Source organism: Canis lupus, chromosome 1 (genome assembly GCF_011100685.1).
Source record: "Canis lupus familiaris isolate Mischka breed German Shepherd chromosome 1, alternate assembly UU_Cfam_GSD_1.0, whole genome shotgun sequence".
Taxonomy (NCBI): Eukaryota; Metazoa; Chordata; class Mammalia; order Carnivora; family Canidae; genus Canis; species Canis lupus.
The window spans coordinates 37,294,469-37,416,364 of NC_049222.1; the positions used below are offsets into that span (position 1 = coordinate 37,294,469).

The 121,896-nt window shown below is 36.2% G+C and overlaps 1 protein-coding gene, 2 long non-coding RNA genes and 1 pseudogene across 6 annotated transcripts; 2 read left to right on the plus strand and 2 right to left on the minus strand.

Moving 5' to 3' along the window:
* Window positions 1-13,457: 13,457 nt before the first annotated feature.
* Window positions 13,458-14,016, minus strand: LOC100688243 (annotated as a pseudogene).
* A 9,645-nt stretch (window positions 14,017-23,661) lies between these two features.
* SHPRH (SNF2 histone linker PHD RING helicase) lies at window positions 23,662-117,862 on the minus strand. 3 transcript variants are annotated; one of them, XM_038526268.1, is made up of 30 exons: window positions 117,656-117,862; window positions 109,448-110,118; window positions 106,488-106,617; window positions 104,410-104,628; window positions 101,833-101,911; window positions 101,009-101,159; window positions 99,905-100,013; window positions 99,032-99,288; window positions 96,263-96,922; window positions 91,694-91,945; window positions 90,779-90,857; window positions 83,656-83,819; window positions 83,288-83,544; window positions 81,830-81,951; window positions 71,778-71,866; window positions 70,142-70,234; window positions 68,097-68,204; window positions 67,028-67,170; window positions 63,185-63,358; window positions 62,820-62,882; window positions 61,581-61,806; window positions 59,486-59,629; window positions 57,922-58,023; window positions 51,336-51,407; window positions 47,697-47,885; window positions 34,010-34,102; window positions 33,256-33,342; window positions 32,346-32,524; window positions 27,070-27,150; window positions 23,662-25,674 (listed from the first exon to the last, which is right to left on the minus strand). In XM_038526268.1, exons 2-30 carry the CDS (start codon window positions 110,084-110,086, stop codon window positions 25,578-25,580), a joined length of 5,058 nt encoding a protein of 1,685 aa, XP_038382196.1. In that variant the 5' UTR covers window positions 110,087-110,118; window positions 117,656-117,862; the 3' UTR covers window positions 23,662-25,577. The 3 variants fall into 3 exon arrangements, with proteins under 3 accessions (XP_038382196.1, XP_038382197.1, XP_038382198.1); XM_038526269.1 differs by lacking the exon at window positions 117,656-117,862 and adding an exon at window positions 117,441-117,618; XM_038526270.1 differs by lacking the exon at window positions 117,656-117,862 and adding an exon at window positions 117,244-117,395.
* Window positions 52,374-92,760, plus strand: LOC111095616. 2 transcript variants are annotated; one of them, XR_005353635.1, is made up of 4 exons: window positions 52,374-52,503; window positions 65,336-65,382; window positions 67,965-68,069; window positions 91,665-92,760. It is a non-coding gene; the product is annotated as an uncharacterized LOC111095616 (long non-coding RNA). The 2 variants fall into 2 exon arrangements; XR_005353636.1 differs by lacking the exon at window positions 91,665-92,760 and adding an exon at window positions 77,367-77,780.
* A 12-nt stretch (window positions 117,863-117,874) lies between the features above and the next one.
* LOC111095614 lies at window positions 117,875-121,310 on the plus strand. The gene is made up of 2 exons (XR_005353634.1): window positions 117,875-118,255; window positions 121,080-121,310. It is a non-coding gene; the product is annotated as an uncharacterized LOC111095614 (long non-coding RNA).
* Window positions 121,311-121,896: the final 586 nt, after the last annotated feature.

Sequence of the window (121,896 nt, forward strand, 5' to 3'; positions counted from 1 at the left end):
AAGCAGAGGGAGAAGCAGGCTCCCCATGGGGAGCCTAATGTGGGACTCCATCCCAGGACCCCAGGATCATGACCTGATCCAAAAGCAGATGCTCAACCACTGAGCCACCCAGGTGTCCCCTGAAAGGTAACTTTGACAAGAAGCATCTTTTGGCTACTGCTTCCTCCTGCTTTTAGAGATCCTGTTGTGGCTGGCTGTCAGTAATCAGGAACTACACTCGGTAGGTTAGAAGGTATTGAAGAATTACAATTATTCATAATGTATCATTGGAAAATTATTGCTAAGCAGGCTGTGTTAATATCTTTTGCGATCATCTTTTTTTTTTTTTTTTTTTTTTTTTTTTTACCTCTTTTTAAATCCATGTGAGTAATTTGAATCCTAACAGTGTCTGGCAGTGAATGGTTCCATGAACCTTCAAAGCATTTCTTCATGTCAGTGGTTTATTCTCTCATCTTAATGACAAATTAGATCACTTTATCTCCCCTATAATTTCAGATAAATCTCACAGGGCTATCACTGATAGTCTCATCTCCTTGTTTCATTATTCTCTTCATTTTTCACCTTTCTTTGGTTTGGACTTGAATTTAGGGGTCTTCACATTATTCTTTAAAGACATTTATTACAGAATAGTCCCTACTATTTTACTCATGTTAAACATGTTTAAGCTGAAAAAGATCCTTGAAAAAATAATTTAAAAAATTTTTAAGTGAAAATGACAATAACAAGAAAAGTAAAACCAAAAACAGAACAAATGATAATGCCTCTTGTAAAGAAGCAGTGTTTTGCTATCTGGTGTTAAGATGTTTCTTTTTGTTGTTTGTTTTTTTCTAAATCATTTAGCTTATGAACAGGATTTTAAAAGGCTTCAGGCATAAAGGCAAGAAAAAGAAAGGGACATCATTCGTTCCAAGTGAAAAGCCCAAAGGGACCACAAGGTTTGGTGATGTCCTAGATTTCTGGGAAAGTCGACACTGAAATGATTATTTGTTTCTTTTTGAGTTGCCACATTTTTTAGGTCATTGGTGATAGGTAAAGTTGTTAATGTTATCTTTTTTTTTTTAAGCTCAGTAAATCTAAAACACCAAATAAAATTTAGAATACAGATATATAATTTGAGACTGTGCTGCTTTTATATTTATTTCTAGTATGGAATGTTCAGGACTGTAAGCTGTCAAATTTTCATAAACTGCTATAGTTTTATTATTCCAGGGTGAAGATTTTCTTCCCTAAAGTTATGACCAAGCCAGGTCTCTGACTTAAGCCCCTGTTTGAGTCAACACATACTGGTACTTGTGACTACTCTTAGATATTTTCCGCCTGAATTTGGAAGGAAACAGTTACTTTTCGTTCCAATTCAAATTGCTATTCCAACTGCAGTGAGAAGTAGTATGCATCTGAGCAAATTCCAGAGCTGGCCTTTATTCAGAAGTTGTATGCCAGTCTCAGGAGAGGTCTGGGTGGTCCCCCCAAGAGCTGGGTTCACCTGCCTCTTGGTCTATTGGCTGCTGCAGTGAGTGTTTCAAGGCAAAGCAGGGCTGACTGTGGATAGCAGGAAGTCTCTAACTGGTTTACCTTTCATGCTTTCATTTGCGGATTTTGGAGACCTCCTTATTTCCCCTAATGAAGGAGACAAAGGAATATCTTTCTCAGAGGCTGGGACCACACAGTGGGGTTGGCCAAACTCTGTGTTTGATGCCAGAAAGTCTATGATTCACATCCAGGTTCTAATTGGGAAACCCTACATATTGCCTACCCACCCTTGCTAAAGTTACTTGGTTTTGATTCCATAGGAGTTATTTTATAACTCTTTACATGCTAAGTAACAGGCATACAAATTTTGTCCTGTCCAGTATGAGTTTCATTGACCTTTGTCTCCCTCTGCCTCTGGTGGGGGTAGACAACAGTTTGGCTTCTATTCTCAATTTACTTCAAGCTTCCTTTAAACCATAAAATATATGCTTCTTGACTTCTTTTTTATTTTAAATTTTTAGAAAGATTTTATTTATTTATTCATGAGAGATACAGGGAGAGAGGCAGAGATAAAGGCAAAGGGAGAAGCAGGCTTCCTGCAGGGAGCCTGATGGGATACTTGATCCCAGGACCGTGGGATCTCAACCTGAGCTAAAGGCAGATGTTCAACCACTGAGCCACCCAGGTGCCCCTTGACTTCTTTTTTAAACTGGCTGTACCATCTGTCTGGTTTGCTTATCAAATGAGTTTAACAAAATATTTCATAAATGCTCATATTAAAAATCTATACGAAAGTCACTTTTTTTTTTTTTCGAAATTAGCTTTTAACACTCAACTTCCTTATTTGGAGAATGAGCATAATAATACCTCCTTCATGTTCCTCCCTGAGTTTTGGGAATTCGGTGAATTATAATTACCTGGGTTGAAATAATACCTAAGAGCTGAAAATGTATATTATCTCCTTTTGTGTTCCTAGTGACTGGGAAAGGGAACCTGTACCAAAGCGCTCTTTATTGTAAAATACTAGACTAATCTAGACTAATAGGAGGTATTGTTATTAGTAGACTTTACTGGCAGTGCAGAAGCCAGCAATCTCTGACCTCATTTTGAAAGTGGTCAGAGGGCTCACCTTAGGAGGCCTTCAAAGACTCAAAGGTACAGAGCTCACGTGCTGGGCAAATGGGGACATGGTAGTTTCTGATTCCCGTGAAGAGGCATTAAAGGCAATTCTAAGAGTCGGCTTTTCTTTTCTGGGCCCTTTGCCACTAGGAGTTCAGAGGTCAAAAGTGCTTTCTCCACAGGAACATCAGCTGGTCTAACATACAATCACTTGCCACCTCTCTTGGCATTGGCCTGTACTGGCTGCGGCGGGTGGACACAGAGCAGGATTTCTGAATACAAAACCTCACAGTGAATATAAAGATTTGTCAAAACACTTAGAGATTGCCCACACTTATTGGCTAGCTCTGTATCCTACTTTTTACATTCAAATTACTTATTTCAATTCCAGAATACAAAATCTGAAACTTTGGCGTAAGAAGCTAAAGTTCAAAATGGAGGTCACTACAGAAATATTCTGTGCTGTTTTTTTTTTTTAAGATTTTATTTATTTATTCATGATAGACATAGAGAGAGAGAGAGAGAGAGAGAGAGAGAGGCAGAGACACAGGCAGAGAGAGAAGCAGGCCATGCAGGGAGCCCGACGTGGGACTCGATCGGGGACTCCAGGGTCGCACCCTGGGCCAAAGGCAGGCGCCAAACCACTGAGCCACCCAGGGATCCCCTCTGTGCTGGTTTTTAGCAGTCCCAGCATTCTTAGCTTCCATTTCCACCTTTCTCCATGATCTCAAAATGAACAGGTACATGAAACACCTTGCTCATGAAACATTACTAACTGGAAGGTAACTTGGTTTCACCTAGTGAGAATCTGAAGGCACCCCCCTTTTCCATACAGTCAGGGGCTCCACCAGGGGTCCCGAAGACAGCAGGTCCCGTCCCTGGGATCTGGAACTGTCACCTCACAGAGAACTGGGTCTTTATAAAAGTGATTGAGTGAAAGAGCATGACAAGGGGAGATTGTCTGGATTAACCTGGATAGAATCTTGTCTCACATTTAGATCTTTCATCCATTTTGAGTTTATCTTTGTGTATGGTGCAAGGGAGTGGTCTAGTTTATTCTTCTGCACGTGGCTGTCAAATTTCCCCAGCACCATTTATTGAAGAGATTGTCTTTTGTCTAGTGGATAGTCTTTCCTGCTTTGTTGAATATTAGTTGACCAGATTAACCTGGATATAATCACAAGTATCACTCTGAAAGAGAGGCTGAGGGAGATGTGATGCAGACAGAAGAGGAAAAGATGCCCCTGCAGGGAGAGACTGGAGCCGCACAGCCATAAACCAAGGAATGCCAGCAGCCTTTAAAAGTGGAAGGGACAAGGAAGGGATGTCCCCCAGAGCTTCCAGAGGGAATGCAGCCCTCCCAGCATCTTGATTTTACTGCAATGAAACTGACTTCAAACCTCTATCCTCCAGACTGGGAGAAAATCAGTTTTGATGGTGTTAGCCACTGAGTTTATGGTAAATTGTTACAGCAGCTCCGGGACACTAATACAGATGCTTGCACAAAGACTGTCTTGTAGAATCTAAATAACAAAACTGAACTGGGTCTCCTGGGGGCTTAGTTGGTTAAGAGTCTGGGTCCTGGGATCAAGCCCCACATCCAGCTCCCTGCTCAGCAGGGAGTCAGCTTCTCCCTCTCCCTCTGCTGCTCCCCCCGTTTGGGCTCTCTTTCTGTCAAATAAATAAATAAAATCTATTTAAAAAATGAACAAACAAAACTAAACTAAATAAAAACAAAAAACGTCACCAAGCATATTTGTTTGCTCAGGCTGCCATAACAAAGTACCACAGACTGGATGACTTGAACAACATTTATTTTCTCACAGTTTTGTAGGCCAGGAGTTCAAGGTTGAGATGTCAGAAGGGTCGATTTCTTCTGAGACCTCACTCCTTAGCTGATAGATGCTCGTCTCCTTCCTGTCTACACATACCTTTCCTTCAGTGTGTATGCTCATGTCTGTGTCCTAATCTCCCCTTCTTATGAGGACATCAGGCATATTGTATTTGGACCCAACCATAAAACCTCACTATACCTTAATTACCTCTCTGTCTCTCTCTTTAAAAGATATTTATTTGAGAGAGAGAGAGAGAGAGAGAGAGAGAGCAAGCACAAACTGGGGAAGAGGTAGAGGAAGAGGGGGGAGGGGGGAAAAGCAGACTCCCTGCTGAGCTGGGTGCCCCACTCAGGGCTCCATCCCAAGACTCTGAGATCATGACCTGAGCAGAAGGCAGATGCTTACCAGACTGAGCCACCCAGGCGCCCCGCTTAATTACCTCTTTAAAAAACCCTGTCTCCAAATACAGTAGCATTCTGAGGTACTGGGGTTTAGGATTTCAACATAAGAATTTTGAGGGGGACACGATTCAGTCCCTTACACCAAGTAACATCATTATCTTTGTTTCTACTCATGAGGATAAACTAAAGCTCAAAACATTGCTTAACATCACTTAGCTGATAATTCTGAGAGCTTGGATCTGAAATGAAGTTGCTCTAACTCCATCACTGAGTTTTTTCCTTTTTTTTTTTTTTTTAAAGATTTTATTTATTTATTCATGAGAGACAGAGAGAGAGAGAGAGAGAGAGAGAGAGAGAGAGAAAGCAGAGACACAGGCAGAGGGAGAAGCAGGCTTCATGCAGGATGCCTGATGTGGGGACTCCATCCTAGATCTCCAGGATCATGCCCTGGGCCGAAGATGGCGCTAAACCACTGAGCCACCCAGAGATCCCCCCCCCCCCCGAGTTCCTTTTTCAAAAAAGAATAAGAACAAAAATAGACTATTTGGGGTAGAAGTAACTTTTGTTAAATATTATTTCTTATTAGAATGTTTTGTTAAGATAACCAGTTTTCAGCCAGACTGATTGCCATAAGGTTATCAAAGTTAAGTTAGGACATGGAAAGATGGTCAATGGAAATGAGAGACCCCCCTCGTGAGCATTAGGAAATTAAAGCAGAATGACATATATGAACTTCTAGTATTTGTACTCAGTATATAAGGAGTTAAATGAAAAGTAAAGAATCAAAGAGAGATGAGGTAGTTGTCTTCAAATAGTCTTGTTTTTTTATATTTCACCCCACTGATTCAATCTGAAATTGAAGGAAAGAGGGTAGCTCTAGGCAATCAGGACCATTTATATAGTGTATATATATATAATATATATATACTATATAAACTATATATACTATATATACTACTATAAAGCAATCTTATAGCTGATTTCTTGAAGTATCACTTTCGGGACAAGCATCTATAATGAATTAGAGTTATTTTTAGGAGAAAGTTAAACATCCTACATCATAAGAGTTTATTTTTATTCTTTGTTAAATATAATGCTTCTCATAATATGTATTTTATGAGACTTCATCTTTCGTAATGAAAAGTTTGATCAAATTCTAAAATGTTTTTTAATTGGAGGGAAGGAATTCCAAACATAGCATCATTCATTGAACAAATGTTTATTGAAAACTATCTTCCAGATATAATTCTAAATATTGGAATAAAGAATGAAAACCCTGAGGTGCCTGGGTGGTTCCATCGGTTAAGTGCTCGACTCTCGGTTTCAGCTCAGGTTGTAATCTCACGGGTGGTGGGATTGAGCCCCATATCGGGCTCCCTCACTAATGGGGGAATCTACTTGAAAGATTCTCTCCTTCTGCTCCTCCCCTGCTCATGTTCAATCTTTAAGTAAAGAAATAAATCTAAAAAAAAAAAGAACAAAAATCCTGCAGAAAAATCCTGAATGAAGCCTACATTTTAGGGATAAAGCAGATGGTAAATGATTACATGTCAAAAATTAAATACAGAGTACAGGCCAGTCATGCCTTAAAGTGGTTGCATGGAGGCTCTATAGAAGACCACAGCCTCATGAGAGTGGCTTCCAAATTCCTGACCCACAGAAATCGTGAGAGATATAATCATTGTTTTTTAAAGTCATTAAATCTTGAAGGGATTTATTATCCAGCATTAGATAACTGATATGCTGTTTAAAACAAGAATTCAAGTATCTTCTTACTACTGATTTCGTAATAGCTTTGTGTTTTCTACTGGTTACATGATTATTATTTTATGTTAAATGTTAGGAAACAACTAAAAAGTCGATCTTTCCCTCCAGACAGTGTTTCAAAAGCAATTGTTGGTATAGAGTGGCATTCTTAGACAAATCTGCTATTTCCAAAGAGCTACAGAGATGATTACATGAGATCAGACTCTTTCAAAGGAATGTGAACTCTTAGCCAGAGAACTGAGTTTTCTTTGTTGCTTAATTATGTGCAAAGAGGACTTGCAGGTAATTATAACATCTGAAAGGTACACAAAAAGATCAACCTGTTCCCCTCACTTATTTTCCATAGGTTAGTTCTAACTTCCAAACAATAAGATTTATGACTAATAGATTTACATATAGACAACAAATGTACCTGTTATCTGCTTTCTACACCATTAACTGACTTGAAAGAAGTTTTAAAAATTTATGGTATGTATAATTAGTTGACCATAACAGTTTTGAACCTTTCAGAGATTTCCTTGTTCCCCCTTGTAGCCTCTACCGCCTGAGGAGAGAAGCATATTGCTCCAGAATATCTATACAGAAGGAAAACCTTCCACATTTAGGTATTTGAAATAAACCCATATTAATAAGGCTGGGAATTCTTTTTTTTTTTTAAGGTTTTATTTTCTTATTCATGAAAGACACACAGAGAGAGGCAGAGACATAGACAGAGGGAGAAGCAGGCTCTTCACAGGGAGCCTTATGTGGGACTCAATCCCTAGACCTGGGATCACACCCGGAGCCAAAGGCAGATGCTCAACTGCTCAACTGCTCAACCACTGAGCCACCTAGGCATTCCAGTTGGAAAATCTTTGTAGAAACAACAGTGACAACAAAATCACTTGGGATTTCCACGTGATTCAAATCTTTGGAACAAATGATGATCTCACTGATTTCTGCCTAAGAGTTAGTGTTGCTGGTCAAAACACAACCTACTAGGAGTGTGTGCTGTTTAAGGTGCTAATCTTAAGAGAAATCTTTCTATAAAATTATTAGGGCACAGCTTCTTTTCTAGCTTTCCACCATGTCTAGAGATTCAATGTCACTCTTCTTTGTCTTGGGCTATGAAAGAATTAGTGTGAGGGCTCTCTGACATAAGTAGACTAACATGCATTCATACTCAGTGTTTCTCCTGGGATGCCTTCACTTAAATTGCAAATGTATTTGCCCTGGAAGTTTATGCCACTTGTCTTACTCCTTTTGTACACCCTCTTTAAAGCTGGTTCCTTGGACCCTGCTAAGTTGTACTTATTTCATTCGGTGGTGATGAAAGAACAATGCACTGATCCTTTTAAGTGTATGGCAGACAAATGCAACTTGTTTCTCTATTTCAATGTCATATAACATTATAGAGTTCTAGAACGTTGACACATCACATTTCTGACGAACCCATGGTCTTCACAGTTAAAAAGGAGATATATCATTAGAGAGATTCTCCGCAGGCACTTGCCCATATAGAGGACGTGTTCTCAGAGTGTGGTTCTCTGTACCAGCAGGATCAGCATTAATTGGGAACTTGTTAGAAATAACCAGTCTCCACTCAGACCTCCTGCATTAGAAACTCTGGGCTCAGGACCCAGCAATCTTGTTTTAATAAGCTCACCAGAGGATTTTGAAGTAGGCTGTAATGTTGTAGGTGAGAACCAGTGATACAGTACCTTCCTATCCAAAGGATAAGACTCGTCAGGATATTAAGCCTCTGTGAGGCCTGATGCAATTATAAGCTATAACGGACATTCACACTATCCTTGGTTACCTTCTTGATTTCTTCTTAGAGTCAGAATCTGTTGATGATAAAATTGAGTTGCTTTATAGCTGAAACAAATTTAAATAAACAACTCAAAATGAGAAAATTGTCTGGTAGGGGGAGTATTTTTAGAGAAATTTCTTAACAGGAGTATGGGAAAGAGGTACCACAGAAAGTCCTCAAGAATCTCCAAATTTTGCCACTGGCAGAAACTGCAAGAGACCATCATATCTGCCTTTGAGAGCAGAAGGCAGCTAAGTGACATGTTATTTGTTACCTACCCAAACATCTGAAGATTCAAAAAAACCAGAATTAAGTTAGCAAACAATTAAATGCTCCATAATAAATATCATTGAATTGTGCTAAATTTTTTTACTATGTAAAAAGTCAGTGCTATTGCATAGAGGATTAAAAATAAAGATCTCTTGGGAGAAGCTATGTAGTTAAAGAGTTTTGACATATAGCTCCATATAAACGGTAAAATCAAAGTACATGGAAAAACACAAAAGGTAGCTATAATTTTTGCCTGGGTTGGGGAAGGAGTGGCTTGGAGAGGGGTATAAAAAATAAGAGAATATTTGAGCTAGGCTCTGATCTACTTATCAATCTATCTATCCATCTACTAACTATCTCTATCATCTATTATCTATATTTATATATATATTTTGAAAGATTTTATTTATTTATTCATGAGAGACACACACAGAGGCAGAGACATAGGCAGAGGGAGAAGCAGGCTCCATCCAGGGAGCCCCGATGTAGGACTCGATCCCAGGACTCTGGGATCATGCCCTGAGCCAAAGGCAGACCCTCAACTGCTGAGCCACCCAGGCGTCCCTCTATATTTATATTTTTAAATATATGTAATATTTTTATTTTCCAATAGATTTTATTTTTAGAGCAATTTTAGGACACAGAAGGTCCAGGGATTCCCATATACACCCTGCCCCCAAACATGTATATAGCCTTCCCCATATCAACATCTCCCAACTAGAATGGTACACTTGTTATAATCAATGAACCTAACCTGACACATCGTATCCTCTAGGGTCCCTAGTTTAAGTGAGGGTTCAGTCTCAGAGTTATTCTATAGGTTTGGATAAACTTGTAATGTTATAGATTCACCACTATAGTATCATACAGAGTTGTTTCACTGCCCTAAAAATCCTCTGTATGCCTCTTATTCATCCATTCCTCCCCCCAGTCCTGGTAACCAGTGAACTTCCTACCATCTCCATAATTTTACCTTTTCCAGAATATCATATTGTCAGAATCATGTGGTATGTAGTGTTTTCAGATTCATGTCTTTCACTTATGAAGTTTACATAGTTTTATAGCTCATTCTTTTTAGCACTGGATAATATTTCGCTGTCTGGATATACCACTTTTTATTTATCCATTCACATACCGAAGGATATCTGCGATTGCTTCCAAGTTTTGATGATGAATAAAACTGCTATAAATATCCACATGCAGGTTTTTGTGGGGACATACGTTTTGAACACCTTCGGGTATATACCATAGAGCATGAATGCAAGATAGGATGATAAGAGTATGTTTAGTTTTGAAGAAGTCAACAAGCTGTCTTCCAAGGTGGCTGTGCTATTCTGATTCCTGCCAGCAATGGATCAGAGTTTCTGTTCCTTCACATCCTCACCAGCATTTGGTGTCAGTGTTTTGGATTTTGGCCATTCTAATAGGTGTGTAATGATATCTCACTGTAGTTTTAATTGGCATTTCCCTGATGGCATGGGATATGGAGCATCTCTTCATACGCTTAGTTACCATCTGTATATCTTATTCCTTGGTGAGGTATCTCTTAAGGTCTTTGGCCCATTTTTTAAATCAGTTGCTTGTTTAGTTAATATTGAGTTTTGATAATTCTTTGCATTTTTTTGCGTGTATTTTTTTATTGGAATTCAATTTGCCAACATATAGTATAACACCCAGTGTTCATCCTGTCAGAATTCTTTGCATATTGTGGATAACAATTTTTTGTGTGTGTGGATAGCAATTCTTTATCAGATGTGTCTTTTACAAATATTTTCTCCTGGTTTGTGGCTTGTCTTTTTCATTCTCTTAACAGTGCCTTTCACAAGGCAAAAACTTTTAATTTTAATGAAGTACATATATCAATCTTTCTTTCATGACTGTGGCTTTAGTGTTGTCTCAAAAAGCTCACCAACAAACCCAAGTTCATCTATAGTTCTCCCAAATTATATTCTGGGAGTTTTAAAATTCTGAGTTTTACATTAATACAGAAATTATATTCTGGGAGTTTTAAAATTCTGAGTTTTACATTAATGTCAGTTTGAGCAAATTTTTGTTGAGTATATAAGGTCTGTGCCCAGGTTCTTTTCCTCCTCCTCCTCCTTCTTCTCCTCCTCCTTCTTTTTCTTCTTCTTTGCATGTGGATGTACAGTTGTTTTAGCACTATTTGTGGAATTTTATTTTATTAAAAATTTTATTAATTTGAGAGAGAGAGCATGAGTTGGGAGTGCAGAGGGAGAAGAAGTAGACTCCCTTCTGAGCAGGAAGCTCCATATGGGGCTCAATTCCAGGACCTGGAGACCAAGATGTGAGCCAAAGGCAGACACTTAACCGACTGAACCACTCAGGCTGCCTCTTTGTAGAATTTCAGACTTTCCAGCTGGAGTATGGACAATACTTTGGTGAGGCCTAATTCTCAACTCATCCCAACTATCTCTAGTGACTGAAATATACCAATATGTTGTTGAGAGTGGCTGAGCTAACCCAGCTATTTCACATATGAGGAAGCTGAGAGAATCACTGTTCTGTTCAAGAAGACTCTCTGCTTGTTAATGATAAAATCAGATCAAGTCAAGAGCTCAAATAGCCTTACTCCAAACTGAGGTGCTGCTGGATATACTCAAAGGCAAGTTAGAAACAAGGGTTTGGGGCTAGAAGGAGAGTTAAAGAGTAGAAATAAAGATTAGAGGGTCATTTATAAATGTTATGGTTGGAGCTGAAGCCATGATTAAAAGGCAAAGCCTTGATTAGCAAGAACTGCTCCAAAAAACTAGAATGTGGGAAATATTTAGAACAGAACTAATCTTAACTCTGTCTATAATATGGTAAGACAAGATCTTATTCATTCATTTTCCCAACAAGTACCTATTGAGCTCCTACTGTTTACCAACTGCTGGGCTATATCAAGTAAAGAAAATAATTAGGGAGTTTATTTTCTATAGAGGAAGGAAGAAGAAAATATGAAATGAATATATGTCAGATGGTGATAAGAGTTTGGGGAAAATGAGTAAGAGGGATAGAATGACAGTAGTGGGTAGGAAGGGTGCAATTTTATGTAGAATGGTGGAGAAGGCCTCATTGATAAGCTGGCCTTGGAGCAGAGGTTCACAAGAAGTGAGGAAGCGGGCCATTTGAATATCTAGAGGAAGATCATACAGACAGAGGGAACAGCCATTTCAAAGGCCCTGAGGGAACATCCTTGGCACGCTGTAGATACAAGAGGCTCCCTAAGAATGGAACAGAGGGATAGAGGGAGAATGTGAGTCATGAGGACCGAGGCCACCGAGGCTCAGATCAGCAGGGGCCTTCCAGCCTTCATATAGATTTAGGTTTCTGAGTGAGCCGAATAACCATGGGAGGACTTTGCACAGAGCTGGGACATTATCTGCCATATGTCTTAAAATGATCACACTGGTGGTTGTGTTGGGAAAAGACTCTAGGAGGCCGTCACAATAACCGAGTTAAGATGATCACAGCAGGGATTAGCTGTTCGCTGTGGAAGTGATGACAAGTGATTGGAGTTCAGATGCATTTTGAGGGTGAACTGATGGATTGGATATAAGAGGTGAAAGAAGAAAAAAACATGAGGATGACTGCAAGGTTTTTGTCTTGAGAAGAGAAAGATGGAGTGCCATTTACTGAGGTACAGAAATCAGCCAGTAGGATTATTCTTACACTATTAGTTCACAAAACTTCCAATTAGGAAGTGTATTTTGTTTTTCACTGCTCATGATGTCATTATATATCTTTAGTAGGCATCTGTAGCCAATCTCATGGATGTGAACTCTTGGGATCGCTCCTGATACAGCCTCCCATCCTGCTACTGGAGAGGCTAGTGTGTCCATGCTTGCTTGCTTGTAATAACGAAGGGTGATGGGATATTAGCTTTAGTGTCTCAATGACTCTTGATAAAGGAGGTAGGAAGGAATGGAGGGAGGGAAGCAAGGAAGGAAGGAGGGAGGAGGGAAAGTTATTGACCATTTCATCCCATCCCATCTTTTAAAAGACCATCCCATCTATTTATGATGCTCTTGAGGAAGGTAAAGATTTTCAGTGGGAAAATCAATGTTACAAGGTGGTATTATATTAATGTTATGACATATCAAAATGTGTGGAGAAGTGCCATCCATACCATAGTTTCAGAATGCACGAAGTTCATATTTACAACCCTTGAAGTACAATGTATCAAACTTAAATGATGATGTCCTTCACTCTTAGGCGATTGATAGGCTACAGGGACAATGAAAGTGAGTTGTACCATTCTGAGTTGGTGTCTTTAATGATAAAGACATCGAGTGTATTTGCAAAGTCTGTCGATAGCAAATCTACTATGTGGCAAAACTCATTATAAAATTACATTCCTGGGATCCCTGGGTGGCGCAGCGGTTTGGCGCCTGCCTTTGGCCCGGGGCGCGATCCTGGAGACCCGGGATCGAATCCCACGTCGGGCTCCTGGTGCGTGAAGCCTGCTTCTCCCTCTGCCTGTGTCTCTGCCTCCCTCTCTCTCTCTCTCTCTCTGTGACAATCATAAATAAATAAAAAATTAAAAAAAAATTAATAAAATTACATTCCTGATTTTTTATAAATATTTCCATTTATAAGTGTCAACGGGCAGTTTTTACTATAATACAAACACTCGTTCCTCTGGCTCCAAGCTGGCATTTCAGCATTGGATTCAAATTTTAGATCAAAATGTGATATCTTCCAAATAAAACTGGCAAAGAATATGGTAATCTAAATTTAGTAAGATCAACGGAACTGCTTTTGTTTTTTCTCATGTGTCAGTACTTTTAATGTTGTGTACATCAAATTATAGTAAAAAGACGACTATAAACAACATGCAGCCCCTCTATTTTCATGAACAGCACAACAGATTACAGTAAACCGAGTTTATATTCCACCATCAAGTGTGGTTCTCCCATTAGTTCACTTTGTGACGGGTCATTAAGAATATCTTCAAATCCAATAGTCTCATCATTACCCCTTAAAATATCCAATGAAAGGTTTGAGCTTGGAAGAAATGGAAGATGCTGAACCTGTCGCACTGCCTTGAATTCCATTTGTAAGTTTAGTGGAGCGAACAGACCCTGGATGTTTCTTAGTGTAGAAAAATTCATTTTATCTTGGTTGAGCTGGAAATTTTTTTCTGATAATTCAAGAGGATGACTGGGCAAAAAAAGTACATTTTTCACACCAGGGAGACCTTTTCCTAGAAGATCATGCTGTTCAAAAGGTCCACTTGCTGAAAGTTCAGTAACTGGAATACTGTCCTTCAGCTGAGATCCAAGTCCTCTGGCATCCATCTTCACTTGCTCTGTGAACAGCCGTTCGGCAATATTACTGTCAGCCGGTCCCGCCCCGGAACTGCTTTTATACAATATTCTGCATATTTCAAATCAACAGAGCTTATACAAGTAAAGTAGAAATCAAACATGATTTTTTTTTCTTTTGGTACACAGTTTGTGTTAGTACCATGAAAACTCATGAAATCTTCCTTGACTTATGGCAGTGGTTCTCAATTTTGCCCCTTAGGAAATACGTGGTAATGTCTGGAAACATTTTTGGTTGTCATAACTTGGGGGTTAGGATGTGCTACTGGCATGTAGGGGGCAGAGGTGAGGGATACTGTTAAAGATCATTGAATGTGTAGGGCAGGCCCCACGAGAGTGATCTGACCCACAATGTCAATAGTGTTGAGGTTAACAATCCCTGATGTATGCCATTGCTCACAATTCATTTTATAGCTTATATCACAATCTCATTCCTTGAACTGAGCTTCATCGTTCAACTGTTCAAGTCAATATTTGAGTGCAAAGGTAGATTGGCACTATGATGTATTTCTAGGATGGGACAAAATACATCACTTTAGGGTTACATGATTATTGGTTAGTCATTACTTGAGGTGAAGTATCATATGATTCTTTATTAGAAACTGGCAAGTGTGCCAGATTAAGGCTTTTCATGAGAGTACCATCAAGGTTAGTGAATTTTTGGAAGATAATAGCCACCTTTGTTTTATGTCTAAGAACTTGATCTGTGCTTTGTTTAGTCATTCCATTTCTATGGCTGTTTATTCAGATGAGGGGCAATTATAGCTGGTAATTCTAGATGCTACAACTTTAAAAAAAATCACTTTAGTAAGGAAGCATTTCATACTTTTTAGGTTTTTGTTTTAGAGTAATTTTATTTTTTAATTTTATATTTTTATGATTTGAGAGAGAGACTGTGAGAGCACAAGCAGGGGGAAGCACAGAGGGAGAGGGAGAAGCAGACTCCCTGCTAAGCAGGGAGCCTGACATAGGGCTGCATCCCAGGACCCTGAGATCATGACCTGAGCCAAAGGCAGATGTTTAACTAACTCAACCACCCAGGCTCCCTGCTGTAACTAATGCTGGCAACAACAAGTTTTTTGGTGAGGCTAGAATCCAATATGACTGCTGTCCCTAGAAAAAGAGAGACATCAGGGGTACAGGCACTCAGGAGAGACACCATGTGAGAGCACTGGGAGAAGGCAGCTGTCTGCAAGCCAAAGGGAAGCCTCAGAAGAAACCACACTTACCAACGTCTTGATCTTTCAAATTCCAGTCTCTAGAACTGTGAGAAATAAATTTATCGTGTCAGTCTGTGGCATTTTGTTATGGCAGCCGCAGCAGACTAACACAGGTGTGTGCCTAGGAGCAAAACTGCTGGGTCAGATGGGAACTCTGTGTTTCACAATTTGCAGAGCTGCTGGACTGTTCATATGCAAGTCTTTGTATGGATATATGTTTTCTTTTTTTAGTAAATACATAGGAGTGGCATAGCTGGTAAGTGGATGTTCAACTTTGTACAGAAATGAACCAACTATTTCCCAAAGTGGCTGTAGCATTTTTCATTCCCACCAGCAATATAAGAAGGCTCCAGTTTTCCCCATCTTTGCCCACACTTGTCATTGTCTATTTTTTTATTATAGCCATCCTAGTGGGTATGAAATGCTATATCTGTGTGTGTGTGTTTTAAATAGATTTATTGTTCTGAGCCATTTTAGGTTCACAGCAAAATTGAGCAAAAAGTACAGGATTCCCATATTGCTCCTACCTGCTCCCAATCCTATCATATCCCACACCAGAGTGGTAAATTTGTTACATTGGATGAACATATATTGTTAACTATTGTTACAATCAACAAACCTATATTGTCATACTATCATCACTCCAAGTCCATAGTTTATATTAACATTCATCTTTTTTTTTTTTTTGAGTCACAAGACTTACCATTTACAAATCCCAGAAATAGGAGTGGGTGTACAATGAGCTGGGGGAAGGGCAGTCATCCATGCCAGGTCATGAATAAGCAGGTGATAGAGAACAGGGGAGAAGCACCTGCACTACTTATAAGGTAGTTGGGGAAGAGGTCACTAACTTTTCATGGGCTTGACTCTATTTTACTTTAATATTTTAATTTATTTGAGTGTGTTTGACACATCATGTTACATTAGTTTCAGGTGTACGACTTAGTGATTTGACGAATTTATACATTATGCTATGTTTATGGGTGTAGCTACCATCTCTCCCAGTACATCAATGCATCACTGTTACAGGATCGACTGTATTCCCTATGTTGCGCCTCTTATTCCTATAACTCATTTATTCTGTAACTGGAAGCCTGTATCTCTCACTCTTCTTCACTGATGTTGCCCAACCTCCATATTCCTTTCCCTCTGGCAACTATCAGTTTTCTGCATTTATAGGTCTTATCCTGCTTTTTATTAATTTATTAAAAAATTTTTTTTGAAGATTCCACTTATGAGTGGAATCATGTTGATGTAGGCTGGCTGGGTCTGAGGGCCCAAAGGGGATCCTGCAGGACCAGCCAAGGGGGTCCTTGGCTTCATGCAGGATGGAAACCAAACGAGCTGAAAGGCAGTAAGAGCAGAGTTTAGTGGAGACAGAGAGAGATTATAGATACAGACAGAGCATCTGGAAGACTCAGAAAGAAATGGAAAATGGGTCTTGTCTTTGCTTGGGGACTGGGGTTTTTATTGAGGACGGTGGTCTGGTGTACTTGTCTTTTAGTAATCCAAGAACAAAGATGAGAGTTTAGGTGTCCTCCACAAGTCACTTATGCTCTGGAGTCAGGGGTCTTGGTGAGTCAGTGGTCTTGGAAAACCTTCATCATGACCCTGCCTAGTCACTCCTTAGGTGTTACCTATTGTACTGAAAGACCAAAGAAATCATTAAGTCCTTGACCTTTAGAAGGAGGACATACTCCATCTGTTGTATAAGCTATGTGTGAGGCCAGAGTGTAGGTCCTAATGAGATTGGAAGCAGGAGAAGGAGCGAATAAAGTTTTTCATGGGGTCCCTTTAGTTGCTGGATCAATATATTTGTCTTTCTCAGTCTTATTTCACTTCGGGTTCATTCTTGGTGTTGCACATTCTATGGGTTTTGACATACATATAGTGATGTAGCCACCACTGCAGTGTCGGAAGAGTTTCACGGCCCTAAAATCCATCAGTGCTCTGCCTGTGCATTCCTCTCTTCCCATCCTCCAATCCCTCACTATGGTTTTGATTGCATTTTATTTGCGTTTCCCTAATACTGTTAGTTATCTTTCCATGTGCTTATTGGTCACTTAGTTTTGTTTGGAGGGAAGGGAGATATGGGTACAAACTTTCAGTTATAAGGTGAGTAAGTTCCGAGATTCTAAAGTTCAGCATGAGGACTATAGTTAGCAGTACAGGACTGTACACTTGTAACTTGCTGACAATAGATCTTAAGCTTTCTTACCACACACTGAAAAAGATTTTTAACTATGTGGGGTGATGGTGTGTTAATTACCTTGGTCCTAGTAATCATTTCACAATGTGTATGTATATCAAATCATCACACTGTACACTTTAAATAGATACACAATTTGTCAGTTATTCCTCTTGCTAAAGTTGGGAAAAAAAACCTTCAGAGTTAAGATGCTACTATTTGTACTACTTGATAATCGTTTTTGAGGCCATTTAGTGGCACTATATTGTGGCAATACAAAATACATAGGATATTTTTGAAGTAATTTCATAGAACTTTAGGATTTCTTATGCTTTCAATGTCTTCATTTTGAAATAAAAATATGTCTATAAAACACACACACACACACACAAAATCTTTGCTCACTTTTAAATTGGGCTGTCTTTTTATTATTGGATATTAGTGCTTTTTAAGGTTGAATTTGCTTCCAATTGGAGAGGAAAAAAAACCCCATGATTTTGTCTAGTGTAGAGGCCAAGTGCAGGCTGCCCCAGAATGGGCCATTTTGGCATGAAGATTATGGAGTTAAAAAGCCGTCAGACCCCAGCAGATTTTGGAAAAGCTCTTTACTCCCCGCTTCCCACCCCCACCCCCCGACCCCCTACTACTGTCTAAAAGAATTTAGATAGAGGACCTGCTCCAGGAAGAGAGCTATCACCATAGTTAACTACATTATCTTATGAACTGGGTAAGGCCTATTTGGTCAAAGTCCTTTGTGCCCCGTTATTTCTCAGTGGCTCAGCAAACATTTACTCTTTTTCAACTTCCTGTGAATTGCATTCCATCCCTCTGACGTCCCAGACTCCATCCTTTTCTCTTAGTTCAGAATGACATATAGACCTCATTTTGCATGTCATGGAATTTCCATGTCTGTGTGGATTCCCCGTATGTTCGAGATTAAATTTGACTTTCTCCTGTTAATTTGTCTCATGTCAATTTCTTAGTCCATCTATAAAGACCTTGAAGGGAACAGGAAATTCTTGCTTCCTGACACTAGTGTGAGAGAAACATGGTTAATATTTTATGCTGACAATGCAGTTGTCTTGTGATTTCAGGGCAGAGCTACCACATTTTTTGACAGCTGGATTCATGGAAGTCCAAAAAAACCTAAACAGCTCAATGCAATATTAAATAAGTCTTAGAGATAAAATTAGTGTAACAGTTACTGATATCAAAATCAAAGAATAAAAATCAAACAGTACGTACTATCAAATGTGGAACACACAGGAATAGTACAGTAGGAGAAATGTGAGATGATTTCTCAGTGTTTATAATTAGCCAGGTCTCTTTAGTGGACTGGATTTTTGCAAATGGTTCAGTAGCCCTCACAACTCTGCTTTGATGTGAGCCATGTTTATCAGTTATTCCAATGAATTAAATTCAACAACTATTTACTGCATACCCAATGGAAGGCAACGCCTTTTTTCTACTGAATTCATTTAATTCTTGATTAAATTTTTAAAAAATAGTTGCATTTCCTGCTTATGAGCTTTTTAGAAAGGGAAAATAGCAGTGCCCCTCTTTTTGGTATTTATTATTCACTTGGGTAAAGAGATTCTGGAACTTAATGCCACACGTTTTGGGAAAAAGAAAACAAAACCTAGAATGGGAAATACCATCATTAACTAAAGGACTTAAAAGAACCTTAGAGTTCATTTGTAGTTTGATAAAACTCCGTCTTTTCTTGAACTTCAGAAATGATTTCACTATCTCTTCAAGAACCCATTTTATGTTCTAAACTTTCTTTCTTATGGATAATCAAAATCATATTGGATGCTATACATCCCTCCTCTGCATTTAGTAGGGAAGGTGACTAGCTTTTACCCTCCAACATCTTGATACAAAAATGAAATTCTTCACCCTTCCTTGCCTTGATGTGTGAGGACCTCCCATCTCCACTTACATAGGTGACATATGACTGCCATATGTGTGGATGGGAATAAGGGTGTTACTATTCATCTGTGTATTAAATAAGAGGAAGCTAAATTTCTCTTTTTACAAATAATCCTCCCAACTCAATAGAAGTTCCAATATCTTCTTTCCACACCTTAATGATCTCCTTGCCTGTTCCTGCAAAGTGCACATGCCACACTGGAAGCCATAATGGACACTAGTAATACTAATTTAAAAACCTTTTTTTCCCACTGCAATCTTCCTTCTATATACAAACGTTTAGGTTATGTCTAGACACTTTTGGGTGTATTTTCTAAGAAATATGATAATGCTATTTAAAAGTGGTAACCAAGGGTGGTCTATGTATTCAGGGTTCGATCAGAGAAACAAAACCAGCAGGAGAGATATAGTAAAGTATTATAGGGCATTGGCTTGTGATTGCGGATGTTGGTTTGGCAAGTCCAAAGTCTATAGAGCAGGCGGGGACTCTCAGGCATGAGTGGAAGCTGCTGTCCACAGGTGGAATTTCTTCTGGGAAGTTTCACTTCTGTTCCTAATGCCCTTTTACTGACTGAATCAAACCCATCCAGGTCATCTAGAATAATCCTCTCCTTTTAAGTTGGCTGAATATGGACTTTAACCAAACTTATAAAACACTTTCACAGCAACACACAGATTACTATTTGATTGATACCGGAAACTGTGGCCTACCAGAGGTGACTTATACAACTCACCATTCACAGGTGAGAATTATCTCTGTGGTCACAGAGCAGTCACAGAATGATTATCACTATTCCATTTTATATTCATATGGCAACAGCATTTGGTTCAAAGTCAGCGTTATATGCAACTCAACCATTTTTTTTTTTTTTTTAACAGTGCATGATGCAAAATTAAACGGAATCCTTGTTATCTACAAGATCCACCAAGCTTGCATATAGTGTTGCTGCTGTGCGGGTGGATTTCTTAACATAAACTTTTGTCTGTGATCAATAAACATGTACATATAGCAAATTTACGCTTGGCTAGAAAATTTTTGCCATTCCCTACCTTGTTCTTAATGAATAAGTAAGTATGTAATTGAAGATACTTTAAAAATAGGCTATTGCAGTTGTTCCCAAATTTTTTGGTCTCAGGACTTTCATATGTATCAAAATTACTGAGGGCTTTAATGGCTTTTATTTATATGGGTCATGCCATTAGTTTGGGCTGCTATAGTACTCTCTCCAGGGAGCTGCAGCTATTTACAATTTTCGGGGGGTGCCCTCCGAAGCTCATCTGAGGGGTGCCCTGCTCACTCCCCAAGCCCACTGACTCCGTTAGGACTGTTCAGGTAGGGGATCTGGTAAGTACCCTTTTATGTAATGGTGGATAAACTACTTTTCTGATAGAGACAAACAGTCTCAAAACTGAGGAAGAACAGAACAGATTAGAAGAAAGGAAGAAAGAAGAGAATTAAAAAGTGGTTTAATCAGTAAAGATCTTTATCTTAATGCTTGAAAGACCAAAACCATTGAAGAAGGAAACTTGCCAATCCTTTGCTGTATGCATAAAGACTATGAGTAAAAATAATCATCCTTTTAAAAGAACTTATTGCATAAATCAGATGTCTGCTTATCTGAGTTGTCCTTAGCAACTTAATAAGAGGACAGAAGTGCTATGTATTTATTTGTACTGTATCATGCTGGTAAGCAGTCATGTGGGAAGCAAGGTAGAATGGTCACCCGCAGAATAAAAGAAGTAACCAGGTAATCAATTATAGACTTAAAAAGTGAGAAGCCCAGAAGAAGTTTTAAGTAAATACAACATCCCATAATGATGCTTAATATTTTAATAACTAATCACTGATAAATACTGATACAATAAAGCAAGATCAGGCACTAAGTTCTCTTCTTAAGTATAGGTTTGCATTTACCAAAGACATCTTTTTGTGTCTGCCAAAGGAAAATATTTTCAACACAATCAATAGGCAATAATGCTCTCCTCTTAGTCAGTGGAAATTTTTATGAAGAGTCTGAAAAAGGCGCTCAGTGGTTGAGCGTCTGCCTTTGGCTCAGGTCATGATCCCGGGATCCTGGGATTGAGTCCTGCATCAGGCTCCCCAGAGGGAGCCTGCTTCTCCCTCTGCCTATGTCTCTGCCTCTATCTGCATCTCTCGTGAAAAAATAAATATTAAAAAAAAAGGAGTCTGAAAAAATAACTGGATGTAGCTCTCATGTGATTATAGGAAGCTGGGAAACAGAAGGGGGCATAACATGCCTTTGCAGTTCTGAGTACAGAATTAGGGATGTGGTAAATATAAACTAAATGGTCATGAAAGAAAATAAACATAGGTAATCTCCGTAGATATACTCTAACAAGTCACTAACAAAGTGAGGAGACACTAGATTTCTAAGGAAATTTGGGAACAAATATTTGCTCCATAAGGCACTTGTGCTGGTATACAAATCACAGATCTCACACAAACAGTATCAGTCCTTGGACAAAACTGTTCCCTGATCAGGCTCTATCAGAAGTGTGGAGCATAAATAAGAACCGAGTTTCCAGGAGACAAATATAACAAAGGGCTTTGGAGGAAGACTTTTAAGAGAAGACTGAAGGGATGCGTTATTTGATAGGAAGAAAGAAAGTTACTGAACAATTTAATAATAGACACCTATACAAACGATCATCATACAGATAGAGGAGGCTAAATTTTATTTCTGGTTTGTAAGAAGTTGCATACATAAGTTGCAGTACAAAGGATTCAGTTTCCATATAATGAAGGTCAGTTTCAACAAGCACAATCAGTCTTAAGTCACTGATACTAAATAATGGAAAAGAATATGAGGGATGGTATGGGACCTTCAAAGACAAGGTATGTGTGTCCCGGAAAGGCTGGCTGAAGGTAAGGGAAGACAGGTTTTCGTGCTATTTTCTGTCTGTGACATTGCGCTTTCTAGAATTCAGATGTAACACCGCATACCTGTCCTGAGACCTGGAATGCTCCTTGGGTTGTCAATTACCCTGCAGGCTCCTCCTCTAAAGGAAGGCTTGGGAGTGGTTCCTATTTAACCTTAATGAGATAGCATTCTTGTGGGTTTCACAATATAACAGAGATACATGGAGATTCTCATATATTTTATAAAATATAGTTAATTGGTCCCGCTTTGAAGAAATATTATTAAAGATTAGATTTCCCTTATCAGAGTAGACAGGCTCAAAATACATTGCTTGCACTGTACTGTTTTAATGATATTTCATTTTTTATTGGCATGCCAGTTAAAGATCATGAAATGACGTTATTGGGGGGATTTTGTTTAAATTCTAGAAAAACTGAAAGATACCTTTTATAAAGTAAGCTCCATGTCCAACATAGGGCTTGAACTCATGACCCTAAGATTAAGAGTCACGTGTTCTACCCACTGAGCCAGCCAGGTGCCCCCCAAGATACTTTTTATTTAATTTAACTAAGCCTGATCTCATTTTAGCATAGGTGATTTTTGCATTTCAAAAGGTTATTCTGTAGTTTAATAAATAATTCAAGCACACTAAAATTTCAATTTACTAAATGTAGTAAATGAGAGCATGAGAAGATTTAAAAGACAATTTGTTTTTTTGTCTACTTGAAAGGGCATTTTAAGTTGATGACTAATCTTGTATGGCTCAATTCCATTCCTGAATATTTATCAAATTATGAGTTTGTAATTATTCATAAAGCATTTGTGGTCACATCTTGAATTACCATGTCGATAGTTTTTAGTTTGTTATTAAGAGGACATGAAAAGTATGAATCCCTAAAAAGCGAAACACATGGATCATTCTGCCACAATAAAGACCACGAGAAAAGCTGAAGCTGCAATAAACAGTAAAGTTATCTGGTTTGAAGCAAAGGAATATGGAATTAGGCACATGTATTTTATACTGTATACAACTCATCTTTTCAGTCCTAATAAGCTGACTCGGATTCATGTAACGGAGAATACTTCCCCAGAGCCAAATACATTTAAGCTCTTTAAGGATTGGCACGATCCCTTTTTTCTCACTGGTTCATTAGAACAGTACCCACTTTAGAACAACTATTTGTGAGCACAGTAATAGTTCAGAAAATATAAAATGATGGAAGAAGGAAACAGAACAGTCCTTCATTTGCAGCCAAGAAGATGTGGGGATTAGATCTGTATTTGTTTTGACCAACTTTCTGGGAGAAATGCCATGACTGTTTTGAACAAATGATAAATGTCTATAAAATATGGAATTCTATAGTAAAAACAATTTTGACATCTTTTGTTAAGAGACCAAAACAAAAAACAAGAAAATACACGAATGTTGTATAGCTCAGAAATTAATAAATCCCCAAATTTCAATTTCCACTAAAATATTTATTTAATTAATGATATCTTACAGAAATAAATAAGAACAGTTTTTCTCTAATACAGATAGGTGTATTTATATATATATTTTTTCTTTTCTTTCTTTTTTTTTTTTTTTACAAAATCGAAGCATATCAAATTGTTTTCCCTAAAACTTTAGCTCAAAAAGGAATACTAGGAAACAAACAGAAATACTGAAATATGCTGATTATCAAATTATTACCATGGACCTTTTGAATCTCAGCATGACAGAAGATTTAGAGAAAGACCATGAGATTGGGAGTTAGGGCATCTGGGCTCCACTGTTGCCTTGCTACGTGTCACAAGCATGGTTCTCTGTATTTCTGAACCTTGGTTCTCTACCTTTATAAGAGGAATGATATTAGTTATACCAACTTCACAGGACTGGTGGGCAAATTAAAGCTGAATGTGAATGTACAGGAAAGCTCTTTATAATATGTAAAGAGCTACAAAAATAATAGTCTTGTTTAATTTCATATAAAAGAATCAATGCATATCTTCCTTCAACTGAAGAATAAGCACCAAAAACGTGTGTGTGTTTTCTTCAGTGGAATTATGTCACCCTATAAACCTAGAATAAGAAAATGCACCTTAACTAAGCACCAAAGCTTCTTGGACAAATGTGATATAAGGGATATTTCTATTACAGTTTTCTGGGCAGCTAAGTAGGAGCTAATGAGTCCTGAGGGTCATTTAAAACTCTGGAGGCTCAAAGAAAATGAAACAAGAATAGTTGTGTTACATCAAATGGCTAGGATAAAATAACCTACTCCTTATTTAGTGATTTCAAAGTCCATTAATTCTTCACAGAAGAAGAAACACTCAGTTATCAGTTGCAATTATTTGCTTATGTAAATACGACATTCTCTTGTTCCAAAGATCAAATACTAGTCCTTGAGAGAAGTCCTAGTAAAATAAAATAACAAATTATCACAAATTTAGATACTAGTGGTTAAAAGTCTAGTTTCCCAACAACACAGGAAAGGAAAAGAATCCAAGACATCAATATAATAATGAAGAAAAAAAAAAAACAGAACACAAAACCTGGCCATACATACTTCCATGTTATGATTAAGAAATAAAATGATAAAAACTGCAATATTTACAGATACATCAATCTTAAAGTATGTAAAAACAAGGAAAATTAAAAATAGAAAAAGCAGTTTAGATAATTTTATGATAAACATGAATACACTTAAAATGCTATTTAAAGTTCACTGCATACACTGACACTACTTAACACATCATAGAAATAAGAAAAGTGTTCAATGTTTCAATTTTTAGTAGCAACATACAGAGAAAAGAAAAACTTGCCTAAATGTTAACTTATTGTTAGGAATAGTATTACTGTAAAGTCACTATGCATGGAGTTATAGTCTAAAGCTACTCAAATAACTAGAAGTTAATATAATTTGCCATCTACTTAAAATATTACTACCAAGATATTGGTGAATCATGTACTAAAGATACTGAAGGCCCTTCCAAAACGAGATTTTTGTGGGTCAAATATACTAGGTCATATAAAATTAGACCAGTTTATTCTCTCCCTTACTCCAATTCTTTTTAAGACCGATCTTATCAAAAGAAAAGTACACATTACCTCTCTTAATTCCCTTGCATCATCAGATGTAGTTATTCTTTGGGACAAAAATAAATGTTGTATTAGGAGTGTAAGATCAAAAATCTTTATAGATCTTTTGGAAACAAGATAATTGGAAAGGACTCAGTAACTACTAGGACACCATACAACTAAAAAAAGAAAGAAATTCATTCAATGAAGAACAGTATTTACTGACATCTACTGGATTTTTTACTTGTAACCTTCTCTATAAGCAATGAAAAACTTAACTACAGTAAAGTCTCTGGATTGAATCAAGTGTACTTCATTCAAGTTCTTCAGTTTCTTTGGTAAACAGATCCGCCAGATCAGCCAAGGTTAAGACGGAAGCTTCGGGATGCTTCACCGATGAGCTCGTGTGACTGCAAGGTTTCCCAAGGAAGGAGAGTCAGAAAGAAACCAAGGAATAAATGGTTACATTTGTGTTATATTTTGCTCTAGTCTCAATAATATTAAGACATAATGATATAAAAATATTCTTATAATATAAAAACATATTTGCTCATAAGTGTTTGTAAGTGAACCATAAGAACCTTCAAGAAGAAAGTCAATGACAGGATCATTAGTACATCTCGTCAAAATTAGTGAAGACTTCTGTATAGCACTTTTAGGTTTTGTTATAAAATGTCTTTTCTCTCCACAATTCCTAAAATAAAGAAACAGAACCCATGCCAAATGCTGCTACAGCTCTCACCTTAGAATCTGCCTTCTTACTACCTAAAGTTAGTGTATTTGAAGAGAATTTCAACAGCTCTTGTAACTGCTATTTTATTTAAGCAGCTTAACTATAATTGCTGATTTCTGTTACACATGGAAACATCAGCAATAAAAAGCCTTCATGTCTGATGCAAATAGCTTTCACAGTAGACTCTTTCCTTCTCATAAACCACCAATGGAAGGAGATTTCTGGTTCAAATTGCTTCGTTGCTATGCACTGTGCCTCTGTATAGACATCCCTTCCAAGGCAATCATTCCTCTGTATCTGCCAACCATACCTATCTCATAAGGATATATAGTAAGGCATTGGTTTATGTTTTCAAAATGACTTTGAAGAAAATTATGGAATAAATATTAGAAGGTTTTATAATTTTTAAACTTTATAAAATTTTATAATTTTAAAGTTTTTTTTTAAAGATTTTATTTATTTATTCATAAGAGACAGAGAGAAGGCAAAGACACAGGCAGAGGGAGAAGCAGGCTCCTCGCAGGGAGCCTAATGTGGGACTCGATCCCAGGACTCCAGGATCACACCCTGAGCCAAAGGCAGACGCTCAGCCACTGAGCCACCCAGGAGTCCCTAAAATTAAGTTTTTAAAATTAAGGTCGCTCTGGTCTCTCTGCTTCTGTTCTGCCTTTGGAACAAATATCACAATCATCAGCTGAGTTTTAAGTCCAGATCTTCTCGTGTGCATGTGACCAGCATGTGTGATTTATAAAGCAACACTGTAAGTTTCCTTTTAGAGATATCAGACGAAGGCTTTTAGGGTGGGCATAAAGATAGATTTCTTTAAAAAGTAATCCAATATGGCAAAGAAATGTAGGGCAGTTTAAATATTTTTAAACATTACAATCTCTATTAATAAATTAAGTCAAATATAGGATGTCCAGAGCATTAACTGGAAAATTTTAGATAGGTAAAATGTCCTGTTTTGCCTTTAAAAAATGTATCTGGTCATCTAAGTGAAGAAGTCCCAACACTTGTATAACCTTATATAAACAGGTAACATCCATCGGGCTTGTAGCAGATTATTATGTACCTCTTCTCAGCAGTTTTCAGCATTGCCTGCATTCTTTCTTCTATTGTTGCTTTAATTAAGAATCTGTGTACAATAGTAGGTCTAGAAGGTATGAAACAATGGTAAGTTCAAAAACTTCTTAAAACCAATTAGAACAAACAAGACTTCACATATTATATGCTATATTCATCAGTCACACAGGGCCCATTGTGGCAAGTAGTAATCAAGGTGCTGGGGCGGTGGTCAGCAGTAAATAAAACAAACTAGTCTTAATGAACTAACATTCTAATGAGGGCAGACACACAATAAACACATAAATTAGATAATACAGATAATGCCATAAGGAAGCTGACATATGAGTTGAAACATGACTGATGGGAATGAGGTTGCTAAGCCAAGGAGCAGAAAGAGCATCTAAACAGAAGCAACAATAAATAAATGCAAGCTCTTGGGAAGAGAACATGCTTGGAACAAGCCTAAAATGTATGAAGGGCAGAAAGAAACCTAGCATGGCAGAAGTGTATTTTAACAGAGAGGCAGGGAGTGGAAATAAGATTGGAGAGTGGGCAGGAAACAGATCGTGTAGGGTCTGGAGGGACATGGCAGGAATCTGGTTTTTATTGTGGTTATGAGGGGAAGTCATCCGTGGGTTTTATGCGTGATTTGATTTATACTTGATTATACTGTAGACACCCCTTTGGCTGCTGTGTGGGAGATGGCCTATTAGGTAGCAAAGGGAAGACCAAGAAGTCAGTTAAGGAGTTCTGTAGGAGTCCAGATAAGATGGAGAGTTGTGTTCTGGTTGTTTCCATGGAAACAGTAACTATCAGAAGGTCTGGAATATCTTTTGCAGGTAGAGTTGGCAAGGCTTCAGTGATGGTTTGGATGTGTGGCACAAAGAGAGAAGTATGGAAGAGTCTTAGATTTATGGTCTGAGAAACTACAGTTAAGAGAGTCAGATTATAAGATGGGGAGGGCTTGGAGTGGGTGGGAATGCAGTAGGAATACACTTTCTTTTACCCATGTTAAATCTGAGTTTTCCATTAGCTAGGTATCTAAGGGGAGGAGTCCAGCTATGGGTGAAGCAAAAGAGCTGGGAATGAGAGTCTGAGACAGGAGCTGAAAGGGCATGTCTAGACCAGGGACATATATCTGAGAGTCATCCACATATAAATGTTACTTAAAGCTCTGGAACTGGATAAGCTCATCTAGAAGTGTAGATAAGAAAAAAAGAACCTGCAGGGACCAATGGCAAGAAGTAGGTCATTAATAATATTATGAATCACATTTCAGTGGCACACTGAGGACAAAAACTCAACCGGAAAGGCTGAAAGAGGAAGGTTAAGAAGGGGAAGGTGGGCAGTGGAGTGTTTTTAAAGCAGATGATATTAAGACATATTTATCTGGTCATATATTACAAGAGGAATGTCCTTGAGAATATGAGAAGGGATGGGACCTATGACAAGTGGAATGGCTGGCTTTTGAAAGAAAAGGGACATTTCACCCACTGTAATAAAAGGGAAGGAACATACTGTGCCTTCCTGCTTATTGCTACAGATGAAATATTCATACCTCTACCTACAACCTAGGCTTGCACTTGAGTATTATTCTGGCACTCTCTCTTCTCTCTTGCTTCACTAGTTCTCCATTTCTAATGGATTGCTCCATTATTTCTCCCATATGAAAGGAAAAAGCAACAACAAAAAAACTTCTTGATCTCATACTCTTCCTTTTCTCTGTTCTTTGAAGCAAAACTGCTCAAAATACGAGTCCCATCAGTGATGTAGAGACAGCAGTGTACTGTGCTTAAAAGTATGATTGAGGAGGCAGAGGAGCTATGTTTGAAACCCGCTGCCACTTTTGCTACCTATGTGACCTTGGACAAATTACTTAAACCCTCGCTGGTAGATAAGTGTTTGTTGATAAATAAATGAAACCCTAATCTCTCTTATACTCAAATCAGGCTATCGCCTCCACAACTACCAAAACTGGTTTCTATCTCCATTCTGCTAAATTTAAGGGTCAATTCTCATTTTTTATCTTACTTGACATTTTAATAATACAGTTGTTGATACAGATGGTCATATCCTTCTTCTTGAGTTACATTCTTTACTTGACTTCCAGGAACCTCTCTATTCTGATTTTCTTCTCAACTCATTGTTTGATTTTCATCTGTTACCTTTGCTGGTTCTTTCTCTTCTCCCATGGCCTCTAACTTTGGTGTGCTCTGGAGTCCAGTCGTTGATCCTCTTCTTTATCTATACACATTCCCTTGGTAATCTCACTCAGCCCCGTGACTTAAAAATACCATTATATGCTGTTGACTTTCAAATATATCTCTAGTACAGACTTCTCCTGAACTGAGGACTTGTACATCCAATTACAGAATACCTATCTCCAGTTTTCTAATAAATATCAAACATCTCAAATTTCTATTTAAAATAGACTTCTGTTCTTTCCTTACCAAACCTGCTCTACCCTGTAGTCCTTCCTGGCTCATCTGAAACCTACTTCATCCTTCTAGTTTTCTAGGTCAAAAACCATGGCATTGACCTTGACTTGCTCACATCCCATGTCTACTCTGTCCACACATAACTACTGGTTCTCAAAATATGTCCAGAACCTGACCACTTCACATCATATCTACTGCTGCTCCCATGGTTCAGGTCACCTTTAACTCTTACTAGGATTACACAACAGCCTCCTAACTGTTCTCTCTTCTTCTACTCCCCATATGTTCCCCTTTCCCCTGGCCCTGAACATATAGCACTCAGAATGATTATCTCAAAACAAGTTAGAACTTGTCACTCCTCTGCTCAAAGCCTGCCGTTGGTTCCCTATCTTATACACAGTGAAATCAAGGTCCTCATAGTGACCTCATAGGCCCTATAAATTCCCCTCCCCTACCAGCTTTCTGACTTCATCTCCTACTACTCTCTTTACTTATTCTGCTTCGGTAACTCTGGCTCCTTATTATTCCTCAAACATACCAGGCACAGTCTTGACAGGGTCTTTGCACTAAGTGTGCTATCTGCTTGAATATTCTTCCCCATACAAATCTTGCATGCCAGGTGGCTTTGTGGGTTAAGCATCTGACTCTTGATTTTGGCTCAGGTCATGATGTCAGGGTTGAGAGACTGAGCCCCATAACCCCATGTCAGGCTCCATGGAGCCTGCTTAAGGTTCTCTCTCTTCCTCTGTTCCTCCCTGCCCCTTGCTCCTCCTTCTCTTAAAAAAAAAAAAAAAAAAAAAACCTGCATGCCATCCTGCTTAGCCAAATGTACTTTTTTTTTTTTTTTAAACTGGGCTCCATGCTAGGCCAACTTGGGGCTTGAACTCACAATGCTGAGACCAAGACCTGAGGTGAGATCAAGAGGTGGACATTTAACCAATGGGACCACTCAGGAGTCCCCAGCCAAATGCACTCTTTATTTTTAAAGATTTTATTTATTTATTCATTAGAGACACACAGAGAGAGAGAGAGGCAGAGGGAGAAACAGGCTCCAAGCAGGAAGCCCAATGTTAGACTCGATCCTAGGTCTCCATGATCACACCCTGCGCTGAAGCCAGTGCTAAACCGCTGAGCCACCCGGCTGCCCCCAAATGCACTCTTTATCCTCCTTCCCTACTCTACTTTTCCAGCTCCTAACATAGCATATATTTTACTTATGTTCTTGTTCACCATCTGTCTCTCTACCAACTATCATAATTTCCATGAGGGCATCTCAAATACCTAGAACAGTGCCTGGAACACAGAAGGTGCTTAATAAAAATTTACTGAATGAAGTATGTGGGTATTGATGCAGGTATATTACTCAAGTTGGTGATGGAAAGATGAGATGCTTCAAATCTGACTTTATCTGTGTTCTACATATGAGGCAAGACTGTCATCAGTGGGGAGCAGGAAGTTATAGAAGACTTTTAAGATCATCTCTTCAGAAAATGGAAAAAAAATCTATCTACTAGGGAAGCATAGTAGGATTGTCAGGTAGTGCTGAATGGCCTTTCATCTGAGCTGAATCCTGTCCATGCTTTGGAAAACAGTGATAAGACAAGGCGGCAATGTTTAAAAATATAAGAAAAAAACAAACCCAAAAAACCCCAACCAAATAAGACATAACTGCATTTTAAATGACACTGGACAATACTTAGAACAAGTGTGCAGTTATTACAGTTATGTTACTTTGTCATATTTTACTATGGATTTGTTTGATGAACATGTCTCTTTCATGCTGAAAACTAAAAGTCCTCATTTGTTCTCCTGGCTATTGCTTACAGAGCAATCCAGCTTTTAACAGTAGGTCATACAAGATGGCATCTCCTGTTACTCCTCTCCACATACTCTATTCCTAAGCAATTCTAAACTCTTTTGGGTCCCTAGGGATCTCCTGGTGTTTATCTCCTCTGTGTTCCTGCACATGCAATTCTCTTTGGCTGTGTGAGCACCCCTTTCTAGCCTAGTTTTGAAGTAATTGTTCCTTCAAGACTCAACCTAATGAAGCCTTCCATGACTCTAAGCACAACTAATGACTCCCTTCTGTTACCACAGTACTTCTATTACATTTTTGCACACTCTGCTGCAATAGGTCAGCTCTTCTGTTTCCTGTACTACATAGCAACCTCTTTGGGGGAGCAGACTATGTCTTACTCAATTTGAGTCTTCAATATCTAGTATGAGTGACATATAGTTGCCACTCAGTCAATATTTAATGAATACTCAGTACAGATTTTTTTTAAACATTCAAGGCATCTACCATCTAGGAGGTAATACATCTAAGAGGTCTTATGAAGGGTAACTGTCTATTCTGACATTTGAATGAAAGTAGTAGATATTACACAATACTCACTATTAGGTTGGGCCTCAACTAAATCTAGTTACCTCTTAGAGTAGCCCCTAAGGGACTATCTTTTCCTAAGGGAAAGAATTTAAAAAGGAGTCATGAATGGGATATGCCTTCTTTTAAAAACAGGCTACTTTAAACAATCAAAAATCACTTCTCCTCAAAGTCATGATGGATGCTTTCAACTCTGCAGCTTAGTTTAAGAAACTGTTTTGGTGAAGCGAACAGCGTAATTTTTCCAAGAAGGGAGACACAAATATGGGAGAATTCAGGGATTTGCTGTTTGGAGGAGGGAGGGTTGGAAATCTCAAAATGTCTTTTGGTCATATACTTGAACATTTAATAAATAAGTCATTAAAAATGAATAGTTATATGAACATAATTGAAGAGTTTAAACACTGATTTATATCTTAGAAACTGGAAGCAAATGTAACTGATGCTAACTTTAGTCCTTACTTTGTTTGTCCAATCCGGTGCACCCTCCCAATGGCCTGAAGCTCATGGGCAGGGTTCAAGATGGGCTCCACCAAGAGAACATGAGTTGCTTCAATGATAGTTAATCCATTAGAACCTGTGTGCAGGGGCAGCAGCAAGATATTGATTTGGGGATCATGTTTAAATGCTGAAAGGTTCTCCTAAAAAAAGAAAGGTATATTTAGATTTTAGCTGGATCACTTAGAGCAGTATAGTATAGCTCATATTAAGAAGCCTAATAGTATTCAGGTCACTGTGAAATGTAATAATTAAGACAATTAAATATAAATTACCGATTTCAGAAAATGTAAACTTGTCTGACCTTCATGAGGACAAGGGTCACATAAACTCTCTTATTCTTTATGATACAGTGGAAACACAAGATACATGTACCTGATGTATGCCAATTAAACTACATGAGAGAGAAAAAGAAAGTGTGTGCCAGAGTGAGGATGAGATCAGAGACATGAATCTGTTACATTTTTACTTGGTCTTCTTTTGTGTTTTTGTCTCAGGGTGTGCGCCAGTCGTCGTGCTGAGCATAGCGTAAGCAATTTGACCACATAGGGTTTTTCCTGGTGTAGTGTCTTGAGAACCTAATCCTGGCATGAGGGCCCTGTCCATTGAACAGGTGTATCACAGATCATCTTTTCCTCTATTGAAGCAAACGACCTCAAGTCAGAAGATCTTAAAAAAAAATGACCTTGCTATGGGTATAAATGAATAGATAGAAAATAATTAGTTTCTCTACTTTGCTTTTGAATGTTAGTTTTATAATGAATCAATAACTCAAATCTTTACACAAGACAATAAATGCAAGTAAGCTATTAACAGCAGTTTTAATTTACAACTAAATCTCCCCTCAAAAAAAGTAAAAATCTTCTTGACGTACCTGAAATGTCTTAACACGACTGATTTGAGCAAATTCCATGTTGTTGTCAGTGAGGGCTTTTGAAATAATATCTAATACATCTTGCCACTAGAACACATAAAAAAATAAGAAAACAAATTTTTGTATAGTTTTCACATAAAAAGGAATTGAAAAGGAACTAAATCTAAATTACTTTTGTACTTCAGAATTAACATAAAAACAAACTTTCAAATGTGGTTCCACCAATATTATTTTACACTACCAAAATGGCAGTGGTTTTTGTTTGTTTAAGTCAAATGCTGGTTAAATTTAGGGTAAAAGACATAGGTGTTTTTGGGAACTGAATTAAGATAAACATAAATAATGGAATGGCTAATGGATAAAGTTGCCTATCTTTTAAAAATAAAAACTACAACTTTTACTTCATATTTTATTCAATAGATTACTTTTTCTTTTTCTCAAATAACCAATTTAATTTGTGGAATGAGACTTTCAAGGTTACAGATTCTAATTTTTAACATATTAACATTAGAAAATGCCCATAAAACATTAACAGGAAATGTAGCTATAGAAATTGCCTTTGTAAAGCATCACCAAATTTCTCTAAAAATAATTTTATCCTATGGAAATAGAAAAAAAAAAAAAGAACATGGAAAATCTAACAGTAATTCTAAATCTCAACTATATTAGAACAAACATTAAACATGAGTTCTCAGATATGAGCTGACAGAAAGCCAGTCTGAGGTAAGACTCAGAATGAAAATGTTGATTATACCGTTGAGAAGACGAGTGCTTTAGCCCCTGGGTCTCTAAGTTGGATTCTCATCAGAGTTCTGACCACAGCTTCCACTTTTGTAGAATGGCTGCCCTTTGGACATAAACAAGAAAACACATCACTACCAAATAAATCTAGTTTACAATGAAAAGGAAAACCAATATAAAACACTTTTATTACCAAAACTACATGTACATCAAAACAAACTATCGGGTTCTATGTGTTCACTCTTCTTTATTTTGTATTTGCTGGAAATTTTCTTTAGCTAGAAGCTATAGAACTTAAATCTAGGGAAAACTGCTTCTGAAACATACCAGAAAGTCATATAGTGATATACGACCATAAAGAGAAGATTTTTAGGTTAAAGTAGGTAGGATTTGTAGTTAGAAGATTTTATTATTTTAGATCAGCAGAATTTATATATTAAAAGCACTCCTCACTTCAGATATTATATGGCATTAGAAATCTTAAGAATATAATGAATCAGAATTCTAATGTAAGCAAACTGTGAAGGATCCAACTCAGGAAGGATCTTTTCTTGTAGGGAATTACAAAGGACAGTGACAGAGGTACAAATAACATCTACTTGGATAGCAGCAGATTTCTATAAAGCTAAATAAACACACACAGGTGGGTTTTACATTTTCCATAACCATTTCCATCATTAAAGTATGAAAAGGAAAAAAATGAAGAAATAAAAAAATGAGGAAATGAGCAAATGTTTTCATAGCCTTCTGAGAAAATTTTCCTCCTGGAATGCTCTGGGAGATGGCAAGACATGAAGATATTAAGGGTATGGGACTTTTAGCACTTTTACAGAGACACTCAGAGGCAAAATGTATAAATGAAACAAGAAAGAAAGGCAATGCAACTTTTAGTTAGCAAGAGAGAATTATGGAAGAAGTTTTAAAATTGTAATACTAAAATCCTAAGTCTACATAATTATATAATTCTCTGGTATGCAGACTGCTAATTATACGTGCAAGGTTAAAAAATATAAAGGATCTGTTTCAGTCTAAAAATCGTCTTAAAAAAGAGCAAAATTATATCAAATAAGAGAAAGCAGGAAATCAGCATGAAGTATTGTTAATGAGTTTAGATAGAAACATACGTATCCCTCACAAAGTCTCATTTCAAAAATATATTTTTTTTAAAAGATTTTATTTGAGAGAGAGAGAATGAGAGAAAGAGAGCACAAGCAGGGGGAAAGGGCAGAGGGAGAAGCACACTCTCTGCTGAGCAGGGAGCCCAATGCCAGGTTCGATTCCTGGACTCCAGGGTCATGACCTGAGCTAAAGGCAGACACTTAACCAAGAGTCACCAAGGCGCCCCTCAAAAATATTTTCAAATGAAATACCATAACTATAAAACCTTCCACTTATTAAGTTGCTTCTTATGAAAAGTTCAAAAGAAAACCTAATAATCTTTAATAAACAACATTCCAAATTAGAGTGCTAACTCTGTGAAGGAAAAGACCAGAACATTCCCTTTTATCAAAGTCTGGACAGTTCAGTGGTAGCTCTCAATAAGCCCTTGCAAATATCACAGCCTGGAACCATTTGGTCCTAGTTCAGTTACTTTCACAGTGAACGAATAATAAGGAAGCCTAGAAATCTAAAGCTCTGCTTGGCAGAAAGGTACATGGGAGTGAGGCTACTTTAACACTCTTTTCTTCCACATGGATGGAAGTGGCTACTGAGAAGAGAAAAATGCATAGAATTCTTGATGGGTAGCCCATGTATACTGACTTGCATGCCCTGCATAATTTTAAAAAACGAATCCAATACATGCAAAATCCTGTTAGGTCAATATGTTTAAATAGTTTCTTTCAAGACAAAAGGTTTCCTATTTTAGACTATTTGAAGCCATTTAAATGATCATAAATTGTCATTAAAAATGTTGCTTCCAGTTGCAAGAGGATATGTTGAGTTTATTTTTTAAAGATTTATTTGCTTGAGAGAGAGAGAGAGAGAGCACACATGCACACATTGAGTGTGGAGGGCAGAGGGAGAAGGAGAGAGAGAGAGTCTTAAGCAGACTCTGAACACAGAGCACTTATGTGGGCCTCGATCTCATGATCTGGAGATAACAACGTGAGCCAAAATCAAGAGTTGGATATTCAACCGACTGTGCCACCCAGATGCCCCTGTTGAGTTTATTTATTTTTAAAAAGATTTTATTTATTTATTTATTTATTTATGAGAGAGAGAGAGAGAGAGAGGGGGGCAAGACACAGGCAGAGGGAGAGAGGGAGAAGTAGGCTCCATGAGGGGAGCCTGACATGGGACTCGATCCCAGGTCTCCAGGATCACACCCTGGGCTGAAGGCGGCACTAAACCGCTGAGCCACCTGGGCTGCCCTGTTGAGTTTATTTTAATAACGATTCCTAATTTGCTACTAAATGAAAAGAAAATGCTATGCACAGTTAAGGATTACTGATCTAAAAAGTTACCATAGAAAGGCAGTAAGCTATAGGAGAAAAACTGAATAGAAGTTAAATAGGATCTGGTTTCTCTTTGATTTACCACATCTATCACAAGCACATTTTGGATAACTTAAAAAAATTACATAAAATCAAAATATGCTTATTGGACAACTAAGCTAACAGAAATATAAGAATTAAAGAAGTTAAATACTTTTTTAAAGCCCTACCTTCTCAAAACAGCACTAAGAATTGGCATTTATTCTGTTACACCTCCTTAGGCATTTTAGAAGCCTACATAAAAATGCATATGTACTCCACAAATATTTGTAAACTTGTTTTATAAAATGGTCTTTTCATTTAACATTGTATCTTAACAATCTATTCATAGAGGATCTTTATATTTATTTATTAATATACACTTAGACTCTTGCATTCTTTTTTGCTATTATAAACCAGACTTTAGTGATACTTATAGCTTTGGATACAAAGCCATATGTGAAAATATTTTTGTTGGATAGGCACGTTAAAGTGGAATTGATGGCCAATTCCAAAAGACTCAAAAAATTTATTAAGATACTTGGACTCAAAAAATTTATTAAGATACTTGGATCCTGGTGGATTTTGGTGGGTCAAATTGCCATCTAAAAATGCTGGAAATTTTAACTACCAATGGTTAAAAATGTCTGCTTCTTTGCACATTTGTTAAAATTTAATTTTTTGCCAGTCTGATAGGTGAAAGGAGGAACTAAATTTTCATTTAGTCTATATTTTCCTGACAGTGAACTTGAGTATCATTAATTAGCCATTTAGAATTCTTCTGTGAATTGGAGGGTGGTACCATTTCATTATATATGGGTTGATAAACACTAATCTTTTTTTTTTAACCAAACAATTAGGAGCTACAGGAGAGGTTAATAAAGTCAGCAAACCTAGTGGCTTTTGTGGGGGCAGGTGTGAAGAGGCAGAGGGAGAAGGAGAGAGGATCCCAAGTGGACTCCATGCTCAGACTAGAGCCTGATGTGGGGCTCAATTTCACAACCCTGAGCTGAAATCAAGTCAGACACTTAGCCAACTGAGCCACCCAGGTGCCCAAACCCAGTGGGCTTTTATCTTATCTTCAATCTTCAGAAACCTAGATTCCCACCACTCTATGCCCTTATTCATGGACTTCTTTTCTCTTCCTTGCTTGTGATTTTTATTTCCAAATGAAAAAGGAGTCCCAAGATAATACTGAAAAGACTATGGTTGGTTTTATAACAGAATCAATGAAAGTGAACAAAAAGATAGGGCAAACTTTCTTCTGTTATTTTCCTTATCACTCAAGTCCCTTCAACATTTCAAGTAAGTTCGTATTTGATTATCCAAATCATTTACTTATTCAACAAAAATGCCAAGAACTATATTAGGCACTGGATATACAAAGATCAAAAGATATACCCTCCTCCTACTCCCCAAAACATATAGTCTAATGCATGTTACAGAATATGGAGAAAAACGAAAAAGATGGTTTATACTGCTGATTTGACCTAGATGCAATTTAAATGAATGTTTTATTATATCATCTTAATGAGTACTATACATATTCTACTGCTCTTTTTTAATGTTTCTATCTCAAATGCATAAATGAAGTTTGGCTCAACTCCGTTTTTCAGAAGATTATTCAATATGGCCACATACTAAATGTTCAGTTTGTCAAAAAAAAAAAAAAAAAAAAAAGGTTAAAACATGAAGGGATGGGTTATATACAGGCAAGGATAGAGGAGATCACAGAAGGAGGCACAAAAGAGATTAGGATGAGGAACTGTGCACAGAAATCTATCCCTATGCAAGGTGTTAACAAAGTAACAAAGTATGAATATTCTCCAGAAAGGTAACCTGATAGCCCGAGTCCAACTTGGCTTATTTTTTAGCTATATCAGTAAACATACAAAGTTAAGCTGGAATGATATGTATTTGCTAGCAGGGTGCATGGGAATGGACATCCCACAAAAATGCTGGATCACTTAATATATTAGATTGATAAAGTTGTATTTAATTATAAGCACCTTTGTCCTCTTCTGAAACTCTTGTTCCTTTCATTGTTTCCACCCCTTCTTTGAATCTCTGTTCCACCAACCCTGCCTTTGTGATCAAGTCAGTACTTCTGGTGTTCCACTCATGAGATAAGCAGTGAAGAGTATTATATCATTAATGAAGAATACGGATGGGATTGTCCTTCTTTATAGCAAAGGAATCATAAAATATTCTTTATAAAAATCTTTGTTCCCTTGCCTGTAATTTAATCAACAAAACCAAACAAGCTACATATACAGGTGGTTTTTCTACTTGGTGGAAAATTAACCGCAAAGTTAAAAGCTCTAGGCTTTTGGGCAGAAGTCAAGGCAACAAAAAATAGCAGATACCCATTAGCACCAAAGGCCAACAAAGAATATTTCTTGTGAAGTCTGGCCTAGAGGTTGTCTAGCTTCATAACTAAAGATCAGAAATGTCATGCAGCCTCTTATCTACTCTAAGAGTGTTAAATGTGTTAAAAGGATGGAAAACTCACTTTTATTTCTTTGTCATATATTCAGTAGAAGAATTCTAATAATAAAGCAATCAAGTAGTATTGATTTAGACTTTGATAAATGCTTCCCCTCCATAATGGGACTCAATATCTTACCAGGTTGTTCGTAGAGTAAGGTACTGCTTTTCAATCCCTGAAGTCTTATTATTGGGGCAAGAGAGAATAGGTAAAATCTTTGAGTATGGTGTAGAAGATACACAGTTGTTGGCTTCACTCCACTCCCTTCATAACTATTTCCTATTGCTGAGAATCCTTGTTTAGGGAAGGCAGGAAAGGAAGGGGAACAGATCTGACATCTCCCTACCATAGCAGCGAAGTGCTACTTGCATTTGATTTATATAAATAAAACTAGTACTCTATGACTTTTCAGTCATAGCACCAGGTATCGTTGCTTTGTATTATAGCCCTTTGTCACCAGTCTTTTTTCGTGGAGCCCTTCTATTTTCTCTTTTAGTTAATCTGTCTACTTCTCTCACTTTTTCTCCGCAGTATCAATGGATTCTCGTTATGCTTTGCTCCACTGGTAGAATTAAGAGCTAAAGTGGCTGCCTGGGTCTTGAAGAACATCAGGAAAATGAGTCAAACAGTAGAGATGAGGAATGTAGTCTTATTTTTCACTGAATATTAGAGAGAATATTGTTTAGAGACTACTTTAGGTCAACATGCAGGCCGTATCTTTAGAGATTTTACGTGTATTATATATAGTCCGTATATGTGAAATACATAAATACTAGTACATGTGAAATGTTTCAAATCATGGGGCTGTAAGCTACTTATCAGTTTAAAGTGAAATCAAAATGAAGTCGTTTTCTGAAATCTGCCATTCATACTCATGCTAAAATTTCTTGAAGTAGTACAGCACAGTGAAAAAAATATTACAATGAGCATTACATGGATATTGGTGCCAGATAAAGTTGACATAGACATTAAGTAAGTTTTCTATAAAAAAGTTAGAAGGGCCATTAGACTGAGGTGCTTGTAAAGTTTTTCAAAAAGCAAGGTTTAAATCTGCAAGATTAGAATTATATTCCTTTCCAAATGACTTCAATCACCACTCTGTTCTACAGTGTATAATACTGTTCACTATTTTAGTGACTTTCTGTAGATATGAAAGACATTTATAATTAGGTAATAAGATGTGAATGCTATATAAACATCATGTTATAAAAATGATCCTGTAACAGAAGTTAGGATGTGGAAGAGCAAAGAAAGATTGAAAGAGGAATAGATTGAAAGATGCACTAATGTCCTCTTGTTTTGAAGTGAGGAGATAACAGACACTGTCTACAGCTAATACTTTAAGAAACAAAACCTATGTATATTATTGAAAGTCATATAGGTGATCTTTCTAACTAAAAATAGAAACTGATCACAGTGGCAAGGCAAATAAGGGAGAATGAAGGACAGCATTTCTTTTCATTGTGTGCCATTCCATTTTATTCTGAATTTGTTCTTCTGTGTAAATTATTGCTGCTAAAAAATGAAATACTTCTTGTCTACCCTTATTTCTTACAGATGGACAAGAGGTTCAGGGGGATGGGCAGGAGGCCTGTAATTCTGGGACCTTTTTACCTTGTCACCTCCACAATACAATCAGCACTGTGTTTATGGCAAACAAACTGACCCTCTGAATTCTGACAGTGCTCTAATGCTGCATACCTGCTGTGTCTCTTACTGCGCTAGGGTCAAATGGATGCCTAATCTGAGCTATCTACCACAGATGAGGAGTTTCAGCTTTGTGGGAGGTAAGGCAATTACATCTGAAACAGAGCACAGATTTTATTTTAAACTTCCAGTTATTATATGGATTGATTTTTGCAATCAGTAAAACATACTACAAAGGTCTTGAGATTAGAGATTTTTTTGAATATCTTATCTGACTAAAAAACATCCTGTAAAGAAGATAAATTTATACAACTTAGTCACTGCCCCACCTCAAAAAAGGACTATGTTCTCTAATCAGTAACATGATCAAATATTACATGGTGACAGATCATCGATTTTTTCTTTAGGTTTTCATGGTAGGCTTGTAATTTGCAAATAACATGAATGTTCAGTATAAAATCATTTCTGTCTTGGTATTACCTGACTTTTGTTACTTTTATTCTGGACTTTTCTTTTTGAAAGACAGCTAACTCTTTGAATGTGACTGTGCTATCCATAGTAGTTTCTGCTGAGTAAGATCAGTTAACATTGTTTTATTTCTGTTTGCACCTGTTCACCATGCTAAAAACCCATATTGGTAGTGACAGATACAATTTAGTGCAGTTATATAGCTTGTATGATTGGTCTCATGAAGTAGGAACACTTCTCAAGCTAATGCCTGGGGCAAGTCCTGGGTTCTTCAAGCATTCACATGTTACTTGAATGAAGTGCAATGGATGCCACATGTGCGGTGGGAAATCTTACAAGTGCACTAGGTCCTAAAAATATTATTCTGTCCCTTTAAACATTTGCATAATGATTTCAAAAGAGATAGGTTAGCAACTGTAGAAAAAAAAAAAGGTTAAAAATTTTATTGGCACCCAAAGGCTTTTAGGGATATTATTTAACTGCTTATCTGTTTATCCGTCCATCCACCATTATCCATCCATCTATCCAGATATCCACTACTTAACTGAGTACCTGTTATAAACCAGGCATTGTTCTAGATGCTGGGGATATAGTGCATAAAACAAGTTCTCACCTCATGTACAATGTCCTTTCCATATTGTAATGGAGTTTACACCCTGCAAATATAAGTTTTTCAGAACAGTAATTTCAAAAAGATAGTTTACATATTACAAGTATCTACTGGGTGTTTGATTTTTGTAAGCCATTGCTAACTTCCATACCAGACTCCTTAACAGTTCAGAATTATAAAGTGCTAACTTGGCCAGTGAACAGAAATTGTTTTTTGTGATTATAATTATACTTAGTCATAACATTTTCTAACAAAAACATACAATTGCATTCTAAAATTACCAGTTAATGTTCATATACAAGTATCTTATGTAAAAATATTTAGATAAGTATATTTAAATATAATTGTTTGTGGATTATATTCACCAAATTATTTCAGGCTCAGTCAGAATTTTGGAATCAGTTTTTTTCCATCCAGATGTTTGATTATATTTAGAAAGTACAAGAGAGACTTAACAAGTCACCCTTGAATAAATGAACAAAAACTCAAAAAAGAAGAGAAATAGCAGGTAGCTACACATACGATTTGACACATGGTATTTCTAAAAATCTTGGGGAGTTTGAGTGTAGAAATATAGTTCTTTTTTTTTTGTCCCTTCACAAAGAGGCTGTGTTAAGACAGCTCTGTTAACAATAGTTTTATTTGTTAAAAATGCAGATTCCTGGGCCAGATCCCAGGTCTAATGAGTTAAAATTTAAATGGGAACGGGGCCTGATAAAAATCTTTATTTTAGGAAGTAGGCCAGTTATTAGACACTCAAACATTTGAGAAGATGAAGCAGTAGTGCACATGTGTAGGATGGGTGGGAAGGCTGCTGTTTTCTGTGGCTATACCCACGTAGCATATTTTCTCCTGGATAGAAACTTCATATGACATAAAGAGCCATGGCCGTCATAGGGTCAGGGTTTCCACTGACAAAAATGCTTTGTATGAAACCTATCCAAACTTAGAACACAGGGAACATGCCACGTGGGGCATATGTTCTGCCAGGAAGCCTACTTCACCATCCAAAACGCCTGGCAGTTGTCAGAACTTGCAAGGGGAATTTTGTTTACTTTGTGAAATGCCCAGTAGGTTCCAAGGGTCATTTAGGAATACTGTCACACAGACATTAGGGTAGATACAGTCTTTAACTTACATGTATCCACTAAAGGGAACATTGTCATCTCAATATTCAGTTTATCTGACCAATATTCTATGGTTCATCAATAAGATTCCTTATATTGTGAAATACCAGTAGGAAAAAAAATGTCTTATATTATTAAATATTATTTTTATGTTTTCCAAATATCTTTTATCCAAGACCAGCTAGATAATTAACCACTATGTGTGATATATTGTCTCTCCTGAGAATCTTGACAGTAATACTAAGTGAAATAAACATTTCTGATAATACAAAAACTTCAATGAAATTAATTACTTTTCATTATTGTTTAATAAAGGCCAGAGATTTGATAATCAACATAAAAGAACAAGTCCCTAGGGTTAGTAAAAATTTGAACTAATATTTATATAATTTCAAAGTAATGCTTTAATTATTCATACAGAGTCACCTTTATTTTACAAATGATTACTCTCTCAACTTCACAATACATGATATGACTATTCAGTAGGGTAGTTTCAGATGCAGTGAGGGTCTGAGAAAACAACAGGCAGATGCTTCAAAGAGGAGGTGGCAGACAAGACAGAAATGTGACAGACGTCAGAAAAGGGGACAGGCAGCAGAAGGCAGAAGTGGCAGGCACAAACGGGGACAGTAAAGGCAGGGAGAAGCAAAAGTAAATATGGCAAGAAGAAGCAATGTGAGGATGTGAAAGATGAAACTTACAAGTATAGTGGGTACAATATTCAGTCATGTTTAATAAAAAGGAAATACAAATATACATGCATCTATGACAATAGAAAAATTAAGTTTAGTAGACTCTGTAATCTTGTAACTTTTTATAAGATGCTTTGATTAATTCATGTATGTGCTCATCAGAATGTAGGAAAGACAGGAAGAAGTCAGAGCGTAACAGTATTTGTACACTGATATTCCTGTCCCAACAGGACAGTGAGTGTAACCATCCTGATCTCTCTCCTGTGTGTCTAGAAAAAGTGCCATTAAATGAACAGGTGTTTGGGTTTGATGGGCTCCATGACTCAGTTTCATAGAGGCTGTGCTGTTTACTGGTAGCTAGAGCAATCACTTCCTAAACCTCATGGCATGAAGCCTGACGCAGCAGTTCTTTCTCACTCGTTCCTTACGCTGTTATGAATGCTTTTATCTAAGGGTCAGCAGCCCTTCTTAGCCACGGATGCCATCAGTGGCCCTTGGGATGCCTGAGGCTAAAGGAAAAGACAGCAGAAGAGAAAGAAGGGCTTAGAAAGACTATTTTTAAGAGAAGGAGGGGGAAAGTGCAGAATTAGGGAAAAAAGGGAGAGGGAATCTGGCAGGAGAGCAGTTCTTTGGGTGGGGAGGAAGATTGAGTCTGACCATCAAATGCCTCATTAGGGCTGGTCAGCGGATTGCACCACAGACCACCTTCCTCTTCACTTAGCAACTCTTGGGCATTTGATTTAAAAATACACATTTATCCAGGGGATTCCCAGAGGGAGCAGGACTACACGACTCCTTGAAGTCATGACCCTCTCATCACTTGATCACAACAGTTGTGTTATTCCCACACTGCTATGCAGTTCCCACCCTCCCATTCTTCTCTCTCTCCCAAACTCTGGTGGTTCCCCAGGAACTAGTGCTTTATGGCCAACAAACTTTTTTACACTTTTAACCTTTGGTGGAAATAATGTGTTCTATTTCCTTGCTTTAATTAGAACCTGGCTGTCCTTTGAGCACACCACTTTCTCAGCAGGCCTCTGGATGGAGGAATTCACTCTTTCATATTCCTTGCATTATGAGTATGGGTATCCTCTGGTCCCTCATGGAGGTTTCAGATAATTATTTCTCATTTTTTAAAAAATTTCCATTCTTCTGGGCTTCATGAAACCCGGTTTTTCCCTAACTCTACCTGTTGCTGTCATCATTTACTGAACACTACCTTTCTTTTTTTTTTTTTTTAATTTTTTAAAATTTATTATTATTTTTTTTGAATACTACCTTTCATTCATGGAATAATCTTGGTGACTAACTCTATACCTTAACTCTAGATATGATACATTGTCCACTTGAACAACTCCTTCAACATTTAAGTCTTACCACTTCATCTTTTTTTTTTTTTAATTTTTATTTATTTATGATAGTCACAGAGAGAGAGAGAGAGAGAGAGAGAGAGGGGCAGAGACATAGGCAGAGGGAGAAGCAGGCTCCATGCACCGGGAGCCCGATGTGGGATTCGATCCCGGGTCTCCAGGATCGCGCCTGGGCCAAAGGCAGGCGCCAAACCACTGCACCACCCAGGGATCCCACCACTTCATCTTCTATCACATTATTTCTTCCACCTCACTTGGGTCACTTGCTTCTGCAGTCACATCTGAAATACTAAATACCTGTCCTTTTCTGAAAGGATAAGAGAGCCCAGCCTCTGACAAGGACACTTACTCTTATAGCTTATTTGCTCAGTAACCCAATCTCTCCTTATTGGACTTCAGTGAGATCTCTACTTTCTCTCTCATGGCTTCATACATCATTAAGCCAGTAACTCTGAATTTTCTATCTCTTGTTCCACATAGCAAAACTCTGCTATACAGTTCTATTTGGATGTTTTAGAGATTTCAAACACAGATGCACTCCTCTTCCAAATACCTTGTATCAGTAACTGTACTATTATCCAACTGAATTTTCACATCAGAACCCAGAGGGTCCCCTACTAAATCTCTATCAATCCCTCCAGCATTCTATCTTACTAATCAACTTTACTTCAAATATCTCATGACTATATCCATTTCTTTCTATCTCCACTACCCCTGACCTCATCAAAGCCACCATCACTATTGCTGTAGCCTCTTGATCTGGTCTCTCCTAAGTTTTTCTATTTTTTTCTACTCCTACTAATCTAATTGCCACACTGCACAAAAGGGACCTTTTAAAGATTCAAATCCGATCATGGTACTTCTCTGCATATAACATGTAATGCCTTTCTGTTTATATGGAAAGAAAATTCTTCAGTCTTCAGTGGCCCTTAAGCATCTGGTCTCTCTGTGGTTTCCGGACTCATTTCATTCACTTGTCCTTTGTGCCTTCTACACTGCAGCCACTGAATTCCACTGTGTGACTTCTTGTCTCAGGTACTTCTATGTATTGTTTTTTGTTTGTTTCTGTCTGGCAGGCTCCTCCACACAGGACCATTTTTCTCTTTTTCCCAGCCTGGTTAATTCATTCATCCTTTAGACATCTACTTAACTGTCATTCCCTCAGAGAAGCCAGGTCTGATTTTCTTTTGTAGGGCTTATCACAATTATATGTAAATTATTTGTGTATTGTCTGTGCTCCTACTCCAACTCAAATTCTGTCCCCCACCCACCACCCCATTACCAAACTGTAAAATCCACAAGGACAGCGATCGTGTCTGTTTTATTCAGGAGTGTATGCTGTGTCTGTGAGGCCCAGCACACTGCCTGGCACACACTATGTATCCAATAAATAGGTATGGAATGAATGAATGAATAAATCAGTGAAATTCATTCCAACTTTGGGATTCTGGTTATCTCAACACACTAGAGAGTAATATTAATATCATTGATACCTTCAGGTTTTACTCAAAAATGGTAGGAATAAACAGCAATTAGACATACTTTAATTTAACCACACTTTTGTCAGGAGGGGGAGCCCTAACTCTTGAGAGTTTCAAATTGCAGTTCATTTTCCTCAAAAAATACAATCTTTAAAAATAAAGGATTTTTAATTCTCAGGCCTATATTTCCTACTACAATCATATATTGATTTGTCCTTTGTCTAAATTTGGTTAGGGGGATCCCTGGGTGGCGCAGCGGTTTGGCGCCTGCCTTTGGCCCAGGGTGCGATCCTGGAGACCCGGGATCGAATCCCACATAGGGCTCCCGGTGCATGGAGCCTGCTTCTCCCTCTGCCTGTGTCTCTGCCTCTCTCTCTCTCTCTCTCTCTCTGGCTCCCGGTGCATGGAGCCTGCTTCTCCCTCTGCCTGTGTCTCTGCCTCTCTCTCTCTCTCTCTGTGACTATCATAAATAAATAAAATAAAAAAAAATAAATTTGGTTAGGAATAAAAAAAAGCATGTTTAAGGTAAGCAAAGAACAAAAAAGTCGTGAGAAAGTTTTTCATTACATAAATGCCCCTTAGATAGAAAGTCCAATTAGAGATCCTGTTTGGATTTCAAAAAAAATTTTTTTAAAGATTTTATCTATTTATTCATGAGAGACACAGAGAAAGAGACAAAGGCAGAGGGAGAAGCAGGCTCCATGCAGGGAGCCCGATGTGGGTGGGACTTGATCCCAGGTCTCCAGGATCACGCCCTGGCGTAAACCACTGAGACACCCAGGTTGCCATGGATTTCTAGTAATTTTCTTAGAATTCTGAATGAAGCACAGGAAAAAATTAGGAAAACAGGGCCATGTTTTGGCTATACCATGAGATACCAAATCATGTCATTTAAAAGTACACTACCTCCTAAGTACATTAACTTCCTAAGCACTCTATTTTTTCCTCGAATGAGGCTGGGTTCATTCCTTTTCCCTGCTATCTAGGGCAAATGAGAGAATGAGGAAGAACCCCTCTTTAAGTAAATCTCTAATTTAACCAGAGCTCTATTTGTAGTGGACAGAAATACTATCAAAGATGATGGATAGGGAACTGAAATTCTAAGACGTTACTTTCTGCCACAGTGGACCTACGGCCAGCCACGTTTGAAAAAGCATTTTTGTGTTCCTCCCACAGACAGTGTAGATGGTAAAGCTGAGGATTTCAGGCAGTGTTCTTACAGATAGAAACAGTAGTTTCTATACTTACTGTGCCAGCCTTGCTCTGATTTTGATGCTCTCACTGCCAAACGCTGATTTCTATTACACTGCTCTATGTTTCCGCATGTTTTTAACCTACTTTACCTTCACAGGGATGTCTTCTTCCTGGCTGGCTTTCTCTGAGGTGAAGACATATGAGATTTCTTTGTGAGATGTGGTCTGGCGGCAGATGGCACACTTAATGGAACTTCTGTGAGACCCCACGCTGTACTGTTCAATTATAATTGAAATGCACTCATTACAGAAACAGTGTCCACAGGTCAGTACTGCCCACTGAAAAAGAAAATACACAGAACATATCTTAGGGAGATGCTATCAAAGATGCATTTTAATTTATAAATACGTTAAAAGGAGGAGAAGGGAATCCTAATTTCACTTCCTAAATGTTTTATGACATTAACATTCTAAGTCATAAAAGCTAAGTTGTATTTTAACTACTTGTACTTTGACTACTTTTGAATTACTTTAGTTCAACCAGAGTACACTTTCATAGTCTTTAGTTCTACTCACTCTTAATTGTGAGCATTAACAGTCAGCCACCATTATTTTGTAAGAAGTTGTTTTCATTTCAGTATTTAGGAAAAATGCAAATGACTCTTTTAGCATGCAACTGCAGATATTATAGAGGGACTGAGAACAACATTAATTTGGAGATAATATCCTCAATATATTCTATATAACTCATTGAGTGGATTTACATTTGCACATGCTACAGTATTTATTGATAGAATGTAAGATGGGCTGATATCTCAGATTTATTTTAAAAGTGGTTCTGAATACATTAAAAAACCTACATAAATTAATAAAAAGACATTTTCGAAAACTCTGTTGTTCTACTTCAAGAAAAGTACAATAGTTCTGACTCTTGGAGTATACCATGGAGACTCCCTCTTTTTGGCAATGAGGGATATAGAAGAGTACTGGTTTTAGGTGAGGTGTCAGTTCTAAAAGCTATGGCATCTTATGTAAATTATTTAACTTTTTTCAACTGGTAAACAACAACAAAAACTGAAGTATTATGAGTGACTAGATTCCTAAGCACTAAGCTGTGTTTTTCTAGATTTGGGCATATATGAACATGCATGGAAAGAAGCTGCTTAGCTGGGCCCACACGAGATACTTTGCAGGATAAACTAAAAAGCCCCTCAGAAGGGAACTCACACTAAGGGAAGAGTAGAATAAGGTATATGAACTTGATTTGAAAACAGTTTTTGAGAAGGGGGAGGGGCTGTTTAGGGTTCATGCTGCTGTCTAGCTGCACATCTGCTCTCAAGGACTTGTGGCAATCCTTGGGAGTAAAATTAAAGAGCTGTTTCACTACCAATTTTTTTTTTTTTTTAAGATTTATCTATTTATTTGAGAGAGACAGAGAGAATATGTGTACACATGCAGAGGGGAGGGGCAGAGGGAGAGGGAGAAGGGCAGAGTCCCAAGCAGATTCTGCACCAAGTTCAATTCCATGACCCCGAGATCACAACCTGAGCTGATACCAAGAGTCAGCCAGTCGCTTAACCAACTGAGCCACCAGGAGGCCCTTGCTGGCATTTTTATAAACACGGCATCATTTTTCTGTACCCTGTGTACCTTTTGTGCCAGTGAGAATGAAACAGAAGGGCACTTCCTCTATTTGAGAAAACTTTTGTGGCTCATGAGAGCTCAGAATGGAAAAGCTGAATAAGACAAGTCCATCTATACCTGCAATTCAGGAGAAATCAGACACCTGCTGTCAGGGCCTCAGAAATGACTGGAAGCTGACTGAAGTAGCTCAAACAGAAGACAAGTGGCAATGTCTCCAAAGGTGTTAGTCAGTATACGAGTTATCTCTGACTGATTTCTCTAAATTAGGATGGGAAGAAGAGAACTGGGAAGCTAAAGGATCTAGAGTTCCTACAGACTGTGGTGAGGAACAGAATTAAAAAAGTAAAGTATTGTTACTCTTGTTGTAATCCAGTATGTTCTCTTAACTGAAGGAAATATGGGTCATACTATAATATGGGAATACTAAAATTAAATGAAATAATATACATGAAAGAACTTTAAAACCTGGAAATGTTTAAGACATAAATTAAAATTTCTAATTCATCCAGTTGCATGAGTTTCATTGAAACTAAAAGTAAAAAAGACAGTGCTTACCTCATGATCTTTTCCATTTTTATCACTTTTATCACATTTTTACCAGTGACTTTTCTCAGAAATCACTAGCATCTGTACATTACTATTCTGCTTGGTTTCCAAAGTAATATCGAGGCATTTAAGATTCATTACCAATAAAATATCATTTAAAATCTCATGGTCTCCATAAATTGTAGAAACTAAAAGGTATTTTCTTTCTGATTACTACTGGTCAGAAGGTGGAGCTCATACATTTAACTCTCTACTCTTGGTTCCATAGAAAAAAAACAGCCAAGAACACTTTTACAGACTTCAAATTTTGAGGAGCAATTAATATTCTGATATTGTATATATTGACTTATACAAAGTAGAGATTCAAAATCAAAATCAGGGATCCCTGGGTGGCGCAGCGGTTTGGCGCCTGCCTTTGGCCCAGGGCGCCATCCTGGAGACCCGGGATCAAGTCCCACATCGGGCTCCTGGTGCATGGAGCCTACTTCTCCCTCTGCCTATGTCTCTGCCTCTCTCTCTCTCTCTGTGACTATCATAAATAAAAAAAAAACAAAAAAACAAAAAACCAAAAAAAAAAACAAAACAAAAACCAAAAAAAAAAAAAACAAAATCAAAATCACAGTTGGTAGGATAAAAGAATCTCTTTGAGGAGAATATGGTGCCAAAGTTTATAGAAATTTGTACACTGGGGCACCTGGGTGTCTCAGTTAAGTGTCTGCCTTCAGCTCAGGTCATGATCCTAGGGTCCTGGGATCAAGTTCCACATTGGGCTCCCTGCTGGGTGGTAGCCCTCTTCTCACCTTGCCCCTGCTTGTGTGCATGCTCTCTTTATGCTCTCCCTCTCTCATAAATAAATAAAATCTTAAACAACAAAAAAAGAAATTTGTATGCCAATATTCAAAAAGAAGTATTTATTCTTTATTATAATGGCCTTGTAAAAATAACAACTAAATTCCCCTAGGACAGATATTATTTGTATTTTAAAGCCTGATATTATTAAATATTAATAATTCCAAGTAAAAGCTATGTTGCCATACCTTTGTAATACCTTAAATAAATGTATGCTCTATTATATTTTCGTATAATTACTAATAAACAGGTTTATTTATTTAGACTTGATCTTGTGACTAGAAACAATATGCAAAACTATGCACCTTTAATGAAAAATATGGTGTTATTCTAGAAATATGTTTTCACCTATTACTTAAGGAGGGACACTGCTCAAACATATGTGGTACTCAGCTTGTCATTTAACCTTTGGCCCTATTTTTAAGACAGAGGTAATTTTTGCCTTGTATATAAAATTGTCATGAGGGATGCCTAGGTGGCTTAGCAGTTGAGCATCTGCCTTCAGCTCAGGGCATGATCCCAGGGCCTCGGATCGAGTCCTGCATTGGGCTCCTCGCAGGGAGCCTGCTTCTCCCTCTGCCTATGTTTCTGCCTCTCTTTCTCTCTGTGTCTCTCATTAACAAATAAAGAAATCTTAAAAAAAAAAAAAAAAAAAACGGTCATAAGAGAAAAAGTGAGTTATTGTAGGTAAATGCCTTTGAAAAGTGTAAAGCGTCTTCTAAATACATATGATACTTATTATTATTTCACCTGTTTTCCCAGCTGCCGAGCACAGATTGGACAAGGTTCTGGATTAATCCCTCCTGATGTTTTATCTTGAGACTGTTCAAAAATATAATTAAAAAAGATTAGTTGCATTTTAAAATCTGATATGCACTTTATAACTCATCTATAAAAGTAAATGCTGGCAATTGCTAGTTAAATAACCTGATAATTAAGGTGATTTAGTAATGTATTACTTAATATTCCTGGGATTTACAAATAACATTCAAGGAACAAATAAAAAATGGAAATAATTGTCATTAGAGTTTATTAAAGTTACTATATTACTAATTTTTGTGACTAAGGCAAAATGAAAGGCAAATTATAACAGATAAATTCTCAAAATTTTACTTTTAAGCTAGATTTTGTATATGTATTATTTAAAAAAATGCAATTTGGAATTCTGAAATAAAGGCCCCTTAAATACTATACAGACAATATTTATTCTGTACATCCACCGGACATGTGATCACAGACTTGGGAAGAGGCATTTATTTACATATCTCCTTACTAATATGGGTTTCTTCTCATTTTGTATTCTCATTAAGGCAAAGCACATAACTAGAGAGCAGAAATATCTGATTTGAGACCTATTTTGCCTGGAAATTATATTGATATATAACAGTTCTCTTCAAAATCTCTTTAAAACTATTTCAAAAATTTTTAGTTCAAAGTCATGGGCAGGTTTTAATATTAATACTGAGGAAAACATAAAGAAAAGTAAATTAGACTCATTGATCATTGAAGTTTAAAGTCTGTGGTTTCATCAACCAAATATTTTTAAAAAATTGGTTTTGATTATCTTTTGACTTTTGTTAAGTAGTAAAAAAAAAAAAGGTAAATTGTGCGTAGATTCAGTAACTCTATAGGCTCAAAACAATTCCATTAATGAAAACATAACGATTTTTTTTTTATTGAATTTTTTCTTCTATTACTGATTTCTGTTTCAGATAATATATAAAAAACCACCTAAAATCTTAGTGGCTCAAACAAACATGAGTTTCTTGTGATTCTACAGGTCACCTGAGTGATCTGGGTGTGGACTGAGTCCTGAGGGGCTGGATGGTCCATTATGGCCTCATGTTGATATCTAGCAGCTGGGAGACTAGCTGGTCTGAAGAAAGGGCTAAGCTGAGATTTCTGCTCCTGAAGAAAGGTAATCTGGGCTGCTTCACAAAGACTCAAAGTTCCAAAGAGCAATAAGATTGTTTTCACAATCTTATCCAATGTACATGTACTTTTCACATCTCCGTGCTTATGTCACAGGCCAAAACCAGGTCATATGATAAAATAGATGGGAGATCATCCATGGGGATGCATACAACATGAGGCATTAGGCAGCATTTTTGTAAGCTATTTTTCATAATTTACAACATCTCTTTTTAAAAAATGTACTTAGAGCAAGAATTACTATTTTTCCATAAAGGGCCTAGTTGTAAATACTGCAGGCTTTGTGGCCATATAGTTTCTGTTGCAACTACTCAACTCCGCCATTGTAGCATGAAAGCAGCCATAAACAATATGTAAGGAATTGAGTCCAACAAAACTTTACTATAAATACAAAACAGGTAGTGAGCTGGATTTGGCCCATGTATAGTACTTTGCAGATCCCTGATTTAAAGTTATAAATTTCTTCTAAGTGCATCTTACCTGCACATTGTCATATGTTCAGTTCAGGACATTACCTAATTGTGATTTCTTTAACTCACAAGTTATTTAGGAGTGTGTTAATTTCTGAATATTTGGAGATTCATCTGGCTATCTTTCCTATTCATTCCTAGTTTATTTTTTTTTTATTTTTATTTTATTTTTTTTTCATTCCTAGTTTAATTCTTCTTTTGTCAGGAAACATAATCTTGTAGAATTTCAATCCTTTAAACATTTTAAGAGTTGCTCTTTGAATCAGCACAAGGTCTATTTTCGTAAATGTTCCATGTACCGTTAAGAAAAGTATATTTTGGGATGCCTGGGTGGCTCAGCAGTTGAGTGTCTTAGGGCGTGATCCCAGGATCTGGGATTGAGTCCCACATAAGGCTCATTTTGGGGAGCCTGCTTCTCCCTCTGCCTTTGTCTCTGTGTCTCTCGTGAGTAAATAAATAAAATCTTTAAAAAAAAAAGTGCATTTTGTAGCTGCTTTGTCGATTAGGTCATGGTTGTTTAATGTTCAAATGTTAGCTATCTTTACTGATTTTTTCTATCCATTTGGCTGACATAGGAAAGAATCTTGTGATAGCTTGTATCGGCTTATTACCTTCTTCCTCTGTGTTAGGTATTTCAGTTCTGTGTGTGTTTTATATCCTATACATTGGCACTGCTGCTTTGCACAATCAGTATTTTCTATTTACTGTATACTTAGGCTTTCTTTTGCCCTGCATTCCTCCTTCCTGCACGTCCATCTTTCAATCTGGGATAATTTCCCTTCGATTCAAAGAACCTCCTTTAATATTTGTTATAGAGTGAATCTATTGGGAAGGAATTCTTTAAGTTTTTGTTTATCTAAAAACATCTTAATTTCATTTTTCAAAACAGCATTCTAAAGATGCTGTTCCACTGCTACCTGGTTGCACAGCATAAAACCATTAAAACCTGGTAACAGTGGAATGTCATCTTTAAAATGCTAAAAGCAAACAGTTTCTCTGTGTAGTCAACAAGGAGAAGGCAGAGTCACCAGTTTTATGGTGCTCCTTTGAAAGTATTATGTCTTTTTTGTCCCAATTCTAATTGCTTAACACTTTTTTTCATGATTTTTGGTTTCTCACAGTTTGATTATGATATTTGTAGGTGTTTTTTAAAAAAATATTTTTATTTTGTTTGGATTCTTTGAGCTTGTTGAATCTATAAGGTATTATTTTGTTGTCTTTCATCAGTTTGGGGAAACTCTCAGCCATTATCTATTCAGGTTGCTCTGGTACCATTTACCTCTTGTTCTCCTGGAACTTAAATGACATGTATGCCAATCATATGGCTGTGTCCCACATCTTTTTCACTATATCCTGTTCTTTATTTTTATTTATGTTTTTTCAAACTCAATATTTTTGGTTGAATTACACCTGAATTCCCTACTTCTGGGTCTAGTCACCATCCAATGAGTTTTTAATCTCAGATATTGGATTTTGCCTTTCCAAAATGTCCATTTGATTCTACTGTATACATTCTAGTTCATTTTATCTATGCTGTCCAGAATTTCCCCTTTCATGTATGAATCATAATTAAAGTCCTTTCCTGCTATGTCCACAATATGGATTATATGTAGATCTGCTTTGATTGTCCATCTTTCCCCTTTTAATTACTGGTCACATTTTCCTGCCTTTCATGTTTCTTGTAATTTCCTATTGTACGCTACACTTCCTAGTTCATTTACACAACAAACTGCACGGACAAAATTAAATGTTATTTTTCTCCACAGAGGATTGCCCCTACCTCAGTAGGCAGTTAGGTTGATGTGTGAGTGGCTGATTATCTCAATTCAGTAAAAAAACTGAGCTAGTTTTGGGGATGGGTTGTAAGGTATGTTCAAAATCAAGCCACCATGTTTTAAATGTCTCAGGGATAAGACCTGTTATGTGTTTATTGTTGGTACCTTGCTCCCTTGGGGAGGAACTATTTCTTAAGTGCTGTGAAACTGAGATTTCACTGTATTTCTAGTTCAGGCCCAGCTGTCATGTAACCTTATCACTCAGCAAATGAGTGAAGTTTGTTGTGTATCTGAAGCTCCTCAAAGTTCCAAAGTGTAACACTAACTCACCTGGCCACCAAAAGTTCTACTGATTTCTCTTTCTCCTATTTGAGTCCCTCTGCAATACTGACCTTAATCTCAGCCTGTATCCAGATACCGCAAATGTTTTCAGGCAAGACAATAGCCAGCAATCTCAGCTCACCTAGAAAGAGCTCTTCCTTCCCTGGAATGTCATTTCACCTCAACCTTTTTGCTTCCACAAGTCTCCACTGTCTTCAAAAATAAGATGTTAATAAGGTAATGGCCAGACATCACTGCTATTCTCATATGAGAAGTAGCAGTCCCCAAACAAAGATCTTGTGTGGTTGCTTAGTATTCAGAAAATTTCTTCTGAAGAACCCATTTTTTTAATTGAGATCTAAATGACACATCACAGATTAATTTCAGGTATATAACATAGTGATTCAATATTTATTTATTGGAGATCTCCCTTATGCTTTGAAATTTTACTAGAAATTTACCAGTTTTTTGTTACTTGATCAACAATATAAAATGTTCACCTTTAAATTTCCTCAGAACTCTTGAATGTATGCCATTCTGCTTTAAATAATTAATTTATATTTTATTTCCCAAGTTGGTTGAATCACTAACAACTTATTAAATCACAATTTGATTAGTGTCTATGATCTGTCAACATCAAATTACATTAAGTTGCTTGAGGCTAAGGACCAAGTCTGTCTCAAACTCCTATTATAATACCTATACATCATAGGTGCTTACTTTTGTATCTGGTGATTGCCAGAAAATAGAAAAATTTGCTTAGTTTATTATTTTTATTTAATTAAACATAGTCACATGAAATTGGGATTATACTCCATTTATAATTCTATTTTATTTTTTTCTCTCAGCTTTCTAACATGAGCATTCTTATCTCATTTATTTTCTGAAAACACCATTTACAATATTTATATCATAACCTCATTGACTTTATATGTAAATAATCCATGACTTTATATGGAAATACAGTACTTTTCGTTGGACACTTGGTCTTCTAGTTTTTACTATCATAAATAACACTGCAATAACTATCTTTATGTTTAATTCACTTCCCAAATTTCTGTATCTTTAGAGTATTCAGGAAAAGTTCTAAGAACTACTGTGTTAAAGGATATGAATTCTCTAAAATTGTTAATACATGTTAAAGTATTTTGAAGAAAGGGCTATATAAATTTATATTTCCATTGGTAATACACAAAATATCCATTCACTGTCCTTTTACCACTGTGGAGTGTTGTTTTAAAAATCTCTGCCTACTTGTTGGCAGGAAATGGTATCAGCTTAATTTGATTTTTCCTTCATAATGTTTTTTTCTTATATTATTAACTGAATTGGATTTTCAAGGCAGAGTATATCCTTAGAATTTTTATTTTTTTAAAAACGATTCAACAAATACAGTATGGGTATCAATTTATATCCTATAACTAACAATTAATTATCTCTTAGTTTTGACTTTCACATTTAAAGTATAGAAAACTAATATTCAAAACTCACATTCAGGAACATCAAGAAATTTTTCCAAATGTTATTTCTCTAATGCTAGCACTTTGTGTGAAACTGACTTTTAAAAGTTTGCCCCATGTAGGGTACCTGGGTGGCTCTGTCAGTTAAGTGTCCTATTATTGATTTTGGCTCAGGTCACCACTTCAGGGCTGTGAGGTGGCAGGGCTCTGTGCTCAGTTTGGAGTTGGCTTGAGATTCTCTCTCCCTCTCTTCCTCACCCCCTCCCCTCCCACACTCACTCATGCTCTCTCTCTCTCAAATAAATCTTTTTTTTTTCCTCTCAAATAAATCTTAAAAATTTTTTCCTCTAATCATTTTCTCCTGCCAGGATAATACTAGCAGTCATCATAGTAATATCAGCAAAAATACGATAATATTAATAGTAAAGGCCTAGAAAGTGCTTAATAAATGAGGAACTGCTCTAGCATTTCATGTATATTAATTTCATACAGTCCTGAAGAGAGTCCTACAACAGAATGTTGTTATTCTCATTTTACAGATGAGGCAAACAGAGGTAAATAACTTGAATAAAAGTCTCATATGTAGAAAATACTGGTGTTAAGATCCAAACCTGATCTGGGTCCCAAAATCTTCTTCTTAACTACCATGTCATTTTACTTATATGAATGTCCAACTTTTCATTTTATCGGCGCTAGGATTTATTGATTCACTTTACTGTATTTTGTATGAGTTTTCTTTCTTTCTTTTTTTTTTTGTATGAGTTTTCAGTACCAACTCTAGTCTACTGCCTTCCTTCATTTATCCTATCCAAAAATCTATCTTTCTGATAAGGTACTGCCAAAAGCCATTTATCCCTGCAATAAAATTGAACTATTCATCAATGTCCAATATAATACATTGCTCACAACTCAGAAAATGTGTTTTAAATTACATTAAATAATTAATCATTACATCTTCTGATTTAGTAGCCTTCCAAATATTTAATAGCTCCAAATAACAAATTGAAAAAAAAATTTATGTACGCATTAATGTTGCACATATATGTATATATAGATTATGCAATGCAACCTTTGCCCAGAGGTATATTGTAATACTTTCACTATTCAAGGTTCTGAACAACAGTCTGTTTACATTGTTCTATACTCTAGACTGCACATCCTTTATATAATCTGTGTAACTTATATTTTCTATAGGTTCACCTGTTGTGATTTGTGTAGCTACTATAGACATAACTAGTATTCTAATATAATTAATACAAACAAAAGATTAAAGAAAACCCTGTACCATTAATTATGGGACTAAGAGATTAAATGGAAGGAGTCACTAAAGTTTATTATATACAGCATGGGAAAAAGTAGCATCTTTTAAACACAATACCTTTTCCAAGTTAGTTAGGTAAAGAAGCTGCCCAAGTTTTTTCTGAAGCTGTGAAGTAGCAACGGCTTTATCATTTAGTAGTTTTATACGATTTTGTTCTACCTAAAAAACAAAACAAAACAATTCTTTATTCTCTTATAAAATGGTAAAATTATAATAAACATGTACATTCTTCCTCAGTAATTTGTGTCCTATTTTAAGAAAACCCACTGACATGTGAAAACTCAAATTTGCCAAATGGATACTAGATATTTTAAAAGGAAATACACACACAGAGCTCTATAGAAGACAAAATTCAATACAAAATTCTTTTAAATAGGACATTTCCCTATATACTTTAAGTTGGATAAAAATCCACCCAAATTCTATTTGTTATCATCTTTCAGTAATATATCCATGGGATAAAGAAAAGCTAAATGATCTGCTGCTTTGGTAAGAGTTATTTCATGAAATCTAGGGAAGACTCTTCCTGTACATGCATACTCACACCCACACCCGTATCTCTTTTGCCCAGTAGCAAATAGTAGAATGAAGATTATAAAAATAAAAGAAACTTGATTACACACAAAAAAATTACTGACAATTCATATTTTAAAATTTGAGACAGTGTAAAATGAGTATTTAAAAATTTTTCTAAGGCACAGTTTCTAAGCTTTATTGAAAGAAAAAGATTTAGGGCAGCCTCGGTGGCACAGCGGTTTAGCGCCGACTACAGCCTGGGGTGTGATCCTGGAGACCTGGGATCGAGTCCCACATCGGGCTTCCTGTAGGGGGTCTGCTTCCCCTCTGCCTGTGTCTCTGCCTCTCTGTCTCTATGAACAAATAAACAAAATCTTAAAAAAAAAAAAAGAAAAAGAAAAAGATTTAAAAGATAAAACAGGGGTGCCTGGGTGGCTCAGCTGATTAAGCATCTGGCTTTGATCTCAGCTCAAGTCTTGATCTGGGGGTCATGAGTTCAAGCCCCTGCACTGGGCTCCATGCTGGCCATGGAGCCTACTTAAAACAAAACAAAACAACAACAACAACAAAAAATACACAAGGAATAAATTTATAAAGAGAATTATATTTTAATATGGGAGGAAAAGGTTGGGAGAGTCATTTTTTAATCCTGGGATATAAAGAGGATTTATTAGAAGATAAGTTGTTAATATTTGCTTATCAGTAGCAAAGGAAAAATGCAAAAGAAAAGCAATGCAAAAGAAAATGCAAAAGAAAAGAAATGCAAAAGAAAACTTTTCTGAAAAAAACTAAGGTAAGAAGGACATATGTCTAAAACTGACTAAGACCACCTTTAGATTTTGGCATACAGAAGGTACTCAGAAACACATGAATATGCAATCTGAAGAGAAACAAACAAAACTAAATAGTGAATTCTATGCATGTGTTAGACATTGTTCATCCTTGTCCATTCTGACTTATAAAACCAAACACTTTTATATGGCTAAAACTAAGAGCAGAGACTAAATACATTCTTATGGAAGAGATGACTGTCTTAACTCTTCTAGGGAACTTGGATTTTTGTGACACCTATTGGCTGTGTTTGTGTGATTTATTTGCAAATTACCTCATGTGGTTCAATGATATGAAGAACAGGTGGGTTGGGCTTTGGCTCCCTAGGATGACGTACTCTTAGTCGTTCTGTAGCCATTGCAAGTTCATCAATAGCAGACACGCGATTCCTCAGAGCCATCCAATATTCATGAAGCAACTGGAAAACAGAAAACACAAAGACTGGTAAGCAGAATTAAAACTGGTTAAGACCACCAAAATGTGCCATGATTCAAAGTCTTCAGTGAGCTCTAAGATATATTTTTTTTCATTAAGTGTCTATGATACAAGCAATTTTGGGGCCACTTTTTAGGATGAGGACATATGACTGAATAACCTCTATAGGCCCCTGTAGAATATCGTGCCTTTAGACTCTTAGGAACAGAATACCCAAAGATATTTTGGTGAGACCAAAGATCTTTACAGGTCAATACTAGCCTGGTGGAATCTCTGCTTTCTTAAGAAATATTTTTTATTATAAAACATTTCACATTTTCAAAATAATATGTACATATGGTAATGAGAATACTAAAATAAACAACTGAGTACTTAACATCCAATTTAAGAAAGAGAACACTATAAATGCCTTGGAAACTCTGTTCCTGCTCAACTGCATCCCTCTTTCCTCGCACATTCTTCCTTCAACTCCTACAATGGACTAACCACTATTCTGAATTAGACATTCTGTACTTTTCATTGGAGTTATACTAATCTACACATTCTTAATAATTAGGTTATACAAGTTTCTGAAATTTATAGAAATGTTATCAGTCGGTATAAAATTTTTGATATGCTTTCTTCACTAACACTATACTTTGAGGTAGACCTGACTAATATGTCTAATATTAGCTTATTAATTTGCATTGCTGTACAAGAGTTCAGTCTGCAACGTTATAGAGAAAAAATTCAAAGATCTGAGAAAACTGCATAATAGGCAATCCTCTGAAACATAGTCTGTCATCAAAATAAGCCCAGAGGAAAAGTGCAGGGACAACTGGACACTGTATATAGCACTGTCTTCTTCTAACTGCTTGTTGTAATTAATGTGCGTTTGCATTTAGAATAATAATGTGAGAAGAAAAATAATTATTATGAATCAATGACTTTAACTATAAAATTATTATTCCTCAGTTTATCAAACATATGAAATGATGTTACAGATAGCATATTTTCTCCTCCTGGATAGAAATTTTTATCTTGCTTTAAAAGTCAAGAACTTCAGATTTTAAAAAAGGATATAAATGGAATTATAGTATTATAAATAAAAGTTTTTTCATTTCCTCACCCATCTCACCTGCAAAACAGGATGATGGATAACAACTCCAAATATAAAGAATAATTTAAAATTAATGAATTTTGGAATCTCATTCAAGTACAAAGTTGTGGTATATAAAATTATCAAAATATAAATATAAAGGGTCACTTTCTACTTTATTAACTGCAATGGTTTCCAGCCTTGTAAGCTGAGAAATATTTACTATGTTCTCCAATCTTCAAGATTATTGATGTTTTAAAAAAAAAGGATTATTGATGTTTGAGGACGCCTAGATGGCTCAGTGGTTGAACGTCTGTTTCAGCTCAGGGCGTGATCCCAGAATCTGGGATGAGTCCCACATCGGGCTCCCTGTAGGGAGCCTGCTTCTCCCTTTGCCTATGTCTCTCCCTCTCTCCCTTTCTCTGTGTCTCTCATGAACAAATAAATAAATCTTAAAAAAATAATTGACGTTTGGTTGTTATTCACAGAGCAAAAGCAAAACAAAACACAATGAAAACAAATAAAACTCCAATTTCACAGACCTGCAGTGTAAGATCAAGCTAAGAATAGAATGAAACACTTTTACAGCTAAATAAAAGGCTTCGTATTAATTTCATTTTAATAATGACTTTCTTTTAGTAATTTAATATATGGGAAGTTCCTTATTTACTCAGTATTATTGTATTTATTATTCTTCATTACAATCATTACATTTTAGGGAAACAAATTAGGATACTTCAAGTCTGTAAAACAGATTTTTAAAAACTCTTTGAAAAAAAGCAAAGTCAAGTAGTAATTAAAATTAATATAAAGAAGAAAAAATTTCAATATTGGAAAAAATACAGAAATACTGTACCTTATATTCCTTTTTCCATGCTTCAAAAAGGTCCATTGAAGTACTTCCTTCATCAATGAATTCAACATCAAATCTATGTGATTTTGCAAATGAGAGCAATGCTTTCAGAGACCGCTCTGTTTCACTTATTGCCCACAGACCCCGGCTTGTGGTGGGTATTCGATCATCCACCAATCCTTCTTCATCCTCTATCATCTCCTCAAATATTGCAGTCTGGCCTTTGACTCTGAAAACATAGGAGAACAAAACAATAGTAATTACTGTCAGTGGGTTAACAAGCATTATAAAAATCCTACTGGCAGAGGCAAGAGAGAAGCAAGGTCAATAACTTTTCATCAACAACTTTCAGTTGTTCAGTTTCAGTTGTTTTCATGTCTACAAGATCATGCTTACAAGTCTTTAGAAAACTACAGCAATTCTAAAAATGCTAAAGGCATCATAAATTTGTCCAGTATCTTGACAGCAATGTGACATGATAAAAAATGGCTATAAATTTTCATGCTAAAATCTAGCTCTGAGAATTATCATAATACAAAACACAAACTACCATCACTACCACCAACCATGCAAAAGCAAAACAAAACCAGACCAAACCATAAGATGATCGCAAAGTACACCGTCAATCTTTTTCAAGGCAATCAGAACTTAGCCTTTTCTTAATTTGTTTGTAAAACAGGAATAATTTTGCTAATTATCATAGCTATTATGCACTTACGAGGTACGAGGTACCTTAGTTCTTGACACGGAATGAGATCTTCAAATTTGTGTAGACAAAGTATATTAATAATGACAGCTAACCTTTTACAGAACTCTTACTATGTATCACATACTATGCGCTAAGCAATTATGTGCACTTCAAAATTTAATATTCATAAAAAACTCAATGAGGTAAGCGTTTCTATTTTCATTTCATGAATAAGGATACTAAGACTTACAGAGGCAATCTGCCCACAATATGGGCAGGGATTGGAGTTGAAAAGTGTTGGACTCGAAAGTCTGTCACTTCCCTAAACTGTTTCTTCATCACACATTACTAGATGACATGAACATTTGGAAGTAACTTCGTATAAGTGAAACCGAACATGTTAAATGATGACATGCCAAAATTCACTGAATTGATGTAATTAAAGAAAAAAACGCAGGAAAGTTACTGTGAGGAAAATACATAGTCTTATAAATCAAAACACCAAGTCTTGTAAACATTTCATTCTCCTGATGGTAATCAATCAGAGAACTCACGTGTGGGAAAACAGCTTTGATTCATATTCTGTGAACAATTCATCAGCCTTACAAAAGACACAGCTGTAAAAGAAAGAAATGATCAGAGAAATATTTACACAGATAACTAGCAATCAGGCAATTTCTAAAAGTGGCTTAGTATTTTATATTTCATTTTATTCTTTACAATACGTATACCATTTAAGAAAAAAACAGTTTTCAGTATGTGGTATTTTAAAAGTTAGATTAACACTATGTTTCTTTCCACTTTGTCTGAATTTAAATGAAAAGAACCTTTATTAGATGAGCCACTGTTTATTCTCTCAGAAGAAACCTAGCTCAATGGGGTGATGCCATTTCATTGCATGACTTCTCCTATTACCTACCAGTTGAGAGGAAGTCTGGTTGGTCGAAGGTGGCAGATTGTCGCCGATTCAATAACATTACGAGATGGAGGTCCCTCCAGGTTTTTTACAGCCTCTCTTACTAGCTTCTGGAATTTATTTAGCTCTTCCATTTGTGTTGTAAGTAAGAACTGAAGACCTCTACAGTCGTGGAACCTAGTTTCCATCACCAGCATCACACACAACACAAAGAAGAGTATGTCAATTCCCTCAAATTCAGAAAATGGTCGCCAAATAAAATATTAAAGAAACTGCAACATTTTATTTAGCCTACCTTGACTGAATTTACCTTAGTGGTATGTTCAATCTACTAGTAGATAAGGTATAATAACATTGGGTTATTTACTATAAAATATATCAAAATTTTGATAGTCTCTGTCCTCAGGAACTGAAAAAGAGTCTGTGAAACCTGTCTCTGTCTCACATGTCTTTGAAAGACCAAGACTGCGACATTATTTCTTTTTTAATAACAACTGACCACAAATGTCCCTCCTGAAATCCTTGCTTTATATGGAGAGGTGACTGCAGGATGAAAAATAAAGAGAAAAATTGAGAAAAAAGAAGAAAAACAGCCAAGAATTATATTGCTTGCTACAAAGAGTTTATAAATACATATATACATATACACGACATGTGTATATGTATATCATCACATATATTTTACAATATATATACATATTATTTACATGTATATACATTTTGTTAAACATTTATTATATGATGTCAAGCATTTTGCCAAGCTCTTTACCTGTATAATCTCAACAGATACTATTATGCTCATGTTATGGATGAAGCTTAATGAATTAAAATAATTTAATTAAAATTACAAAGTGATCATGTAGCAGAGTTAGGAATTAAACCCAAACACAATGCCCTTAACTTTTTTTTAAGATTTTATTTATTTATTTATTTATTTATTTATTTATTCATTCATTCATTCATTCATTCATTCATTCATTCATTCATGAGAGATACAGAGAGAGAGAGAGGCAGAGACACAGGCAGAGGGAGAAGCAGGCTCCATGCAAGGAGCCCAATGTGGGACTCAATCCCGTGTCTCCAGGGTCATGCCCTGGGCTGAAGGTGGCGCTAAACCACTGAGCACCCGGGCTGTCCTCTTAACTCTTAAAACTGAGTGAAATGGGGGATCCCTGGGTGGCTCAGAGGTTTAGCGCCTGCCTTTGGCCCAGGGCGCCATCCTGGAGTCCCGGGATCAAGTCCCACATCAGGCTCCCTGCATGGAGCCTGCTTCTCCCTCTGCCTATGTCTCTGCCTCTTTCTCCTTCTATGTCTATCATGAATAAATAAATAAAATCTTAAAAAAAATAAAAAATAAAACTGAGTGAAATGTGTGCCAAGAAAAGAAATGCACGTGTGTGTGTGAATGGGTTTCTGAAATGAGAAAGAAATCCTAAAATAATAAGAAATTCAAAAATGGAAAATACAAATAGGATTTGTTGGCTTTTTAGGTTAAGGGTATATCTTTTTTCTTCTAAAATGCCAAACATGCTTTTCACCAAATTAAGAGTCTGCTCTCCTTCCTTAAGGCTTCCTAGTATATTATAACACTAATCTGTTTCTTTCTGTCCATGGAGTTCTTTGAAAGTATCATTCATTGGGATGCCTGGGTGGCTCAGTGGTTGAGCATTTGCCTTTGGCTCAGAGCGTGATTCCGGAGTCCCGGGATCGTGTCCCACATCGGGCTCCCTGCATGGAGCCTGCTTTCCTTCTGCATGTGTCTCTGCCCCTCCCTTTCTCTCTCTCTCTGTGTGTCTCTCATGAATAAATAAAAAAATCTTAAAAAAAAAAAGAGAAAATATCATTCATTTTAGTACTTTGTCAGATTCAAGTATTTATACATATTTATGTTTCTAAGATTGTTCATGGGTTTGTCTCATTAAGCTAATTTTTAGAAGGTAAGAATTAGATCATATCTTTAAAAATATGAAATAGACACAATATAACTGCTCAATAATTTCTGAAAGAATTTGCACAGGGATACAAGAACACAACTAGGTTAGGTATATTATTCACATCAGTATTATTTACTATTATTCATAAATTATGCAACAGGGGCTAAAAAAATGATCATACATCAGCAGTTAACTATTTCAGCAATATTCTCTTTTGCAGGTCCTTTAAGTGAAAAAGAAGAATATGTTATAATCAACATGTTATTGGTAGGTACTATCCTAAGTACACAAGCACTTTGCAGACATTAATTTGTTAATCTTCACAACAATGCTGTGTGGTTTTATAGATGACGAAACTAACAGCTTATCTAACCTTCCCAAGGTCAGAGAGCTAGTAAGTGGTGGAACTGGCTGGAATATGAACATAGGCAGTCTGACTCGAGAATCTACCTGTGCTCTTAATCTAAGGAAAACTAAGGTTTTGCTTTTCTAAGAATTGGTTAAGAAGCAAACATGAAAATTTGGCTTCACAGATATGGATCTCACTGAAAAACACAGCCCCAGTATTAAAATGATCTTTGAATGTAGATGCAATACAAAAATATTAACTCACCTAGATGATAAACTATACATTAAAAAAATTTTACTTTAAAAGTGTTTATTACTTTATATTTATGTCTAATGTTTCTGAAGAAAAAATGTGTAATAAATGGCATGTTTTACATTACCTACTGGTCATTTTATAGCACTGGGACCTCGACTTTTACAAGGGGCTATGTTCTCATAAATAGCAATTTGCAACTTTTAAGTAGTTTCTATGTGATTTAAGAAAAACAACTTCAAAATAATTTTACGATTTTATCAACTGATTCCACAATGCTGGCAAAACATATCAGCTTTAAAACTTGATAAAATGAATCACGACTTAAATGACAATTTATCCTGGAACGGTGATTCCTGGGTTTACCAGGGAAAAAGGAAGTGCACTCAAGAGTATAATGTAGTGCATATACCTCAGAAATGAAGCCTGTCCAGTTCTGTATGGTGAAAAAGATGATGACTGTAAATCTAAATTAGTAATGACACATGGAAAATGTAGCATATATCTTTAGGGTTTTAGCAGGCATTTTAAAAGAAAGGCTTTTAAAAGTAAAGAAAACACTTTAAAACATCTGAAAGATATTCTTATGCTGAATTTTTCACTGAAAAACTAACATTAATCCCAAGGCTGACCTTATACTGGGATGTGATCTAAGAAGCAATAAAAGATCCTCTCTCTGTCCCCTACGTACAATCAATAGACCTGCCACAATACTTCAAGTTCCCACATTAGAGTGATATTCTTTTGAGTTAAACCACTGTGGATACTATTGATAAAGAATAAGTTGGTCTTTGGGAAAAATTACTCACCAGTTATACAAAAAGCAACAATCCAACTTACCTACAAAGACCCTGAAGAATGATGAGTGTTGATGAGAAGACGGGGCAGAGAGCAGGTAATTTTACAACATAAAACCTGGACTACTGTGATGCTATGAAGCTTAGCTCTTTGTGGGTGAATTACAAAGTGGAAGCATGAATGCCTAACCTCAAGGACAAATTTCTCCAAAACAAAGTCTATTTCAAGACTTTGGCTTTGGGGCGTCTAGCAGAGGTACAATGAATATACTTTAAGTAGATTTAAAAAGCAGTAGAAATGGACTATTTAAAAATGACTAACATACAGAAGACAGGTTTCCTCTTTCAGGCTTATATCTAATATTTGTTTGAAATGTACTCTTAACAATAGGTAAAATCCAGATATTCATAATCACAGTATGTTTGATAGTTATATCCACCTCTTAACATTAAATGATCTGAATATTTGGGGTCATTACTCATAAAGTTATTCTATTTTGTACTGTTTTCTTACTTCTCTGACATAGAAAGCTTGCCAATTTGTTGCTTGTAGTTGCTTGTTATTTCATTTCGCACTCGCTGAGCAAGTTCCTCATCAATAGCAAATTCTATTGCTCTGTGGATCACATTCAGCCACCAAGGAGAATTAGAATAAATCTGTAAAGAGGACAACAACAGCTCACTGTTTCTATCACTGGGAAAGGTGCTGTGAAAAATTCAAAGGAAGTAATAAATGCTAGTCTCAAAGAAATTATAACAGTGGTGGAGACAAGCATACACACTCTATATACAAACTTTTGCATACATAATTAATGAGAACACCTGTTTCCTGAATTACTGTGGATGAATGAGAATTTATTGTATACATCTGAGTAACACAGTTGTGCTAAAAAAAATACACTACCAAATGAAAACTCAGTATTCACTGTATATATTTGAAAAGGTGATAGGTCTCCTTCTCAGTATAATAAAGATATTCTGCTAATCTTCAACTAATTGAACTAGATCGTACTCAATAATACTCTATGATTACTGGCAAAATTATATGCCTGAATACTAAATAATTAATGAATTAGGAAGAATACAGTATGGAGTAACTGGTTAAAATAAAAAAAGACTGTGTTTTGGATAGCCTCCTCTTTAGGCTTATTACTGATTTCATAAAAGAGAAATTTTAGAAATACAAATGGCACGTGTTCCATAAGAAAAATACTCCTAATGTTCTGACATCTTTAAAGAAAAGATTTTAGAAACATACATATCTAAGGTCAAAAGGAGGTTATGGAAGTCTTTACTTTCCTCAAAAGACAAGTTATTGTCTACAAGATAAGAGAAAATCCATCTTAGCATAAAAAAAAAAAAAGAGCACAACTTCCAAGTACATGATTTATCTACACACCTGTTTATTAATCAACAAATACTCTGAATAGCAAATACATTTTTTATTATAGGACACGCACTATACAAGGTGCTAAGAATTCCAAGATGAATAAGAAAGTTCAAGTTTTTCTCCAAACCAAGACAAAAACCAGAGTGCTATACGGAGACAAGCACAGGTAAGAGAAGTTATTTTGGGGATGTACCTTTCTCTGGAGCTCCTTTATGGTCTGCTGCACGGGCTGTAAAGCTTGCTGAGCTTCAGCGACTTCTGTATTACACTTGCTCATATAATGCTCTCGCAGTTGTTTAGCCTGTGTTGAAACAGGAAATGAATATAAACTTTCATTTCAGGTCTAAAAAAGAATTTAGTATAATATCGTGAGAACAATGTGGTTATTTATGTATGTAAAACTACATAACATAGTTTAAACATAGACCTCTACAAGTATACTGTTAAGAACATAAACCCATGCTAGAAATTAAAAGATATTAAAGAGACTACATTTACTTATAAATCACAATTTTAAGAAATCCCAAGGGTCTGCTTCCTATATTTCTAATCTCTTAATTAAAAAAAAAAAAAAAAAGGGAATGGGAAGAACAACAGTTATTTCAAATCATGAGGCAAAGCAATATTTTAGAATTTCTGATTTTAGAAACAATACTTGAGGGACACCTGGGTGACTGGTTGAGCATCTGCCTTTGGCTCAGGCTGTGATCCCTGGGTCCCAGGATCAAGTCCTGCTTCAGGCTCCCATCAGCCTGCTTCTCCCTCTGTCTATGTCTCTACCTCTCTCTCTGTGTCTCTCATGAATAAATAAATAAAATCTTAAAAAAAAAAAAAAGAAAGAAACAATACTTGAGGGTATACAGTAACACACGTGTTAGGAGACATGGGATAGTGGGAGGAAAACCAAAAGACTCCTGAATAGGAAATCCTAATGCTTCCAATTACGTTGAATTGAGGTACGTTGACCCACATGAACTGCCAACACTAGACCCTTCAATTTACAAAAATGGCAATTTCATGAGGTTCAAGTCAATAGATATATCTCTTTGGACCAGCCATTACACTTCTCTGGGCTTCTGTGACTTCATTTGCAAATGTTGGTGGTTGAAGTAGATTTCTTGGAACTGTGGCTTCATAATCTATGAGCATTAGGCAAAAGTGATAATGTGGTCCACTTAGAAATATACCTACCCAGTGTGACACATTTTTCCCTTTCCTTTTTCCATGATGCATTTCTCCTTTTCCTGTCACAACCTTCCAATTAATTTCTGTTAAAATTCCTTGGCTATAATTATTTGGTCATTAGAGCTATTTACTAATAGATTAGACAGTATGCCAGTGTTTCTTGTCACTGAAGGCATTTAAAAAAGTGATTGATTGTATGTAAGATCAGATGCCTGCAATGGGAATGAGATTTCACTCAAAAATCTCCAACACCTCAAGTCATGATCCCAGAGTCCTGGGATAGAGCCGAGCATTAGGTTCCCTGCCCAGCGGGGAGTCTGCTTTTTCCTTCCTTCTGCCCCTCCCCGTGCTCACAAACAAAAAACTCCAACATTCAGACTGTCATCTAACATCAAGAAAGGGCTGTACGTACTTATACAATCTCCCTTTGTATCTTAATTCAAATAAAAAGGGTCCCACTTACAGGTTCAATAATCAAACATATATACTACTCTTTTGATTTTATTAGCTTTGCCATCTATTCTTTGACTTTAAAAAAAGCAAAAATCCACGAGGGAACTAGCATAATAGACTCATTAACAATTTATAGTGAAATGATTTATGTCATTCTTTCCAATGAGGCAAGACTCACTGCAGAAGGAACTTCTTCGAGAGGACACAAAAAATATCACCAAAATACTGAGTTTATTTATTGCCTTTAGTAATACATAGAAAAGTGGAAGAAACACAAAGATTTTCATTTTTACTAAGCCATATCTTTTGCAGATCTGCCATGAGATCAACAAGGTCTCCTTCCTTTCTATTTCTTTCCGTGTGCTGCTGGCTACCAACAACCATATCTATATGCAAGTAGATCACAAAAGAAGTAAAATAATATGGAGTACTGCAATTCTCTACCATCCAAAATCACAAAGCAAAATCTGGAATATAAAAGCAGCAGGAAAACACATGATTAACTTTTATTTAGATGTTGTATGCCCTAGGAAATATTAATGGATGGAGGATAAAGTCTGAAAAAAAATTCCTTTACAGACAGAATAAAAAAATAATTACCTCTTCCTCAAGTCTGCCATCTCGTAAGGTAGGAGGTATTCCTGGGTGCTTGGCTACCAACAATTCCATCAAGTTATGGGTAGCATGTAGTCTCTACAAACACAAAAGGCAATAATTTTGAGAGCCAAACAGGCCGATTGCTTAATCTTCACTCTTGGATTCAGGCATACTGGACTTCTGTCTTCTTGCCCATCTTTCTACTTGTGCTTCTTTTTTTTCAGGAGCATGTCACATTTGTATTTCCGCCTCCTTCCATGAGGCAAACACATTTGCTTACAACCCAAGGTCTGACTTCTGTAATCCTTATCCATACAGAATGTAAGTAGGCTTGCATTTAGTTTTCACCCTTCCCCCATACACTCCTCCTAATATTCGCTGAGGAACATGTGAACATGTAGGTCCCAAGGTCTAGATTCTGAATGACAAAGAAGTCCCATTAGAAACTCAAGCCTAAATTTACTAAGATTAATAAAAGTGACCCTTATTTACCATTTATCTAGAAAGCCTTGTGTATATGATCCACTGGACATATATTCTTCCCAATCCATTCCACAACCTTGTTTAAGAAACAACAGAAGTCCTAGTCCAGGAGAAGAGGAGTAGAGTTTCTGCCACTTTGTTTCCATAGTGTCATCTATAGGTTTGTTGTTGCTACTAAATCTGATAGTGTTGCTGAGTGTATTATAATCTATGAAGCCATGCTGAAAAGACCTAAGGCGTTTGTGGTGACTCTTCAAATATGAACTCTACAAAGATCTGTACCACGGTCCATAATCTGTAGCCAGACAGAGTAAACCTTTAGTCTCAAATCAGTGGCCCAAATCACATCTTATCAAGACTCTTTCCTGATTATCCTTTAGCCGGTAGCTATTTTCCCAAGTAAAGAGTCAATTAACAGAAATTACTTATTCTCACAGCCCTTGACTTCAGAGGGAGCCTCTAACCAGCTGCAAACTCAATATCATACTGAGAAGCCTGGCTTGTACTGAATACAGAGATAAAAGATATAGTTTTCTCCTTTTTCCTACACCATCTTTACCTCTACCTTCTCCCCTTTTCAGCCCTTAAGTTCAACAAATCTAGGTCACAGCCTTGTTTTCATATGCTTTTCATTATTCTTATTTTTATCGTAATTGCTAGGCTCATGCATACTCATTTCCCAGAAGACGAATCAATCAAGTCTGTGCAGTCAATCTTTCTACTTTATTGGACTCACTTGGCATAATCATAGTACCCTATATAGACAAAGGCACGTGTAATAGAAGAAATATACCTATATTACATATTCTGCTAAATACAGAGATAGACATATTCCATAAGACTATTTTCTTAAGACTGTAAGTTGAAGACAGTTTATGCCATTATGAAATAAGACCTTTACTATGAAACTGATTTTGGTTTTCTCTGAGAAGGGTGGTGCTCAAATTGTGTTAAGGAAAAGTTTTCAATGATCTGATCTTAACATGATATTAGTGTTCTGTATGCTATATTAATAGTAAATTCTCCCTTAAAAAATAAATGTTATAATTCAAATATCCAGATCTTCCTAAGATACCTCCAAAAATTAAATCAGATCACGAAAAATTATTTTGCATAAAATAAACAGACTAGTTGAAATTGTTTAGTGTTTACTTACTTGGAGTGAATCTGTTTTGAGTTTTCCTTTGTGTTCCTCAGATGAACGCAATACTTCTCTGTACAGTTCTGCTGCCAAGGCATACTCACCTGAGGAATTAAAATGTATTGAAAACATAAGAAAGTCATATATTTACCTCCCAATATGATCTAGTTATATATTATCTAAAAATATCTACTGTAAATAGAACAATGATTATACCTCACGGTTTTTCAGAGGTATCTGACTTGGTATTAATATGACTGTGCCAATATAAAAGCTGATGATAAAAGAAAAAAAAAGCTGCTGATAGCTCTGTTTATTAATTTCATAGCACAGAACACCAATCAGATAAACTTGTGTTTTAAAATTATACTGAAAGGAATGCCTGGGTGGCTCAGTGGTTGAGCATCTGCCTTTGGCTCAGGTTTGATATTAGGGTCCTGGGATTGAGTTCTGTATCAGGCTCTCCATGAGAGCCTATCTCTTTGTGTTTCTCATGAATAAATAAAATCTTAAATAAAATTACACTGAAAAAGTCTGTATAAACTTTTAATTTAGACAAATGATTTTCCTCTTACTGAGGTTAAAAGGCGCCAATTAGTAGTCATTTTGATGTCTGAAGTTAAGAACAAATTTAAAAATAAATATTCAAAACACTATGATCAATCTGCACTTAATTCTCAAAGAAATAATCTATTCCTTTTAATAGGTATTGTGTTTGGTAGCCAGCATGATTTTCAGTTAAAAACTACCTTTCAAAAATGTCAGGATTCTTTCCATTTCTGGTCACAAAAATCACAATTAGTCTGAGATTAATGTTTTATTATTATTATTATTACTCATAACTAGCAGCTCATTCAAATAAAGTAACTTAAAAAGTATCAACTAAAGTACAAGTTGGCAAAAGTTGGCCCATGGGTCACATCTGACAATATCTCTGCAATTTTGAGCTAAGAATGGTTTTTCGCCTTTTTAAACACTTGAAAAAAACGCAAAAGAATGCTATTTTGTGACCTGAAAAATTATATGGAATTAAATTTCTGGGTCCATGAATAAGGTTTTATTGGTACTCGGCCACACTCATTTGTTTATGTACTGTCTGTGACGACTTCTGCATTATAACAGCAGAGGTGAGTAGCTGCAACAGATCCTCTGGATCAAAGCCTAAAATATTTATTATCTGGTTCTTTCAGTAAAAGTTTTCTGATACTTCAATAAAAGGAGACATGAAACATTTTAAATGGCTTGAATAACAGAAATGTATCATATTTGCTGTATGGTGAAAAACTCAAAACTGGTAATTTGCAAATACAATTAAAATAAAGATCTAACAGTAATAAAATCATAAAATACAAAAAAAAAGATGTTCCTATTTTTGCAGAGAAACCTTTTTTCATGATCATCACATATTTCCTTTTATTCACTTCAAACTGGTTTTATTAATATCATGGATTTAGGACTTTGTTATAGACATAATGAAAGAAATATGTATATACCTTTGTAAATTGTGTTGATTCTCTCTTTCCATTAAATATATATTTATTTATTAATTATTGTGGTAAAATATACCTAACATAAAATTTGCCACATCAATCACTTTTAAATATGCCATTCAGTGGCATTAGGTACATTCACATTTTTGTGCAAAACACTTGCTTTTATACCATTGCTTTATATTTAGTTCTACAAGTTGTGTAATACAAAGTTTTCTAAAGCACACATTTCACAGTATTTTACAGTCAATTTCTATTCACTTTGATAAAGATGAACATTATTTTTGCAAAAATAATATCATATTATAAGGTAGGAGTAACACTCAATTATCTTCACACTAAGAAACTCCCCTTTTTCAGTTCTGAAGACTCTTACGAAGTTTTTCAAAAGACTAAAAAACATTGTATTAGTATTTATACTGTCATTTAGAGAGAATAATTCATTTAACAATTCTCCTTTCATAATCACAACTTTTTAAAGATGGTATAATGACTAGACTATAAAGCAGTTGAATCTGAATTTTCACTATAATTCTTTTTAAATTTTTTATTAAAAAAATACATGCCTCCTGGGAAACATAAAAATTCAGTAAGTGATACAAGTTTAAGCCAAATTTAGAAATACTCATTCTTTGCCACTTGATGGCACTAACATTTCCAAGTAAATAAATGGCACTGAATTTGATACTTGCTAAGCTAATTTTCTCCAAAAAGTATGTGCAGAAAACACATTGTACAAAGTTGGAGTAATACTGTTTTTAAAACCATAATCAGGGAGGACCTTAGAATATGCATTATATATACATATGTGTTTGTATATAATATAAACAAATCCCTTGAATTTGCAGTTAATTTTAGAATTCTTTTAGAAGTCAGCTCTTGGGGCACCTGGGTGGCTCAGTGGTTGAGTGCAGTTAACTCAGAGCCAAGTCCCTCACTTCAGGCTCAGAACACCCTCCTCAGGGGCTGGACATATCAGCCTGGAGAGGACACAGAGAGAGGGGGAGAAAAAAAAATACAGAAAGAGGGAGGCAGAGACATAGGCAGAGGGAGAAGCAGGTTCCCTGTGGAAGCCTGATGTAGGACTCAATCTCAGGACCCCTGGGTCATGATCTGAGCCAATGTATATTCACACTTCACATTAAGAATAATACTTCAACCGAGACTAAGCGAGTGGTACTATCTTTATTTTATTGCTAAGGAAAAAGATTAACAAACTTTGAACAATATACACAAGTTCAGAGGGCTACAACTATAGCAAAGAAGAAGCCTGTCTTTTTCAGTTCTTGTCTAGAGCTACTCCTACTCAGCTTCTGTGAGTCTTCTGAACTCTAAGCAAGTGTTCAGGACGAGGGACATTGCCTAGTTCTGGTTCTGTTATGCTGAAAAGCTAATAACCAGATAGACCACCCAGTTTCAAAAGGCTTAGAATATTTCCTTGTATCAGACAATACTATGTTTTCTTGGGCAACTAATTTCTTTATGGTCTTATTAGTAAGTTACAAGAAAAATGGTAAATTCTCTCCATGACTATGTACCCAAGTAGACTATGTATTAGTAATTTTTGTAGGAAGGTCAAAAGAACTGGCATTTATCACAAAATGCCTTTCTAGTTCTAACAATATAAATGAAGAGCTAAATATACTAATTTGGTGAAGAATGTAGAAATAAAACAGCATTTGTATATACTAAATTATAAAGTGCTTAAAACTGTATATTACTTCACCATTATGAAATACTTCTATGGTTTCAAGAACTTGATTCCAAGAACTTTATTCTTGAAATCATAGAACTGGTAACTTTTATTTCTTCTAATATAGTTTCAAGAACTATATTCTACTCAGTTTTGAAGAGATTAAAATCAAATTATCTAAATCAAAGCTATTAAGAAGGTTTTAAAGGTAGATTTTATAAAAAGGCACACTTGCATCAGTATTTTCCTCATTACTTACAAGAAAGCTCCTAAAAGTCATTATGGTATAAAAGCTATAAAAATATGCAAACTTATTATATTACAAATGCAGTAATAGATAAGTAACAATAGACTCTGTTGAATATAGAGTATTTGATGATTCATTAAAGTTGCAAAAGAATTAAGTTTAGTGGGCGGCCTGGGTGGCTCAGCAGTTTAGCATCGCTTTTAGCCCAGGGCCTGATCCTGGAGACCCGAGATCAAGTCCCACATCAGGCTCCCTGCATGGAGCCTGCTTCTCCCTCTGCCTGTGTCTCTGCCTCTCTCTCTCTCTGTATGTCTCTCATTAAGAAATAAATAAAATCTTAAAAAAAAAAAAGAATTAAGTTTAGATAGCCAGAAAGGTTATCATAAAAATTTAGAATAAATTTCTATTTATGAATTATTCTAAACACAAAGATAGAGGCACTGAGCTCAGTGCAAGCTTATTACAAAGGTAAGTTGAGGTCATGGAAATGAAGCTAATGAGTAAATGAAGTAATAGAAAGATGGCTGTACAATTTTATACTCTCAATATCACTGTATGAATGAGAATTCCAGTTGTTTCTACATCCTTGCCAACATTTAATCTGTTTAATAAGCCTTTTCAATAGTCACATAGTTATGTTTTTGTGGTTTGAAAGTGCATATATCTAATGAACTTTCTGTCCAAACATTTTGTCTATTTTCCTTACATTGTTTTCTTATTACTGGTTTTTAATAGTTCTTTTTATATTCTGAATACAAATCCTTTCTCAAAGATGTGATTTGCAAATATTTTCTCTATTTAATGGCTTATCTTCTTTTTCTAGATTATTTATTTATTTAAGGGTATGTGAGAGAGAGGAGCAGGCAAGGGGCTGAGAAAGAGGGAAAAGCAGACTCCCCACTGAGCAGGGAGCTAGACGTGGGTCTCAATCCCAGGACTCTGGGATCATGACCTGGACACGAAGGCACTCAAACAACTGGGCCACCCAGGCGCCTCACCTTTTTATTTTCTTAGGAATGCCTTTTGAAAAGTAGAAGTTATTAATTTTGATGAAGTCAAATGTATCAGGTTTTTTATGGACTGTGCTTTTGGTGTTGTCTATATATCTTTACCTAATACCAAATTACAATTTTTTTTTTATCCTTTGTGTTTCTCTAGAAGTCTTACAGTTTTAGGTTTTAATTTCGATTTAATATCCTCTGTATTATGAATTTTTATATAGTGCAACATTGAAGTTTTATTTTTTGAATATGGATATCTAATTGTCCAGTACCATTTATGAAAATACTAATTTTTTCTCTACTGAAATACTCTTGCATCTTTGCTGAAAAATGAAATGATCATAAATAAGTGAGACTTTTTCTGGATTTATATTCTGGTCCATTGGTCTATTTGCCTATCTTTATGTCTATGTCATACTGTCTTGATTAATTTAACTTTATAATAAATCTGGATTCAGATAGTGTAAATCTTCCAACCTTTTTGTTTTTTAAAGTTGTTTTCGCTATCCTAGGTGAATTTCAGAATCAGCTTGTCAACTGCTATACAATAGCTTGTTGGGTTTTTTTTTTTTTTTTAAGATTTTATTTATTTATTCATGAGAGACACAGAGAGAAGGCAGAGACATATGTAGAGGGAGAAACAGACTCCTCACAGGAGCCGATGAAGGGCTTGATCCTGGAACACCAGGATCACGCCCTGAGCCAAAGGCAGACACTCAACCACTGAGTCTCCCAGGAGTCCCACCTGTTTAAATTTTAACTGGAAAACCTTGATTGCATGAACTATACATGTAGGATGAATAAGCATGTTAACAATCATGAGTTTTCTGATCCATGAACATGGTAACTAGGTGTTAATTTCTCTCAGCAATGTTTGTAATTTTCAATGTTTCTGTGACTTTTGTAAACATCTTACACATTTCAAGTTGATGCTTATGTATTTCATGGCTTTTTGATATTACTATGAACAGGACTGTAATAATTTCTAATTGTTTATTTCCATCGTATAGGAATAAAATAGATTTTTATATACTCATCTTGTATAATGCAACTTTTCAGAACTTACTAGTGTTAGTTTTCCTACATGGAAAATCATATTGCAGCAAATAAAGACAGTTTTACTTTTTTTCCTATTCAAACTGGTAACTTTTATTTCTTTTAATTATGTTACAGCACTGGAGAGAATTCAGGTACAATGTTGAAGAGAAGTGGTGATGGGATATTCTTCACTGTTCATGATCATAAAAAACACTGTTTTTAAACATTAAGTATAGCATTAGGTGTAGATTTTTTTTCAGATGTCTTTTATCAAAATGAGAACATTGTCTTTGATACCTGGATTGCTGGAAGTTTTCATCAGTAATGGGTATTTAGGTGTAGGTTTTTTTCAGATGTCTTTTATCAAAACGAGAACATTGTCTTTGATACCTGGATTGCTGAAAGTTTTTATCAGTAATGGATATTGAATATTGTCAAATACTTTTTCTACATTTATGGAGATGTTCACAAAGTTTTTCCTTCTTAATTGTTAATTTGGTGAATCATATTAATTTTTGAATATTAAACCAATCTTGTATTCCCAGAATAAATTCCACTTGTGATAAAAGTATTATTATTTTTATATATTGTTGGATTCATTTTGTTAAAACATTTAAAAAAATTTTGCATCTATGTTCTCGAGTGATACTGGTCTGTGTTTTCATAATCAGGATAATGCTACCTCAAAATAAGATGGGAATATTCTTTCCTTTTTAATTTTCTGTAAGAGTTTATATAGATTTGATATTTCTTCCTCAAATGTTTGGTTGAATGCACCATGGAAGTCATCTGGGCCTAGTATTTTGTTTGTGCAAGTTTTTTTTTAACAATTTAATTACTTTCTTGAATAGATACAGGGTTATGCAGATTATCTATTTCTTCTTCAGTTTTTGTAGTTTGCCCTTCTGAGTGAGCTTCTGTAGTTTGTATCTTCTAAAGCATTTGCCCATTTATCTAAGTTGTCAAGTTTCTGGCATACAGTTGTTCATAATGTGTGTGTGTATGTATATATATATATATATATATATATATATACATACACACACTGCTGCCTGTCTCTGCCTCTCTCTTTCTCTCTCTCTGTGTGTGTGTCTCTCTCATGAATAAACAAATAAAATCTTAAAAAAAAAAGATTTTATTTATTCATTCATGACAGACACAGAGACACAGGCAGAGGGAGAAGCAGGCTCCATGCAGGGAGCCCTGGAACTCCAGGAACACGCCCTAGGCCAATGGGAGGTACACAACCACAGAGACACCCAGGCGTCCCTGTTCATAATATTCTTTCATGATTTTTTAAATATCTGTAGACTCTACTGATGTCACTTTTCTTATTCCCAATTCCTGATAATAGTGATCTGTGTCTTTTCTTCTTTCCTAAACAGTTTGACTAGAGGTTTATAACTTTCTATCGATCTTGTCAAAGAATCAGCTTTTGATTTGTTTCTAATGGTTTTATTTTCCTTTTAATTGATTCCTGTATTGATCTTTATTATTTTCTTTTGCTGACTTGGTATTTCATTTTCTTTTTTAAAAATTTTATTTATTTATTCATGAGAGACACACAGAGAGAGAGAAGCAGAGACACAGGCAGAGGGAGAAGTAGGCTCCATGCAGGGAGCCTGATGTGGGACTTGATCCCAGGTCTCCAGGATCAGGCCCTGAGCTGAAGGTGGCGCTAAACTGCTGAGCCACCCTGGCTGCCCTGCATTTCTTTTAGTTTCTTAAGGTATTAGCTTATGTCAATGATTTATAACTTTTTTTTATTTTTATTTTTATTTATGATAGTCACACACACACACAGAGAGGCAAAGACATAAGCAGAGGGAGAAGCAGGATCCATGCACCGGGAGCCCGATGTGGGACTCGATCCCAGGTCTCCAGGATCGCGCCCTGGGCCAAAGGCAGGCGCTAAACCGCTGTGCCACCCAGGGATCCCTATAACTTTTTTCTAAATTGGTGTTCAGTCCTATAAATCTCCCTTAAATTACTAATCAAGATTCTATAACTCTTGATGTTATGTATTCATTTTAATTCACTTCAAAATACTTACCAGTTTCCCTTATGATTTACTCTTTAATCCAAGGGTTACTTAGAATTATTCTAATTAGTTTCAAAATATTTGGGAACTTTCCAATTATCTTTGATTGACATTTAATTTAATTCCATTGTAGTCAGAGAATGTACTTTTTAAGACTTGCATCCTTTTAAATTTACTGAATTGTTTTACAGCCCAGAACATGCTCTGTTTCGGTAAACAGTCCATGTATACTTGAAAAGAATGTGTATTCTGTGTTTTCTTCGGTGGAGTAAAGTGTCCTATAATTGTTGACTATGTCAACTGGTTGGTTCTTAATGTGAAGCTTTCCATGCTGCTATTTTCTGTCTTCCGGTCTATCAATAACTGGAAGATGGGTGTTGAAATCTCTGACTATAATTATCTATTTCTCATTGTACTTCTATCAATTTGTGTTTTATCTTAAAACTTTGGTTTTAGGTGCATAAACATTTAGGATTATTTTCTGATAGAATAACACTATATCCTTGGTAATATTCTTGCCTTGTGGTAATATATTCTCTCCAGCTTTCTTTTGGGTAGGGTTAATATGGCATATTTTCATTTTTCATTCTTTTTTCATTTTTTCATTCTTTTACATTTCCATCTTTAAACAACAAAACGGTTTCTGGTCTATAGTGTATTATTAGATATTGCTTTTTTATTTATTTTTATTTTTTTTTAAATTATTTATTTATTTATTTATGATAATCACACAGAGAGAGAGAAGCAGAGACATAGGCAGAGGGAGAAGCAGGCTCCATGCACCAGGAGCCCGATGTGGGATTCGATCCCGGGTCTCCAGGATCGCGCCCTGGGCCAAAGGCAGGCGCCAAACCGCTGCGCCACCCAGGGATCCCAGATATTGCTTTTTTAAAAACCATTTTGAAAATCTCTGCCTCATTGGGGAATTTAGACCACTGCGTTTAATGTGACCAGATATGTTTGGGTTTAAATCTATCTTGCTATTTGCTCTACATTTTTCTTATCTGTTCTTTGTTTCACCTTTTTTTTTCCTTAAGAATTTTTCATGATTACTTTTTGTCTCATCTTTTAGATTACGTCTAATTTTTTGTTGTGTTTTCAGTAGTTGCTTTGCCTTGTCAGTCTGTTGTCATGATACCATGTCACTTCATACATAGTATAAACACTCTGCTATATCATATATCCCCAGGCTCTCTTCCCACATTTGGTGCTATTATTGTTCTATACATGTTCATGTTATTTTTGTTTTTTGTTTAAAGATTTTATTTATTTATTCATGAGAGACACGAGAGAGAGAGGCAGAGACAGAGGCAGAAGGAAAAGCAGGCTCCATACAGGGAGCCCGATGTGGGACTCAACCCTGGGACTCCGGGGTCACACCCTGAGCTGAAGGCAGATGCTCAATCGCTGAGCCACCTAGGCGTCCCAACATTTTCATGTTATAAACTTTATATTTCTTCTTATATTTTTCTTCTTCAGAGATTTCAATATATTTATATTATGCTACTTGAAGTTATCTACAATCTTACCGACATTCTTTTCAAATTTCTCAGTTTTTATTTTGTTTTTCATGTTGAATGGCTTCTATGGCTATTTTATTCTTTAATGATTTTTTTCTACAGTGTCTAATCCACTATTTAAGGGCATTTTCCCTATCAAACACTGAAATTTTCACCTCTAGAAGTCTAAAATGTATGTTTCACTGTCTCTACATGTTTTTAAGTTTTACTCTTGAGCCTACAAAATAGTCTGATGATTCTCTATATGGAAATGTGTTTACTAAATGGTGGTCACTTTTAAAGCTAGTTAAGTAACTTCTGCTTCTGGTCATGACAAAATAACAGAGAATGAATTTACTCTCCTTTCTGAAACAAGTGAAATAACATACATAATATATGAAACAATAGACTGTAAGACACCGGACATTAGTCAATAAAAATGGTAATCCCTGAGAGATGGGAAATGTAAGATTCTCTTTTCAAGGTCCTTGCATTTTACGCATAATGTGTTAAGTGTAACTATAACCATACACATTTTATTTGTCTATCTCTCCTTGTTAAGCATTTAGGTCCACAAGATCAAAGACCTTATTTACTGTATTTAGTTCTGAGATCATAACTGATGCAGAGGAGACACTCTAATATGTGCTGAAAAAAATGAATTTACAAACATTATTTTGTAAATTGATGACTAACATCCCCCTGAGTGTGTGAAAATGTAACTTCTCTTCTATTTCTAGATATTTTGCTTGTCCTCAGTTGTTCACTACTATAGACTAAGGTTAATAATTTATTGCCAAATTTTTGTTCAAATCCTACCTTTCCTAAAAAACAACAAACTTTTGAAGTGGAAATGTTTGGTGAAAGCATATGTAAACTTTGAAGGTTTTTCAAATGTTCTGCATAAGTGATCTCCATTAGGTTGAACCTACCTAAATTAAGATCAGTAGTGTGTGAGAATGTCTTTCGGGGGAAGGGGGGGTTTGATTTCCACTGTAACTAATCTGTCTCATTAAGTATGCAGAAGAATCAGAGATAATAAAGCAATCACCTTCTACCTTTAATGATGTGGATGCCGGCTAAGCCATTGAGAGCACAAACTAGTTGCCGATGTGCTTCTTCACATTCAGTTCCACATTTCTTCTGCAGAGATGTCAGCAGCTCTTCCATTGTCATGGTGCTAAAAGAAAAGACTGATTGTTCAGAAATGAAAAGGAAATCCTAAATGAGAGTATTATATCACATAAGATCAAGAGTATCAGACCCTTACAGAGTCTTTGTGTATCTTCAGGATCTTTCTCTTTACCTCCATTTTTACCACTATCACTTTTAACTCAATCGCCTATTATTGTTTCAGCAAGCATTCTTCTATCTGATCCCATCATTCTTTGTTCCAGTTTAGTTAATGGAGAGGGAACTAGAAAAATCTTCCTAAAATACAAAGTACAACATGATATACTTGAAACAGTATGGGTGTCAGAAGGTAAGATTAACTGAATCCCCAGCATTATAATTTAATTAATCCCCGTAAGTCTGACTTTATTTTTATCTAAAAAGAAAAAAAAAATTTCAAGGATCAGATCAAATGCCATTTCCACCCAAAGACTGTCTAACATGAAACATTTATATAGAGATTATTTCCATCTTCTAACTGTCCATAGCCATTTATATGCACCTTTTATGAAATGTTTGTTTGCCTTCTATCGTAGAAATCTATAATCTTTCTCATCTCCTTTATTTGTTCATAAACTGCTTAAAGGCAAAGACAAAAATGTAAATCCTCTTCATATTTTTTAATAACACCTCATCATTTTAATACCAGGTGCTAAGAAAAAAAAGGCCAGTTGCTGAGTCACAGTCTGATGAACAAAACCTTTCTGGAATAATAGACTAGTGTGGACATAAATATCTTAATGTATTAAAATGAAATAATCAAACAGACTCAGCACAATTACAAAAAAATACGTAATAGTATTCTAATTCCTCTAATTCCCTGATGTGGAACAAAAAAATTTAACAAGAACAAATGCTTTTCAAATGTGAAGTGTGGCCAAAAACAACAAAAGAAAAGCCAACACAAAAACAGAACAAAATGACAAAACCCCAAAATAGTCCTAACTTTAAAAGAAATGTTCAGGGCAGCCCAGGAGGCTCAGCAGTTTAGCAAGGCCTTCAGACCAGGGCCTGATCCTGGAGACCCGGGATCGAGTCCCATGTCAGGCTCCCTGCATGGAGCCTGCTTCTCCCTCTGCCTGTGTCTCTGCTTCTCTCTCTCTCTCTGTGTGTCTCATGAATAAAAAAAAATAAAATCTTAAAAAAAAATGTTCAAAAATCATGAAAATAATTTTGATAATGTGACTCTTTCATAAATGGGATTCTATACCAAAGAAACACATTACTAAAAATAACTGACAACTCATTATAACACTCTGAATGAAACCGTGGGCTAGGAAACTAATAGCTTAAATATCACTACTATATTATCGATTGCAGTATAAGGAAATTGATAATAAAACCTTTTCTGGAGTGGCAAGAACTCCCCACGAACAGCCTGTGGATGACAGCAGGCCTGCCTGAGTCTCAGCAATGGATATAGGATAGAGGTGACAGTCCTTCTGTCCAGGCTGCTGAGCTTCAGCGCCCAGTCTGAAATCTTCCTGAGTTTTACTACAGCATCCTGGCAGCACACTTCATGCTGACGGTGATAGAAATGTCTTTCCACTGGAGAAAAGTGAAGCCAGTGGATTTCTTCTGTCTGAGGGGGTATCTGGATCTGTGGGGAGAATAAAAAAATGATTTCACCTGAAAATTCAACTTTCCATCCCAACTTTTGCTTCTCTTTTCTTATAATATCCTTAATCAGTAAAGAACTTATCCTACTGACTTGGTCAATCACATCCTTCTTTGCAGACCTCCATAGTATCTTGGCAATAAAGCTGTAGAGATGCTGAGGATTCTTCTTGCAGTAAGGGCGATAGAGAAGTCGAACCCACCAGTGTTTGACACAGTAAGGTTCAATACCAAGAAAGACCACCAACCCAAAAAGATCTGAGAAGAAAACAAGAAAAAAAACACATTGAGAATAACTGTTTCTATATTTCTTCATTACTATTTTGAATAACCATTTTCATAGACATTATACACAGTACACAAATTTTCTATGAATTAAAATACAGACTGTACAGACTCTTGAATCTGAAAGTTAATTCCACTTTGACTACATTTGTTTAGTATTTATTTTGCTCTAGGATTCATGCTAGGAGCTAAAATGTGGAACCATTACACACCTGTATTTAATTCAATAAGTCTGAAATTTCTGTCAGAGGTAAAACCAGAAAATGACTCACTTGTGTGTGCCTGATCAAGAGATACATAAGAAGAGTCCGACACTGCAACTATTGGATGTAAAAGTTGCTGTAAAAGTTTAAATGACTTAGGTGATACGAAGAATATTCACTGATCCAATATTGTTATACTTTGGTTTAATTATTCTAAAACTGAAGAAATAAGACGAAAACAATGATAAAAAATATAAACAAGATTAATCGACATGGTGATGTTCATAGCAACAACAAACAGAACAAAAAGGACTCAAATAGAAGAATGAGTAAATAAATTATGCAGTATTCTCCATAAGACAAAGTTCGTTTTTTTGTTTTTTTTTTTTTTAAATCCAGTAGGTCTTGTGTTTGTTAGATTTACCGCATGGTACTTCTTATATATTTCATGATTGGGTACACTCAATTTTATACACCATTTTCTGTTCACTTAACATTAATACCCTACATAGTTTTCATTTTTATGAATGAAGTTTTAAAATATGGAAAACTGCTTATGATACAATAAAAAAAGAATATAAAATGCATGCAGTATGAGGATAAACCTATAAACCTTTATGTAAAATAGAATAGAATAGTGGTTATATCTTCAAATGAAGAGTATGGTGGAGTGTAATTTTCTTTATATTTTTCTGTATTGTTAAACATGTTCATATAGGCTCTTGAGAAACCATGACAATTGTTTTTATAAAAAGGCCATGACCTTACGTACAGCATTTATTCTGAATATGCCCAACAAATACTTAGGTTGAATTAAGTTACTTTGATGATTTCTAAGAGTTAGTTAACATCTGAAAGTATTGCCTATATACAGATTTCGATGGATATATATTATATATATGTTTTTGTTTAAATCAATCTAGTTGCATATGTACTACCTTTTCTTTGAGATCCCAAATATGCCTCAAACTCAACTTGCCAAAATCATATTTATAACCTCTTTGCCCAAATATGCTTCTCTTCTGGTGCTCTTCATTGGTAAATACTCTCACTGTCCATAGATGCAAGTCAGATGTTTTGGCATCTTCTGATCACTATTAAGCCTTATTAATTTTTTTCTTATCCATTTTTTCCCATTTCTTCAGGACCATCCTAGTTCAAATCCAAAGTGCCACTGTCACTTATGTAGCTTACTTATTGTAGCCAACTGATAATGTACTATCCACTCTTGTCACTTCTGAACCATCTCCACATGGCAATTTGAGTTTTTAAAATCCAAATCTCACCATGAGATGATCCCCAACCACTTTGTTTAAATCCTTTCAATAGCTCCTACTCTTCTTCAGAAAATAAAAACAATTCCTTATCATGGCCTACAGAATCCTCCATGGTCTGGTCTACGTCCATCTACTCAGCCTCTCAACCTACTGTGTTCTCCCTGGCTCTGTGGATTCTAGTCACACTGGTATCCTTCTGATCTCTTTATGCCTGATCATCTTTATTAGATTTTGTTTCCTTTACAACAGAGAATTCTTCCCTCCCTCTTTACCTGGCTCATATTAGTATTTCAGATCCTGGCTCAGCTGTCACTTCCTTCTATATCTCTATTATGTGATGTCACAGAACAAGACATCTTTTCTGAAGCCTATTAGAGTTTGACTTTTATATTTATTTCATACATTAAAATTATCTTGACCACAATCTTATCTAAGTACTTAATGAATATAACTTCCCTTTTACGCTGTAAGCTCAAGAAGGTCAGGGACTTTGTCTATTTTTTGCTGTTATACTTCACAAAGAATAAGTGAACCAATAAATGCACTGCAAAGTACTTAAGTAATTTAGAGTCAACACTTCTAAAGAAGCTAAAATGAATAAACGAATATATAAATGGATAATAAAAACAACAAAAGCAGCAGTGGAAGCAGCTACCATTCACTGCATATTTAATATCCTCCAAGTACTGTGCTAAATACCTTGTATACTTTATTATAATTAATTTTAAAACATCTTAGAGATTAAGAAAAATAAAAACGTGAATGTAATTTCTTGAATGTACATACAACTCAATGTGGTCACCCTGGTTGTTATGAAGTGGTATGATTTTGCCTGGAGGGGATATTTGGCAATGCTTAAAAATCAGTTGAAGGTGTCACAATTGCAGGAGTGTTACTGCCATCTAGTGGGTAGAAGCTAAATATCCTAAGATGCACAGGACAGGTCCCAACAAAAAAGAAGTATCCAGCTCTAAATGTTAATGGGGCCAAGATTGAGAAACTCTCCTCTAACATCAAAAGAAAATAGTTTCATTCTTCTGCATGTGGATGTCCAATTTTCCCAGCACCATTTATTGAAGAGACTGTCTTTCTTCCAATGGATAGTCTTTCCTCCTTTATCGAATATTAGTTGACCATAAAGTTCAGGGTCTACTTCTGGGTTCTCTATTCTGTTCCATTGATCTATGTGTCTGTTTTTGTGCCAGAACCACACTGTCTTGATGACCACAGCTTTGTAGTACAACCTGAAATCTGGCATTGTGATGCCCCCAGCTATGGTTTTTTTTTAAATTCCCCTGGCTATTCGGGGTCTTTTCTGATTCCACACAAATCTTAAAATAATTTGTTCTAACTCTCTGAAGAAAGTCCATGGTATTTTGATAGGGATTGCATTAAATGTGTAAATTGCCCTGGGTAACATTGACATTTTCACAATATTAATTCTGCCAATCCATGAGCATGGAATAGTTTTCCATCTCTTTGTGTCTTCCTCAATTTCTTTCAGAAGTGTTCTATAGTTTGTAGGGTATAGATCCTTTACCTCTTTGGTTAGGTTTATTCCTAGGTATCTTATGCTTTTGGGTGTAATTGTAAATGGGATTGACTCCTTAATTTCTCTTTCTTCAGTCTCATTGTTAGTGTATAGAAATGCCGTTGATTTCTGGGCATTGATTTTGTATCCTGCCACACTACCAAATTGCTGTATGAGTTCTAGCAATCTTGGGGTGGAGGCTTTTGGGTTTTCTATGTAGAGTATCATGTCATCGACGAAGAGGGAGAGTTTGACCACTCTCTTTCACCATACACAAAGATAAACTCAAAATGGATGAAAGATCTAAATGTGAGACAAGATTCCATCAAAATCCTAGAGGAGAACACAGGCAACACCCTTTTTGAACTCAGCCACAGTAATTTCTTGCAAGATACATCCACGAAGGCAAAAGAAACAAAAGCAAAAATGAACTATTGGGACTTCATCAAGATAAGAAGCTTTTGCACAGCAAAGGATACAGTCAACAAAACTCAAAGACAACCTCCAGAATGGGAGAAGATATTTGCAAATGACGTATCAGATGAAGGGCTAGTTTCCAAGATCTATAAAGAACTTATTAAACTCAACACCAAAGAAACAAACAATCCAATCATGAAATGGGCAAAGGACATGAAGAGAAATCTCACAGAGGAAGACATAGACATGGCCAACATGCACATGAGAAAATGCTCTGCATCACTTGCCATCAGGGAAATACAAATCAAAACCACAATGAGATACCACCTCACACCAGTGAGAATGGGGAAAATTAACAAGGCAGGAAACCACAAATGTTGGAGAGGATGCGGAGAAAAGGGAACCCTCTTACACTGTTGGTGGGAATGTGAACTGGTGCAGCCACTCTGGAAAACTGTGTGGAGGTTCCTCAAAGAGTTAAAAATAGGCCTGCCCTACGACCCAGCAATTGCACCATTGGGGATTTACCCCAAAGATTCAGATGCAATGAAACACCGGGACACGTGCACCCCGATGTTTATAGCAGCAATGGCCACGATAGCCAAACTGTGGAAGGAGCCTCGGTGTCCATCGAAAGATGAATGGATAAAGAAGATGTGGTTTATGTATACAATGGAATATTACTCAGCCATTAGAAATGACAAATACCCACCATTTGCTTCGACGTGGATGGAACTGGAGGGTATTATGCTGAGTGAAGTAAGTCAATCGGAGAAGGGCAAACAGTGTATGTTCTCATTCATTTGGGGAATATAAATAATAGTGAAAGGGAATATAAGGGAAGGGAGAAGAAATGTGTGGGAAATATCAGAAAGGGAGACAGAACATGAAGACTCCTGACTCTGGGAAACGAACTAGGGGTAGTGGAAGGGGAGGAGGGCGGGGGGTGGGGGTGAATGGGTGATGGGCACTAAGGGGGGCACTTGATGGGATGAGCACTGGGTGTTATTCTGTATGTTGGTAAATTGAACACCAATAAAAATAAATTTATTAAAAAAAAAGAAAATAAATGAGATTTCCACTTCCAACTACACCACAGTGAATCTGGGCTGGCTAATATTTCTACTACAACAACTACAAAAAGAGATACAATGAAGAAGCATAGTGTTAAAGACATCAGAGAATTATGGAAGCAAAGAGGAAAGATAAACTATCAGAAAGTTTAGAGAAGGTCTTTTTCAGGTAACTTGGGCTTGAGGAAACTTTTGGGGCTGATCATCATCATAATTGTGTAAATAGATTCATGGGGATATATGTAGGTAAAACATTGACAAATTTTATATTTTAAATATTTACAGTTTTATTGAATGTCATTTATACCTCAATAAAGCTGTAGAGACATTTCTCCAAAGACATACAGACTTTAGAAGGCCAACATACACATGAAAAGATGCTAACATCACTTATCATTAGGGAAATGCAAATCAAAATCACAATATCACCTCACACCAGTCAGAATGGCTACAATCAAAACCACAACAAACAACCAGTGTGAGCAAGGATGTGGAGAAAACGAAAATCTTGTGCACTGTTGGTGGAATGCAAACCGGTGCAGCCACTGTGGAAAAGAGTATGGAAGTTCCTCAAAAAATGAAAAATAGAATTATCATATGATCCAGCAATTCCACTACTGGGTATTTACCCGCCTAAAGAAACAAACACTTATTCAAAAAGCTATATATCCCTGCATTATTGCAAGATTATTTACAACAGCCAAATTATGGAAGCAACTCAAGTGTCCATTGATAGGTGGGTGAATGGATAAAGAAGATGTAATATATACACTGGAATATTACTCAGCCATAAAAAAGAATGAAATCCTGCCACATGCAACAACATGAATGGATCTAGAGGGTATATAATGCTAAGTGAAATAAGTCAGAAAAAGATAAATACTATAGGATTTAACTCCTATGTGTAATTTAAGAAACAAAACAAATGAACAAAGAAAAAAAAGACAACAAAACAGACTCTTAAATATAGAGAATAAACTGATAGTTACCAGAGGGGAGGTGGGTGGAGGGATGAGTGAGATGGTAAAGGGGATTAAGAGTACACTTACTGTGATGAACACTGAGCAATGTATATATACAAATACTGAATCACTACACTGTACACCTAAAACTAATATAACACTATATGATAATTATACTGGAATTAAAAAAAATTACTCAAGAATTTGTTACATGGTGTAAGTGCTTAAATACCTGTCAATACCTTATGTATCCAAAATAACCTAACCAGGAAACTGAGGAATTACTGTTATATTCTTTCAATGTTAAAATTAGAAAAATGTAACTCTGACAGTCATTTTCTTTTTCTTGTACCCTCTCAGCTAACTTTTGAGCCTAATAAAATCTTATTAAAACTAAACACTTAAAATTTGGGCAATTTCCAAATGTAGTAGCAGACCACTAAATTTGGCCTTTTAATTAGCGTGATATTATTGATAAATTATGCAAATATTTAAACACATAGTTAAGATCTTCCTAGAAAACATTTTGCCCCTAAAAATAATTTAAAAATTAGTTTTTCAGATCATAGTAATGAATACTGATATTTTTATCTTAAAAAATGGCAAGTTAAAAAAAATGGTAAGTTAACTTGTTGAAAACAATGTATAAAAACCTGAATTTCAGTAAATTTTTTTTAAAAAGAAACGTAAGTTTTGAGGATGAACATTTGCCACAGGACTTCAAGAATATCTACATTTTATAACCACATTTTAATAACAGCTTTTCTGAAAATTTATTATCTAAAACAACATTTAATACAACTTCTAGTTTTAAATATTCACAACTTGAATGAAATTTATAATGCAACATCTGTTTTACGGAAAAAGTTAAGTTATATGGATGAGATGAATGTAGAGGCAAGAGTTACAACGTGCATGTGGGAGTGGAGGAGAACCTGACACAATCTAAATGCCCAAGAGGAACAGTTGAAGGAATAATGGTCTAAGTGTATGAGGCGATATTAGAAAGCTATGAACTTTTATAACTCTTACAATTAATAAAATTGTGATCCCACTCTTTATGGATCAGCCAATGAAAATCATGATCCTTATTTTTGTAGATAGAGCCAATTGAAATTAATTCCTTTTCCCTCTCTTCTCTCCCTTGTTAGGCTCTTTCTGTTTTGTACTTACTGCTTTGGAACTCTGACTTCAATTTAGACCTGCATCTTTAGACCTGCTGGGGAGGGCACAATGACTGTTTGACTTATGACTATGGGACTACTCATGGTGTTATCTGTCCTCATAGATAAAAACAAAAACCCCTCAATTTCATTTAAAAAGATAAATGCTTGAGACCACTAGGAATTAAATATAAATATATGTACATCACTTAAGTAAGGATTTTAACATAGGTTAAACATATATTTTCTTCAAAAAAAAAGCAAGCTTTAAAAATACATGCCAAATGTGAGGAAAGCACACATTACCCTCCAATCCTCTTTGCACTGGAGTGCCACTGATGCACCAGCGATTAATCCCACTCAAGCGCTGAGCCATTTCTGCAGCCTAATGAGAGAGAAATATGAAATAAAAAAGAAAAGAAAAAAAAGACGGCAAATCAGGAATATGCTTACTCCTGAGAGCAGTCCATGAAAAGCTATGCTTCAGGTCAAACATATTCACTCTTATTTAACAGCTATCACACTCAAAGTTAAATGTCAAAATGAATGGGTCATCTTCTAGTAGTGGCTCCCATTAGTAACAAGCTGCCATGTGCCCTCCTCAAAAGAGGAAGAATAGTTCAAGTTTGTGTAGAATGAAAAGCCTCCCTGAATGACCGATACATCCCCTAAGACACTCCATTCTTCAGATGTGGACTAAATGTACTAATAGATACCATTCATAAATTGAGTTCAGGTTACAAACTGGCCAAAGAAGACAGAATAAAGATATATGATGAACAAAAGCTGAATCAATACTCTGCATTCTAAAGTAGCATAGTCTGTTATGATATAGTCTCTCTGATAAAAAATTGCCGGTTAACTTTGGCCCAAAACTATCAGGACCTATAATGATAAGCTTTCCACTTAGCAGAAATGCTTAGAAAAGTCCCTAAACAGAGTTTACTTTCATCTGCAACACACATAAACTGCCATCTTACTGAAATACACATAGGCTCTGCATATAAAGCAATAATTCACCTAGTACCAAAATAATTCCTAAGGGTTATGAAATTCATGGAACAACAGAAAAGCAAATGTATTGCGTTTAATAGCAAACTTTTTGCCAATATCAGTATTGTGGGTTAATTACACTTAAATTATTAAATTTTTTATGGACAGTTTCCCCAATCTCTTCTTTTTTCTTCCCCAGTGCTCATAAGATTCTGCAGAAATGCTCACTTTCACAGCAGGACATTCAACCATCTGGGCTTCATCAAGGCAGATCCTCCACCACTCCACAGCTACTAGGGGGCTGGGAATGGCCATATAGCGCTTCTGGTTCCGTAAGCGACGTCCATCCTCACTATTGCTGTGTGGGATATCTACATAGTTTAGTTCTGAACGAAGGACATCATAGGTAATGATAACTATATCCTGTTCAGCCAAAAAATGAGGTTGTAAAAAACCATCTTTCTTCACTCCTTGGTATACCTAGGAAATAATCACCACAGATAGAATTATTGCAGAAAGGCTCATCAAAGATAACTAAAATATTCATTCCTTTATATCTTTACTGAGCTCTATTTGTTTAGTACCAGACACGCTATGAGATATATTCTCCATATGCCTAGAGAAAGATACATTTTAGGGTGGAAGACCAATGACATAAGCAATGTGAAAGGAAATGTAACAGAAGTAAAAGTGGTAGCACAGTGGAAAGACCAATGTTGGAGCTGAGAAGGTAAGTTCAGAGAGGAGTGAAAATTTGAGGTGGATCTTGAAGAACACTTAGGAGTTCTCCCAGGGGGAGCAAGAAGAAAAGGTAGGTAGTGCATACAAAGGTATGAAGAAGTAGAACAGTAAGAGCTATAATTTACTGAATATCTTTTATATTTCGGACACCATGCTAAGCTTTAACTCTTATCTTCAATAACAATCTTGTTCGTAGTTGTTATTACTCCTATCCTACACATATGAAACATCAAGTTTCTTGCTCAAAACTGGCAGAGTCTAGATTCAAAGCAAGGGCTATCTACCTTACAAAACAGAGCTCCTCAAGGGCACAGATGGGTGTTTTACTTATTACTATATTCTTTTTCCATGTCTATAAGCAGTAGCTGAAATATCGAAAACCTTAAGTAACATTTGTGTGGAAAGAACAAAGGGAGTGAAGAATATGAACATCAAAAACTCAAAACTTGGGCAGCCTGGGTGGCTCAGTGGTTTAGTACCTGCTTTCGGCCCAGGGCGTGATCCTGGAGACCCGGGATCGAGTTCCACATCGGGCTCCCTGCATGGACTCTGCTTCTCCCTCTGCCTGTGTCTCTGCCTGCCTCTCTCTCTCTCTCTCTCTCTCTCGCAATGTGTCTCATGAATAAATAAATAAAAATCTTAAAAAAAAAAAACCACCCTCAAAACTCAACAAAATGGGTTTAGAGGAAACATATCTCAACATAGTAAAGACCGTATATGACAACACACAGCTAACATTGTACTCAATGGTGAAAAACTGAAAGCTTTCCCTCTAGGGTCAAGAGTATGACAAGGGTATCTGTTTTCACCACTTTTATTCAACATAGTCCTGAAAGTCTTAGCTGCAGCAATCAGATGAGAAAAAGAAATAAAAGGCACCCTAACTGGTCCAAATTATTAAGAAGGGAGTTTAACTGTCACTATTATCAGATGGCATAATTGTATATATATAGAAAACCCTAAAGATTCCACCTAAAAACTATCGGAACCAATTAGTGAATTCGGTAAAGTTACAGGATACAAAATTAATATACAGAGATCTGTTGTACTTCTATACACTAATAATTAGGAAATTAGGAAAAGATCCTAATTAGGAAAGAGAAATTAGGAAAATGATCACTTTTACAATTATATCACAAAGAAAAAAATACTAGAAATAATTTTAACCAAGAAGGTAAAATACCTATTATCTGAAAACTGTAAGACACTGAAGACAAAAACTGAAGATGAAATACACAAACGGAAAGATAAACCATGCTTATGCATTAAAAAAATTAATATTGTTAAAATATCCATAGTACCCAAAGCAATCTACAGATTCAGTGCAATCCCTATCAGAATACCAATAGCATTTTTTCACAGAACTAGAACAAATAATCCTCAAAACTGGTATGGAACCATAGAAAGCCTTGAATAGTCAAAGCAATCCTGCAAGAGCTGAACGTATCACAATCCTCGACCTCAAGATATACTTCAAGAGCTGTAGTAGTCAAGAGTACGGTACTGACACAAAAAGAAATACAAAGAGCAATGGAACAAGACAGCCCATAAATAAACCCATACTTATATGGTTAGTTTATCTATGATAAAAGGGCAAGAATATACAATGGAGAAAAGATAGTATCTTCAATAAATGGGTGCTGGGAAAACTGGACAGCTACATGCAAACAAATAAAAGCGATCCACTTTCTTATACCATATAAAAATTAACTCAAAATGAAATAAAAATCTAAATGTGAGAGTTGAAACCATAAAATTCCTAAAAGAAAACACTGGCAGTCACCTCTTAGAAGTTGGTCTGGCAACTTCAGGCAAGGGAAACAAAAACAAAAGTAAACTACTGACACTGAAGCAGAATAGAAACCTTACACACAGCAAAGAACACCATCAAAACAAAAAGGCAGGGCAGCCCAGGTGACTCAGCGGTTTAGCGCCGCTTTCAGTCCAGGGCCTGATCCTGGAGACCCGGGATCGAGTCCCATGTCGGGCTCCTGCGTGGAGCCTGCTTCTCCCTCTGCTTGTGTCTCTGCCTCTCTCTCTCTCTTTCGTTAATAAATAAATAAAATATTTTAAAAAAAAACCAAAAAGGCAATCCAGTGAATGGGAAAGATATTTGCAAGTGATATATCCATTAAGGAGTTAATATCCAAAATATATAAAGAACTTATGTAGCTTGACATAAAAAAAAAAAAAGATATGATTAAAAAATAGGCAGAGGATCTGAACAGACATTTCTCCAAAGAAGATATACAGATGGCCAACAGACACATAAAAAAGATGCTCGACATCACTAGAACAGAAATGCAAATCAAACAAGGAGGTATCACCTCACACTGGTCAGAATGGCTAGTATCAAAAAGATAAGAACAAACAAGCATTGGTGAAGATATGGAGAAGAGGAAATTCTCTAGTGCACTGTGGGTGGGAATGTAAACTGCTGCAACCACTGTAGAAAATAGTTTGAAAGTTCCCACCAAAATTAAAAAAGAGGCAGCCTGGGTGGCTTAGCAGTTTAGTGCCGCTTTCAGCCCCGTGCGGGATCTTGGAGACCTGGGATCGAGTCCTGTGTCGGGCTCTATGCATGGAGCCTGCTTCTCCCTCTGCCTCTCTCTGTGTCTCATGAATAAATAAAATCTTTAAAACAAACAAACAAACCCAGAAATACTATATGATCCAGTAATTCCACTATTTACCCAAAGAAAATGAAAACACTAATTTGAAAATATAGTCACCCCTAGGTTTATTGCAGTATTATTTACAATAGCCAAGTTATGGAAGCAACCTGTGTTCACTGACAGATGGATAGATAAAAAAGATATGGTGTATAAAAATATACAGTTGAATATTAGTTATAAAAAAGAGTAAGATCTTTCCATTTGTGACAATATGAGCCTCGAGGTATTAGGCCTGATGAAGTAAGTCAGAGAAAGAAAGATAAACCCATATATCATTTATATGTGGAACCCTAAAAAACCAAATGAATAAACATAAAGTATAAATAGCGAGAACAAACTGGTGGTTAGCAGAGCAGAGGGAATTGAGGGGGTGGGTGAAATAGGAATTAAGTAGTACAGAATTCTAGTCCTTTTTTTTTAAAGGTTTTTTTTATGATTTATTTATTCATGAGAGACATAGAGAGAGAGAGAAAAAAAAAAAAAAAAACAGAGAGAGAGGCACAGACACAGGCAGAGGAAGAAGCATGCTCCATTGAATGCAGGGAGCCTGATACGGGAGTTGATGCCGGGTCTACAGGACCACACCCTGGGTTGAAGGCAGCGCTGAACCACTGAGCCACCCAGGCTGCCCCAGAGTTCTAGTTCTAAGATATATAAGTCACCAGGATGAAAAATAGAGTATAGGTAATATAATCAATAATACTGTAATAACATTGCATGGTGACAGATAACTACACTTCTCATGTTGAGTATAGCTTAACATATAGAATTGTCAATTCACTGTTACATACTTAAAATTAATAGAACACTGTATGTCAGTTATACTTCAATAAAAAAGAAATACTAACATTAGTAAATTACAACGTACTATGTACCAGCACTTTTTATCAAATCATTTAATCTTCAAAGTATGTGAGGGTGTACTATTTTTAGAACTTAGCACAATTCTTAGTATATTGTAGGTGCTCAATAACTGTTGAATGAGTAAATTCTTATTTTACAGATACGGTGAGGCTTCAGAAGATGATTCTGGAGCTAAGAGGTAGAGATCAGACAAGTAGCTACTGTTAACACAATGGTGCCTTTGGACTGCATTTCTGTCTGAGAGTATAAATGCATATATGAAGTCTTTTTTGTTTACATGATGAATTTTTTCAAAAGCTTTCACATCTTTTCACTCAAAATGCCTGATGTCAGACAAGAATATAGAATCCACTCTTTCATTTTCATTTCTCGTTTTCCTTTTCAAGTTCTGACCTCATATTATCTATTTAAGTTAATTTTTGGGATAAAGAACAAAGTGACAAAGATTATGAAACTTATCACAAGGAAGCAAAAACTGACATTTTCCTATCCCTTTCAAGAGCCCAAACTGCCTTACCAAGACTCGAAGAGATGATGACCTCACATGCCTGTTGATTTCATCCACCCACTGATGACAGATGGAACTGGGCGAGATGATCAGAGTTGCTCTTGTTGATACTGGCTCCATTGCAACAAGACAGTGGGGACAGTAAAAAGGTTTAATCTTCAGATTCTTCTCTTCATAATTCACACATTTTGCATGTTGCCACAGATGGCATTTCAGGCACTGAACACGAGGTTTACGGTCTACTTGGTCAAGTTCACCACATATGCATTCAAAGCGATAATCAGAGGAATTACAGGGACTCAAGATAGTAGATTGTGGCACATCACCATCAGCAGGGTTTAGAGATTCAGCTTGGTCCTCAGCTGCATGTTCTTGCTTGCCTTCAAAGATACATGCACTTTTAGATGTGGCAACATCGGTAATTCCAGAGTCATTGGTAGCTGGACAGTGATCTTGTGAACTGAGATTGATATTAGGCTGACCTTTTCCCTTTTTTGTGGATGTAACAGGCTTTTTCCTGAATTTACTACGATTTCTCCGAGCCTTATAATAATAATAGTAAGGATCATCATCATCATCAGATGTGTTTGATGGCAAGTATTCAGAATCTGTGTCTTTGCTCCCTGATTTTCTGGATTCTTTCTGAATTTTCCTTGGACTCCCTACTGCCTAAGGAAAATATTATTTAATTAATTGATTTCAACATGATTACATTTCTGAAATTATATTCCCAACCTTACTTATAAGTTTTCCATAAAAGCCCAATAGTCATTCTTTGCTACCATTTTCCCAGAGGAGAATCATTCCTGATCAGTGGCTTTCAATCCGCCCTCTGTACTCTCTAGGTCTAAAAAAGGGAGGCTCCATTATGGTAAAGTAAAATTTGAAGACAATAAAAATTAGAAAGGTAGTATATTGAAATTAACTTCTTATAATTTATAGTTTGTCTAAACCAATAGAAGACTGTAGTTTTTATAATACATAAATAGACAAACTAGGATCATTATAAACATACCAAGCACTAAGACATAGCATTTAAAGAAAGTGAAAATTAATCTACTAGTTACTACAATTAGCAAATAAATTCCTTTTTTCTCCTTTCTACCGGTGTCCCTTCCTGAAATTATTTACTGAATGCCAATTCTGTGCCAGGTATAGTGCTAGATGCTGGGGATACAAATATGAGAAATACTTAACTCGTGGTCTCCGAAGAGGTCAATTGGAAATGGGAGAATAATAACAAGTGAAACGATGGTATAGGAATGTGTAAGAGGGTATGTAACAGAGGGGCTTTGACGGAGAGGTAGGCGCTAGCAAGTAGTGTCCTAGAAGTGATATAAGAACTGAGATTGGGAGAATCCCTGGATGGCTCTCTCTCTCTCTCTCTCATGAATAAATAAATAAAATCTTAAAAAAAAAAAAAAAAAGAACTGAGGAGAGGAACAGAGGAGTTGGAACACTTAAAATTAAATGAATGATTTTAATTGAAGATTTTCCTTTTGAGATGCCTGGGTGGCTCAGCGGTTGAGCATCTGCCTTTGGCTCAGGGTGTAATCCCAGTTCGAGAATTGAGTCATGCATTGGGCTCCTTGCAGGGAGCCTGCTTCTCCCTCTGCCTGTGCCTCTGCGTCTCTCTCTGTCTCTCTTGTCTTCTGTCTCTCTCATAAATAAATAATAATATTAAAAAAAATAAAGTTAGTTTATTCATTCATTTATTTATGGTAATCTCTACTCCAGAAAGTGAACTTTTCTTGTCTTCTGTCTCTCTCATAATAAATAAAATATTAAAAAAAATAAAGTTAGTTTATTCATTCATTTATTTATGGTAATCTCTACTCCAGAAAGTGAACTTTTTAATCTGCCATTTCTTTCAGAGTAGACAAGCTGGTTGTCCTAAACTTTGACTTATTGTATTAGTCTTTATCTGATTTATTTATTTAAAGTTAGTTTATTGAGCAGCCCGGGTGGCTCAGTGGTTTAGCACCTGCCTTTAGCAGGGCCTGATCCTGGAGACCCGAGATTGAGTCCCACATCAGGCTCCCTGCATGAAGCCTGCTTCTCCCTCTGCCTGTGCCTCTGCCATTCTCTCTGTCTCTCTCATGAATAAATAAAATATTAAAAAAAAAAAAGTTAGTTTATTCATTCATTTATTTATGGTAATCTCTATATCCAATGCTCACGCTATTCTGATTGATTCAGTCAAGCCCCCTTTACCTGATTTAATAGCTATGTAACCAATTTTTTAAATGCAAATTTGAAATTAAGAGCCCCAAAAAGCAATTTTATAACAAAATGTAAAAATTTCCTAAGATGATATGAGAAAAATAAGAATTTATATAAAAAACTGAAAATGTATATAAAGAGCTAAGCAAATGTAAGGTATCTAATATTTTTAAACTACAGATGTTTTTAACTGCTGACAACAGCATGATGAGGATAGATCTGCTTAACTTATTTTTTTTTCTCTTTAAAAAATATATTCTTTAGAGTTATTTTAAACTCTATAATATGCTTAACCCACTAATATAATTCATCCAGTAAATATTTATTGGTTATTTGCTATGTGCCAAGCACTCTTCTCTGGGCTTAGTAAACAAAATAATAGTTCTACTCTGGTGAAACTTATATTCAGGAAGTAGAAAAGATAAGTCACAGCCATATGTGATTATTTTAGTTTGTTTTTTACCTTTAGTGTCTAAGAGCCTCAGTATCAAATGGGATCTATTCAATGCCTTCTATAAGGCATCACATACAGCAACTTAACAAATGTTCTGTTACCTGCTTTTTTGTTTTATCATATATATCCTCTTCCTTGTAATTCTTCCCCAATGTAAAAGTTCCAGAAAAACCATGGCCTTTGATCTGTTTCACAAGACCTTCAAAAATTAAACATTTCAGCATCCGTTTCAGAAGACTCCTGTTCCGCTGAACATCATATCTATATATAGAACTGACATATTTATAGATGGAAAGGATGGAAACTCCTTTTTTTCCATTCATTTCTTTCACAGCTGTCAGGATCATCACACGTGTAGCTATATGCAAAAGGATATGCTAACTCAGTCAAAATAATTAAAATCAAAAAAACAGAACACAGTTAAATGCATTGAGAACTAAGTTGAGAAAATATAAAGCAAAGATTTATTGGAGATATATTGCTTGTGTATCATCATTTTGAAGAATATGTAATAAGTTTATCTCAACACATTAATAAATTATTATAGAAATAACTTAAGGAAGAATTATTCTTTAATTTGTTAACCTTAGAAAGCAACTATCATTAAAATTGTATTTTAAAAAACCTCTCACAATTATCTATATATATATGCTACTTAAGGGAAATAATCATTTGCTAGAAGAATTTGAAGTAACTATGACTGAGAATAAACAAAACCTGGATTAAACTGTAAGATTAAGAAATTCAAATATAAAAGACTGAATAAGAACTATCTAGACTAAAAAAAAAATCAATCAAATGAAAGAATAAATCTTTACTTTTGTTAAGACTTGTAATTGACTCCATTTATACAAAGTATAAATGACTATGAAAACAATTCATAACAATTACAATATAGCTCTATACAAGGAATGAAAGAACTATCACAAAGATGACTGTAAAAAAGGTATTTTCTTTAAAGATTTCATACTTACGGGGGCACTGAACTTTTTCTTTTGGTTCAAATTCCATATTCTGGGTTTCTGTGTTTTTTACTTTTCCTCCAGAATAATGTGATGGAATGAAATAATTCACCACTTTTCCCTGATATAAACAACATTCAGTAGTCACACAGTGCTTTGTTTTCAGTAATTGGGATTGCTTATTAAAATTAACCCTCCTTCTACTAAGGAGATGCAAGAGAGTTGTAAAAAATGATGAAAGAGCTAGAATGCTATTCATACATACAAACCTTTTTTTTTTTTTTTCTAATATCTCAGGGCTTACTGCTGGCCATCACTTTTAAAAACTGTTATATTATCTTAAATTACCCAAATGTTAAGTGTAGAACTTCTAAAATTACCTTTTAAAGGCTTGTTTAAGTATGGAATTAATATAGAAGTTACCGACAATTAAAACTATATATTCTAACATTTTTCTTTTTTACAATTAAATAGATATTTTCTATTCCATACTCAAATCTATAAAGTTAACTTTAACTTTGCAAATCTGACCCTATCAGAAGATCACATTATCATTAAAGTTGTGAGCACCATGGGCCCTACAAGTAATCAATTATGTCCTTAACTAGTGTGTTGATTTTAGATCTGGTTATTTGAAATTATGAGCTACATTTGTCTCGGGGCACCCTCATAAACTCTAAAATTTATATTTTTAAACACAATTATATATTTTGGAATGAGGACTTAAGAGTTTGATTCATTTAGCAATCTATTAATCAATCATTAGATTCTATGATTTACATATCTGAGATCTGTACAATTAAAAACAAATCACTCAAAAATATTTAGTGGTAATATGGAAGCTTGTAGTACTGGCAAAATATTCAATGAACTCACAGTACTTTCCTAAGAGAGCATATCCCTTTCCTAGTTGGCTAATATCACTTACAAAAACCCTGCCAGGTCACAAACATCCTATTATCTGTGCCCACTTGAAGTTAACTAATAACTTGTAAAAATCATTAGCCTCAAAGTAAACTGAAAGTGCTGGCTTAAGTGCCAAGCAAATGTTCGCCATATGATGCTCTTTGAGAACATATGTCCCCTGCTTTCTCAGCACTACAGTACTCCTCCTACCTCAGGAAGAGTGAGAGCATCTTGTTTGACATCTTGTCGAGTATGTGTCAGAATCAGAGCCAAAACCTCCACTGTCTTTCCGAGACCCATCTCATCTGCTAAGATTCCACCAAGCAACTGTGGCCCAGCATTTGGGTAATCACGGATGATGCTAAAGGAAAAAACAAGAAAAACATATCACAGGAATCTAAGTAAAAATTACACTATTCCTAAAGAAAACTGGAAGAAATCCATAAAAGTCTAAGTTTTCTTTAAAATATATCTTAGGGTGAAGCAATCTGAAACCCTAGGTCATAAATAAAGAACTGTGGTAATCAAAAAACTACCCGAGCTGACAACTAAGTCTGTAGAAACAGGAGTGGTACTGGTAAATGCCCATCATTTTTTTCTCTCCTATAAATAACAGGAAACATGTCTGCTTTCTTTTGTGTCTGTGAATAAAAAAAGAGGCCAATAACTACTGATTCACCCATTATGTTATTATATTTAATGATTCCTAAGGCTTTTATAATAGAAATTAATAATGAAAATATAAAAATTGGTCTGTAAGATAACATTTTCACTTAAAATTATCATCTCTTTGAATGTCAATAACTAAGCATCTTAAGTCTATTATATATAGCATTCATTTACTGAAAAATGAAAATTACTATTAATTTCTATTTGTTCTACTTATAAAAAAAGTAAAGATATGAAGTCTAACAGGACTTTAACTTAGTATTCCTTCTTAAAGTTATTGTCAAAACTAAAGACATATACTACCAATCTCAAACAGGTTTTCATAATATTTATTTTTAATACCAAGCACAAGAAATTTGTCTTACCAGCCTGTATATGGATTGTAGTAGAGTTTCAAATCCTCAGGTGTAACAATCTCACGCCATAAGAAGTGCAAGGCATTTTCTAAAGAAAAATATAACCATGAGAAAAGTTTCTGTTTGTCTTCTCTTCTGCTAATCACATTAAAATAAAAATAAGTTAGCAGTCAGGACACCCTTGAAAGTCACATACACCTGGAAAAGGTTAGGATCTCATTCTTTTCTTCAGATATTTTTCTTACAATTATTCTTCCTTTGCTTTAGATACCAGTATTTTTCTATATAAAGTGTTAAGACAGAAAAACAAAGTGTAGTAAATCATAGAGGATTAACAGGAAAAGAAAACTAGTATAAGTGACCAATTCCTACCCAATAAAGGAAAGTAGCTTATCCTTTATAAATCTTTCAAGAAGTTGCCTGAGTTTTTAAATAACTCAACAGACATATGCTAGTGGGTTAGTACATTAACCTAAATCAGACCTAACGTTTTACATGGGCTGAGAGGAACAGCTTACTTAACTGAGGAAAAGGTATCTTAAGACACTGAAGTAGAGAATGTATTTCAATCAAAATCTTTCACTATCCTTTCCCTTAATATTTTAAGTCATTTAAATCAACTGCCAAATTAGGAAGTATGTCTCTACCTACCAGTGAAACAGCAAGTAATTTTTTGTTGCCTTCTTTAGGGATTAATAGATGAAGTACAAATAAAGATATATAGCTTTTATAAAATGAAAAATTAAAAGATAAAAAGCTTCAATTTATGGGAGCCAGAGGGAACATAACTATTAAATGACACGAGACTGAATCAAGAAAATGCATTCTGTGGAGAAAAAGAATGGATTACTGATTCATGCAGCATAGTTGAATCTCAAAAACATTATGTTGAAAGATGTCAATTTCTCTCCTGCCTCAGGTGTCCATATTTGGCCAAACTATTTACTGTTTCAAAAACAGGCAAAACTAACTTATGATGGCAGTAGTTGCCTCCTGAAGGGGCTGAAGTAGGAGAACTGACTGGGTCATGAGGGAAGTTTCTGGAGTGACAGAAATATTTCATGTCAACATTGTAAAACAGACATAAAAGAAATAGGTAAAGTCAATTTTAATAAATTTTTAGCCTAATATAACCAATATATTATCACTTCAACATGTAATCAATATAAAAATTATTAGTGAGATGTTTGGCATCCTTTTTTGTACTATTTGAAACCTGATATATATTTTAAACTTAAAACACATAATTTAGACAGCCATTTCAAGTCTTAAGAGGCAGGGATGGCTAGTGGCTTTTGAGGAAATTTCGTTCTATGTCTTAATTGGGTCACTGGAGACACTGATGCACAGATTTGTGCAAATTTATCAAACTGTGCCCTTAAGGTCTGTGCATTTTACTGTAAGTTATATCTTAATTACTTAAAGAAAAGTTATTTCATTTTGAAGAACAAATAGTCTGTGGCACACCTCAGACCTAACAATTTCTTCAATGAATAAATTTTAAGTAAAAATACAGAATGTGAAGAGATAAAAATCTATGGATTACAGAAATTTAAGAGACAACAACTAATTCCAATGTATGAATGTTACATGGTTTCAGATCTGAATAAATTATAAGATAGAAAAAGAAATAGAGAAACAGAGAGAAAGGGGAGAAGAAAGGAAGGTATAGAAGGGAGAGATTAAGTGATATTAAGAAATTACTGGGTTTAAAAAGCCATTATAAGATATATATTTTATATCTGTTTTAAAGGAATCCTTTGTTTTAATAAAATAAACTGAAATATTACCAGATTAAGTGATATATGAAATGGTTACTTCAGAATAATTTAGAGTATGGAATGAGGGGGAGTGGAAAGAAATTTTGACTATAAATGGATATTATTTTCCAAAATTAAAAATTAAAAAAAAAAAGAATTTTGTTGGATAAAAAAGTACAAACTAGATCCTATGGGAGAAATAAGAGCTATCCATCATTAAAATAAATCTGTACAGAAAGAAAGAGATACAGTTGATACTTCACTTCCTAGAATCATACAAAAAAAAAAAAAAATCTCACCTGGTACCTGTCTCTTTAAAGATAATGAATAAAGAAGTGGTATAAATGACTCCCATAAATTTACTTTAAGGAAAACACTTAACAGATAAGATTTTATTATTTATTTTGTGGAGCAAAGAATATAAATGCAAACCCAGAAAAATTAGTTACACATCATTCTCCCACTTTGGTAAATTTGCTTTCTGTTGCTAATATCCATCATTGAATTATGAAGCCTCTTGCAGATAATTAGCAAGATTCCCATCTGATCAGGTTCCAAAAGCAATTCTTAGTTGGAAAGACATATAAAAAATGTATTGGTTTTTAAAAATTCCAATCAGGGTAGGAAAAATTAGTTCAAACACTTACAGATGAGGGAACCCACAAATTAATTTCTCTAGATTTTAATTTTAAAGAATTTCTTAAGCTATCATTTTGTTCATAGTAAAACCCATTCTACTGTTTCAATATGATTTGCTTAACAATATCCCCCATCCCAATTATCTCTCTATGATCAATTTGCCTTTCTTTAAGCATCTTATACTTGCCATTAGTAGGAGCACTTCTGAAATGCTCTTGTTGTAGCATCCAATTGACAGCCTCTCTCTGGTATGGTCTCAACACAGGAATCAAGGCAGGATGCTGGACATCCACTTGGATGGACTGTGTTTCTTGCTGATGTGTTTGCTTCACAAACTGATAGAGTTCATCAATCTCCTGTCCCTCTGGCTCACTCTCTGACTCTTCCTCATCCTCTTCCAACACATCTGTATATCCGACAATAAATATACTCAAAATAACCCAATCTACCTCTTGAAACTATAAGCAATTTTTATTCTACTATGTAGTTTTCCATCTCTGGGACTGGAAGGCCCTACCTAAATTCTTCACTGATCAAAAATCCACCCTTCAAGATAGTTCAACCTTTTCCATGGCTTTTTCTTTCTTTTTTCCCTTGGTTAGAACTAATGTTCTCCTCTGTTTCATGTAACATTCTTCTACTTTGGATATAGCGATAGATTGCAATCAATCTGACAGTGCAGTCATTTATTTGTATTTTTCCCTTGTGCACTGAACTGTAATGCAAAGGCTGTCTTTTGTTTTTATAGCTTGTCAGAGCAGCTAGCACATGCTTTGCCCATTGTAGATATTTAATAAACATTTGAATGTGAATATCTTTTGCAGTTTATAAAAGGATAATTTATTTCACTTTTACATCTTAACATAAAAAATCCATATGCAGACATAATTTTTCCCATTTTATTTCTTATGCTAAAAAAGGACAGGCATTTGGTAGCAGCAGAAGCCAACTAGGAGATAATTGCTTAAACCACTAATACAAATTTGTAAAAATATCAGATACATTTGTTGGGCATGACTGCCATTTGGAAGAAGACTGGTGCCTACTATAACATGAACAAAAATTCAAAATCTTGAATAACTGTACAAACCCACTTTAGCTTATGATTTACTTCCGAACTGTTCCAAAAAGGCCTATCTACACTTTTACAGAATGCACTTCACATGCCATAGAGTGAAGACTGTATCACAAAATACATAATTTGCTTTTTTCAACAAAAAATATGCCATACAAGATTTTCAAGATTTTATAATTAATGTCTAGTTTTATGTTAGGTTATTTCACACTTTTACTATACTTGTGTATTCTAGTACTGATAACTAAATTTAAGTTTTTCTTTGAAAAAAAGAAAGTTCAATTTGTATTATTTTTAAAAGGCAGAATAATTCTTACCATAACCTTAAAAATTCCAGATGTACTTAAAAGCATCCCTTCCAATTCTGAAACCAGAGATTTTCCTTCTTTTAAGTCAATATACAAAATGATTTATTTTTTTAGTTTTTTTTAATTAAGTAGGCTCCACACCCAACATGAGGCTTGAACTCATGACCCTGAGATCAAGAGTTGCATACTCTACCAAATGAGTCAGCCAAGCACCCCTACTTTTATTAGTATTATGAAACTTTGCAAAAGAATGTACTAAAGAAACAACTCAATGGTCAAGCTTAGAAACTGATTTCCCAAATATTCCAGTATGAAATGTTCTGTAATTTGAACCTGAAATAATGCTGACCCACCATGAGCAGGGCTTGGAGAGTTTGAGCTGTTTTTCCAGGAGTGTTGATGGGCTGCATCAAGCCATCCACACTCTCTCCTTGGGAACCAAAGGTAGACAACTCTGAAGCTGCAGTCCTGACCAAAGATGCAACATCTTGCCAAGAAACAGTAGCAAAGTTAACTGGTCTTTATGGGAAGCAGGCTCTTGAGATTATTTGTCAGACTGCAAAGGAGAGGTGGAATAAGGCCAGCCAAGAATCTCTGGCCATGACAAAATAAAAGCACAAGGATGATGCAAAAATTCTAATCAGCTTAGATCCTTTAGACTCTGACTATTGACTGCAAATATTTCTTGGGTACTTCTCTAAGCTCAGTATTTAGCAAGGAAAGACACAAATTAGTGGGGCATTTCAGATACATATAATTTTATCAGATAGTGATTTTATAGAGATTGTTTAATTTTATTATGGTTTATCATTTTTCTGCTTATTATGTATATGATTTGGGAAAACCTCCCAATTCTTAAAGTATCAGCAATTTTTAATTTACCTGGAATAACAAAATTGTATAACTTTTCCATCACTCTTTTCATAAGTTGATTGAATTTCTTCATTCTTGAATTTGCATCACTCAAAAAGTCCAGTTTCGCTAGACCACCTTCCAAAAGATAAATTCCAACCTACAAAGAATTAATCAACATAAAAATAGTTTTAATAGTCCTATACATTCTTTATGAGGACATAAAAATTTTTAACCATTACTGTTTTTAAACATATTTACAGTATTTGCTCCACAAACATTAGATACATACCTACTAAATCTCCCTCACAAATTTCAAAACTTCAATAACAAATTCATTCTACAAATGTAGTGCCTACTATGTGAGATGCACCATTCAAGTTGCTAGAAAAAATTACTTCCTAAACTGGAACTGAACTTGGGACAATGTGATAAGAATACCAATTCCACTTACCAAGTCAATGATTTTCAAACTTGATGAGTATCAAAATAATCAGTGAAGTTGGTTAAAAATGCAGATTCCCTCAGAAGATTCTGACGCATATGCCAGGGTTCTTAAGCAGTTAGGCTTGGGAATACCTATTACTAGATCAAACACTAAAATGTATAGGAAAACAGATCTTGATTGATGTAATATATCCTGATTCTTGTAAAACAATTCAGTATGAAGTTCTGTAGTCAAAATATTTGAAGTTGAATACTGGCATCAGTGTTTAAGAGTTAAAAAAACAGGCAAAGTAATTGATTTATTTAAAACCAAATGCTGTTACTTGCAATAGGAGAGAAGCCTCTATGAAATAGCCTAGATAATACAATCTTAAAACTTCCTAATGGTAAATAACTCAATAAATGCATTTTCTTTCATTTCCGTTATCCTGGACCTGATTCCATAATCACACAGAGGCTCATATTCTTTTCCTAAAGAACAAGAAGCCAACTCAGCATTATTTAGGAATGAGTAACAAAGAATATGTTTAATTATTATTTGTACTCTGCCTTGTATGCATCCAGAGTTAGCTTACTGTAACAGCAATAAACGTTTAAATATTTATAAAAATTGGGATAAGAAAACAGAATAGATCAAGGATTGGTCCATGGGGAAGGTGGGCAGAATAGATATACAAGCCACGAATTCTTATATACATGCTTATCACTGAGCCACAATTTCCTCACACACAATCAACAAGGAAAGGGAGTAAGTGGTTGCATAGTTTCATTCTCCAGGGAAGAATTAATTACAATCTAATGCTTCTAAGTTTTCTTTCCTATTATCAATTCTGAAAGTATACCAATGCAATTGCTTTTTTTTTTTTTTTTTTTAGATTTTATTTATTTATTCATGAGAGACACAGAGAGAGAGAGAGAGGCAGAGACACAGGCAGAGGGAGAAGCAGGCTCCATGCAGGGAGCCCGACGTGGGACTCGATTCCCTGTCTCCAAGATCAGGCCCTGGGCTAAAGGTGGCGCTAAACCACTGAGCCACCCGGGCTACCTGTTTTTTTTTTTTTTAAATATTTTATTTATTTATTCATGACAGACACACAGAGACAGGCAGAAGGAGAAGCAGGCTCCATGCAGGGTGCCTGACGTGGGACTCAATCCCGGGTCTCCAGGATCATACCCCAGGCTGAAGGCGGCACCAAACCGCTGGGCCATCGGGGCTGCCCTACAATTGCTTTTTATTTTTTTTATTTTTTATTTTTTTAAAATTTTTTAAATTTTTATTTATTTATGATAGTCACAGAGAGAGAGAGAGGCAGAGATATAGGCAGAGGGAGAAGCAGGCTCCATGCACCGGGAGCCCGATGTGGGATTCGATCCCGGGTCTCCAGGATCGCGCCCTGGGCCAAAGGCAGGCGCCAAAGCGCTGCGCCACCCAGGGATCCCTACAATTGCTTTTTAATGCAAGAAACGCAAGACACAGATTTCAATTAAACAAAAGTGAATTTAACATTTTAGAATTTCTTTTCCTTTCAAGCTTTGGCCTGAAGGCATATTAGCCTACTTTATAGCTTATAAAGGACATCTATTTACAGCAATGCACTTGATTCTCAACATGACTATATGAAGCAAAAAGAATGTTTATTATTTATATTTTATACAGAAAGATGCTGAAATTTGAGCATTTAAATGAGTCACATAAAGATACTAGCTAGGAAATAGAAGAGCCTGAAATGAGTTATAAATTTACTCATTCATTTGCTGGAAATCTGTTCAGTATCAGGACTTTTACTAGGCTGTGAAGATAAATGATGTTGTAGTCTGCTGAAGGAGAAAAATCTAAAATGAAAGTACACTACAAGTGGTCATGGTAAAAACAAATGTGTATAGAGTATTATGGGGAAAGGGCATGTAACACAATCCATGAAATTTACAAAAAGATCTCCCTAGAGAAGTGAACTCTGAGCTGAATATTAGAGAATGCCCAGGAGTTATTAGGGAAAAGGAAGGGAAAAAACCAGGCAGAGAACCATTAAACAAAAGCAAAGATGCAGAAATATGGCCAGAAAACATGTAGGAAATAAATCAATTTGGAATTTCTGGGACAAAATAAAAAGCAGAGTGATAAAAGAAGAGGCTGGAAAGGTAGAAAAGGGCCTATCAAAGAAGAGAGTTATGTGCCGGATGACACTTGGTTCTGTAGGCAGTGAAGAACAGAATTTCATTTCATTCACATTATACTAATCCAGAGACAAAGCAGATGGAGTTGAAAAGGCAAGCAGGGCAACGGTTAAAGGACTGCTACAGGAAAAAGGAGAGATGACAAGACACTGAGAGCAGAGCTGGAAGAGTATCTTGAAAAAGGACAGCCTGGAAATGATCAGCTAGAGTATACATTTTTTACAGTTACTGAAAGCTCAAAATAAAGTACACTTTGAAACTTAATGAGAGGCTTTTTTCTGGCTTTTAGACCTTCCTTCTAAGTTAACTTCAAAATGGGATTGCCCAACACAGAAGAACCTTTAAGAGACACCATAAAAATTGAGTACCTTGATCATGTGATTTCCTTCTGGTTTTTGGTAAAGTTTTATTCTTCTCTTCTTTTGTAGCCACCCCAAATCTTCTAATATTTCACCACTGAAAGATGATTCCACTCGAATACCCTTGTCACAAGTACTAATTGGCTCATTGAGTCCTTTTTCTTGCTTCTCTACATCTTCACATTCTGAATTAACATAGATCAGGAAATGATCGCTTGACTCTGAACTCATCAGTGTAAAACTCTTTTCAGAAAAATGTTCAATTAAACTCTGTTCAGGAAGAAGCTGAAGAGTTAATTCTCCTAGAAATGCCTTCCAAGAATTATCGAAGTGATAGGGAGAAATCACGATATTCAGCTTTATAGACAAAGGAGAAAAAGTGCCACAAGTCTCTTCTTTATCGTTTGATTTTGAGATGCTCACTGCCTCCGAACACCTCTTTTTATCTTTGTGAGCCACTTCTTCCTTTAGACTATCACCTAGGATGATGCAGTGAGCAGAAGAGAAATCTGAACCAGAGCAGGGGTTCTCATCATCAGTTAGGGTGAGAGGTTCATTTCTTCTGTCTTCATGCATATTCCAATGAAGCTGCTGTTGTTTTTCCTCATCAACTCTCACTGGAGGAGCACGTTTCCTCCGGCTACTCATTTTCAAGTTTTCTTGGTTAGCAAATGTGAACTCTAGGAGACAAATGCAACAAGTAAGCATTCCAAGAGAGAATTTTGGTATTAAAGTGCTCCCAGATGAATAATTCACCATAAACTAACAGCTCACACACATAATATGAAATCTTAAAAAGATACAAAAAGCAATGGTTAATTTTTTTAAAATAAGTCAAACACAGGTTAGGTCACATTGATAATCTCATGCATCATAGAAATTCAATGGTCTTACCAGTTCTTTAATGGATAAATGTAATAGTGCATTATATAGAATAAAATACATTCTAAAAATGCATGTAATGAGCAGCATGACACTAAGGTAAATCTCTCAAATATCCTGGAAATGCTATTTGAAGAGTTTTAGTAACATTTGAACTCATCACAACAGAAATTCAATTTTGTTTTATAATCCCAACAGGTTAACAAAACTTCCCTTGACCCACACATAGCTGAAGAATTCCCGAATATATATATTTCTCTCAAAAGAAGAAAATAAAAATACAGAACATATTTCTTTTTTATGAATTGGCATAAATAAGAATAGCTGGGCAAGGAATAAGCTGGTGATGGCAACCAGGGGAAATGGAGCAAAGACAAAAGAAGAAAGAGATGAAAAAATGTAGGAAAAAGAAGAGAAAGCTTTGTCATCTCTGAAGAGGAAATTGGTCTGACACCAATTAGGCAGGGTCAAACTACACTTTTCCCAAAATAATAGCCAATTTCTATATGAAACACACAACTCAGAGGTTAAATTATGAAGTTGTAATGATGATTGATGCCTAATTCCACCTATTCTAATGATACAGCTGGAAAAAAAAAAAGGATGTATAAACAGTTAAAATTTAGCTTCAGGGTAGTTTAAGAAATATTCTCAATTTGGAAAGTTTATGGACTGAAAGATGCAAGATGTCAAAATGTCAATTCCTAGATGTTGACCTACAAAGTAATCCTATTCAAAATCCCAATAGGCTTCCCCCCGCCCCCCAGAAACTGACAAGTAATTTTAAAATTTATATTAAAATGCCCAAGATCTAGAAGGGTCAAAATAATTTCCAAAAAGCAGAATAAAGTTGAAAGACTTACACTGATTCTAGGACTTATACTGATGGTAATTAATGTGTGGTAATGGTAATGGTATATGACATACTGATCAATGTAACAAACTAAAGCATCCTGAAATAGACCCATACATGTATGGTCAACTGATTTTTTTTAAATGATTTATTTACTATTTATTTATTTATTTATTTTAGAGAGTAAGAGTGAGCATGGGGGGGGGGGGCTGGAGAATGGGAGAGGGAGACAATCTCAAATAGACTCCCCACTGAACGGAGAGCCTCATTTGGGGCTTGATGTCAGGACTCATGAGATAACGAACCTAAGCCAAAGCCAAGAGTCGGATGTTTTAACTGACTGATCCACCCTGGCACCTGGTCAATTAATTTTTGAAAGAAATTCAAAGGCAATCTATGGGCAAAAATATTCTTTTCAATAAACAGATAGCCATATGCAAAAAAATGAACTTTGACCTTTACCTCTCACCACATATAAAAATTAACTTGCAATAGATCACCAACTGAAATACAAAAGCTAAAACTATAAAACTTCTAGAACAAAACAGGGGAGAAATTAAAGTGATATTAAATTAGGTAAAAAAAATTAAATAGGGCACAAAAACAGAATGCAAAAAATTGATAAAGTTTCAACAAAATTACATATTTTAGCACTTCAAAAGATACTGTTATAGAAAGGAAATGGGAAGTCAGATGGGATGGGATGCAGTATTAGTAAAGCAAGTATCTGATGAAAGATTTGTATGTGGAATAGAAAAAAGCTCACATATCAATAGTAAGACAACCTTATGACGAAATGGAAAAAATTCTGAACATATGCTTCACCAAAGATGATCTACGAGTGCCAAATAAGCACATGAGAATGTCTTCGCCATCATCAGTCATTAAGGCAATGCAAATTCAACCTACAATCCATGACAGGAAACTATGTATGTATGTATGTACTAGAATGGTTAAAATTTAAAAGACTGAAGAGGTAGAGCAACTAAAACTGAACTCTCAAACATGAGGAAAAGTCTATCAATTTTCTTACAAAATGAAATACAAACTTTCTGTGCAGCCTAGTAATCCTACTCCTAGATATTTACCAAAGAGAAATAAAAACATAGATTTACAAAAAAGATTTAAACTTGAATGTTAATAGCAATTTTAACAAAAGCCAAAAATGGAAACAGTCCATTGCCTGGTAAATGGATAAACAGGGGGATATTTCTTGATAACCTACTGATACAATATACAATGAGATGGATGAATTAAAAAAAAAAAATGGATGAATTTTTAAAGCATTGTGCTAAGTGAAGGAAGCCAGATGTGTAAGACCTTATATGATTCTATTTATGTAAAATTCTAGAAAAGGCAAAAACCTACTGATCGAAAGTCAGTGAGTGGTTACTAAAGCAGAGGAAGTGGGAAAAAGTGGACTGATGGCATGGAGCAGGAGAGAAAGTTTTGGGATGACAGAAATGTTCAACTGGTATTTACGTAATTGTATATACTTGTCAAAACTCATCATGGTACACTTAACATTGCTGGATTTTACTATATGTAAATTATACCTTAATAAAGCTGATTTTAAAAGTGCAAACAAAAATGAGATGAAGAAAAGACTTAAAATTAGAAGAGAGGGCAGCCGGGTGGCTCAGCGGTTTAGCGCTGCCTTCAGCCCAGGGTGTGATCCTGGAGACGCAGGACTGAGTCCCATGTTGGGCTCCTTCCATGGAGCCTGCTTCTCCCTCTGCCTGTATCTCTGCCTCTCTCTCTCTCTCTCTCTCTCTCTCTCTCTCTCTCTGCGTGTCTCTCATGAATAAATAAATAAAATCTTAAAAAAAAAATTAGAGGAGAATGCAGTGCCTGGGTGGCTCAGTCAGTTGGTTAACCACTTGCCTTCAGGTCAGGTCACGATCCCAGGGTCCTGGGATCAAGCCCTGAGTCAAGCGCCTTGCTCCATGGGGAGTCCGTTTCTCCCTCTGCCTCTGCTACCCTCGCCCCAGCTTGTGTTCTCTTTCTCTCTCTCTCAAATAAATAAACAAAATCCTAAAAAAATAAAATTATAAGAGAATATTAAGAACAGCTTTATTCTGGGACGCCTGGGTGGCTCAGTGGTTGAGCATCTGCCTTTGGCTCAGGGCATGATCCTGGGATCCTGGGATGGAGTCCCCACGGGGAGCCTGTTTCTCTCTGCCTATGTCTTAGCCTCTCTCTGTGTGTCTCTCATTTATAAGTAAATAAATAAAAATCTTTTTTTAAACAAAGAACATTTTTATTCTAATTAACTTGAAAATTCTAGAAAAAATGAGTAATTTACTGACAAAATATAAATGGATAATTAATTCTCTTAGTAGTCACACTGCATGTGGCTTTTTAACTTTAAATAAGCTTAAATAGCATCATAAACTCAGCTCCTCAATCTCACTAGCCACACTTTTAAGCACTTAACAGTCATATGTGAACAGTGGCTACTATACTAGACGGTGCAAATATAAGACATTCTCAAAACTGCAAAAAGGTTAGCAAGTATCATGAGAATTCCATTTCCTTAGCCAGTGCCTGCTTTATGAATCTGCAAGTAATAAACTGTAAACAATCTCTTACTATGGTTAAGTATAAGAACCTTATCTTGTCTATGATCTTGGAAGAATAATACTGGAAGCCCCCAATAACCTATGTGTTTATCTTTGTCCAGTTCTTATCAGAACGTAGGTTAGAATACTGGAATTTGGTCATTCTGCTAGAAGTCTGAAAAGTTCGGCTATATCAACTTATTAGTTGATTATGGCCACAAATAATGCCAGATAACATTGTACAGCACTCCAAAGCTCAATATCTTAAGAAAGCAATCATTTAATCTCACAGATCTGCAGGTTAGCTGGTTAGCTGAGGGTTGGCTGATGTAGGTGAGGTTTCTGGAGGAGCAGTTCAACCCTGCTTATAATGTAGTTCTCATTTTCCTCCTAGGACCAGTAAAGCAACTCCCAAATATACTTATCACCATAGCTGAAGGGTAACAGTGTAAATCCAATCACACAAGTACTTTTTAAAGTGTGGTCACAGCAAAAGTACAAGGTTCCACAAAATAAATAAAGCAAGTCACAGTAACGGACCAAACTGAAGAGGGAGGGTAATGTACCATACTTCTCTACCGGGTAGAACTGCTAATGGCAGAGTGTGGATATGAGGCGGCAGTGGTGGTGATGGTGGGTTAGATAATTTATTACCAACAATAATGCTAATATTAAAAACATGGCAATTATGAATTGTTAACTCTAAAAGACCCAAAAGGAACTAGCTATAGAGTCTCACAGCTGCAAAGCAATGGCTTACAGGAGAAAAGATTCTAATTCTAGCTTTGGCATTTACTGTGTGCACAGAGAGTTATCTAACTAACCTCTCTGTGCGAGTTTTCTCATTTCTAAGATGGGGATGATAGGATTATCCTTAGAAATAATATAAGTGCCATAATACAGTTAACAGAAGTTTAGCATACATTCAATGAGCAGTAACTGCTAATCACCACCATCTTTGAAACTATAAATTATATATTCTAATAACCAAGCTGTAATGTGGTAGGATGGAGGACCATGCATCTGTGTGTCTCAAACTTGACTGCACATTAGAATCATCTGGGGGAACTTTAAAAAATCTTGATGCCCAAGTTCTACGCTAGCCAATTAAACCAGAACTGAACATACATTCATGATTAAAAAAAAAAAAATCTTATTTAGATTCTTTTTTTTTTTTTAAAAAGATTTTATTTATTTATTCATGAGAGACAGAGAGAGAGAGAAAGAGGTAGAGACACAGGCTCCACACACGGAGCCTGATGTGGGACTCAATCCCAGGCCTCCAGGACCAGGCCCTGGGCCAAAGGCAGGTGCTAAACCTCTGAGCCACCCAGGGATCCCAGATTGACTCTTTTCTTAAGGGATTTCTATCCAGGGATAACTTCTTGAACCAAGAAGATGTTATTTGATCAAAACTACTTATAATCATAATGTTAATTGGCAGCTAATAAGTCAAGTACCAGTAAAATTCTATAGATTTCTAATCATATTCCAAATCCTTCTTCTGGTTTTCTATACACTACCTGAGTCCCATTTTTGATTATTCTACTTCTTATTCCTCCTCCTTAAATATCAGAGTTTGGGTAAAACATGTTTATTTGAGGTTTTAAAATAGGAACCACATCTTAATTGTCCTACATTTAAGTGTAAAAAGCCTTTTGCTTGAAATGCTCTCTCATACTTTTTCTACCTGTTGCTGTTCCAATCTTCCCCAGAAAACCTTCCACCACCAGGCATGCTGAGTTAAGGGCCATTCCTCCCTGATCCCAACTGCTGCACTGTTCTAACTGTATGACTTTGAAGGCTATGACAGCTGGGCAGGAATGGTATCCTATTCACCATTGTACCCCCAATGCCAGCATGGAATTGATATTCAAAACAAGGTGAAACAAATATCTCTAATTCCCCAAATACCAAATATCCTCCCTCTTAAGTACTATGTTCGTTTTTAGACAAGAGTCTCTTAACCACATTCTAGAAGATTACAAGTAATGTGAAACTATTCTTTACTATTTCTGGCCCTGAATGAGACAGAGAAAACTGACTGACCCATACCTTCAAGAGAAAACAAAGACAGATTTTTAGAAAAATAAACATAAAATGTTAAGTTACTAAGACAATATGACAAACGATTACTAAACTTTGATTTAGATTTTTTTTCCCTCCAAATTATTATCTCTTCATTAAAAGACACATACAAATCCTGACTTAAAACAATTCCATGGTAGGCCTGGATTTAGAATTTAAGAACAATAAGAAGTGTACATCTGCCACACTGCTGCCCAAGGTGAGCCTTATGCAAGCAAAGCCCAGTCACCACGGATTAGTGAGAAGCTTTTAATGATCTAGCATTATCACAATGTTTCTGTAGCAATGACTTCAGCAAGATGAGAGTGTTTTCATCTATTGAACCCCAAAATGTGTCAGTCACATAAACTTGAAAAATGCCCTCAAAAAGAAGGCATTTTTCACCAGTACATTCTCTTCCTCCAAATCTTTGTAGCCTGAACTTTTAATAAAAGATTTAATAGGGGATCCCTGGGTGGCGCAGCGGTTTAGCGCCTGCCTTTGGCCCAGGGCGCGATCCTGGAGACCTGGGATCGAATCACGTCAGGCTCCCGGTGCATGGAGCCTGCTTCTCCCTCTGCCTGTGTCTCTGCCTCTCTCTCTCTCTCTCTCTCTCACTGTGTGACTATCATAAATAAATAAATAAATAAATAAATAAATAAATAAATAAATAAAATTAAAAAAAAAAGATTTAATAATTCTGCAAGTGGAGTTCTTAGGCTTGGGCCAAAAGAGGACATATACATAGTAGCATCTTTCAAAAGTAAACTATTTTATTGTCAACTGCTAGCTTATTGGCTAATTCGACTTGGGAAGATCTGGCAAGCACAGGTTACGCAGTCCATACACACGTCTCTCGTTAATGCTCAGTAATGCTCAGCATCATTTCTGATTATAAACCAGAGGGTCTTTCTGGTGACAGTACAGATGTTATGCATCATTTCTATTAATAGACGTTTCAACATCTTGCTACCATCCAATAAAAACAATTTTAAGTAGCTGTAATGACTTTAAAAAGATATTTTGTTCAGTTAAAGAGTTAAAGTAATTTAAATACACGTAGGAAAACATCGAACATCTAGTATTTCTACCTCCTGGGTCATGTAAAGTCACTTAGAAAAAAACAGCACGAGCTTAATGGCCATTAATTACTAGTGCTATGTCTGAAAGTGACAATCATCAAATAAGGTATCTTTGCTCATCAAATAATGTATCTTTGTTCATCAACCTAGCAACGACCACGGAGTCAAAATGCACAACGTACAAGGATGGTTTTGAGGGCGAATGTAATTCATCGGACTCCAAAGGTAACTGAGAACTTTCAGACTAACTTGGAAGCCTCGCCTCCCCTTTACCGCATTACAACCCCGAGCACCAAGACGCTAGGCAGCGGCCCGGATCCAGTCTCCAGGGGCGTGTGCCCGACGAACGCGGATACCCACTCGGTTTTCCTCCGAAACTCAAGAGCGGTTCACGGAGTCTGAGCTGGGCTGTCAGCGCCGCATCACTCGCAGCAGGCCGGGCAAACAAGCCACCCGCGAGGCCGAGGAGCGCGACGCCGGTCCCTCGGACGCTCGGTCTGAACACCGCAGGCCCCAGCCCCCGGGGAGAAGCACAGCCTCCTTCCCCACGGCCCTACCTTCCCCCGGGGGAGCCGCAGCGGTCCAGCGGCCCCCAAGCCTGGGATGGGAAAGGGTCCGAGAGACTCGCGCAGTCCGAGAGACTCCCTTTCAGCCCTTTAGCTTCCCGGGCTCCGGAACAACAGTCTTCCCTCCCGGGGACCTCCGTCTCCGAGTGGAGGCGTCTACCGTGCCCGACCTCTGACCCCTGACCCTCCAGCACCCAAGCGCCTACCTAGGCTGGTTCTCTAAGCCTCTTGAACCGCTCTGCACCGCAGGTCACGGGCATGCATTCGCCACCCACCGAACACCAGCTTAAGACGGGCACGCGCGCTTTATGCTGGTTTGTGTCGGGGTTCCCGGGGGGCCCAGAAACCACAGCGCCCAGCTGCCGGGTGCGCGCTGGAGCGTGGGGTCAAGGCGGACGCGCACGTCGGAGCGCCCCGCCCCTTTTCTCCGGTGATGGCTTCATAAGTCGCTTCTGCGCAAGTCCACACGGTGAAAGTCTAGCGGAGGATACAGTTGGAATCTCGCGATAGCGCTGCCCCACATTAGGAGTTCAGGATTGGTTGGAACCTCTAAGCGGGAGGCGGGGCCCTGCGCAGAGTATCAGGTGTGGGCGGGGCTCCGCTGGGAGCCCGGGATGGGAGCTAGTTGGTGGCTTTAGGGACCTGGCCGGCGAGAGCTCTGCAAACGCACCTCTTTTATTCCTTCCAGAAAGCAGAGTCTGAGCACCGATGAAGCTTAGCTCTTTCAGGAAAGTTATTTTAAAAGACTTTTCAGGGGAAAATGAGTATACAATTTAAGAGGAGGAAAGAAAAACTGCATGTATTGTGTGAGTCTGGCTTTCTAATATCTTTTTTTTTTTTTTTTTTCCCCGCCTCGCTGAGAGGAAGCCTCTTTCTCACCGATGTAGACTTAAGTTTAGTTAACTTTGGAATAACTCTGAGAGGCTTCAGGGTCAAGAACTCGTAAAATGATCCTCAGGAAGCGTCAGGCACTCAATGATGAATGAGTACCTAGTAAGGATTCAGCATTATGCCAAAAAGGGGCATCTTAGGTCTCAAAGTTCTTGCCTAGGAGAACATCCGTTGTAGCTGCAGAGACAGGTCAGAGCGGTCCATAGCCTACCCAGTACAGAGCTTTATCACAGACCTCTAAACTTGAAGCCATTTACATCAACTAAATCCTGTAAAGTTTGCTGGAAATCAGTTACCTTCCCCCAGGCTTCATGAGGCAAGTTGAAAAATTAATACTACCTCTCTGATTTTGCCTCGTTTTATTTTTTCCTTTTCCCTCCTATGATCTTGTTTTGTTTCCCATGTGGGTGAGAGCATATGATAATTGCCTTCCTCTAATTGACTTACTTTGCTTAGGAGACAAACCTTGAGGCTCTTAAGCAATGAGGGTTGCTGGAGAGGAGGGGAATGGAGGACTGGAGTAACTGGGTAATGGGCATTAAAGAGGGCACCTGATGTACAGAGCACTGGGTATTGTATGAGACTGATGAATCACTGACTTCTACAAATGAAAGCAATAATACATTATTACTTAATTGAATTTAAATAAAAATAAAAAGATAAAAGAATAATAGCAAAGAAAAGTAGGAAAAGTAATATTAATGCTGGAGCAATGGGTGAGCAGAGTCCTTCAATGAAGAACTGATCATGTTAGTAAATACAAGAGGAGGGATCCTTTCTTTAGGAAGTATAATTTGAAAAGCATTTAAATGTATATTGAACTGTAAAGTGTTATGTTTGGTAGTTTCATGTCACTTCTTACCATTGGAGCAGAGAATTAATTAAGCTCATAGTTTTCTTTGAGCCCGTCTGGTGCCAGGCAAAATTAATTAATTAATTAATGATTTTTCCAGAGAGAATACATTTTAATCTGCTCTAGAGTAGTGAATGACATAGCATCATTAGAGATATTCAAGGCTCCCTTGCTAACCCTGGGAGCAAGGGACTAACAGGAAACTAACGATGTCCTGCCCTGGGTCAGAAGCAAAGAACAAGATATACATACATACATAGAACAAAATAGAATAATATGCAACTGAATACAAAATAAAACATGCATTTTGGACCTGTGGTATGCACATTTGTGTAGTATAAGAGGATGTAATGGAGAAGTGAGCTACCTAATCTGCCCAGCCCACTGCAAAATGAAAAATTATTAAGAATTCCAAGATGGCAACAGGCAGCAAACCTTTGTGGCAGAGCACCACACCTGGGAGGGCCCTTCTGAGGTCAGGGCCCTGTACACCTGCACAGTCACACACCTGAACCCCATCCTGGCAGGGAGGATAAAGATTAGAATTCATCTCCACAGACCACCTGTTTCCTGAGTGATCTCACTAGGCTAAAGCTATAGATTCAGTTCTTTTTTTTTTTTAAATTTTTTATTGGTGTTCAATTTACTAACATACAGAATAACCCCCAGTGCCCGTCACCCATTCACTCCCACCCCCTGCCCTCCTCCCCTTCTACCACCCCTAGTTCGTTTCCCAGAGTTAGCAGTCTTTACGTTCTGTCTCCCTTTCTGATATTTCCCACACATTTCTTCTCCCTTCCCTTATAGATTCAGTTCTTTTTGGGAAAGGTAACTTTATTGTAGCCACACTCTAATTCAAATTTCTTTTGGAAATGAATAAATTGTTCTTAAGGAGGAGGACTGGTTGAGAGAGAATAGGTGAATTAATACAAACTTAACTCCCTTTCTGGTACAAACAGGATAGCTGATGATTTATGGATAGAACTTTCTATTTTGCAAAGCACTTTTGGGTTCATTTTTCTATTTGATTCTTAAAATGATAATATGAGGTATTTAAAATTCTCATTTTACAGAAGAGGATTCTGAGAGAAAAATTTGATGATTTGCCACTGTTTAGCTCTGAGAGAAAAGAGGATATAGAACTCCTCTTGACTACTCAATCTAGGCTGTTGCTTCTTACTACTCAGTCATGTATTTGTCTATCAAATAAAAATCAACAATTGACCCCCAAACTTCCTAGGTTGGCATGGGAAAAATGAAGGCAAGAAGTTTATAATTATTTGGTGACACAGGGCTGTATATATTAACAATAAGGATCAGTCAGGTCCAGGACTGTTTTTTTTTCCCCTTAAATAGGTCATTAATAAAATTACTTGAGAAGTTTATTCCATATTGTACTTACTTTTGCCTGCTCCGTGAAAGTGAAGATGATGGCCACTCAGTATGGTTGAGGCTTGCCAAAGATGACTCTTTTGCTTTTTCCTCTACTACCAACCTGTCTTGGGACTGCTTTTCCTCCTCCTGACAAAATGAAAGTATTAGGATAAAGTCACTATTCCAGAATGAATTGCAATGCCCAAAGCCATTGTTAAAAATCTGTGTAGTTCTAACAGAGAGTGGGAGAAAGAAACAGTCGTGCAAAATTGGTGCTGGCAGGGGTGATCAGCTGTGTGTGAGGGAGTGTATGCCAGGTCAAACAAACAAAAACTGATATCAGGAGGATTGGGCATGTTTTGCTGTAGTATGAGCAGGATATGTTGCAGGGCAGGAGGTGTGTGACCTCAACACAAATCTTCATGTGTAGAACTTCACAGCTTTTCTTCAGCCTAGCTGTGGATAGATGTAATTGTTAATTTTCACTTAAAAATTTCCGTGATTATTTACAGGTTGGATTTATTTCAAACTCCAAAGTTATGTCTCACCTGCTGCAAACTCAACCTGAAAACTGAAAATTCAAGCTGTGTGCCTTCTGTCTCTCACAAATTATAAAGCAAAATTTGTAATCTGTACACAAAATGCTGCGCTGGACATGAATTTATAAGGAGAAAGTAATTCACTATTTCTAAGTGTTTGTTTTGGTTGTTAATAAAATGATACTTATAAACTAGGTAAAAGCACGGAGGAAGTTGAAGCTGAGTTGGTTGGGTAAAGAAAGATTGAGACACATATTCAGTGTTTCTCAATGAAGATGACATAATCTGTATCATTGGTCCCTTTCTCAGCACCTCCCACACTCTCCATTCCCATTGTTACTTTTTGCTAATATTTTTTTCCAACCAGTTTTGTCAATAGGGCCTCCAAGCATCAAGCAACAGGAATATTGTAGGTGATTCTATTGATGCTTATGACTTAAGTTATATTTATTATGCAGTTTTGAAAAAATACAAATAAAATGTGTAGGGTTTTTTGTTTGTTTTTTTACTATTTCAAGGGTTACTATCATGTGTCATAGTAAAGTACAAAAGTAGTTATGAAACACTTTCAGAATGAATCTAAAATCTCAAGCTTGGTCATAGTACAGTTAGCATAAAGTGATACTTGCCAGAGAATATAGAAACTTTCCAAAGCTTCCATCCACTAGAAGGGTAGCACCAAGCTCAACTATTAGCACTGGTGTATTGGTTAGGCCAATTCTCCAGACAATGGCAAAAATAGTCTGAGTGCAATCTCCTTTAAATTATGTTAAATTCTTGAATTCCTTTT

Coding starts and splice junctions, on each gene's coding strand:
- SHPRH (XM_038526268.1), bottom strand. CDS start 110,086: ATGAGTAGCCGGAGGAAACGTGCTCCTCCAGTGAGAGTTGATGAGGAA. Junction 71,867..81,829: donor CGGCATCCACATCATTAAAG/GTAGAAGGTGAT, acceptor TTAATTCCTCAG/GTGAGTATGCCTTGGCAGCA. Junction 62,883..63,184: donor ACCAGACTTCCTCTCAACTG/GTAGGTAATAGG, acceptor TTTCTTTTACAG/CTGTGTCTTTTGTAAGGCTG.